The sequence below is a fragment of the Zeus faber genome (genome assembly GCF_960531495.2).
Source record: "Zeus faber genome assembly, chromosome: 1".
In the NCBI taxonomy this organism is placed as follows: domain Eukaryota; kingdom Metazoa; phylum Chordata; class Actinopteri; order Zeiformes; family Zeidae; genus Zeus; species Zeus faber.
Genome location: NC_137193.1, coordinates 21,346,845 through 21,491,023, shown reverse-complemented (window position 1 = coordinate 21,491,023; position 144,179 = coordinate 21,346,845). Strand labels below are relative to the sequence as shown.

The 144,179-nt window shown below is 45.2% G+C and overlaps 2 protein-coding genes across 2 annotated transcripts; one reads left to right on the top strand and one right to left on the bottom strand.

The window, feature by feature from the left end:
* Positions 1 to 16,142: 16,142 nt before the first annotated feature.
* Positions 16,143 to 22,929, top strand: dtnbp1b (dystrobrevin binding protein 1b; the record flags this gene model as incomplete). Its single annotated transcript, XM_080015364.1, has 5 exons — positions 16,143 to 16,281; positions 19,238 to 19,405; positions 22,340 to 22,483; positions 22,583 to 22,752; positions 22,843 to 22,929. The coding sequence occupies 5 exons, from the start codon at positions 16,143 to 16,145 to the stop codon at positions 22,927 to 22,929; spliced, it is 708 nt and encodes a 235-aa protein (XP_079871490.1).
* A 4,105-nt stretch (positions 22,930 to 27,034) lies between these two features.
* On the bottom strand, positions 27,035 to 136,430 carry jarid2b (jumonji and AT-rich interaction domain containing 2b; the record flags this gene model as incomplete). The annotated part of the gene is made up of 18 exons (XM_079998882.1): positions 27,035 to 27,277; positions 27,614 to 27,721; positions 28,226 to 28,412; positions 28,876 to 29,006; positions 29,505 to 29,687; positions 29,968 to 30,073; positions 30,338 to 30,452; positions 30,599 to 30,669; positions 31,015 to 31,133; positions 32,761 to 32,853; positions 35,849 to 36,396; positions 38,188 to 39,616; positions 47,139 to 47,371; positions 50,258 to 50,467; positions 58,499 to 58,740; positions 73,575 to 73,695; positions 84,564 to 84,690; positions 136,386 to 136,430. The coding sequence occupies 18 exons, from the start codon at positions 136,428 to 136,430 to the stop codon at positions 27,035 to 27,037; spliced, it is 4,311 nt and encodes a 1,436-aa protein (XP_079855008.1).
* Between the last annotated feature and the right edge of the window lie 7,749 nt (positions 136,431 to 144,179).

Here is a 144,179-nt window from a genome sequence, read left to right as displayed (position 1 = left end):
ATATAAACCCTGTAAAGTCTCCACCCAGTCAATTCTAAAAACATTGATTATTATTATATAGGCCTTCCTTCTTACTTCTCCTCTACTTCCCACCTCTCCCAACCTCTCCTCTCCTCCCTGTGGGAAAGGTAGATGATGATGGAGAGCAAAGTAATGGCTGAGTAGAGGTGTGCGCAGACAGCCAGGGAGTTGCTCTAATTAGGTCCACGGTTGAACAGACAGTGTTTACAGATTTGGTAGTGTGTGTGTGTGTGTGTGTGTGTGTGCGTGTGCGTGTGCGTGTGCGTGTGCGCGTGTGCGTGTGTGTGTGTGTGTGTGTGTGTGTGTGTGTGTGTGTGTGTGTGTGTGTGCATATATGGTTTAACAGGACAACACACCTGAATACCCACCGGCATTAATAAAACATTGGGCGTCTCCAAATTCTCTCTAATGATTCAAAACTCATAGTGCTGTTTTAAATTTAAATAATCCCAACAAATCTTGACCCTATAACCCACCTATACCTCGATCTGTGTGTGCTTGTGTGTGTCTGTGGAAACAACATGCTGATGAGAATAATCGTTTTTTGTCTGCATATCTGTCTGTAATTTCTATAATCTGATGTCTGTAAAGTATGTGTATGAAGGTTTGTGTCTTGTGCCTCCCTGCTCACAATCTGAGGCTCATTCTGGGGCCATCAGAATCACCTTTCTGGATATTCCCATTCCGAGTCACTGCACGCTCTGTATCCTGCCTATGGAACAGTATATGCTGGGTACTGCTTCATACAGTGTCAGGTTATACGACTCAGTTCTCCACCCCTCCATCTCTGCAATCCTTTCTAATCGCTCTCTTAATCTCTACATCCCCACCTGTGTGTATACTGTACTCATGAATGGGTTGTCTGTTTAGTTGTCAGTTTATTAGGGAATTCATGTATTATTTATGTTTTGAGTGTACATGAGCATTTATACAAATTTCCTTGTATGCTTGTGTGCGTTTGAGTCTGAACTCACACAATTCTTCCCCTGATGGGATCTCATCACATCATCAATAAAGTAAAGTCGTAATCTATACAGAGTTATAAAGTATTTTTTTGGATAAATAGATAATTCAAACTCCATCCCCTTAAAGTCCAGCCAATGGTTGTGCCAAAGGTCTTTGCCAATGAGAACAAACTGTCCTTTCAGCAACATCAAATTAAGTTGAAATTGTGGGTGGAAAATCAGAAAGTGAAACTCCACTCCACCATTTAGAGACAACTAGAGGTCCAACTGATGAGTGAAACCAGCAGATCATTGCATGGCTCAAGCAAAAACATGGCACTGAACCTCGAGTTATCCATATGTTTGGAGGAGCAATTGGACCATCTAAAAACAAATGCTTTAATTTGCAAATTAAAGCATTTTAACCTAATTTCAATCAATTTGAACCTTCATTTCTCAGTGTTAGAGAGAGAGAGGGAGAGATAAAAGAGAGAGAGAGAGAGAGAGAGAGGGAGAGAGGGGGAGGAAGGGAGAGAGAGATGCTTGCATCCGGTCCCTGCACTGTGTATAAATCTTAGTTGAATGCAGTCTTATCAATTTTGAATAATATAGAAATGATGAGATTATAAAGGGAGAGGAGTGCGTTGCCTGGGGGATAGTTACGTGTCTCTGTGTGCATGCACGTGCATGTGAGTGTGTGTGTCGCATCCTCACAGGGATAGGGTGAGGTTCAGTGTTCAGTCTCATCTGCAATCAAGATTGAAGGAAGGTGGTTCTCCAGCAGCCGAAATGAACTTTTAACTATTCTTGCTTGCAACTATTACTGCTTGCACCGGTGCACACTTCAAGTGCACACTTTCAATGACATGGGGAGAAGATGCTTGGTCAAGGCTTTGCCTGTTTTATTTTAGTTGCCTGTTTACATATCACATAAATTATCACTGAAATAGAAGTTGCATTTTACAGTTACACGGTGCATGTTTTTTATTTTCTCACAGCACAGAACATTACCATGGCAACCACGGTTTGGAGAGCCACACAACTCTGCTACTTGAAGTCAGTATCTCCGGCAAATCCTTTTGCCAACTCTAACCATGGCAACGTTTTCCCTCTATTCACTCTCATGGATCTTCTGGTCTAAATGTAGCCGTCATGAATCAAACGTGGTGCATAGATACAGTAAATACAGCAGCTTCTCAGCTTCTATTTCTGCTTTGTGTGGTTCTGACCCCCAATTCACACCAAGAGCGTCACATCAGCGTCACATCAGCAGCACATCAGATACGCTGCCATGTTAATCAATGTTGCAATTCACACCGGCTCCGCCAGGCACGCAACTACGCATCAGGTGCCTCGGTGGGCCAGCTGGAATTAGCACAGGAGCAGATAGCATGTGTCACGATAGGGCTCCTATTCTGAGTGTGTGTGGGGTTAGGGTTTTACCTGCTGCTCATTAGACCGACCAACGAACAACAGGCAAGCAGCCACTCTGATCCCAATCACCTAGACCCAGGTCAGGTGTGGCTGCTCAAACCACACCATCCCCACACCACACTAATACATTTAGTTTACAACTAAAGCTCACTTATATAAAGAAAATATTATCATTCCAGCAGGAAAACAAATATCACGCCAAAGAATAGACTTTATATTTTACTTCATATTTGGAAAGTAGTTTTATAGACTTTATATACTGTACCTGTCGGCAACACGGAGGACAGTGGAAGCGGGACGGTCTCCTTGCTGCTTGGAATCAACTATATGTGGGCTCTAGTCAAACGGACTTGTCAAGCAATATATTTTTGTAGTAGAGAAATCTGTGAATTTAAAGGTATTATTAAGCTATTCATGTTTTTGTTTTTTTATCAAATGAACAATAGTATATCCATTGTATGTTTTTCTTAATTTAATAATCGAACCGCAAATAACTGACAACAAAAAATAATCAGAAAACACTTTATTGTAGAAACAGCTCAACAAAATCCAACATAAAAAGATTGTAAAAATCTCCTGCATCCTCCTCTGGTTAATGGGATGAACCCACCGCTGCCATTCCTGCCTTCTACAGTACTTTGGACCCAATGAACGCTAAACTCACAGACTAATCCAACTACCTTAATAAAAAGACTCCAAATGTGAATGAAATCAAAAGAAAAGGTCTGAAAACGAAAGCGAAGATTCACTTACCCATTTAACATTGACACATTCCACAAATTGTTTCAGTGATAGAATGTCTGGAGAGTGCTGTTTCGGTAGCGCGTTGTAGATGGAATGAAGACAAACACAGTATGAATCAATGAATCGACAAATCGCGAGACGTGCGCGTGACGCTGACGTGACAGCTGTGGTGTGAATTGGGGTTTATACACACATTAGGCAGGAACATTCATCCAGACCACCCCCACTCCCCCTCCTCTTATCCACTACATAGCAGTAGCCCACTGCTCTTGGGGACTAACAAAGATAAACTCTGGACATTCATAGATCTACTATCTCGCTTGGTTGCCTTTTAACTACAGGCTATACAGTGAAATTTGTTTGTCTTCATCCGGCTGGAAGATACATTACCGTGGTTGCTCTTTGCACGAACAGAGGTAAAGAAGAGCGCTAAATAAAGCTTGTGGCTGCGGGTGATGGACTACAGTATGGAGACAATATACTGTATATATTTAGGCATTTAAGGAGAGCAGCTGTTGAAAAGAAAAAGGACCAATGACCTTTGGGTTGCATGCAAATGTGTTAAAAAAGAAGGAGAGCAAAGATGATAATCTATGATAGTGAGTGAGATAATGATGAAGACAGGCACACTGCCACAGGGCCTCTAACTCTGAAGTTTAACATTTAGTATGAAGCAGTTTTGTCAACCGCAGATATTCTTCTGTGGATGAAACCTGAAATGTTTTCTTTTCACTGCGATGAATGGAAATCCAAAATGTCCCAAAAGGAGCCGATGCCGCACAGCGGTTCTTCAACGGACTTTAGGCCTTGCCAACTTGCCCAAACAGATCAGACACTTTATGACTGTCACTAGAATGAAATCCTTCCCTTGCTCTAGTCTCGCTGTCTGGTCTCAGACAGATTTGTTTTTCCTTTTGGTATAAGGGGCTAATATTTGATTCTGAGGCGGGGGTGGGCGTCCACCGAGGAACCTCGAGGCAGACTTGACAGCGGAGACAGCGATTGCTTCGTCCTGGGCCCTGTGCACTCAGCTGCGGTATTTTTAGATTCCAGCCGCCTTGCTCCCTCTCAAGTGCTCAGGTTTCCGACAAAGGCAGCCCCTGCGTCGTAAATAACACACACACAATGACACACACAGACACACACACACACTCTAAAATGGGCCGGTAAACATAAACTCTTACTTTTCTGTTTTCGTTGTCTTGCTTAATTGACACATACATTTTTATATTTCTAATATTTTTTATACTTTTTCTGCCTAAATTTACATTTTTTTTTTTTTTTATAGAACTATTCAGAATTCGATATATTCAATTTACATTGAAATAGAATGGAAGTGGTATCTAAGTCATCTAAGACTCGGATTAATGTTTATATTACGTTAACGATAACTTGGCTTGCATGGATTTGCAGACTGGTCTTTCCAGGCGTTGGACTAAACACACATGTGATCATCATGTAAATTACAAATCCACTTGGAGTGTGTGTTTGTCTATTATACACTTGTACTCTCACCTTGTCAATCATGTGATTATCCATAGAAACAAATCTGCCAACTCTCATCTTCACACCAGTCAGCTTCTCCCTGCCTCTACCTCCCTGCAAACTCTACTCACCCATCTGCATCCCCTTTAAAGCCCCCCCCACCCCCGCCCACATGCGCTCTATCCCCCACCGCCTCCACCCTTTTTCAATCCCACCTCTCATCTCTTTTGTCTCAGTGGGTCGATATCACCTTCCTCTCTGTCTCTCTGTCTCTCTGCCTACAGGACTAAGGCAATGGCAGCTTTATGAGGTTAGTGTTCTGTTCTTGCAGGCCAAACCATAGCTGCTGAGCTTTGATTACAATCAACAAATGCATGCGCACACACACACACACACACACACACACACACACACACACACACACACACACACACACACACACACACACACACACACACACACACACACACACACACAACACACACAACTTTCTTTGCCATAGATTCTCTGTGAATTGTTGATCGCAGAACAAAGTCAAAATGACATTTTATAGAAATGTCTGCACGATGTAGATGTAGTAATTTAAACCTAAAGGGTTTAATCTTTGTGCATTGATACTGATGGAATATCTTCTTTGTGAAGACCTGAAAAGCATAGATAGAGCATCAATGAGGTGTCTTGGAAACGATGTAAGGTGTTGAATGTCAAAAGAAAAATCAGGATACGAATGAGCACTCATCTGAAGAAGAAAAGCTACAGGAGAACTTTTTTATATTATAGGCTATAATATATCCGGACATTGGGTATGACATTTACTTTTACTACTTAATATGTACTGTATGTAAGACCTTAAACTATATGTATATACAGTATGTATACATGCCTGTACAGTATATTTAAGAGAAAGTACTTTTTTACTTTTTCTTTTGTAGAAATGCCAATGTGGTTCTTTTATAAGAGTTATATTTTGTCAGGGTGTTTGTACTGTATTTTGAAAATGTGAACATGAAATGAAATGCATTGTGTCCCAACCTAACTTTCACGCTTTTTCCTATATTCACTTTGCGTTCTCTCTTTCTATTTCACTTCATATTACCCTCCTCTGCTGCCTGTAGTGTGGATCTGTAGGAGTCAGGCTGCTGTCAGTACAAGTCACTACGAAAGATGAAGCAGCAGCACACTGGATGAGCTCCAAGCACAGCAGGAAAAACATCTGTGCAGCTATTCAAAGATAATGCAGTGGTTTGTAGTAGGAAAAAAAAAGGTGGTCGAGGGATTTCATTCAGAGCCGCTCTTTACACGGCTGCACAGCCACTTAGCAAGCAAATAACAGATGGTACAATAAAGAAAATAATTGAATGAGTGATGGAGAACATGAAGCATTTGCATCCAGAGAGGACATTTATCGTTGTAAGATATCTATTATGATTTTGCCGGTGAAGATAACTCATGCTAGATAGAGAGATAATAATAGGGACATTTTCAATGGCTAGTAAATCCCCATTTAATGATACAATACATAAAAATAAGTGGTCTGAAGCTGATCAAATATGGCCCAAAACCAAATTCAAAAACACACTGTGTCATTCAACCTCTATATTTCTTCTTCTCACTGTCAGTGACAAGTTTTCAATCTGAGTAGGAGCAAGAAAAACAGAAAAGAAAAATACAACAAAATATTTTTTCCCCAACTGGTCAGGTAACCAGGCAACTGGTTACCAACATGCAAAGAATGGTGGAATCAACTTATTGGTAGAAAAGACGCTACAGAAGGCAATATTTACTATTGTCGACAGTATGATGTTTTTTTGTGGATCATCATGTGGGCTGCTTGTTTGCGCTCCTGGACCCTCCATGGGCACTCCATGGGCCGTGCCGCTGTCAATTTGTTGGTGGGAATGGGACGTAGCAGTAGCATTTCAAAGAACTGCTCCATAAATATTTAAATATCAGTGTTGTATACTTGGCACATGGTTAAATTAGACCCTCATCTTCTCTCCAGACCCACCATTGCAAGATTGTGGTAATTTCACAGTGAGTGCACCGTGGAGGATTTAAATGCAGCCTTTCATCTCCCTTATCTAAAAAGCTACCTGTAAGTGGCTGGTTTGAGAAAACCCTGGCAGCCCACGGCACATCTGGAGCTTAAGGTCATCAAAGCGCAATATCAACTTTAATGAACGAAAAACCGATTTGGCCTTTTGAGCTGGGACATGAAATGTAAAACAGACGAGCTCAGATGAGAAAAGACAAGCAAGCCTTCGTCTACAATGACCTGAAGCATTAAAGGGCGGTGCAAGCTTTGGTGCCACCATCCGTCATGCCACATCCTGAAGGTTATTTTCATGGCCTTTGCCTTAATGAACTGCTACTTTTATGTGGAACAGGAATACATAAACCACAGAGTGGCTTGAAGGGAGGCATTACGTGTACCGCACTGAAAAGGAGAGCAGCTCCTAATATTTCTGACGGCTTGTAAAACAGTATGATATAGGAAACCTGTTTGATCTGGAGTCTGATTACTAATTTACTATTGCAGCTCAGACAGTGCGATAATAAACGGGGGGAAACAAACGTCAGCATACGATGGCAGAAGTGTATTGGTTTGGAAAATCTTCTTTGACACTGTAGAGTGGTGGTGTGTTGTGATGTGATGTGATGTGAGATGTTACTCTCAACAAACAACATTCATTTACAGTTATATAATAAGATGCATAAGTACAAGTACAATTCATGTGAGAGCCACCTTATCTTAGAGTGCATTGTTTCGTCAAACCACTTATCATTATTCATCATTTTATTCTGAATGCCCTTTTTTATTAAGCAAGTGTTTTTTCTTTGCAGACAACCGTCTGGCCTCGGCGCGCAGCGTCACTTGAGCTCTGGGACGCTTTACCATGTCGGCTTGTTTGTTATGCTGCAATCGGAATGAATATGGAAAGAGTGGGAAATATAAATATTGAGGGCAGAATACGCCGGAGGCGATGGAGATGGGAAGAATTTTGCGCAAATTTGCTCTGTAGGGGTGACAGGAACATCTTTATTTTTGTTGCTACTTGCTGTCAGTCTGTGTTCACTTCAAGAACATTTTCGTTGCTGGAAGGCTTCTGGCCTTTATTAGAGGGTTATCATGGAGCTATGTTAGCATACTGACTCAAAACAGATGAAAGACACACACACACGCACACAGACACACAGACACACAGACGCACACAGACACACACCCACACACACACACACACACGCACACACACACACACACACACACACACACACACACACACACACACACACACACACACACACACACACATGCAGAAGACAGCTGGTCATTAACAAGGGCATTAACAGAAACAGTACCTGGAGAATATATACACAGATGAAAGCATATTGCTAATATATTTGTCTACATATTGAACACATGCAAACTCGTGCACTCTACGAATCTCTGAAAGCGCTTATGTTGTGATTGCATACTTGTATACTATAGATAAATAATATTTTGCCCATTGCTGCTTGATTTTTTTCTTTGTCAAGTCAGCGTTTTGAGTGAAAATAAGGCACAGTCAGCTGTAAATGACGTAACACCAAGTGAGGGACTGAAATGATTGTGCAGAACAAGACACGGACTGGAGAGAGAGAGAGAGAGAGGTTGCTACCTGACAGTATGACAGTCAGTTGTCAAACCTAGAAGGACTGAAGGTTCATCCATCACACCGGAGGTGAGACAGCGATAGAGAGGGAGTCGGGAGTTCTAAGATGTAATCCGACGTCTTTCACTCTGAAACGTTGTGTATCTTGGACAAGCCATTCACAGGATCTTTGTTGGGTTCATAAAGAACCGTCCACATGAAGATGAACGCCGTCTCAGTCTAGTTTTTACCAAACATGCATTCAAACTTTTGCTTTGTGACTAAAGTGTCTGTACTTCTGTTTGGACAGCACTATAGTCTATACATTTACCAGTAGAATTGAATGGAATATTCAAGGCATGGGAAGAAAATTCTATATATTATAGTTATATATATATAATAGTTTCCAAATACGTCTACATTTAATCAAAATTTAGCAGCTCCCGTCCTCCTTCATTTGCCGTTTAAATGTGGCGAGGCCCAGCCATTCAAACACGGTTTAAATATGTCATTAAGAATGATGAGAAATTACATTTCCTTTACTCCCCTTCGCGCTAGGAGATAAATATGCAGAAAAGGGTGAATCCCAGGCTGCCAAATAAATCAGGGCTGAACCAATGGGCTCTCGGCACCTGAAGAGGACGTGAACTATTGCAGAGCCGGATACAATTCATTACGTTCTGAAAGGCTTTGCCCCACGCACATAAAACTAAGGCACACTGCGCTGCCGGATACAGATAAAAGATTATACACCTCCCCCAGGGGACTATTAAAAGTGCTTACATCACCAAAAGCAACGCACAGTGATTGAGCAAGAGAGGAATGGGGAAAGGAGGAGGGTGAAAGGGACATAATGGCTATTTTCTAGTAGGTTAATTGCTAGCCTTGCAGGACCGTTATTGATGGTTCATGTGTTGATGACGGTGTTGACATGCGCTGGACTCCAGATGGAGAACCTACTCACTCTGCTCCCCTCAGCTGATAATATAATCATAGAAAGGAAGAGGGACGATCCTCTGAAGGGCCACTATTCACCAATCATCACTCATTAAGTGTCATTGTTTACGAGAAGAACAATTTAAGAATAGGACGCTTTGGTAACTTTAATCTTACCGCCACACACACACACACACACACACACACACACACACACACACACACACACACACACACACACACACACACACACACACACACAAGCGCAGCACTCCAAAACCCATAATGAGCAAAGATGCTGTTTTTGCACAGCCTAAAAGATTTCATATTGCATTTGTTTTCAACGTTGAAAAGACTTTAGACTTCTGGAATGTTCAGACAGCCTTTGATGCATTATGCAGGATTCTCCTCTTTCCTCCCTGATAGTCACTTAGAAAATTCTTACATCAGCAAAACTGGATCAAACCAAGTCAAGAAGCCTCTCAAGAATAATCCCTTAACTTCTTCACCTTCCCTTCTATTATGGATTTCTCTGTGCAGTACTTTATACTGTATATACTGTATATACTGTTATGTATATACTGAATATATATGTAGTTATTGTTATTTATTTATATATATATTTATTATTGGGCTGCTGTCAAATGTTAGTTTCACCATGACCGAATGGGCAGTGTTTTGCTCATCTCAAAGAGGAAGAAGGCGGAACATTAAGGTCACAGCCTCAATTGAAGCCTTTATTGATTTCCCAAGGCCTGGAGTACTTTAACTAAAAGCCTCGGTATCACAAATCATCCGTACCATAAAATATGAAAGTCTTTCAGTTTGATATAGAGGTGTACACAGGAATTCATCAGTGCTGTGTGCATAAATGCCAAAGTACAATGTTCATACAACAATGCAATAAATTCCAGTGTGACCTATTGAGTTTCTGTTTTTCTATTAACTTAACCACTTCAACTGAATTTCGCCTGAATATTCCCCCAGGGACTAATTAAGTGTTATAAACACCAAGAAAACCCATAATCAGGTTTTATCAAGCTACTGAACTATACTATATTGGTACAGTGTGTACAACATTAGTCTCTGTATACTAGATTTTGACATAACCTCCTTGTCATACAAGTTTTCCTATTCAAATGACCAGCACTGAACGTACCACGTAAACTCACTGAAATTTGCTCCTTCATGTTCAACAAATTCTGCTGTAAATTTGTTATTTTAGGATGGCATTTAAGAGACTTAAGCTACCTTTGCAGCATTCAGATTGTCAGAACAGTCCTGTCTGTGCCGATCCATCCCTCCAATCTCTGAGGATTCCTGGCGTGAAGCGGTTTAATCCCGATGCACTTTGCCACCTCCCGTTCTGCTGTTGTTAAGGCTAATGGCAGCCCACTGGTTTTCGGGGGTTTTGTGTACGACCGCCTCACCGCACCAAAGAATAAGAGCAGCACCGCTGTGCCACGGCTCCCATTGCATGAATATTCTACCATCTACAGTAGAGAGAACGTGCTCCTCAGCCTGCTAGGGTTTCCTACACAGAGCGGATAACAGCCTCGTACACATGTTGCCTTTGATACATTTTTCATGGCAACCCTGTTGGAGCAAGATGGTACAAGTGTGTGGTTTTCATTTGAGAGAGCTGATAAATGATACATCAGTTTGTACTGTAGTCGTCTTGTCCAACCGAGTCAAGTCAAAAATGTGGAGCAGTTGTCCTGAAATCTGTGGAGCAAATTGAAGTTGCTTTCAATTGTGCCAATCTATAAGATCATCTGTGCTGACTTACACTGCAAGTCCTGGAATTCCATTTGGGACAGGGTTTTTTTCAACACCGGGGTTTACCCTCATCTTCGCTGAGGCGGTAAGATGGTAACTTTTTTTTCCGTAAAAGGTTGCCTTCTTCTGATGGACTGTTTTTTCTTTCTTTTATTCAGTTACTTGCAGTGGTGGGGATATTTTATTTTATTCATTTTATTTTTACGGGAAATGTTCGGTTTTACAAATTCCCTGTGGGCTTTCACTTCTTTCCCAATTAGTGCATTCTTTCAAGGAAAGGTGGAACCCAAAAAAATTATGATAACAATCTTCCAGATTTACACCTGAATATTTTGTCTTTGTAATAGGCCAACATGATGATTCATTACAAAATTTCATCTGAAAAGATAATGTGTGTGAGTGTGTAATACTTGTAGATATGAATACTATTATATCTAGGCATGTGATGCCCTTTTACATAGCTTCATATAAAGTATACATGATTGTGTGGGTGTGTGTGTGTGTGTGTGTGTGTGTGTGTGTGTGTGTGTGTGTGTGTATGTGTGTGCGTGTGCGCACTATAATGCCGTGCATTCCTCCCAATGTGGAGTGCATTTGGCATTGGGCAAGTGAGACAGTGTGTGATAGTCACACAGGTCATTGAGACGTTATGTGTGCACATCCGTCGACCACACTCCAACCTGTGAGGGTAGAACTTATTGGGTTTAATGACACATGCTCTTGAAGCCGTCATCTCTGTGGACTTAATCCCTGTGGGCCAAAGAAGAACTAGCTCCAAAAATAGCCTGCATCACTAACACGTGTAGGGATATGGCTGTATGGAAGGGGGAGGTGATGATGAGCAGTGGTTTAGTGGTACCTGCAGTGGGCATATGTTTAATCTTTTGCCAATTTTTTTTTTTTCTTTTAAGTAGACCGTCCAGCAAAGGATAAACACCCGGGGTTATAAACGGTGACATGGAAGACTACTTTTGCATATTTAGTTCACCCAAAAATGGGCCAGTACTATTTGAAAACTGTCGCTTAACTTCTGCTGCTTGACTTCAGGGAGTAAGAATCATTATGGAATCAACATAAGCCACAGACGTTCAATCAATCAATGCTGGCCCACAGACTGTAGGGTCAGACAATTACATAATTAGCCACTGTTTATGTGAAGATCAGCTCTTTAGTGGGTGTTTTTAAGAGAGGATATTTGCATTTATTCACATGGGATTAGATTAGCCACTCATATGCTCGGACTGTCTCTTATGATTGGGCTGTTGCAGGACACTTCCTAATGATGCGCATTAGAGAGGATTTTGAAGTGAGTATATGCAATGCCGAATGAAAAAGAAGTAGGTATACGGCGCATACCTGCGTATACCCTGCACTACACAACTGATGATGGGGATTAGTGGGGCTGGGTAGTGGAGGAAGAAAAGATTAGTTTGAAGGAGTGTTTTTGCAAGAGAAGGGGTTTAGGAGACATAAAGGTTTTATTCTCTAATAAGCAACGTGATCAACCTGCTACACGTAATGTGTAAAAATAAGAGAGCGATCATTTTGGTCTAAAAATATATATATTTTACCGTTGTAAGAAACAATAGATATTTATGTGCAATTGAAAAGCTTAAGAAAGGATTAAGGGATTGGAATATTTAAAAAAAGATTAATATTTCAGTTTTTAAATAGGTTATATTGATATAAGTTTTCAGTGTCACAATATCACAAAATGTCAAATATGTCGATTTGTGTGTGTCTTCACCATTCCTAGTTGATATAAAATGTACCAAGCAAAATAAGAAATAAAAAAATGACTTTAAGGGAGTCCCATCTGTATCTATATTTGCGTTGCAGATCGATAATGAAATACAGTTTATCACCCATGAAAAGCACCTTTGTGATTTTTTTGTATGTGACGTGACATGTGATATCAGAACAGATTTTTTACACTTTGCTTCTTTTTCTTTGTATATTCTACTGTATTCTAAAACATTGTGATACACTAAATTGCATATGCATACCTATTGAAATTGTATACCTGCGCAGTTATGTGCACCTCAGTCTGCTAAAGTTACACCATATTAGCTGTATATTTTATTTATCTGGTCTCCACCACACTACATATAATTTTTTATAAAATTTTATTGTATTTATTTATTTGTCTATTCGTTCATAAATTCATGCGGTCGTTTACATTGGTATAGATAGAACGAAATAGTCAAATAAAATCACAGACTGAACAACGATAGAGACAGAGATGCCTGTCAGCGATCCCTAATTAAGTCTTAGTCTAAACACACTGTACCCCCCCCCCCCCCTCCCTCCTTCCTAACCACACACAATACATGACAGGCTGAACAAAGGCCGCCTGGGGCCCCTAATCTCATAGTTGTCTCTGCCTCTCCAACACACACACACACACACACACACACACACACACACACACACACACACACACACACACACACACACAAGACATTAGCCGGCAGCATGTGAGGAAGAGGGGGAATAAGGGAGTGGGGAGAGAGAGAGAGAGAGAGAGAGAGCGAGAGCGAGATAAAGGAGAGATAAAAGCGAGACGAGAGAACACAGCAGGGGAGGTTTACTCTTTTCTCCATCTCCCAGGGCATTCGGGGTGGTGCTCATAAATTAGTTCTACCGGGACACCAACATTCTGATCTGTGTGTGTGTGTGTGTCTGTGTGTGTGCGTGCGTGCGTGCGTGCGTCCATCTGCTGCCTGACCCGTCCTCTGGGCTCAGGCTATGGCCTTGAGGGACTGGTCTTTGTAGGGGTACCCTTTATTTTTTCTTGCATTTTACTGAGAAGGAGCATCAACAGACCTGAAGGCTTGTATTGATTTTTGATGTCTGGCATAGAGGGGTTAGACGCAGATGATGGAATGAAGCCGTGCTGAACCTCCGAGGGACCGACACTCCCGTAGTCACAAGACATGGCAACAGAAACACACACACACATTTTGCTAAACATGTATTTTGCTGTCCACTCACACTTCGTAGACTTCCTAATAGGCCGTCACAGCGCCGAGTGCCCTGTCCAGCACAACCACATAGCTACCTACACCAACACCAACCCTGATCCAGGAACTGACTTGTGTTGACTGTCCAGATCTAGCTGTCATCGTCTGACCTGTTGGTTTCATATAAAACCAAGAACACATCATTGATTAAAGGGGCAGTAGACAACCGTTTTGCTTTTACTCATCATTATGAAGTTAATGTTGATTGCTCAGTGTAATGGCTGTAGAATAATGACACCATTGGCGTTTAGATTGGTTCCCTATGAGCCTCGAAATCACTATGTATTCGTACTGCCACCGGGTAAGAACTCCCGGGAAAATGATCGATTTATGGCAGTGCGTCACCCAATGCGCAACCATGAGGAAATGATGGACGGTGGAGTAATCCCCTCCATGTAGATCATAAACCCTTGAATATAAAAACAACTAGGGCCTGGTATTGGTACTCAATACCTTAAAGGTATCGATTGAAATGACCCAATACCAAGTAGTATTGAAACTTCTCCAGTCAAACAATACCTGCATTGAATTATTTTTGTACCCAGACCGAGAAAAATGACTATTTATATGGTTTTACTCATAGCCAATCACCGCAAGCGTTTTTCAATTTAATGCGACGTGTGATACATGTGGGAGTCTCGACCCACATGTACGGGTTGAGCTCGGGAGACGGAGTCGTTCAGGCAGTGGAGTGCCGACATGGCGAGGATTTTAATTATAACGTTGACACAAAGGCTCGCTGGCAAAACAGGAAGATAAATTAAAAGGGATTAACAGAGTTTGTTTGTTGTGGCCACGCTCCGGACCGCAGGCATTTCCACGTCATGCCACGGAAACAAGCCAGCCCTGTCCCTTGCAGATGTGGCTTAACCACGCCCCCTTGTCTGCGACATACCCCCACCTCCCACTTGGGCCGGGGAGCCGTCCGGCCACCGGCCCACCCCCCCCCCCTTTTGCGATTGCCACCGTTTTATCTATCTGGGGCCGGACCAGTCCTCCACCCAAGTGGTAACCCGGATACTGTACGAATCTCCCTCCGCCCAACCGCCACTCTTCTTAGGGTTGGCGGTGAGCCCCGCCCGCCTCAGGGACTCGAGTACTGCCCCCACCTGCTGCATGTTCCGCTCCCAGGTGTCACTCTGAATAATGACGTCATTTAAGTAGGCAGTGGCATATGCTGCGTGCGGATGCAGAACCCCGTCTGAGTCTCTGAAAGGTGGCTGGGGCCCAACCCAAACGGAAGCGGTGCGACCCCTGCGGAGTGGGGAAAGCCGATTTCTCCTTGGACTCTGGCGACAAGGGAATCCGCCAGTAGCCCTTGGTTAAATCCAGTGTCGTGAAAAAAACGAGCCGTGCCAAAGAGTTTGTCAACCCGGGGAATGGGATACGCATCGAACTTCGACACTGCATTCACCTTTCGGTAGTCTACACAGAAGTGGACCGACCATCGACCATACCAGCACCAAGGGACTATACCAGTCGCTTGTAGACTCCTCTATCACGCCCATGTCCAGCATGGCCTTCAATTCTGCCTGCACGACTTTGCGTTTATGATACGGCCGGGAGCATAATTCACCCCTGGGGTCGTCTCCACCTGGTGGTGTATGAGGAACTTGCGGCCAGACAGTGGGGAGGAGACGTCAGAAAATTGGCGTTGTAACCGGCCGCATCCGTGCTCTGGCCCGGTGAGAGATGGTTATTGGAAAGGGCCGCGGTGGAATCGGCCGTTTTTGGAACCTCCCTCCCCAACTCATCCCCCTCGATCACCGTGGTGGGCAGACACAAGGACGCTGCCTCCTTCCACTGCTTCAGGAGTTTCCGGTGATAGATCTGCGTCGCCCGGCCCCCCTGCCTGACCGTGCAACCTCATAATCTAACTCCCCAACCCGCTGTGTGACCTCGAAGAGCCCTTGCCACTTGGCGAGTAATTTAGAGCTGGACGTAGGGAGCAACCCTAACACCATGTCCCGGTGCAAATTGCCGGGCCCCTCTGTCATATAAGCAGTGCTGCCGTTCCTGGAGCTGGAGCAAATTCTCCCGTGAATGCTGTCCCAGTGCCATAACCAAATCAGTCCAAAACGTACTGTATGTCGTTCCTACTGGTGCTAGGACCCTCCTGCCAGTTTTCTTTAATTAGGTCTTGCATGCCCCAGGGTCTCCTGCCCAAAAGGAGCTCAAAGGGAGAAAATCCCGTGGAGGCCAGGAGAGCCTCCCACCGCCACGGCGCCAAGCCAGCCCTGTCCTTTGCAGACGTGGCTTTACCACGCCCCTTCGTCTGCCAGAGTATTACTGTAGTGATGCCACACAACACAATACACACTGTAGTACTGCAACACAATACACACTGTAGTGCTGCCCAGAACACAATACACACTGTCGTGCATCCACGCAACACAATACACACTGTAGTACTGCAACACAATATACACTGTAGTGCTGCCCACAACAAAACACACGCTGTAGTGCATCCACACAACACAATACACACTGTAGTATTGCCTGCTGTGACGCAATACAATATACACTGTAGTGCTGCCACACATCACAATACACAATGTAGTGCTGCCTGCTGCCACACAATACAATATACACTGTAGTGATGGCACCCAACACAACACACACTGTAGTGCTGCAACACAATACACACTGTAGTGCTGCCCAGAACACAATACACACTGTAGTACTGCCTGCTGTGACACAATACACTATACACTCTAGTGCTGCCACACATCACAATACACAATGTAGTGCTGCCTGGTGCCACACAATACAATATACACTGTAGTGCTTGCAACACAATACACACTGTAGGGCTGCCCACAACACAATACACACAATATTACTGCCACACAACACAATACACACTGTAGTGCCGCTACACAATACAATACACACTGTAGTGCTGCCAACAACACAATACACAGTGTAGTGCATCCACACAACACAATACACACTGTAAGTGCTGCCTGCTGCAACACAATACAATATACACTGTAGTGATGCCTGCAGCCACACAATACATTATACACTGTAGTGCTGCCCACAACACAGTACCCACTGTAGTGCTGCCACACAACACAATACACTCTGTAGTGCTGCCACACAACACAATACACACCTTAATGCTGCCACACAACACACACTTTAGTGCTGCAACACAATACACACTGTAGTGCTGCCACACAACACAATACACACTGTAGTGCTGCCACACATCACAATACACACTGTAGTGCTGCCATACAATATAATATACACTGTAGTGCTGCCCACAACACAATACCCATTGTAGTGCTGCCACACAACACAATACCCATTGTAGTGCTGCCACACAACACAATATACACTGTAGTACTGCCACACAATACACACTGTAGTGCTGCAACACATTACACACTGTAGTACTGCAACACAATACACACTGTAGTGCTGCCCAGAACACAATACACACTGTCGTGCATCCACGCAACAATACACACTGTAGTACTGCAACACAATATACACTGTAGTGCTGCCCACAACAAAACAGACGCTGTAGTGCATCCACACAACACAATACACACTGTAGTATTGTCTGCTGTGACGCAATACAATATACACTGTAGTGATGCCACACAACACAATACACACTGTGGCCTGCTGCCACACAATACAATATACACTGTAGTGATGGCACCCAACACAACACACACTGTAGTGCTGCAACACAATACACACTGTAGTGCTGCCCAGAACACAATACACACTGTAGTACTGCCTGCTGTGACACAATACGCTATACACTCTAGTGCTGCCACACATCACAATACACAATGTAGTGCTGCCTGCTGCCACACAATACAATATACACAGTAGTGCTGCAACACAATACACACTGTAGGGCTGCCCACAACACAATACACACAATATTACTGCCACACAACACAATACACACTGTAGTGCTGCTACACAATACAATACACACTGTAGTGCCGCTACACAATACAATACACACTGTAGTGCTGCCAACAACACAATACACAGTGTAGTGCATCCACACAACACAATACACACTGTAAGTGCTGCCTGCTGCAACACAATACAATATACACTGTAGTGATGCCTGCAGCCACACAATACAATATACACTGTAGTGCTGCCCACAACACAGTACCCACTGTAGTGCTGCCACACAACACAATACACTCTGTAGTGCTGCCACACAACACAATACACACCTTAATGCTGCCACACAATACACACTTTAGTGCTGCAACACAATACACACTGTAGTGCTGCCACACAACACAATACACACTGTAGTGCTGCCACACATCACAATACACACTGTAGTGCTGCCATACAATATAATATACACTGTAGTGCTGCCCACAACACAATACCCATTGTAGTGCTGCCACACAACACAATATACACTGTAGTACTGCCACACAATACACACTGTAGTGCTGCAACACATTACACACTGTAGTGCTGCCACACAATACAATCTCTAGAGACTAGTCTAACCCACCAGACTATAGATTGATGTACTTCTATGGATGGCTCTATACCACATGCCCACCTCACAAATAAGCATAGTGCTACTACCTGTTAACATATATGTTACTTTTATTTCATTTTATTTTATGATAAGTTATCCAAACCCCATCCGTCCCCCCCCCCCCCCCATCGCCTTTCCATGACACAAATGATCCATTTTTCAAGGAGGTGACTAGAAGTCATATTTTACAAAGGGCACACATTCAGCGCTGGACATCATTGGCCTCTGCAAATCCATGGCTGTGGCTTTAACTGGGCACCAACTTAAAGGGTTGGGCTGAGAAAGGGCTTGATTAACTGGAGCGTAGGAGGCAGCGGGGGGTGAGGACGTGAAAGACTTGAGCTTGCGTGTGCTCTTTTCTCAGCAGTCCACTGGAAATGGCTTTTGACTTAATGAGGGCTGTGGGGGATGGCGCTGTCGGGGATGGCACTGTGGCTGCGTGACTGTGGCAGAACACCGAGCTTTACGTTGTTGCAGCTCAATGGGGATTGACTGACCCGGGCCTCTGAAGCCTGGGACGTCTGCTTCTCTGTCCCTAAAATACGTACACTTCTTTGATTCCCGCAGAGAAAAGTCTAGTATGGCAGAATTCACATTATGTGCCAGGTCTTACATAACTCTGTCGTGACTGCAACATGTTTTTTGTTGTTGTTGTTGTTGTTTTTTTTAAATTCTCTGCTTTCTCTTGGTTCCTAGTGGAGCTGGACTCGGAGCACGCTCAGAGGGGTTCGGCCGCTGAGTCGGCCGCCGTGCTGCCCCCCCAGGTCAAACTGAAGGAGAGGCAGAAGTTCTTCGAGGAGGCCTTTCAACAAGACATGGAGCAGTACCTGAGCACCGGCTACCTGCAGATCGCCGAGAGGAGAGGTGAGGCGGACTGAGTAGTCCGGCACGATCGCATGGTCGCGCTCGCCTCAACGATCCCCTTTCCCTCGCTGGTGTTCCTCGCGATCGTGTTCCTCGAGTCCTGCACATCACAGGGTGTGTGTGCTGGATGAACATACTGTAACAAGGAGCCGCCGACACACACCCAAACCATTTGCAACGGCGAGCGCAAAACCCACTCGGCATTTCAATGAGATGATTCCCCCCGGTCACGATATCATCAGTCCAAACCCTCCGACTCCCACCGCCTTCCACGAGATTGAGGCGTAATAGATTTCTGCAGCGAGACGCGCAGACCGAGCGCCTGTCGCTAAACACACAAGTGGGGCCATTACTTTGAAAAATGCCACCGCGCTTCATAAACATAATCTTCCAGCCGGGTTGTAATAGAGCCGCATGGTAGTTCTCCTCGTGCCGGAAGTCGGCGCCAAGGACGCGGCCAGATGAGCGAGCGAGCGAGATCCGCGGCAGCCTTTCGGCCCGGGCGGTTTGTAAAGTGATTTCTCTCCTTTCCCTCATCTGTCTTCATCCCTTAATCCGTTGGAAATGGTTTATTAGGAAGGACTGTGTCAGAGAGGGGGGCCATGGAGGCATGGGTTGAGGGGTGATCGCTGCACCCTGGAATTACTGGATGGATGCGGAGAAGGAAAAAGAGGGATGAGAGAAGGAGGTTGTGTTTATACGTACAGTATATATTTCACATGAATCCCTCTGTAAGCCACAAACCTCACAGACTTTGGGTTTGTCGAATCGTAATTTCTAACCCCGTCATCTACGCACATGTATGTTCTCATAGTTGAGGCTGTTAAGAATTTCATGGCCGCGTAAACCTACAGATGAGGCAAAATCTGTGTCAGTGGACATGGTAGATACTGTCTCTTTATGCCTCGAGCAAGTGGGTAAGTCGTTCTGCGGGAGAAGCCAAACCATCGAGAAAAACAAGATGGCGGCAGAGCGGGATTTCCAAGGGTAGAGGAGGCACAGGAGAGGAAGGGCTCCTGGATGTCTCCGAGCTGTTAGGAGTCTCCGGGGTCATACGTGCACAGTTATATCTACCCGCAAGCAAAACAGTTTTCCCGGGCAGTGGCGGGGGCCGGGTGCCGGGGGGGCTTTGAGGCGTGGTCACAGCAAGGTTAGAAGAGGAACACCCTGGAAGCAGCCACACGGAAGTAACCCCATGAAGGAAACTTCCTCTGGTCGAGGCCTGAGCGTTCATGCATTTCTTTCTATCTGTGTGTGTGTCTGGTGTATGCTCACATCCATGTGTATATACAGTATATATACTGTATGTTTGTGTGCAGAGAAAAACAATTTGGCGAGGCCATATTGAAACGTTTTCTCCGCCGCGTGTCAGGATTCTGAATGGGTCATATTTAGTGGTAATTGCAAAGCTGACACAGTGCAGATATGGAAGAGACGGCGTGCTGGGAAGTCATTAGCGGGCATTAGACACAAGTTCCTCTAAGCTGTGTCACACACAAAGCCAGAAAAGGGAGCGAAATTTGCATTGTACATGCTATGTGTGTGTGTGTGTGTGTGTGTGTGCGTGTGTGTGCAGAAGGGTGTGTGTACAATTTGTACAGTCTGTACATCAAATTAAAAGATTCCATTGGCCTGGGTTTATGCAGCATGACAGTTCATACACCCAATCCAGCATTACCACAACCCTCACACCAGTCAGTTCTTTTGGGGCGTCCACCCCATGAGGGTCCGAGAGGGCGCTGTTTGGCTATCATGGATCAGGCCTTTAACTTCTATGAATGTAAAAAAAATAAAAATAAAATAAAAAGTGTCTCTGCAGATGAACATTCCAACAGAAACAGACCTTATGAGGGTGTGTGTGGCAACCTGTGCCTGGGAATGTGTCTGTTCATGTGTTTTCATAGTAACTGGGAATTTGGATCTCCATGAGAAATAACATTCCGATCTTTCTCTCTTCACTCTCCATCTTGCTATCCTTCCTTGTGCCGCCCTACTCTGCTCTCCTCATTTCCTTGAGGTATGGTAGCCAATGGCATCGCCTGTCACCGCTATGTGCCAACCAATCATCTCACTCCTTGCTCGTGTGCTGGCAAACCCCCCTCCCACAATGCACCTGGCTGTTTGTGACGCATGCACCACGTTATCAAAGTAAACAAGGACCTTCAAGGGCCTGCCCCTGCAAGGAAGTGAATCCAGGACTGGAGTCCAGCAGATACTATAGACCACTGCTGGTCTGCATGGCTATACTAATAATCCAGTTAGCCCTGAGGGTACCAGGTTTTATATATATGGATTTGGGTGCTTTTCCCCACATTTATCCCGTTGGGAAAAAAACTCTTTATATGGGATAAATTATAGAGAAATATCTATGAAGTATGTTCGTATTGCTCTACAAGGAAAAATACTAGAGACTTTTCAAATCCTTGTTGAATTGTGTGAACTAAGCTGAGTTCCATCCATGACACATTCAGTAGTTAGGGCTCCTAATTGCTGAAGTGTTTTAATATCTTAATAGCGACACCTCCTGGATTGCCATCAGCCCATTCGGAAGCATCTCAGCATCTGCAAGCACTCAAATAAAGTCAGCGTTTCTGATGCTTTGCGATGCCAGAATGCCGTAGTCTATATTAGTAAGTAAAAGTCTCGAAACCAGAGGCTGTGATCTTCATTCTTCTTGCTGCCCGTCCTTCTGCTTCAAGCTTATGATACTGTAGCTATAACAATTGAACAAATGAACTGCTTTCAAAAGTAGTCATTGTACTCATCTACTTCAGGCTTAACCTAATAACACACTAAGAATGTTATGTGAAACGTCTAGTTTGCCATCAAGCCTCCACATATCCATTTGCTTTTGCTTGGGGGCTTTGAGGGAGTCGCTCCACTTCTTGCCCTTGCAGCACTGGACAAAGCTGAAGTGTCCGTCTCCCTGTCCAGAGCCAATAGGCAGTATGTCGTCCATGGAGGTGAACGTGGACATGCTGGAGCAGATGGACCTGATGGACATGTCCGACCACGAGGCCCTGGATGTGTTTCTCCACTCTGGAGGGGAGGATAACAGTGCCGCGTCGCCTGTTACTGGTATGACTGGGCATGCACGTGAACACATACACACACCCCAAATTCTTAGGTCATCCAGTCTCACGCCACCTTGTGTTTCCCCCACCCGCCCCCACGCAGGCCCCGACGTGGAGTCCTTCACCACGGAGATCAGCCTCCAGGTTCCCACGCAGGCCGAGTTGCGACACAAGCTCTCCTCGCTCTCCTCCACGTGCACAGACTCGGCCAGTCAGGACACGGAGGCCGGGGACGAGGAGGAGGAGGAGGAGGAGGATGAGGAGGATGAGGAGGTGGCAGGAGGAGGAGGAGGAGGAGGAAGAGGAGCTGGGGGAGTGAGGAGGGTGAGGAGGCCCCCGGTGGTGGTGGCCGTGGACGAAGAGGAGGTGCAGCCCGACACGGTGCTGGTGGACGCGGCCGAGAGAGCCGTGTCGCAGGGCAGCAAAGACTGCGGGGTCGGAAGCTCGTAGGTTTTTGGGGGGGGCGGGGAGGGACTCGATTGGACAGAAAACGTACACGTACGCACGCACATGCACACACAACGTCCAAATCAGCATCTGTAACAAGAACTGGGTTGAGGCCGAATCATACCTCGTCTGTTTACAATAATCAAGAAAATGCGTCCTGACGTTTACAAGCCAAATAAGAGACGTCACATCTGCCAAAATGGAGCTTGAGGTGTGGATATACACGGATACACAGGTACATGACAGGGATACTGGGATGCATGTAGTTTAAGTATTTAGATATATATGAATAGCTCTATCAAGACAATCTACTACAATACAACCTGGATGAGCCTGCTCATGTAAACTCTACAAATAAGTCCCCGGTCTAGTTAAGGAGTTGGAGTGTAGTAGTCAAAACCTATCCTGTCCTACTCAGAATAACAAAAGTCGTCCAATGATTATAGTCAACAAGTTATAACCGGTATTAGTAGAAATGGATTTGATGGAACAGCAATTTAACACACACACACACACACACACACACACACCCCCCTTGCCATTTGCCAAACTTTCAACCTGAGCGTGAATCGTACCCGTTTGGAACACCCAGAAGGACTTCCACTGTCGATGTTTGCTGTATCCCAATATTTTTTGTAAAGAAATGTTGGAATTTTTGTGTGAAAGTTTCCCTCCAACTCATTGCTAATAAATGTTTCTTCCCCTGCCGTGTTAATATATCTATTCTGAAACCTCGAGAATGCTTTTTGTGAGTGAAATGTGACGAGGATGGAGGAAGTGAACCGGTCGGACGGTTTTGATTTATGGTCCTGCAAAGGGGTTGGACAGAGGAAGGCTTCATATTCCTGTCGTTTTTTTTATTCCACCCTTGGAGGAGGAGCAGAATAATTTACAGTTTTGTCTTCGGCGTTCACATTGAATAGTCCTGGCTGTGGAACAAATGGCACCTTGCGCTTCCCTCTCGTGCCTGAAAGGAATATGGCCGGAAATGACCGCAAAGGTAGATTGTTATACTTCCCTTAGTATCCTATAAGTGAAGTATAATCCTGAAATTATGTCTGACAGTTATTGCGGAAAAGTCTCCATAAATAGGGAGCAGCCGAAGCAGCAGTTTGTACGAGTGTGGAATTTGTTGACAATCGCCGCTTTTACATGCATATAAAAGCACTTTGATAAATTAACTAAAATTAATTAATGTGAGTGCTTTTTGCTATCCATCCGTTTAAATTAATGGATATCACAAATACGCCCACAGATGAGTAGAATAAACGTTTTAAATGTCCATATTCCTAATGAGAAAAGTGAAAAAAAGAACCAAGAGCCAGAAAACCAAAACGGCTCATTTTTCTGAGTGACCCGGTAAGAGCCGAATCTAAAAAACAAAGTGCAACCTTTTATCACCACTGCATCTCACTTCACAGCTTAACCTCCTCGAGGAATAAGAAGCATTAGGACAGTTGGAGTTTTGTTTTTCTATTTTGCTGGATTTACCCTCCATTACATTTGAGAGTCTTAAAGCTCGCGGTCAGATCAGCAGGTCCCACAGAATGGAAAACACACACCCAAGGGGTCGACTCTGAACGTATCGATGAGCCTTCCCCAGATTCCAGAGTTTTCCCCAGACATTACAAAGACACACATCCTGGAAAGACATGACAGTGAATTGTCAGTAAGTTTTTATTAAACCTTAGGTACAAACTGCAAAAAGTAAAAAACTGTCAATATAACCAACATGAGACTCTCTTTCCGAGTGAAGGGAAAGGGCCGAGACGCAGCACTAATAAATTAAGTCGCCAGAGACCCCACTGTAAGCAAGTAGTTTATACTGTAGAAAAAAAAAACTGCAAAGAAAAGAAAATCCTGTCGGAATAAAATATATTGTAAGGCCATAAAAACTTGACAACCACTTTTTTTTATTTATTTTTTTTTATGTTGAAAACACCTGACTTGGTATTTCATTAAATAGTCCTAAAACAGTTCAGTCTTCTGCGAGGGACGACAACCAACAAACTGGATTATAGGATTTTTCTTGACAGTCACCACTGGCAAGCTCAGTGCAACATGAGTAGCTACTACATTTTGTTGAATTTTCAGTAATGAAAATGTAAAAACCCATTTTTTTGTGAACATATCTCTTTTTTTCCCTTTTCTTTAAAAAAGTAAAGCTAAACAAACAAAACTAGTTGGGCGAGGGGGGTTGGGGGGGGCGGGGCCGGTTGCTACTCCATATCTTCTTTCTTAGTGATATAAGCAGCACTTAATTTTTTTTATACACGTTTACCAGAGCAACCCTGTAAGCGTCACACTCACATGGATGAAGAAAGGGTAATGTAAGGCTTTTTCTTCATCGAGCACTCCCCTTCAGAACTTCTCTTTTTCCTTCCTCGCCTTCTTCCTTTAACCCCAGAAAAAGGCTCAAGTATTTAAAGAAATATACAGGATTATGTACAAAAAGAGTTAATGTTTTGTTTATGTCTGTATTTTTCCTGTCTCCAAGAGGAAAAAAAGAAAAAAAAAAAAAAGAAAAGAAAAAGATCACTCCATACATCTGTAAATGGGGAAACAATGCAAAAGCCAATAGAAAACAAAACAGAATACAACAAAAAAACAAAACTTGGGATCGTTCATATTTCACATTTTACATCTTTGACTAGTGGCTCTACTTGAGATAGCACATCAGATAAAAACCAACAAAAAAAAAAAAGTCAAAAATCACAAAATAATTATAATAATATAATATAATAATTAATGTTTACTGATACAGATGAAACAAGAGGACTGGAAGAATGGAATGTTAATACAATTGCACATTTAGAACCAGAAAAGCCAGAAAGCCCTTCCGCCCTGTGGGACGGGGCGCGCCTCAGCCAGCGCTGACCCCAGGATCTTTCTTTTTGTATTTGTTATACAGTAATTCTAACCAACAGCACCAAAAACAAATGGATCTCCTCGCTGTACATCAGGCACAGTTTCCACTCGCTAGCGAAGGAGCGATCCCTTCACACCACTAGGAGGCGACGTCGAGCAGCGTCCGAGCTGCCCCCTCACGTCCGCCAAGAGAAAGAAATATTAACATAATAGAAATAAAACACACAGAAGACTTCTCACAAATCAAAACTAGCCAAAAAACAAAGCTATAAAAAAAACAAAACAAAAAAAAAAGAAATTAAAAATAATAATAAAAACAGAGCCAACCGATCATAAACCAACATTAATCTGTCTTTCAAGTTTTTAAACCTCACAAAGCCAACCCCCCCCCCCCCCCATTACTCTTTCTGCTTTTAAAGTTTGCAGAAGCTGCGTCAAGACAGAAAAAAATAAAAATATTTTTTTTTTGTAAAAAAGGACTTCTCTTCCTCAAAGCGAGGCCAGAGTAAAACTTTGGGTAACTACTTGGTGTCACTTGTATTTTACATTAAATCCGAGACAAAAATGTTGAAATAAAAGAGAAAGAAAGAAAGACCACCGTGTCATTCGTCCTGTGTTCACAGTTACGTGGCGTGTGTGTGTGTGTGTGTGTGTGTGTGTGTGTGTGTGTGTGTGTGTGTGTGTGTGTGTGTGTGTGTGTGTGTGTGTGTGTGTGTGTGTGTGTGTGTGCGTGTGATTGGGGGTGGGGTGGGGAGGCTGGGGAGGTGACCTCCATTACGGTCTCCAGTTCGGGGGCTGGGGGAGGTCTACCTGTGAACTTTACACTTAATGCTAAAATTGGACGCCTTGAGAAGGAAGAAAGGAAAGTACAATTAAAAAAAACACCTGAAAGTAAAGACAAATTCTTCTTTCACGCTAGTGCAAAAAAGACAGACATCTTGCTTTTTGTTTTTCTTAGAAACAAGCTCGTCATACTAAGGGGAGAGGTGAATAAGACGGGATATATCATTTATTTTGGGGTGGGGGGGGGGTCTTAGAAGCTCACAAACATATCTTAAATATGGGTTGTGGGAAGAGGGGACGTGACGATAGTGATTCAGGTGAACGAAAGAGTGCATTGCATGGGTGGAGGAGGGGATGCAGGCCGTGGGCACAGGGTGGTGGTTTTTGTTTTTGGGTGTGTGTGTGTGTGTGTGTGTGTGTGTGTGTGTGTGTGTGTGTGGGGGGGGGTGGTGGGCGTTCAGGACACGGCGGCTGCCTTGGGCATGTGGGTGGAGGACAAGCGAGCCAGGGACACCTCCACGGTGGCACGCTTGCGGGGGCCTCGCTTGGCCGGCGAGGGCTTGACGGGGCCAGGGCAGGGGTTCACGACCCCCCCGACCCCGCCCACACCCCCGACCCCGCCCACGACGCCGCCCACGACCCCGCCGTTCTTCACCAGAGCCCTGCCGCACACCTGGTTCACCAAGTTGTTGATTTGCTCCTGCGTTGGATGGAGAGGTGAGAGAGGTGAGATTCACAAGGCAAAACACTTCATGCTTCAAAGTTATAACACCTTGTGCACCCCAGAGGACAGCACTGTTGCCATGGCAACAAATCAAATCATCTATATTACAATAAGACTATTCAGGTGTCCTTGGGTCCTCTGGAGATCCAGAAAGAAATAAAACAAACTGAGGGCTCCCTCTTCTGGACGGTGACGAAAACTGACCAAATACACATAATGTGTGTGTAAATTCACCCAACTAACCCATCGCCTTGCGACCCACCCACACCCACACCCACACCCACAGGGAGTTAGGAAGGAACAGCCACCCACCTCATCATATCGGTACATCATCTTGAGGCCTCTGCAGGACTTGTGCTTCTCCACGTAGCACAGCGCACACTCCAGACAGAAGACCACGTTGTCTGTTTCCTGGACCACCTGGGTGGGGGCAACATGGTGAGAGAGTTTACCACACAGGCCAAAGGGGGTGTCAAAACATTTGAGCTGCTCTTCCAAAGAAATCTAAAAAAATAGGATAAAATTAAAATGGGACTAATACCTTATGATCCAATACAAACTGAATTCCTTAGGTCTCACACACAGTATATTGTGTGGTGTAAAGATCATGTAGCGTTTTAAGATTCTCAGACAAATAATTTCTGAAGTGTTAGGTTTAACATGGTCTATGATGAAGAACAAAAACAAACACAGATTATTATCATCGATTAATAAAGGAAGATAAAATGTTCATGCTGAACCTGCGACCTCATTATTTTAAACGTAAGACTATTTACTGACATTGAAGCCTAATATTTGTGAAGTTGAAGTCAATGCATCTTAACACCTACTAAGGTCCTGCAGACACCCCTATGCCTCAACTGTGAACCTCGTCACCCCACGCCCAGGCCCCACTGTTCCCAGTTCACGTCCCATCTGCCTCACCATGGACAGGTAGCAGAGGTGCTGGCAGGTCTGGCAGCGTCTCTCAGATGACTCCAGAGCCAGCCACTTGCCACGGGCCTTCTTGCGGCTCTCCCCGGGCCCCAGGCCTCCGTCGTGGATGCCGTAGCGGGCAGAAGAAAGGAGGCCGGCCTTGTAGAGCTCCTGCCGCTGGAGCATCTCTATGTTCCTGTTGGACCATATAGGGAGAAGTCAATAACGGGAGGCACACAAGGACTCCTTGATTTGAGCCGAGGGCAATGGCTGCTCTTGTTAGATAGAACACGAGGACCAGGCCTAGGAGAAGCTGATAACCCATTTGCTTCCGGCAGAATAAATCGGTTCAGTCATTCTTGATTTCACTCCGGGTGAAATCAAAGTGAGCAGCGATCAACACTGAGTCACTTTTCAGAAGAAGCACCTCTGAAGGTCAGTATGTGTTTCAAGCAACACTCTTTTGATCCTACTGCTATTTGGGCTGCTGGTCGGCTGTCCATCATCCAAACTGCTGCTCTCTAGTGGCCGTATGATGTATGAACGTGTGTGTGTGTGTGTGTGTGTGTTCTTTGCTTGGGACACGTGTTGAGTGTATGCCCATGTATGTAGAGTCTATCTTACATGTTTTAATGCCGTCCCCTGTCCCACGTATGTACCTGAGGTCTTTGAGTAGGGCGGAGATGGTGGTGAGGAGAAGGCCGTTGTCTCTTTTTGACTCAGCCGTGGCGATCTGGTACAGCAGCTTCTCCATGGAAAAGGGTTTGGCTATGCGGCGGCATTTCAGGTCCTGTATGGAAAAAAATATGAAGCAGTGGAAAAATATTTCTTCGTTATTGCCAATTTGGGCCACGGAAGGCCTTGTTAAAACAATGGTAGTGGAAAATATGGATATAATTAGGTGAAATGGACCAAAGAGAGACTCAGGCTGGTTGTAGAATCACACTAGATGCTTATTATAAATGTATTTCATTTATATTTAGATTTTTTTATTTTGTGTGATCCACAGCTTCAAATCCAATCCACTGTCCACAGGGGGGCGAACGTGAGACAAAACCAAGCTGTAGCAGCACAAACATTTTTGTAATGCAGGCATGAAAGTCAAAGCGCATAGGCAACAATTCTGAAGATATACAGCTGAAACCTTTTGCTTTTACATCTAACAGGAGTGTTGATATATTTGTTATCCTTGTCAATGGTTGTTGGGGCGGCGGCGGCGCTTGTCATAAGTACAAGTGGGCAGTAAATCTCTGTGGCACTGGCAGATTCGCCCAGTTCGCTTCCTGACCTTGGAGGCTTGGTAGCCCAGGTTCATCCAGTGTGGTGTGGCGAAGTGCACCGTCTCGGACACGCTGTAGCCGCAGCACACCTTGGACACGAAGGCCCCGGGGAAGCAGACCACGAACTGGCCGCTCCGCTGGACCGTGCGGTGAACCTTGATGCCCTCGCGGCACAGCACCTCTGGAGAAATCTGGAGGGCAGTGGGAGGAGAACGGTGAGCAACTCCTTGCTTTCGATGAGGCAATACTTTGAATCCACATCCACACTACATGCTGCTGTACTCCAAGGGTGTGCCAAGCTTTTATTGATGGCAAAGCGTACACAAGATAATAAGGCCACAAAGATCTCTGTTGACATCGTGGACTTCCTGCTCTTTAAAATGAACGCTACCGAACTACACACTTCAAGATGTTGAGCTGAACATGTGGTAAAATAGTCACTCAAAGGTAGAAAGACAAAGACATGTGTACCATGATGTTCTTCTCCAGCATCTCTAGTCCTGGGGTGCCATTGGCCTGAAGCAAAGTGTGGACTACCTTGTCCAGCTTTGCCTTCTCCTCAGCAGGAACCGAATACCTGACACACACACACACACACACACACACACACACACACACACACACACACACACACACACACACACACACACACACACACACACACACACACACACACACACACACACACACACACACACACACACACACACACAAAAACAAACAAAAAATCAGGACATGGATCACCTCTCTAGAGTCAAAAGTGTATTTTGGGGCATCAGTTAGGCAGAGGTGAGTTTTCAAAAAGCTGATTTCATGTGTAAGGTGTGATGTGCGTACTTACCAAATGCAATCAGCACCAGTGTGTAAGTAATCTATGTACGGAAGGCGGTTTTGGTCTCGAGACCAGCATGAGGTAGAAAAGACCATGCCAATATTAAGCCAGGGTATGGTCACCCCTAGGAGAGGAGAGGAGAGGAGAAGACAGGACCATTAATAATAATAACCACAAAAAAAACAGAACTAACAACCAAACAACTGTCAACATAAACAATAAATCGTGCTTCCATTGAGCAGCCCAGGCTTTCTTAGGTATGTGCCTTACCGGGTACAGCACCCAGATGCCTCAGAATGGATCCAGAGTTGTTGGGGAGGACGGTGAGGTTCCATCCATGTCTGAGAAAGAGAAAAATATGATTTTTATTTAAATCTTTATGGTTTGAAACCATAAAGGACCAAATGAGACTGAACTGAGCATGGGGGAATCTTCAACTTTTAACTACACAACTTTTATCATTCATAGTGTTTTTGAAAAGAGCTGATTTTATACACAAATATAACACTGAATCTTTTTTTTCCCTTTGCATTTTAAGTGATTTAAATAACCGACTTATCCAGTGAAAAGTTCAAAAGCGCTTTTGAGATGTTATAGTTTTGTTTTCTGACCCTACCAACGACTACAGATTCACAAGCAAGTATAAATATTTGCTTAATAAGTACTATAAGTTCGGGACTTCTTACTTAGAGAACGGCTCAGATTTTCCCATGGGGAAACCACTGCCATGCGTACTGGTGTCCACCTTCCCATAATGCACTGCGACATGGCAGTCCCTCAGCTCCACGATCCTCCAGTACTCTTGCTGCAAGAAGACAATGAGTAAAAGGCAACATGAAACACGAGGCAGAATAAGGTTTCACTTCGCATGCTAAATTCCCACACACAACATTGAAGGCCCAGTTATTAGTGATCTTTTTTTCTATTTTTTAAGTTAATATGGACCTTCATCAGGATGAGGTAGTTCATGGAAACCCACCTGATTATCTAGTTACTTTTAATTATTTGAACAATACATAATCTTAATTAATATAATGTGGTTCTTTATTTGACCCTGTTCAGATGAGGCACTACAATGCTAAAAGCCAATAAACGCAGGTGTGAACACATCTGGAGGTGGATTATAGCACTGGGTGTTAGTATCCTTTACATTTGGTCTCATAATTCAGTTCAAAGTCAATACAACAACTCATATTTGTCATTTTCACATATAGCGATCAGCCACAACATTAAAACCACCACTAATAACCATTAATATTGTGTACGTCCCCCTTGTGCCACCAACACAAGTCTGATCCGTTGAGGCATGGACTCCACAAGACCTCTGAAGGTGTCCTGTGGTATCTGGCACAAGACGTTAGCAGCACATCCTTTAAGTCCTGTAAGGTGCGAGGTGGGGCACCCATGGATCGGACTTGTTGTTCCAGCACATCCCACAGGCACTCGATCAGACCCTAAACCCGGCCATCCACATGATGCAGAAGAAAAGATGATTCATCAAACCAGGCCACCTTCTTCCACTGCTCCATGGTCCAGTTCTGACGCTAGTGTGCTCATTTTAGGCACTATCAGCAGTGGACAGGGGTCAACATGGGCACCCTGACCGGTCTGCGGCTACGCAGCCCCATACGCAGCAAGCTGTGATGCACTTTGTGTTCTGACACCTTTCTATCATAGCAGCATAAACTTTTTCAATAATTTGTGCTTAATAGCTCTTCTGTGGGATTGGACCAGACGGGCTAGACTTCACTCCCCACGCACATCAATGAGCCTTGGGTGCTCATGACCCTGTTGCAGGTTCACAGGTTGTCCTTCCTTGGACCACTTTTGGAAGATACTAACCACTGCGTACCCGGAACACCCCACAAGACCTGCCGTTTTGGATGCTCTGACCCAGTCGTCTAGCAGTCACAATTTGTCCCTTGTCAAAGTTGCTCAGATCCTTACGCTCGCCCATTTTTCCTGCTTCCAACACATCAACTTCAAGAAGTGACTGTTCACTTGCTGCCTGATATATACCACCTCTTGACAGGTGCCATTGTAACTAGATGAGCAATGTTATTCACTTCATTTGTCACTGGTTTTAATGTTGCGCCTGATGGGTGTATATTTGTCTATTCGTCTATAAATAGAATTTATTTGAGATTCCAGCAGAGCCCCCTAACCCCCTCCAGAAAGAGGACAAGGCTAGAGCCAAGGTGGCAGCAATACCAAAGAAACTCCAACATCCCATTACATTGGTTTTGGCTTAGAGGAAAGCCAAAACCAACAGTGCAGTTATTTGTATATTGAGCAGGAAAACGAAATAGGATCCTAATTGGTCACTTGAGAGGCGTTTTGGGGGGGCGTGTTGATGCCAGGTGGGACGGCATCAGTCAGGATCTGATTTGGACAGAATCTGGACACGAGATGGCTCTGGAACTGGAACTCACCTCCACTTCGGCAGCGCCCGGCTCCTTGCTAAAGCACATGGTCATGGTGTTGCGCGCTATCCTGAAGAAGTTGGTCAGAGACACCGATTTCCCCTGCAATTGGAGGGACAACACAACAAATAAACCAGCTGATAGGAGCTACGAAATCAGTTGAAGCGTTTTCAAAAACACGGAAAAGCACAGCGATTGTAATCTGAGACAGAAAAAAGTGCCGGAGATACGCCAGGGATAAGGCATCAATAAATCTTCGACTGGAGAAATATGGCTGGACTCTGGCTGAACCTCACATGCACGCAAGCCTGTGTGCATCTCAGCATGTTGGGGTGTCATGTGTCAAAAATTCCACACATATGCATTTGGTTGTGTGTGTGTGTATGTGGATGTGTGTGTGCGTGCATGCACGGGGACGTGTTTAGGCGGTTATGCTGCGAGCGCTCTATGTATGTCTCTATATCACTTCACCTCTGCGCGTATGCCATAACTCTCCGACACGATTCCCCTGGACTTGAACCCTTCTTCCAGGACCCCTCTTACAAGAGGGAAGAAGCTTTGAAGGCGCCATTGATCTGCCTGCCCTGGATTTTGGGATTCTCCTCTGAAGGATGGACCCCTCCCACCTATTCCTCACAGTGACCCGGGGGTGTTATGTGCTGCATGTGGCCAAAGTTAGACCGTGAAATGGCAATTAGGTGTTTTCAGGGTGTCTGCGGTTATCAGAGAGATACATCTAGTACTGTTAAGGACCTATTTTAAAAAAAAAAAGATTTTAAGGCTTTGATTAGACATAAGTTAAGACTTTGCAGGTAAGTACTATATATTTGGTACAGGGTAGGTACAGGGCATGGAGTACAGGGAGTAAGTATCAGGCAGAAATAAGGTCAAAAGGTTATGAACTAGATAATTCTACAAAATGTTATCTTGAGGTAGGTGCAGGAATCATTAGGTCAGATAGATAGATAGTAAGCTGAAGAGATTAGGAACTGGATTTTTCTTTTTTCACAGAACTTCAGATATTTTAGGATTCAGGACTTTAGGATTATAAATAGATAAATTTAACGTGAGCTGGGTTCTTCTAGGTAAGTTTCAAGTTAAGTATGAAGGTTAGGTGGTAGGGTTAGGGTTTTAAAACAGATATCAAAAATGTTGACTGATGCAGAAGAGCTTTACTCATATAGACAAAAGGAAATACATCAATCAAGATTTATGTGAAGGCTAAGACCTCAAATTCAAATTCAATGTTATTTAATGACTTATAAGGCCCAATAACACTTAAAAGCCTGCAGACACCTTATATTATTTTCCATTTTCCCAGTTAACTATTGTATATGAAGTTCAGACAGTGCAGTGACTTATACTAGGTGTAGAAGTACCGTTTACTACCTACATACAGTCAAATTTTTAACACTAGTAGTAGTAATTTAACACTAGTAGTCGTAAAAGTCATAATCGCTAAGAAAAGGCTTTTGCAAACACTCAGCAGCTGTAGATATTATCCTATTATTCTCCCCTGATGTCATTAAATCCTTGTTTATCCCTGGCTATGAACATATACTTTGCTCCTATTGAGTAAACATATTGTGTGTAATCACCGGGTGCGTTGCATTGACATTTCACTGCATTTGTGTATGAAAGTATGTATATGTATAAGATGAATAAACCTCTTGAATCTTAAAATGTAAAATATATCCACTGCCCAGAGATATGATTTGATGGCAATAAAATGCATAGAAATCTGATGTGAGGAGAATAAAGGTTAGTCAGTGACAGCCATTCACCTGCCATGTCCTTCAGCAGGCTGTGGACAATGTCAGTATTCTTCATTGAGATGTTGTAGTACGGGGATTCTCGTTACTATGGAAAATAAACAGGTGAGGGGAGGGGGAAGGGGGTTCTGTGTGTCTGTCTGTGTTAGTCATGAAGACGCTAAAGTAGTACAGTACAAAAAAAAGCACTGTTTAATTGCATGCATGCGAAAATCTGACCCCGGTTCAGATTGTCCAGTGGGGGAGGGTTGTGGAGCCCAGTGGATCGGAAAGAGAGGACAGATGTTTGGGGAGGAGTCAAGGAGAGGATTAAGGTGAAAGAGGTTGGTTGGGGAGGTGGCAGTGGCGGTGGGGAAGGGGGGAGTGTGCTGATAGATCGTTGGGCTGGAGGAGTGGGAGGGAAGATGGGTAAAACATAACTGAAAAAGAACACAGACATGTTGGGACATGGACGAAGACTGAGGCTGATGGTTTTGGGGGAAGTGCAGTGCTGAGCCCAGGGCTGCTTACGAGCTCTTTTTCTTAAGGTTGTGCACTGACCTACATTTCAGAGACAGAATCAACACAGCTGCCAGCACACTGGGAATGTGCACAACACACCTAATGTGCGCACACGCACGCACACGCACACACACACACACACCCTTCCCAGACAGCTATACAAAGATGTTAAACACAAAACAATTCACCATTCTCCTGGAATTACCTCACAAGCACAACTCACCTTCACACTATGGCGGAACAAGCACAGACAGAAGGCATTGGGTTTTTTTTAAGTTTCGTTCGACAGAAGCAGCGAGACAAAATTAAACTCAGTTTTATTGTACACACTGCTTCCTAGAGCGGTTAGCGCCATGATCCTGAACCCTACAAGCCCTTTCTAGCACTTGGTTTAGCGCTTGGTTTTTCTATGATTTGAGGTCCATCTTTCAACACTTAAAAGAAGGAGCAGCAAATTCTCTCCGAAGTGTATACTAACCAAGGTGAAGGTGAAGCCACTTCACACATCTTTGGTAATAACAAGGTTCTCAATTTAGAGTGCAGAGACTGTTCAGATTCCTCTCTTAGCTGACACTGACTGTCTTAAGCCCATTGGTACTGAGGACCTAGATAATAGGAATGCGGAAGGTGAAAAGTGGATTTGGAGCATAAAAATGATGACTACAGAAGCCAACCAAAGCCAGGTGGATGATACCAGAATAATAAACATCGCCATTTGTCTTAATCATGTCAGGAGAAGGTTAGATTGAGTTGTATGTTATATTATCGAAAAACCTCTACATGAAACAGGCAGTGGATAAAGTAAGAGTTGAATCCCTCCTCACCTTGTAAATACACTTGTGCTGGTCGCTGAGAACACCTCTGTCATCCTCTTCCTCCTCATCCTCCCCGTGCTGCCTGTCCTCCTTGTCTTGTTTTTCCTGAGCGAAGAGCCGACGTCGGCCCGCTTTGACCTGAGCCTCCAGCTCCTTCAGACGGTGACACACCCCGTTGGTGCGGTGGTGGCCTGCCGCCCCTCCAACCACCCCGCCCGCCACCAGCCCGTTCTTGGGCTCGTAGCGTGGCAGTGCCAGGGCGCTGGGTGCCGAGGAGTCCGAGTGGCCCTCCAGCGGGCCGCGGCGTGACTCCAGGTTCCTCTTCTCCTGTAGCACCTCAGCCTGTAGGCCCAGGCGCTCCTCAGCGGCCAGTGAATCGTAGGAAAGCAGGAATTGCAGGTAGGCCTCCTGCAGCTTGGCCAGGCGGTCCTGCGCAGACTTGGGGATGTGCAACAGGTCCGCCAGCTTGGTCCACTTCTTTAGGTCCATCACCTGCTGCATGCCGCCCATGTCGTTGATGAGTTGGAAGAAGCGAGCCAGGTCCACCTCGCAGCCTCCTGCACAGAGCGAGTGCAAGAGACACAAGCCAAGGGTTACATACAGCTTACACAGTGGGGAAAATAGTAGATTACAAAAATAGGGAAAAACCAGCGAAGTACCAATGTGAAGCTTATTACTTTGAGGCAAACGCCCAGGATGTCTGGTTCGGGTAATACAAGTCTTACTCTTCAAAGAGAGTCAGGAAGTCCTCGAAAAATACCCATGGTTTAAAATCAACCGCTGAGATCCACTGGAGCTTCATGTTGTGGAAAAAAATCTGTAATGATATCAGATGAGGAGGGCGCCCATCTGCACCTGTTCCCCGACAGATTGTGCCAGCTACCAACAAACAGATGCGATTTGGTGACTCAAGAGTCCTCTGTCCTAGTTCATTTGACTTGGAGTGGCCAATTAGGCAATTACTTATTAGAAATCATCTGATACCTCAAAATGAAGGACCGCATAGAATTGTATAAGGGAGATTGTTTGGGAGAGGAGTGTTGTGGCTGGCAGGAGCCCCTGGACTAATGCTCCCTCTGGGAAAAAGTAATGGCTTCTCAATGCTGGCTGTGTTCACACTGGTAAAACCTACCAACACTTATTTAATCTGTATCAAAAAGCCACACACACGCACGCACGCATGCACACACACACGCACATGTATGCAAGACAAAAACAATTACATTCCACCAATATTTAACACACATACACACACACCTAGGCAATTTCACACACAAGCGTGCATAACACACACACACAGGTCTGGTCTGAAGTGAAGCTCTTTAAATGCTCATAAAGAGGTGACTGTGCTGTGAGAAATGAAAGGTGACAGGGCAATCTGGGGAAATATTGTTTGCCTGGCCCTTTGGGCACGGGCAGCTGCTCACTCCACATTGTTATTGGCATCTATAAACGGGGGGTAGAGCAGGTGACGTGCCGCTGGACCTTTTGCAGGGCCACTGACCCCCACACGGATTACAATCTCTCTTCTTTTGGCTGCTTTCATAGCTTGGCAAAAAAAATCCAAACCCCAAAAATGCAATTAAATACAGGGGGAACCCTGAGGGCAGGCAATGGTTCCTTTGTTAACGTGCATGGAGGGGAAAGAGGGCATACGCAAATCACTGCTGAGAGCCAGGATGGATATCAAAGCTACCAGTTTTCTAATCTATGATCTAATATGATATGCAAATGTTATAATAATCTGCCAGAGAGTATCCTATGACATTATTTGACTGCATTCTTAAAGGTTTAGTAGAACATAAAATAACAGCCGGACCGTGAAGAAAAACAATAGAGCATTCTCCCACAGCAAGGCCGCTCGTAGTCTTCTTTACACCTATAAAGTCTCCAGCACAAATTGGGTCTACGCCTCGGGTTTTACAAAGTGGTTTTGAGATATCAAACTTCAACCCATTTGTCTCCTTCTTCTCCCGACTTTGAGACCTTGAGGGGGAACTAAAGCTCGAAAAGACAAATTACCACAAGTGTGGAGAGTGATGAGGGCGAGGGTCTGGCTTAGGATGGGGTTAATGGATTTAAATCGTGTCTGGAAGAGGGATTTATCTATGCTTAAAATATGTATTAAAATATAATAGAAGATGCTATATTTATTATGTGGCTCATTAAATTCAGTTCAATCAACGAGGGAAGGAGTTATTTTAAAAGTTCTATGAAACATTCACAGATGAGCATGTTGGACCTTTGTTGCTACTGAAATGCAGTTGCAAATTCTAAGCTGACTCGACCATACTTCTATCCTCGCCTGCTGTCTGAGATTTGACTTTATGAAGCGTTTGCTGGCTTACCAATGACAGGGGGCTCGTCCATGGTAATGCCCTGAGATTTGAGGTGCTTGCGGATGCAGGCCAGTCGCTGTACGTTGGGGCCCCAGCGCCGGCCCAGCTTGTGGATGCGCTGGACCTGTGTTACAAAGCGCATCTCCTCGCTCAGCTTGCACTCCGGCCGCCAGTCGGACGGAGGCACAACGCGGCAGAGGCCGGCCGCCTCAGCGCGCTCCCGGACCGCGTCCAGGTAAACCAGGGGGTCCTGGAACTCCCGAGGTGCCGGGCGGAAAACGGGGGCCTCGCCCAGCGCTGGCCAGCCGTCGGGCCAGCTTCGTTGGCGCTCCCGCTCCTGCTCGCGCTCCTGCTGACGCGCCATCTCCTTCTCGTGCTCCCACTCCGTGTCGCGGTCTGTGGAGCGCGGCGCTGCTGGTTTGGGCTGGCTGGGGCTGCAGATGGAGGAGGTAGGTAGGGAGCTGGCGGCAGTGGAGGAGGCGGGGGGATGCTGCGGGTCTGAGGTAGAGCTGGCACCACTGGAGTTCTGCTGGGGCTTCTGGCCCACTGACGGAGAGGAGGACGAAGAGGAGGAGGTGGAGGAGCTGCGACTGTGAGACCTGCTCTGCTGCTGCTGTGCTTGTCGGATCAACATCAGCTTGCCGGCCGATGCGCGCTTGGGTCGCTGGTTGACAGGCTCCACGCTGGCTGCTGGTGTAGGAGGAGACGGACTTTGCTGGGGAGCGGGTGCTGCACGCGGAGGAGTTGCAGGCGGAGCTGGTTCTGACATGTGTCCATTAGCCACTGCAGCGGCAGTTTGGGTGACAGCTTTCTCCTGATTGGCCGCCTTCTTGCTGCTGCTGCGCGTCTCCAAAGGCGAGGGCTGGAGCTTGGCCTTCTTGGCCTCAGTGAAGAGGGGCTTGGCCTTCTGCTCGCACCCCCCTGTCTGCACAGAACTAAGAACCACCTCCAGACGCCTCTTGGAGTTGCGCAGCCCTTCTCGGCCCGGGCACTCCCCCTGACCCTGGTCCTCCTTGGTCGGGCCGTTGTGCCGCTGCCCGTTCAGCCTGCCGTTAATGCGAGGGCCGGCAGGCATCTTGTGCAGCCCATTGGATAGTAGCACCTGTTTGCGGGTTTTTGCATTGTTGTAGTAGGCTGGCGCCACTGCTTTTCCTGAGTTGGCCAGCCCGTTGCTGGCTGCTGGCTGGCTGTGCTGATTGTGATTGTTCGCTGACGATGGTGTTGTGGTGGCGCTGTTGCTGCTGTGTTTGTTGCTGCTGAGTTTGGTTTTCTTGCCCAGTTCTCTCTGTTTGGCTTTGGTGTATGTGACGTGGCCCTTGGACACGGTGGCTGTGTACTTCTTCACAGTTTTGGACGGCAGTCGGAAGTCACGGTTCTTTTTGGCACCCTCAGCGGCATGTGCCGAGCCCATCCGTGTCGGTCCGTTCAATTTAGAGGCCTGTGCGAAAGGAAGACAGAAAATGTTGAAAGGTCGGATGGGTGGATGAGAGAATTCAGGGAAAATAGTTCACTTTAAGTTCATGTGGTGTTTTGATGAAAGCCAGAACACATGATAGAATCACTGGAAAGGTTAATTAGAGGTTGATTCATGTACATATGGCCAAGTTGGAAACGGCACCATACGTTACAACATTAAAACAAATTGTCGAAATATGTGCGGGTATGCCCTCACGCATCAGCCTTTTCCCCACAAGATTAGAGAAGCAGAGCTGACCGGGCAGCAAAGTATTTGGCGGCTCAGACCAAAGCCATTTGAAGAGTCCTGCACCTTTCATTACAGACCCTAAAACTATCTAGATTACTATACTTCAACAAGCCTTTGTAACTCTGCTGCGACCACGTTCAAGGCAGAGGTTTAGAAAGGAATACATGGAATATGTGTAAACCAAAATACAGCCACACTGTAACATAAACAACAGTGACAGAAAGGGAAAAATAAAAAGGGTGGTGAGGCATGCTGACAGGAGGCGTCTTCCATGGTTTTTTCGAAGCAGATGGCTGGACAGTATGAGGTAGGACTTTGGGTTATGGGGCTGGAAATAAAATCCCATACAGGCACATAAAAAAGGCTTTTTATTTGGTCTGGGGCCCCTTTAGCTCTTTAATTCGCTCTATAATACCATGAATAAAAGGCCTGTATTTCCCACTGTGTGGGGGGGGGTTTCAAATCAAGTTTAAGTTAATATCTATACATTAGCCTGCATGGTTATTTACCTGTATGTGTGCCTGAGAAACAAACAGAGAATGTATAATATGTGGAATGCATGTATGTTTCATGCCTTTGTGAAAGTGGCCAAAAATAAAAAATACTAATATTGTGTGTGTATATGTCTGCTGTTTGAGGCCCACAGCTGTAGATCAGAGTCTTGGTGGAGTGGTGTCTGGTTCCACGGCTGGCGGACTACAGCTGTGGGAACCTGCGATCAACTAAACCAGTGGAAGAAACAGTCACTCTGTTTTATTAAGTTTAAAACAAATGTGTGTCAGGCTACTTTGTTGTCTGCCTTCTTTTACTTTGTACCTTGTACTACTTTGTACTACCTCCCGTTTGTTATCCTTCACCGGCCTATCTATCTATCTACCTATTACCCATCTCCAATTCACTCACTCAACACTGAAATAAAATATCACATTCAGCATCGTCTTCCTTTTCAATTTCCCTCCCTGTTGCTTCAATATTTCTTCACTTCTTCTATCTTCCCTATCTCACCTCACTCCTTATTTCCACAACCACCTGCCTCTCGAGGAATATCCACTTCTCTTTCTTCTTTTTCCTTCCTTTCTTCTTTCCACATTGTTTTCATGGCCCACTTTTTGCACTGCTGTGTGACTCTCGCCACCCCCCTGGCTGTCTTCCACTACTATATTCCCTCAATGTCTGTAAAGTGATATTGAGACTAGCTCAGTAAAATATGTGGCCAAAAGTGTGCTTGGTGGAATTACAGTGTGACTGTGACTGGTGTGTGATTGTGACTGGTGTGTGTGTGTGTGTGTGTGTGTGTGTGTGTGTGTGTGTGTGTGTGTGTGTGTGTGTGTTGTAAAACTTAATAGTGTCTGGAGACCTTGTGAAGCTACAGATAAGTATTTGGTTACAATAGGCCGAACGGGTTGAGCTGAAGGGCACGTCACTCTGGTGGTACGAAACATAAAGGGCCCCATTCCCCTCGTGTCACCTCCATTCTTTTACACTCCCAATATATCCTCTAATAGCGCTAATCTGATGTGGAAATGACCCACCCCCCGGCCACAGCACACATTACTTTCCATCACACACAGAAAGACTACTACCAGAACTCTCCGGAAACACTTCTGCCGTGTGTGTGCCTCCGTCTGGCTGAGCTGGAAGTGGAGCGTAGCGGGGGGGTTTGGAGATGGAGGGCGGTAAACGCGGGTGGGGTGGTGGTGGGGGCAGGTGCCGGGGGGGTTATCAATCACGACCAAGGCGCCGCGGGAGGGAGGGAGGCGACAGCAGGCCCATTGACAGCTCGGCCTTTGAAGGGGCTCTCGTGTCATGATGCGCGCGTGCGTGTGTGCATGTGTGTGTGCGCGTGCGTGTGTGTGCGTGCGTGTGTGTGTGTGTGCGCGGGCGCAGCCCTGTAAGCACGCGCGGGAGCTCATGTTGTATTTTGTTTGTCTCAGGTGGCAGGGTATGGGGGGGACACAAAGAGCTAGGCCATTAAAAGATAAGGGGGAGTGAAACCCAACCCAACCCATCAATTGTGCCGCCCCCTCCCGACAACTTTAAAAAAAAAAAAAAAAAGCTCTGGGAGATTGAAGAGAGGAGAGCGGTGGAGAAAGGAGTGTATTGGAAATTAAAAGACAGAGGAAGCATCGACTGTATGATGCGTGGTGGATGGATTGAAAGATTGATGGACAGAGACGACCAGGCTACAAGCTAAAAAGACTCCTCTCGCTCCTCTCGGCTCGTCCACCGGAATACATGCGAGCCGAGCGCGGTGGAATAAGTGTCAATCATTGCTCGAGATCAATGAATAACTTAATTGCCCCAAATGGGAAGATAGTTGCACAGTCGAGATTAAAAGCAAGATATACCCAGCATGCACCATGAGGATGCAAATATCAGGCGCTGAGTAGTGACTCTGTAGGAGTATGCAAATGTCCAAGCAGGAGTAACCAAAACATCCATCCTTTGTTTGATTTAAGCAAAATGAGAGAAGGATTCAGTTCTGTTAAGCTTCACTTTAAGAGTTCTCTTACAAAGAAAATCTCGAGGACAGGAGGTCAAATAGCAACAGACATGGGGTGGAATGTAAAAGAGGGCACGGAGGATGGAGGCAAGATGATGAACAAGCACTTCACCAGCGAGCAGCTATCTTTGTCCAGTCAGTTTGCTGACCAAGCTGCTGAGGTGAGAGACAAGCCGCCCTGTCTCTCTGCCGCCACAAGGGGGCTCCACCAGCCAGCTCTCCATAGGGGGGCTGTGAGAGTGAGCCCCCTACCTCTCTGTTTCTCTCTCTCCCTGTCATTGTTTGTTCTTCGAGAAGAAAATAATGGCAAATGGTGAGAGAAAGAGCCAAAGAAAGAAAAGTTAAATGTAGTATTGCTCCAGATAACAGTGCCCGGCAGAAAGAACATGAACACAAACAAAGATAATGAGAAGAACAAGAAAAAAAAAAAAAACAAAGCCAAAATAAACGACACACACACACACACACACACACACACACACACACACACACACACACACACACACACACACACACACACACACACACACACACACACACACACACACACACACACACACACACACACACACCAGGAGCCTCTTCTGGAGTGAATTTTGGTCGCCCGTGAACAGAGAAGGGGGAGGGAGGGAGGGAAGAGGGGAGGGCCTAGATGACATCATGTGTTGCTATAGCCCAGCTGGGGCTGGGCAGGAAGATTTTGAACAGGCAACATCTGCAGCGGAGAGTGCACCAAATCCAAAGAGACGAATGGAGAAGCTGAAGGAGGTAAAGGCAGAGGGGAAGTTGGAGGGGAAGTTTGTGCACAGGTGCAAAGGGGAGGGTGCATACATTTGATCTAACATGCACGAAGGAACGGTGTGTGGAGATGAGCTTCAGTGCAAAATGTACCTCTGAATTATTTACTTCTGCAGATATTGTGACTTAACTTAAGCACACACACACACACTCGGTATATACACACATATACTGTATACATATGAATATATACACACATATACAGTACATATACATTGCATATATATATATACATACACATTATACATTGCACACACACACACACACACACACACACACACACACACACACACACACACACACACACACACACACACACACACACACACACACACACACACACACACACACACACACACACACACACACACACACACGGCTGCCATGCTCCAGCATGATGCAGCACCGCCACAGGCTAGTTGACTTTTAATCAGAGTGGACGTTGAGGAGAAAGGTCACCAGACCCCTGCGCTAAAAACACTGGGTACTGCGCTAAAACCCAACGGAGGGAAAGGGAAGTCTGGACTTTTGCATTTGCCCAGTTGATGTACAACAGGAGAGGCAGACAGTAGATTGACAGGGTGAAGTGGTTCAGGGGCGTTATAGTTGGGGGGATTGTTTTGTTTCTGCTTGGGAACTTTGGAAAGCAAGAGAAGAAAGAAGAAGAAGAAGAAACAGTCTTTATTCATCACACAACACACCACACTACAACACATGCCTGCACACACACACACACACACACACACACACACACACACACACACACACACACACATGCACATGCTTTGATGGTGGCCGGTGAAATGGATTCTCTGCTTTTGACCCATCCTGGCTTGTCCTTCCTCCGGGGGCACAGCCAGGAGCAGTGGGCAGCATACGTGGACGCGCCCGGGGACCAGGTGATAAGTGTCCATCGCTGGTCAGACGATGATTTTTTTTTTAGTGGGGGTCCTTACTGACGTGAGGTGAGGTGGAGGAAACCCCATGTGAGCACGGGGAGAACATGCAAACTCCACACAGAAAGGCTCCTATTTGGGAGATAACCCGCCGGAGCACGGTGCCAACAGCGCCCCAGGCGGGAATCGAACCCAGGACCTTCTTGCTGTGAGGCAGCAGTGCAATGCACTGCGCCCCCGTGCCACCGTGCCAGAATGGAATAAGGATGTTTTGAAGGAGGTTTTGAGTCTTTGAAATAACAAGTCTTAGACCATTTTTACACCAAAATTAGCATGTATATGCAGGGCTTTTTAAACGTGGGTAAACTCGCTAAAAATAGGCAATTGACTACGTTACCATCGCCAGTAGACAAGTATGCCTTTCTTTTTTTTTTTCCCTGGTGTGTCACATTGGATGTCACGAATACGCTGGAAAAGGGCCACATCATGCTTCTTGTGTGTGTGTTGGGAAATGTTGTGAAAAAAAAACAGTTGCATGGAGTATCCACGCATACACCATCAGCGGCTGATGCGTGGGCCTGGTCTTTCAGCAGCAGGAAGCGGAGAGGCTTCTCCGCTTCAGAGGCGAGCTTAGGGCGGCGCTAGGGTGGCTCGGGGGCCGGCGGGGAGCATGGGGGGTCGGGGGGGTCCTCACACTCAAAAAATGTCATGGTCCCACATGCGGGAAAAAAAGTCAATCACCTCTGATTTTGGAATCTAAATTTGATATGAAATGATCAAATGATCCATGGATATTCCTGTCTATTTACTATACAAAAATGAATTGTAGTATTTTTAGACAATATTTGGGGTACACATGTTTACCAGGTAAATACAGTATTTGTGTAAATAAAGTTTATATGTTATTGAAGAGAACTGAATGAGATATAATAATGATTTTACCATAACCCTTTGCGCACACACACAAACCCTGGAATGTTTAATCGCTACTTTGTCACTTCAAACTTATCTATGGTTTAACCTGTGAGAATTTTGTGTGTGTGTGTATATCAACCATAATCAGGTAAAACACACAACACACACAAAACTATTGAGGCGATTTGAAGGAAGCTAAGAAAACAAATGAAAGCTCCAGTTTTATCCAAACTATTGAAGCCACGTTGTCTAAGGCAAGATAAGCTGAGCAAAGACAAAGGGGGAGAGATGGAAGAAGGCGAGAGAAAGGTGAGCTAGTTAGTGTTTGTGTGTGTGTGTGTGTGTGTGTGTGTGTGTGTGTGTGTGTGTGCGCGCGCCCAGAACAAAGGCCGCGTAAGCGCGTGTGAGTAAGGGAGGACGTTGTGTTGGCAGGCGGTCGCTCTCATTAAGATTCACGGTCGCTTTAATTAGACAGTTCAGGCCACTCAAAAGCTGAAGCACAGGCCCAGGTCTGCATCAGCAGCACATTAGCACAACAACAACAACAACAACGCTGGACAGGAGAGAGAGAGAGAGAGAGTCCGCTGGGACATCGGCTTTTGATTAGCTAATGTAATTGTCGAACGCTAGTTTTCCAAGTTGAGCCAACTTTCCCCCTCCTCCCTCCCTCCCTCCCTCCCCCCAAACCCTCCATCTCCTCATCTGCTTTCGTGTTCCGGGGTTCCTTGAAACCCGCCGAGTGCTGTGGAGAACGCAGCAGACTCACAGCGCCGCTCGCCAGCACTTCTAAATATAGCTGCAGCCACGCCGAGGCCGAAACACAATCATTACTCCATCGGAGACAATGGCGGAGAGGGGGAGGAGGAGAATAAAAAAAAAATTAAAAAAAGGAGGTGAGAGAGGAGGGAATGAATGAGGGGAAGAGAGGACGGGAGATAAGATGGTGGGGTGGGGTGGGGGGGAGAATCGTCAGGAGAAAACACTAAAAGCCGAGAAGAAAGTGGAGATGAAAAGTGGGACGAGGCAGAGAGAGAGAGATGGAGAAGGGAGCGGAGGAACGAAGGAAGGATTCCAGAGAGAGAGAGAGAGAGAGAGGGAGAGAGCGAGAGGGAACAGAAAGCCAAAAGACGCTCGCCCAAAGCTTTCAAATGTTAAAGTGGAATCCTCTGGCGTGGCTTCTGTCAGAGCGGGGGCGGGTCGGGTCCCAGGTTTCAACAGTTAGTTCTGCTTCGCCCACAAAAGGGGGGAACCTTCAAAGAGCCGGATGGAGGCGTAACCACGCCCCTTGATGATCTCCCATCATCAGACGCCGCCAGAGCTAGAACGGTCGGCGGTTTTGGTCCGACCTCGAGAAATCAATACGATCGTTTCTAAACACTCCTTCAGTCGTTTCGTCTGACCTCTTCCACCTCCCGCACTCCCCCGTCCTCAATGGTAGAAAGTCAACACAGTACTTTGTTACTACACACGAGTACAATTTTGGAGACTTTCGACTTTTACTCTACTATATTTAAAAGCAAATAAAATATCTACACTACATTTCTAACACAGAAAAGCTACAAAAAAAATAGGATTTATATGAATATGTATATATTTGAATTATAGACTGTCATATCAGGACACTGAATATCCTGTGTGGGGAAAAAATTGATATTTTTCAGAATTTAAAGTATTTCTGAGTATATAAAGTGTAAAAGTATATTTCTACCCATTTGTACTTTTTGGTGAGTATACTTGAACTCTTATTTATTTATTGGTAACTCTTATTTACTTCATGTACCAATTTAAAGTAAACTAAGTATACTAGTCATTATAATGGTGTAAGTGTGTTATTGTTTGTCAAAAGTAACTAAATGAAAAAAATACAGTAAACTAAGTACAACGTCTATGAATACATGTGAATAGATAAAAAGCATACTAAATATACAAATTATACTTATAGATAACACACTTAAGTATAATTTTTGTTCAGTGAGTACTTCAATAAGTACTCACTGAACTCACTATACTTTAGGCACAAACAAGAGCAAGTACTTGTAGAAATATAGAAATTTCAATGTGGTATTTCCATTTCAGCTGGAGTTATTTGGTATCAGGGTGTCATTGAATAAAAAGCTCTGAGTAGTTTCTTCCTTGGTCCTACCTGCTTCCGTAGCTCCTCGGCGGCCCTCCTGGCCTGCAGCCCGTTGGCACTGGCCAGGGCCTGCTGCTCCCTGGCGAGCTCTCGAGCCTCCGCCCGCTCGCTGCGCTCCCTCAGGAGTGGTGGGGGTGGTGGCGGAGGGGTCGGCAGCGGCAGGGCCAGCGACTCCCGGCCATGGGCCACTGCCTTGGGACGAGGGCTCTCCCTGGTCCCCGACTTACTGTGGCCATTGAACACTGAGGAAGGGAAAGATAGAAAGTCACTCTGCTGTAAGATGAACAGATTATTTAGCAGAGGACGACAAGTAGGGTTGGGTAGTTGGGCATCATCTCACTATTAGATTCAAACAGATATCAATGACACAAAACAAAATCAGTCTTATACAGAATTTAAACATTTCAATGAATTTGTGACTGTAAGTTATGCATCCCTTTTCCGCTTACATTTAAAGACCATGAAAGTATCGCTATTACAATTTTCTAAGAAAAATCAGAAATGCCAATGATAGAATTTAATAGGAATATCGAATTTTGGAACACAGCGCTTCAAAAAATATTAAATAAAAAATAATAAACAATGGCAAATATATTTGGCATGGGCCTATAATTAAAACAATGTTTTGTATCTAAAATAATGCTAAATTGGCTCCAGCTGCATCTCCATTGCCCTTTCAGAATCAGCCATGGTTGTGCTGATCATTGGTCAACTTTATCACCAGGCTAAAACCAAAATAGAGAAAGAGCCTAGTTTTTTTCTGCGCTGTAGGTCTGTGTTGGCAGCGCTAGGAGACGAGCATTAAAGTTAAACCTGGACCGCCCGATCCACATTGTTGCAGAGTGCACATGAGGGATATGCAAAACGTGCCCAGCCTGCACAGAGCTCCTCTGTAGCCCAGCTCCTCTCCCGTGTGGCCGCATGACACAGGGTTATATATTAAGCTTAAGCAAACACAAGGAGATACTGTGGAAAGTTCCCATCGGGTAGGCGGGCTAGGTATACATTTCTTTCCTAAGCTTTGTGCTTTTCCAGGCTACCGTGGACGTACGATACGCCAACGTCAACATAAGGACATTTGTCCTTCAATGGCCCCCTGTAGTGCAAAACAGATTCAAAAACCATGTCGCGAAACCGTTGCAGCGGAGCGCAGAGGCTGAGTAAATATTGGCCAGACAGACTTTTGGCTAACGTATAGCCTCCAATCAGTAAAATATGCGTGATTTACAGTGTATATGAAAACCTTTTTATCCGGCGTGTCAATGTGGGATAGGGACGTGTATTTGTAGCGAATATGGACAGATTCCCTCCGCGGGATTGAAGCTAAACATGCTGAAACACACGCATTCACTGGCTCTCGCTTTAATGGGGCTCAACTTGGAGTTTTACTGCGTCTTAATAGGAACAGGCATGGCTCTATTGGGAAGAAAACACAAGGGGTCGAATTTTTTCACATATGCAAAAACGCACACAAGCCCGTCGTAGACGTTAGGAAAGGTTACATAAGGTTCCGCGAGAAAGACTTCTTAAATGGCTTTGTGTGGACTTCTGACAGCCCCCGGGTGAGTGAAAAACAGGACTTGAATCCTGTCATTTTGAGATGCGAAAAAAGCAAGAAAGAAAGCCAGTAAAAGTTGTTTAATTTAGCTGTGTCAACATGGCAAATGGCCAAGCTCCAAAGAGAGGGGTAGCAGATGAATGGCCTACAATGTCAAGTCTCTCTCTCTCTCTCTCTCTCTCTCTCTCTCTCTCTCTCTCTCTCTCTCTCTCTCTCTCTCTCTCTCTCTCTCTCTCTCTCTCTCTCTCTCTCTCTCTCCTTAACAAACCTCACCTCTCACCTGTTTCCTTCACCTCTTATCGTTCTACTGCTGCAGGAGAGCAGCACGTGGGACACCACCACCAACCCAATCCTAGTGCAGAAGGCAGCGAGTGTGTGTTTAGGTGTGTCCGTGATATGTCCAGAGTGTGTGTGTGTGCGCGTGTTTCTAAACAGTACTTAGCTTCCTAATCTCTACTGTCCTCGTAAAAACATAAATAGCTGATTCCTCTGAGCACGCACACACACACATATATACACACCCACACACTCAAGATTCACTACACACCAAGCTCCATGGATGCGAGTGTGTCTGTCGTGCGTTGTATGTCACAACATACTCCAGGGATCGACTCAGGGAAACTCTTTTTTTTCCCCTCTCTATCCCTTTTCATCCCTCCAGTTTCTCACCAGCTCTCTCTCTATCTGTCTCTCTTTATCTCCTCCTCCACATTCCACTGTGCTGAACGTCAGAGAAAAAGAGCTGAACAAAGCGTTCACCTTCTGAACTTTTCCATCGCTGGATTTACGCAGCATAGGGGAGAACCAGGAAGAGGGAGAGAGAGAGAGAGAGAGGGAGAGAGAGAGAAAGAGAGAGAGATACTCTCATGGGGGTGGTGGAGGGGGCTGTGCTAGTCCGGAAGGATTGGATGTCACTGATGGAGGGGAGGGAAGAGAGAGAGGTAGAGGTATGTGTGTGATGACGGGAGAGAGACAGACGAACGGACTGAAAGGAGGAACAAAAGAGGCATGTTGCACGTGTGTGTGTGCGTGCGCGTGTGTGTGTGTGTGTGTGTGTTGCGAGTGGTAATCTTTCTGAGGACTGTAATCCAAGTTAAAGGGCGACACTGTGGCTTCAAGCCTTTGAATCATGGAGATTACAGAGGTAAACCACTATGGTGGGTGTGTAGAGGAGTGTATGCATGCATGTCATTTCCTCTGTGTTCTGTGTTAGGAGTGTGTGTGTGTGTGTGTGTGTGTGTGTGTGTGTGTGTGTGTGTGTGTGTGTGTGTGTGTGTGTGTGTGTGTGTGTCAGGGGGCCCAGGCCGGCTGTTGCGGTGCGTGCATAAACACCTTGTTAAGGCTTGAAAAACTAGCTGTTAATTGGGGTGGAAGAGAGTCGATGAGCTGTGCAGCTATCCCATGTGACTTCTCCCTGTCTCGGCAATAAAAATAAAAAAAGGAAAAGAAGCGCGCTCTCCCTCTCATCCTCTCTCCCTGGTTTTTCATGAGGGAATGTGTGTGTGTGTGATATTCAAATGATAAAAATGATTGTTTATGATTCCCGTAGATGTAGAGACGGAATCCATACCGTGCCCGTTGAGGGGCTGCCGGACGGGGGGCTTGCCCTTCCGGGGGGTGGAGTTGCAGGAGGAGGAGTGGGCTGAGCCGTGGCCATGCCCGCTGTGACCGTGGGTGTGCACGCCTCCTCCGCTCCGCACCTCCTCGTCGTTCCCCTCCAGATCCTCCTCGTCCTGAGAGCTCCCGAAGTAGGCCATGTTGCTGGGCAGGGCGGAGGAACCTGGGGGGGAGAGGGGAAATGGAAGAGAAAGAAAGAGAGATTGATGTTTGAAATTGATTCATAGGACCTGACATTATAAACTAGGAATGACAACAAGGCCACTTAAAATACAACACATCAATCCTCATTTATATGATATGAGTGAAAGATAAATGGGAAAAAAAAAAAAAATTCCAAAACAAACTGGTGGATTCTAGAATGAAAATCCTAATTTTGAAGCCAAAGGATGTTTGTAAAGCATTTTTAAAACAGAGGAACTATTGTTGCAAGCACATGCAGACATGCACAACAGATTCCATAAAAGCACCAAAACTCTTACACCGGCATCAAGGTGTTATTTTGGAGTTCTTACAAGAGCTAAAATCTTTAATTGTAGATTATTTAGGGAGGAGTGTAGCATTATGTAGCATTTAAACTCCAAGTTCTCACTCACACACACACACACACACACACACACACACACACACACACACACACACACACACACACACACACACACACACACACACACACACACACACACACACACACACACACACACACACACACACACACACACACACACACGGCTGTAAAGCTCAGAGCTGTGTTAATAAACCTCATAATGTTTTGCTCATGAATCAGTGTGCAAACAGCTGGCTCGGTCACACACATGCAGGAATAAAAAGCGAGGTGTTCTGACGGAAGATGGGCAGCAGCAACTGGCACAGACGTGTTTGGGTTGAAACCTGAAACTGTATATGCAGCACCCAGTGGTAAATCAGAGGAGATTTTTCCATATTCTGAAACACGCTGATCCCTGCCTGTCATGAAACGTATCATTTCTGCTGCCGTACGTACGCTAAATCCGTGTTTGGTCAGTAATGCTTTTAAGTCTTTGCCGAAAGTCACTGTAGTTAATTTGTCTCTACGCCCGCATCGTGAGGAGACACGGAATGTGGATGAGAACTTTAAGGAAGTCATTTGTCTGTGAATTACATTTGAAAAGAGATGAGTGCACGTGGATTGTTAAAGCCATCATAGTAGAGGTGAGAGAAATACACAAAGTGTTTTTTCCACACAAAGGAAAACCACAGTGTATGCCTGTATACACCAGAAGGGTATTCAACCAATTTAATCGCGCGCGCGCGCACACACACACACACACACACACACACACACACACACACACACACACACACACACACACACACACACACACACACACACACACACACACACACACACACACACACACACACACACACACACACACACACACACACCTTTTGTTCCATCTTAAATATCTTAAATCACAATGTTTTTTTGCTGTTGAAAAGAAAATGCAATTCAATCAACACAGCTTAACGCGCTTGAAAGACAATGGGAAATATCAACTCGTCACCAAAACAGTTCAATTACCACTATTTTCCAAAGCAATGAATTCCTGAAAATATCCAATATTTGCAAATGTCAATCAGTCTTTGAGAGATCTGATGAACCAAAAACTACATTCACAACATAACCAGTCAAAAATGGACCAGCCCTAACCCATATGAGAACACTGAAATACTTGAAATGCAGACATGCAGACACCGTCGAAGTGATAGAGATGAAAAGATCAGGATGTGCAGATTCATTAGCTCGTCATAAAAACATGAAAGGTCCCGTTCCGAGACCACCTCAACAATGGAGCAGCCGTTGGTTTGGAGTTACAGGTATTGTTCCGGCAATTAGATTGAGACATCCGAGCCATGTGACTCAGAAACACACAAGCACAGGCACACACGTTAACAAGCGTTGTGACACAATAGAGCTGGGCTGGGTTACAGTTGATATTTGTGTGTGTGTGTGTGTGTGTGTGTTCAAGTGCACTTGATTTGAATGATGCACCGACCAAGTCTCAGCTCTCTGTGACAACGTTACACACATGTTATACATTATATCTCAGATCAGAATTTCTTCCATTTGTACTACAGAAATGTTATGTTATCCAACGCAGGTTTGTGAAGCCATGCAAACTATTCCATGTTTGGAAGTGGAGTTGAATAAAACGGAGGTGCACATGCTGAAGCACTGTTCTACAACTGCGATATTTGACTTTGAATCATTACTTAATGCATTATTTGTGGTTGCGGTACAGTGGAGCTTGTGGTCTGGCCTCGGCCGGTTTGACCAAATCCGTCCCAAGCAGTAGTGCACTGTGTCCATGTTCTGGCTTCTTGGTCTAGATCCTACTGAATGACTTGAAGTAGTGAAGCAAGTGGTGAAAGGGCCAAATCCAATACAACAGCACCGCTTTTTATCAGCGCACGTCCGCAGCTTGGAGATTCATTTGCTCCTAGACCAACGCTCACCTAAAACAACAGCCACACAACAATGAACACACGGAGCCACACCACAGACAGCTCATTCATCTTTGGCACCAGAGTAAATGACGCTCTCTTAACCCAAACAAACAGGGAGGAAGTCTGAACACTGGCGCAATCAGCTCCTAATGAGTCGCTTCATTAGCTAAATGGCTGGCATTTACTGGGCTCAGGGGTCAGTGGGCGGATGGCAAACAGGCCTGGAGGTCACTGAGGTGCAGGACGGGAAGGAAGGAGAGATTAAAGGAACGAATAAGCACCAAAAACAGAAAAATGAATGGAGTTGACAATGTGTGAATGGTGAAAAGAAAAAAGCCAAAAGGGTTGACAGATTAAGACAGAAACAAGAATTAGAGTAATGTTTGACGAAGGCTAAAGAGAAGTACCAGACAACAGACAGGAGCAGATGTACCAACAGCCAAATGTAGTCCCTAATCTATTCCAGAGCCCAGGAAAAAAATACAGGACATGGCAAAGAGAAAAAGACAAAGAGAATGGCAGACATGGCAACTGGAGGAGTTTGAGAGTGGGCCAGAGGAGTGTATTGGCCCCCAGACTGGCCACTGGCCTCCCCACCACGGGGGCAGCCACGTTATTAAAACTGACCACACACACACACACACACACACACACACACACACACACACACACACACACACACACACACACACACACACACACACACACACACACACACACACACACACACACTCCTAAGTCTTTGGCATGGAGACCAAAAGTCTGTCATATTCGCAGAAACACATGCACGCTCATGGATGCACGCACTCACACAAACACAGCACAAAGACATCGGGGGAGAAAATGCAGCCCAGGCCTCCTCCAAGATCTCCAGCCGGGCTCAAGCCCAATTCCCCAATTACACCAGCTTTTCATCCTCGTCTTTCTGACCGCAGACAAATCATAATTAGGTCTGAAAGAGTCTATTAGGATTGTCATTTTTAACAGGACTCTGGAGGGAGGGGGGTAATTACAACCCCCGCCATTCTCTGGCTACCCCTCCTTTGTCCCCTTAAGTGGAACAGAAACAATGAGGACAATTTACGGAGTCAATCAGGAGAAGGGGGGTTTAGCCGCCGACGGGACACAGCCACGACGTTGCTAACTTGGACTAAAATATATGTAACTGTTCAACCTCTGCAACCCTGCCTGAACAAATGAAAAGGATTAGTCAATGGATGTTGGGCAGAATGAGTCATACCCAAGAACAACATTGGTAATGGCTTTATAAGTCACACCATAGTTCCTCGAGTAAAATTGATTGGCTGTACATATCGATCAAATTTGTAGAAACCAGGTGAAACCAGAATGTTTGATAAGTGTAAACAAACGTGTTTAAGACTATGAGGTCATCGGTTCTTTGGGTCAGAGCTGAGTAGACATGGGAGGATAACAGATACCGGCCTCGCCCAAACCCCGGAGAGAGCAAAAAAACTGGCCAGCAGGCTACAGACCCAGATTGTACACCAAACACACACATTCTGGAAATGAATCTTATGTGAGATAGATTACTGTGGAAAGAGTAACTCATTGACTACCTTATCTGTTCTTATCAGTGTGTATGTGTGTGTTTCTGTCCGTCACTGCCTTCCAGCCTCTTTAATCCCCCCCTCACTCCCCATCCACCCAGTGCTGCCCCCGCTCTGTTGGAGACAGCATCACACCCTCTTGGTTCATCAGAGGCAGACTGTCTGGCTACCGCCCAAATGGATTTCTCCATGGATATAAACAGTCCGGATACGGGCCTGGACCACACATAAACACCATTCTGAGAAACCGGGCCAGGCCAGACGGCTACTTCTTCTGCTGCGTGTGTGTGTGTGTGTGTTGAGAAGAGAGGAGACGGGGAGATAAATAAAGCCTATAGGCTCCGCACAGCGTGGGTGGTGTTCGTACATCCGTAGGCTGGTGTCTAGTTTTCCCCTCGTGCCGCCTCTTTCTCAGACGTTGCATCAGATTAATCTCCACCCCAGGAATTAAAAATAACTTTTCCCTCAGGTGTACGGCAACAACAGCAAGACTTATTATCATCAGTGATCCTGAAAGAATGAGATGTCATCAGCGCGTACATGGCAGTGGGGTTGGATACGGGCAAGACGAGGAACGGCAGAAAACTTTGCTGTGATTTCACAACGCTTGGTTCTGACGGTGCTGCCTTTCTTTATCGTCTTAATTCCTGCAAGCTTAAAAGGCTTTTATACAGCTGTCAGACTGAGTGACAGATGGAGGGGGCTTTGTGTAGATGTTTGCAAGATAAGATAAGCAAATATCACGGCGAGATGTGTTTGTATTCTTGGGTATTTACGCTTTGAACGTTTGACCTCCGATGTCTCCTGCCAAACGCCACTGATCCACTTTTTAGGTACAAATGTGTGCGAGTCACCTGGCTACCCCCAACCCCTCCACCCGTCCACCCCCACCCAAACAATCTCCCACAGCCCAGAGTAACAGATCCAAAAAAAGGGCCTCTTTGAAAATCCATAATAACTTCAAATCAAGTTGAAATGCATTGGTGGAGGTAATGGATTTTGAGATTAACATAATACAGCGGGAGACCCTGACAGGGGCGTTTACGTAGCGGACGTGAATAAGCCGGAGAGGCGTGATGGTCGGACCACCGTAGCGACGCGCACCGCACATCTTAAAGGGGATTGGGGGGCTTTTCAGATGATATCAAAGGCTCCAGTCGCTTTGAAGAGATGAAACACATTTTAAAAAGCTCAAAATGCTGTCCCTCCCAGGCCACGTCTAGTCATCTAGGGACACACACAGTGTATGAATGTGGTAAGCACAAAAATGGGAGGGATAACACACACACACACACACACACACACACACACACACACACACACACACACACCGCCCCCCATTTTGGGAGGACACACCAGCAATGGATTTGAATACACCAATGAACACACACACACAAAAACACACACCCTCAAGGGCTGTGCTGACATTCTCCCATGTCCCTCTCCCGCCAAGGGTCTCAGCATATGGGTCATATGGGAGGCTAAGGGGAAAAACCGAGCAAAGCAGTCTGCCAAGGAAAATGTCACCCACTCAGCATGCACACAGATAGAACATCCTCAATGGTGAATGGTTAGCACTAAAATGAGCATCAACAGCGCTCTGGCTCCGGCATGGAGCAGACCCTTCCACACTGACTGGTGGTCAGTTCTTCCTCTACTTTGCCCATAACAGGGGAATGCACCCACCCGCCGCGAGAATAGGCCAAACTAAAAGATGAGAACAAAGCTCAGTGTTCAGGAGTCTACACTTCAATGTAGGACGGTATATCATTAGTCCATGTGTCAACTCAGTCTATATATAGTCCATACTCATATTACAGAGACTTCTCTCCCTAACCAGGAAAGCCTCTGTTAGTTTTAGAAAGGCACAATTACGCGCCGTTTAACGAACTCCGCCAGATTAAAATGACATTCAATAATGGGAGTATTCTCCCCTGAATAGCGATGTATAGCCAACCCGCTCCCAACAGATCCCAATCTAAATTTGCCTCTCCGGTGTCTTTAGCCTACTTTATAGGGAGTGCAGAGGTTAATAATGATAACGGAAAATTAATGAAATACAGAGCTTGGCCTTCCATCGGGGCAGATTCTGGTGCTAGTTGAATGGGTTGTTCAACAAAAGATACCAAAAACAGTGAGCACATTCTCAGGATTAAATTGGCGGGGAAAAGTGAAACACAAAGCTGTTCAGAAAATGGGGGGGAACGATGATGATGCTTTTCCACTTTTCTCCCAGTCTCCAATAAACCTAAGAAAAACACTGATACACCATGGATCACTTCCTTAACAACCCAACGTCCTAAAATCCTCTCTTTCTTTATATATCGATTCCTGAAGGCCAGGACATCCTGATGAAAGCAGGGAAACTCCATTGTTAAGTGTTGAAGTGACTCCAACTTGGTGGCTCCTGCTTGGACAAGAAACCTACTAATCAACACATAATTTATAATAAAACCAATAAATAGACACTGCACAGTAGAATTTTTGTTCTTCTCCCTTTACGTCGCTTCAGATTCGGAGCTCAGTGTAAAATCCCGCCTGTTCAATCGGTAAAAATCCATCACCTAGATAAGATGTCTCTCTAAGGAACGAGTATAAAAACGCATCTTTTAACAGCCGAGCAGCACATGTCACTTTTCAATACAAGTATAAAAAACGTTTTATTAATCTCTCCGATCAAAGCGGGCGAGGCCGGCGTTAGGAAGAAAAACAAGGGAATGTAAGGTCCATGGAGGGGTAGTATTCTGCGGTATTCTGGCAGCGTTTTAGCTTTGCTCTGCGTGGCTGCTGGCTGGCTCAATGCACCTTAGATCACACTTGACAGGAGACATTTGGGCTGGATTCTTTTGGTTCGTTCATTCGGTGTGTGTGTGTGTGTAGGTAACGTGTGTGTGTGTGTGTGTGTGTGTGTGTGTAGGTACCGTGTGTGTGTGTTAGAGGTGGAGGATATTTGTTAGCGAAACAGAGAGAGCATTCACAGCGCTGTATAAATGTGTGTCTCTGTGTCAAGGTTAATGTCTTGCATGTACAAAAAAGTTAATTCACTCTTAGAAAAGACACATTTTCGGACACACACAAGCACACACGTGCAAGCGCACACACACAAGCGCGCGCACACACACACACACACACACTTGCTGATTACTCTGTTGGGGATTTTACAGTTCAATTGACATCAAAGGTGTTACACCATGTCAGTGTGCCACGTGTGTGCCTTTGTGTGTGTGTGTGTGTGTGTGTGTGTGTGTGTATACACACTACACTATAAGCATTGCAGAGCAGCTGCAGTGGAACACGCTGATAGGAAGGGTGCTAAAGAGACAGATAGCTGTTCAAAGGCAGGAGAGGGAGATGTGAATTTAATGAAATGCAGGATAAGCTTAGCCTTGGGCTGATTCAATTGTGTGAATGTGTGTGTGTGTGTGTGTGTGTGTGTGTGTGTGCGTGTGCGTGTGTGTCATTCTGCGTGTGACTATGTATGTTTGTGAGAGAGAGAGCAGGTAACCCTGACATTGTTTCTATGAATGAGAAGCAGAATGAAGTGCTTATCCTTGAGATAAGTCGGCCCTTAGACCTTCCTGCGTGAAAAGGCTCCTCAGAGCTGGCTACCAAGGACCAGCTCTTGTCTGCTACATAGCACCGCTCTGGGCAAGGTTTGAAAAGTTCAGGTTCCTGGTGTTAATTGGGAAACCCAAATATCTCCGTTTGGCTAACAAAATAAAAGAAAGCAAAGGTTCTTTCACACCGCAAACCCATTAACCACAGGGGCCAAACAATTTGAGAAGTTATTTGAAAAAGTCTGCACTAAAAAGGTAGTGAGGATATTGTTTAACGACAGTCTATATTGAGTAGTTTTTTTTTAATGTTCTTAAGACAACCAATTAATTTTTTTAAATGGGAATCAGATTTTAAATGTCTTCCTTAAATCTAGCAATTCATTTCATAGGATTTTGGTGAAAGAAAACAAGCCTCTTTTTGAAGGCTTTGCAATTGATGACTTGAGTTTAAAAAGTATTTGAGAAAAAAGCATCTGATAAATGATGTGCTGCATTGAGATCTCATTTTGTTTCCATTGGTTTGTTCACATGTAAGCACTGACAAAACGTTGGTGCTCCTATGGGAACAAATGCCCGTACCTCTCAGGCAGAGGAAGGTGAGGAAGTCCTCCGTCTTGGGCTTGCGTCTTGACAGGTCCTGGATGGAGGACAGGGAGGACGAGGACAGGGAGGACAGTGAGGAGAGCGAGGAGGATGAGGAGGGCGGCACGGCGGGCAGGCTGGCGCTGACGCTGCTGCCTGGGTCCACCACCTTGATGGGCGTGGTGCTGGGCGAGTTGGGCTGCGACTGGGCGAACTTCCTCTGGGCCTGCAGCCTCGGCCTGGTGGGGGAGGGGGGAAGTACAGTAAATATCACATACAAACATGATCCATGCGTAGTATCCTAAAATCCTCATCAACCTGTATATCCATCTGAGTAACTCCACACACTGCTTAAGAAATACCTTGCGAAGGTGCGCTATTTTTGAGAGAGGTAAGCACGGGAACTACTCTTTTATTGGCTGCACTGACCAGCACAAATCTTTTAAAAGAAAGCGGAATCAATACCAACTGTCTGGGACCAAACTAAAGACAAGGGAAAAATGTATTTAAAAAAACAATTGTGCTGTGTTTCTTTTGCCGTTTTAGAGACAACCCTCTGTCAACCCTCGCTCGTTTTTCACGGGATAGTCCTGTATTTTACCCTTCCTTCTGGCAATCCGCCCTTTTAAATACCCCCCCCCCCCCCAAAAGGCTTGGTGGTGTACCGTGCGATCAGAGTGATCTCCGCTGCGTGATCCGCTGCACATTCCTCCAAACAAAAACAACAAAAACAGTCTTTTTATTGTAGATGTATTAATTTCCTCTGTTTCCTAATTGAATTAAATAAAATAGAGAGATAAATATAAAGAGCCCCCCCAAGCCACAAACAGTTCCAGAGTGGTATGTGGGAAGCAGCAGCTAATTCGCATTTAAAGCAACACACACAAAAACAGCCCGTTGAGAACAGGAGGGGTATAGAGGCATGTTAGAATGGCAAGAATGCATAATCGGAGTGGTATTTTTGGCAAAAAAAAAACGTATGTATATACATGGGGGACAAATGCATTTGGGGACCACAGAGACCTAGATCAACCTGTTTAAAGGAGTATAATATTCATGACCCTGCTAAGCGCTCATCCTCGGCCCCTGACACGTCAACTACACAAGTTAAGACCTGTCACAGACTGGGACAAAATATAAGCCCTGAATATGGAAGAAAACTAAACAAAGAGAAAACAGTGATGAGATTGATAAGATTCCCAACTGTGGAACAAACAACAAGAATGCACGTAACGTCAGCGCGCCACATCAGTTAAACTCTTCCTGGACAGTTGTATACAACCCATGAAAATGTTGTGTTTTTACATACGCAAAATAACAAACTTGCACTCGCTGCCTCAGTCAGATGCACACACAGAAAAAGCTTTATATCCTGAGCTCCCTTACCGTGTGGTCCCAATGAGCATGGAAAGTAACCAAGTACTTTTACTTCTGTACTGTAATTAAGTATGCCAATAATAAAAGCAAACCATGTCAGGGAACTTGGTCCATCAACACTTTCAGCGCGACCAATAGAGGTTAATGGATCAAGGATGGAGGTTTGGGTTGATCAAAATGATGCGTTACCTCAAAATAACAAGAATGTACACATGTACACAGAATGTGCTTGTGGACTCCTGCTGTTGCTAAAAGGTAATGAAACCGTTTCTAACACAGTACCATGGACCAGGCCCAAAACTGCCGGGGGACCATCAGCCCCCAGTCGTTATTCTTCACTTAATCTCACCAGATGCTTTCAGTCTCACTTTCTTTGTCCGTCAACCCCCTCCCCATCTCTTTTCACCCCCACCAAAAAAAAACCGAATTCATTAATTGAAGGTGGCAAAGGGGAAGGAGAACAATATTAAAGAACAGGTTGTCTGAGGAAGACAGATCGACTTTTTTGCCACCAACCACCGAGAAATCACAAACAATAACACACACACACACACACACACAAGTGATGCAGGCTATTTTTGGAGCTAGTTCTTCTTTGGCCCACAGGGATTAAGTCCACAGAGATGACGGCTTCAAGAGCATGTGTCATTAAACCCAATAAGTTCTACCCTCACAGGTTGGAGTGTGGTCGACGGATGTGCACACATAACGTCTCAATGACCTGTGTGACTATCACACACTGTCTCACTTGCCCAATGCCAAATGCACTCCACATTGGGAGGAATGCACGGCATTATAGTGTGCGCACACACACACACACACACACACACACACACACACACACACACACACACACACACACACACACACACACACACACACACACACACACACACACACACACACACACACACACACACACACACACACACACACACCTACCTCCTGGTTTGAGGCAGCCACCAGCCAATTGATTAGTGCAGGTGTGTGTGTGTTAGTCTGGGGAGAAGCACCAATAGTAGCAATGTGATATCCTGGCATTATTTGTCAATTTGCTGCAGTTGGGATTGAAGTAACGCACGATAGGATCATGTCTGGAGAACGCCCAGTGTGCATCCAGCGACTGGAATGTGCAGAGCTCAGATTACGCTTCAATCAGAGAGCGGCGCGCCGTCAAAATGTGTCAATTTCCCGCTGTGACACGGGCGGAGGCTCCATATGTGAGAAATTGTGAGATGATTGTGCAGCCATTGCCAAGCTGCCTTGTGTTTTTTTGCACAGAATGCGTGCAAAAATAGAACAAATCATGTAATTTATAGATCCCCTATATTTTGCAATAAAAATGGAAACACACAATGTATGTTTAAAAAAAAAAAAGGAGCTATAATGAAAATACTATGATGAGCTGTTAAGGGAAAACTACATGAAAATGATTTAGGGTTAAGGTAACCATTCACTGACACATCTTATAAATGAATACAATGTTACGACCCTGCATTTCGTCACTTTATACATTGAGTTTTTTAGAAGGCAGGTGACTAGAAGAATGACAAGACACAGAGAGGGGGCGAGTACAGAATTTACAAAAGGCAAAAAAAAAAGACAAAAAAGAGAGAATCTTAAAAACCTCTTGTGGAGGATGAATTGAGGGGAGATGCAGACAGATAGATAAGACAGAAATCATACCTGCGCACCGGTGATAGGAGGAACACAGAAAGCACTCAAAGACAGGGATACAGGAGACTGAGAGCAGGACTCAAACACACATTTATGACAACAGTAGAAAGGGTGAGGGCTGAATTGAGTCACAGCTCCATGTTATGTCCACTGGGAGGGCTGAGACACACACACACACACACACACACACACACACACACACACACACACACACACACACACACACACACACACACACACACACACACACACACACACACACACACACACACACACACAATTAGAAATGACACAAAATCATACAGTTGCCCAAGCAAACACAAAATACTCATTCTGAGCCTTTTGTACACATACACACATTCAGACACATATGCACGCACACACAAAATGACACTGCACCTGCTGCAAATGGACTGTGATGGAGCAGTGATTGAGGTGGAGAGAGAGGTTGTGTGACTGTGATAGAGGGAATGGAACGAGTGGAAATGAGCCCTTGCATGAGAGAAATACACACAGTGACAGCATAGCGTTAACATGGCTGTGTGTATGTGTGTGTGTGTGTGTGTGTGTGTATGTGTGTGTGTGTGTGTGTATACGTGCGCGCATGCGCATTATAGACATAAACCATGTTAAATTGTCCTAACAGCAGCATTAGTATCCTCAGGGAGCCGCAACCTAACAAACGGTCTTGAGCTTTGTCACAGTGGGCAGTGCACATAGGGGAGTAATATTGCTGTTTGATTGCTCTGTTTGCAAATCAAGCTTTATTAAAATAGACCCCTCAAAGCCCACAGCGAGTTTTCGGTCTAGACGTCCTGGTTTCCATGAGGACAACCAACCCTCTGAACCACGTACGTACACCCGAGTGGCGCTTCCCTCTCTGCGGATTCAAGAAACACTAATTACCTCCAACCTTTACTGCACCCAAAACAGTTTATATCTTAATAGTTTTTCCCTTGTTGTTGCCCCTCTTCTGACATGGTTTCTTGTGCGAATTCTGTCTCATACTTAATGTGCACATGTTTGTGTGCATGCACAGAAGCCTCCAGGTTTTACCGAACATAGAAAATAAAGGAGAACAGCACAAGGGGACACACACACACACACACACACACACACACACACACACACACACACACACACACACACACACACACACACACACACACACACACACACACTAAAAGCATTAAGAATAAATGAAAGGGATGTAACATAAACAATGAAAGACCCACAGGTGGAATTTGCGGCTGCAGGCGTCGTGTGGAAGCAGAGTTCTAATACACAGTAAAAAAACAAACAAGCAAAAAAAAAAAAAACCAGCATCGCTTTTAATCTGTCGTTATCCCAATGAGTTCTGGGAAGAGAAGGGAAATGTCGACAATGACATTTTCTGCCAATTAACTACTCTGTAGCAGGCACGAGAGTCGTGAGAATTAACACACACACTTAGTATTTAGGTATGTTTGTGTGTGAGTTACTAGTGTGTGGTTTCCACATGTGCAGCCTCCAAACTCCATCATGTCACAGCAGAGGTTGCCTCTGTCTGTCTGTCTGTCTGTCTGTCTGTCTGTCTGTCGCAGCTAAAAAGATCATCACAACCTTCAGGGAAACAGCAGACAGATGACCGCACGAGAGAAACCTGGACTGAGTACGAAAAGGGAAAGTGAGCGACAGGGAGAGAGAGGCAGAGGAAGAAGGGCCAGAAGGAGGAGGAGGAGGAGGGGAGGAGGAATGAGCCAATAAAGAGATGGAAGTCGGCCATTCTGACTGACATCCTGTCTAGACAGTCAACCTGAGCCGCTTTAGAGCATTCTCGGATTTTTGCAGCGCTGACCCCGCTATCTGTTACCTATTAAATAGCACGGGGCAGTGGGTGAGACGGGTGGGGGTTCTTAAAAGGCTTCCAAACAGTTAAGATGGACACAAGATGTACGGCCTCTTGTAGGACGGAGGTAATTCATGAGCAATGTGAAGAAGACATTATTTCATTGGTGCTTACTCTTAAGAAGGCTAAGTTTAGAGATTATTGTAGCATTATTAATGGCTGCAGTAAATCAAAGCACCATCATATTTTCCTTAAATGGTATTTTTTGAAACAGTGAGGCGCATCCAGCCAGACTGCAAGTGGAGTTATCACACCGCAGTGTCCAACAGCCCCCTCATTAAAATCATTTGTAAAGCAGGTTCTTTTGTTTTTTGTTTATTTTCACAGGGTGACTAAAACCGACAGATGAAAGTGCATTTGTCACTAATTTGTTGCATTGTATTTATGAGGGGCATGGAAAGAAAAAATTAATAAAAAAGTACTTAAGAGACACAGAAAGAGAGAGAGAGAGAGAGAAAGAGAGAGAGAGAGAGAGAGAGAGAAGAAAAGCAAATGATTGCAGCAGGATGTCCCAATTCATCCCTTACTAATCCACCTTTCATCCATGCGCCTCTTCTACATCACCCTCCCCCGTCTCCGCTCCTCCCGTACCCCCCACCTCACACTTCAAAAGGCCTCCCTGACACCGCGCGCTGCATGTGCCACCGGAGCTGCCAGGGCATTGATTAGCTTTGATAGGGAGCGAGAGAGAATGAAAAAAAATAGAAGGGAGGACAGAGACAGAAAGGGAGTTTAGACATGGGTAAAAGAACGGAGGGGTAAAAGAGGAAGTCAGGAAAGAGAGAGCGAGACAGACAGTTCTCTACATCGCATGACAAGCTACAGTTGTTCCAGCCTGTTCTTGTCGGCCAAAAGCAGATTACTGTGCGCTCAAGCATCACAGCTGGTTAGGGTTGACATGGATCTTCATCACCCCACCTCTATTTATCACACACACACACACACACACACACACCAAAGGAAAATCTTAGAGAAACGTGTGGAGGTTCTTATACTAAAATCTTTCCCGCCTATCAGCAGCTTTCTACAACCACCTGTCCAAGAGATCCCCTCAATGGAGTGGTCGGCGGTACAGGGGCTTCCATCCTCCAGACCAGACCATTTTTCTGGCAGGGTGAGGGTGGTGGTGCTGGAGAGGGGGGGGGGTTATCTTTGACTTACATACTTGACACAGTTTGTACTGTACTCATTCCTCTCGATATATCAAAAGTCATTTCACCGCTCTGGCTCGTGAGATCGTTCAGGCTCCCGGGCAGAGCGTGACATCAGCAGTGTGTCGGAGAGCGTAGGAAATCAGATGAATAAGCACCGGTGTGCAGAGCCACCCCGACAGCAGCTGATTCATCAAAAATACAAATCCACTGCGTTTATGGAGGGGAAAAAAGAACCAGAACATTCTATCTATAGCAGAAAATCATTTGACGAGCCAATTAGTATGAAATAATTGTAGGGGGGAGGGGGAATATTCCATGCACGGTTCATTTATCAACTGTTGCTGGTGGCTTAGCGTGTCTGCATTTATTATGTTGTAGACTTATTAAGTGCTGATGAATGGAGTGTAATACAAGAATGATAACATTAACAACAAAAGGAGAGCCAAGCAAAGCACACAATCCCCGTTTTGGAACTCATAATGAACTGATGTCACCAAATTGTTGCCATTACGTTGTGTATCAACCAAGCGTGACTTTCAAAGCAAGAATTAAATCAATATTAGTTATTATTAGAGCAAAACGTAATGTGAAATTAGTTCATACTGAAATATGAAGCTAGAATGTTCTTCCTGGGTCTGTCAGCTTAATGCGCTACTTGCGGCCAGATGTGCAGCCTCAACGGTTTTTCGTACTATATATAGTCCGATATTGGGTATGTGGGAACTGAACCTCTGCCTGTGACGAGGGGAAGTGACGCTTCACAGAGCGAGTGGGAACCTTATGTGAGAAGCCCTTTGAGGACACGCCACATTGTGTACACGGCATTCCTTACGCAGGAATGGCTGTGGTTTTCTGCACAGCGGAGGCCCTCGCTGTTATGAGAGGGGCCCAGTGTTTGGCTCGGCCAGCGATCTTTCCTGCACCGCAGCAAAATGATAGGTGGTTCAGGGGGTTAGGGTTAGGGAATGGCATTTAGAAACTAACAGGGAGCAGGTGGACATTAGATGGATCCAAAGAATCCTGTGTGTTAATTGATGGCCAGTCCCTTACAACATATAGTTTGCGTACAACTGAAGGGTTTATCGCAACGAGGACGTTGTCCCTCCTCTGGCCCTGAGCAGCACTCTATCATTACATGCCCTTGTTAGTCTCCAGGGGTCCGTCCGTCCTGAAAGTCTTGGAGGTAATGGAGGCTTATCTGGGGCCTCGCTACGTCGGTCCACTAGACGTTCCAAGGCCACGGAAACTTCAGCACACTCACAAGGACATCAGGGAGGGAGACGACGAGATAAAGGGAAAGGTCGATGGAAAAAAGACCAATGGAGGACAGCGGTAAAGGGAGGACTTAAGAAGAACAAGTACGCCAGAAATTGGGATTTGGGTTCGAGGGGAAGAAATATCATCGCTGTGCCGACGGATATTAAGAGGAAGAAAATCCACAGGTAGCAGGAGCCACAGAGGAATCCTGCCCTCCTGATCTCAAACAAAAAGAGGCATCCATGGTAGTCCTGTGTAAGTCAATAATGTTGAAAATTCATAACTGCTGGAGGGTAAGAAAACATGAATATACCAAATGAATATATTGAATTTATGACAATAAAAAAACGAACAATTACATGAATGGAACAGAAATATCTCTAGCCAATTGACTAAAACAAATGCCTGTACATTATACAATGCAAATAAAACAAAAACCTAATTGCAGGTATTTTTGAAATGTCTTATTAAGTGGTCACATTACTAAGCACAGTCACTGTGTCTCGCCAAATCTGTCCCATCTTCAGAGTTCAACTTTGAATTAAACATCAGTAGTTATGACACTTGCCTGCAGAGTCTCGTGACATTGGGCTGGACTCAGGTCAGACGCTGGACTCCGCGCGCAAGCATATGGCTCTTCTGTGCGGAGACGAACACCGATTCAGGGTCTGTACCTTGAGGATGGTTCTAATTGACTCCAGATGGCCCATATGGTTTTGTTAAAAGACTACCTCACCGCAGCTGGTTCTGTTCCTTTGCATTAGTGCAATTCTAAACTGTGTGCCCCTATGTCCCAGAGTTTTGTAGAAACCTTAGCGCTCTGAAAAGACTCTCCAAAGTTTATTTTTCTGTTTAAACAGCGTCCGTCACTGGTGAAGATAAAGATCATATCCAACAATTGTCAAATAAGTAAACATGAGCATGCCTATCTGTGATCTAAAAGATAGCATCGTCTTTGTGCTAAGATCCAGAAAGCATCAATCAGAGGTTTGAAGACCGTTTTACCCGAGTGATAATGTGTGAATGGGGGAAAAAAAAAAACAAAGGTAGCTGCATTACTACAAGATTTAATTCATGTTAAAAATGGCCAACAAAGCCTGTTTCAAAGTTTCTGTTAATTACCCAGTGAGTTTTTGTTTGCAGGTAGTCTAGACTGAAGACAGTCTTTAAAACAATGTGTGGGAGAATGTTAACTTTGGCCTAATGTGTTTATTGCTTTTCTGCCTGAATGCACTCAGGAGACGACCTTGCACTTAGCTGACCTACTGACCTACCGTGCAACGCACGCATGCACCGACACGCGCACGCACACACTAGTCAATGGGCCAAGGTCGCTGACAAGACAAATAGTCTTCCACCCGGCCGCCAGAATGTTGCTTCTCAAAGCACATAGAACAGAAGGAGACTCGATAACCACGATAGGTAGCTCTCCTTGTCCCCTCTCCTTGTACGCAGTATTCACATTAGTAGCAAGATAAATGTTCAAAAAATTATTCACGTGTGTATTTCTGTGTGTTTGTCTCAATACAGTGGTGACAGCTAAATGCTTCAACCTGTCACAATAGGGTTGATATTAATTTCAGATAAGAATGGCAGTGTGTGTGTGCGCGTGTGTGTTGAAATATAACCTTGGCTTTTTGAATGAAACTACTAGAGGGGGAGATGGCCTGATAGGCAGATATACAGAGGAAAGACATCTTCACTGTTGATCAAGCTAAACTGCATATTCCTGAATATATAAATACTATATAAGCTTGACTGGAGGTCACCTCTATTGCCCCCTTTTTGTCGCTACCAAGATAAATACGGCTAAAATGCAAAGGGAGTGCCACTTTTTAAGCCGCAAGCATGCATAATGTCAGGACAGATATACAGACTCCATTTCATCTTGTGGGTGAAGAACACAAGCGAGAAATCATTGTACGTAATGCTCTGTCAATGTACCAGGCAAGCGCAACCCCCCCCCCCACAACAAATTGTAAACTTTGACCCTTTAACCTCTGAACCCTCCCTCCCCCCCAGCACCACCTTAAATCTCCTCCCGGGAGTGGCTGAACACAGCCAGGCTGGGTCAATAAACATCAGAGCCAGGGCAGTTTGCGCTTGGCCATCAGTCGAATTAAGCCCGGGTCAGATAGATGGACCTTCTCCGCTTTCAAAACTGCCGGCTGCAACAAAAGGCCGGGGACAAAGGGCCCACTGTTTCCCCAAAACAAATAAAAAAGATGAAAGCGATTTGCGGTTGCTGAGGTGATGTTTGTCACGCAGATCTTAGGGAGGGCCCATTTTATTGGTTTGTGATTTTTGTTCTTATCAACGGTGTTGGAATGCAATTTCACAAAAATCTGACCGGTTCGTTCTCGCAGTGTTCCATGCACGTATAAATCGGCACAATGGACAGAGATGGCGCCTCAGGGATGAAAATACACACACACACACACACACACACACACACACACACACACACACACACACACACACACACACACACACACACACACACACACACACACACACACACACACACACACACACACACACACACACACAACCCCCTACTGATCACATTCTCACCTGTGTGCTTTCCAATTTCTGAAACATTGCCAGGTTTGGGATCTTTCTCACCAAGTCTCACCTTTTCCTACTCGGTCACTGCACACTGCAGTGTTCTAATGATTTGCTCCTTTTTTTTCTACTCAAAGAGCGGAAGTCAAGGACTCTTTTCCCCTCACTCCATTGTGCTGTGACATTTTTTTTTTTCTCCCTCTAATCAGTTCTCAGGATGAGTAATTTCACAATCTGAAACACCAAGGATCACTTCCAAAATGATTGTAATGAAAATAAAACAAGTATGAGTACCACTGAAAGCAGAGCCGGCAGAGCATTTCTCATGAATTGGTTCTGCCTTTTGAGGAAATCATCAAACAGAGCAAAGCTTCTCCGACGCTGGGAAGTAAAATCCCATACTCGCAAAAACGACCCCTCAAAGCAACACATGATTCAACTAGGGGATCAATGACATGACTTCCAGCGGCAGCAGCAGCAGAAAAAAAGTTTTGAGCCAAACAACAAAACTCCACTCACAATCAGAAATGAGACCTTAGGACTCGGCGCCACACCTTGATCACCTCAAGTCCTGCATGAACAGCTGTATCATAATCCACAACAGCCTTTATTCAATATCAAAAAGAGAGAGAAAAAAAAAAGTATTTGCATGGTTAATCTTCACTATAGCCATAGTGCTGGAATGTCTACTTGGCAGCGATTACATCTGTGTATTCATGTTTTGAGTCACATTATTTTGTGCGGTTGATGTTAAACACTTTTTTGGCCCTGTGATTTTTTCAGCAGCTTGGAGTGCTTTGACAAAGCCGCAGTGAGACAAGGAGGAGAGGAGAGTTTAGAGGGGGATTTAGAGACTGAGACTAAGACTGTGGTGACATATTGACAGAGTGAGAGACACGCGAGACAGACAGATTCTAACAAAGGCGAAAGACGGAGAGAGGGGAAACCTGAGACAGAGGGCAAACATATCACCAGTTAAACACGGGAGACTCGACATCAAGCGCACGATTGCGTCTTTGTAAAATGTACTCAAGCTGGAAAGAAGAGCACGTTCACGCACAGCAACCATCACTTTTCCTACTTGTCTTTAATGGCATGTTCAACCGGTCAGCCTTTTAAGAGGCTCTGCTTATCTGCCGGCTATTGACTTCCTCAACTAACCATAGGGCTTTCCGTGCTCCCTTTGTCTTGGCGCTGTGCATTAGTGCCGAGTGCACAAGCGTCATGTGTGCTTGTCAGAGGAGAATATCTATAGAAAACACATGGCGGAAGACATCCATGGAAGTGGGCGATGCTGTGTAGGTGCAGATGTTGAGTTGAACGGCTGTATGTCCGGGGGCAAATCCATGCGGAATAATGGCGTTGTGTGCTAATGTGAATCGTTAACATTACATTACATTTAGCAGACGCTTTTATCCAAAGCGACTTACAATTATTCAAACACCGACGGACGCAGCCATCAGGAGCAATTAGGGGTTAAGTGTCTTGCTCAAGGACACTACAGCATGCTAGCAGGAGGTGCCTGGGATAGAACCAGCAACCTTCAGATTACTAGACGACCAGCTCTACCTCCTGACGTGATCTGCTGGATGTGAGCCACTTCAAAACACCATTTCACTTCAGTCAATAGATGTGTTTTTGACTCTCTAGTAACTGGCTGCAATCAGTGTGTGTGTGTGTGTGTGTGTGTGTGTGTGTGTGTGTGTGTGTGTGTGTGTGTGTGTGTGTGTGTGTGTGTGTGTGTGTGTGTAATTCCTTCTATATGGCAATGGCAAGAGTCATTGGTTAAGCCAAATCTCTGTGTGAGCACACTTGGCATTCATTAAGTCAGAACAAAACAAGCTGCAGCAGCTGAGTGTGTATGACTGTGTGTCTTGGCTGGGACAACAGAGGGAGAATAGATTCAAAGACAGCCCAAACTACGGTTCGATTCAATGGAGGGGAGGTAGGGGGAACACACACAAGTGGGCTAAGACTTATTACAATAGATCGTAAAATCCTACTTCGGTCTCACACACACAAACTACCCACTCTTGGTTCCATAGCTCTGCATGTATGCGTAGACATTTTTAAAGCATTTGATGTGAGTGTGATGTGCCAAGTCCATGCTGGCAAGTCCATGGAAACCCTTTGTAATCTATAATTTTATGAGCTAGAGGGGAATGGATCGTGGTTGAGGTTTAAGATATCAAATCATATTATGAACTGCTGACTTGTGAGCCCGTAGTGGTTGGAAAGCAATCAGCAGCTAATATTTAAAGCCACCTTTTAAGTCTTCAAGGACACATTGTACAAGACGTCCAAAAATATATTCTTCATGCCTTAAGTAGTGACTCATATGCCACGGATCTCGCGGATATGGTTTGAGGCAAAATTACCACGGAAGGCAAGCGAATGATTCAATACAACACCACCACGCAAGTTGGGTTGAGACTTAAGTTGAGATTGCATCGAGGCTATTGAGATTATCTTCCCACATCAAAAAAGGAGGTTATGTTTTTCAAAACATTCAATGAATGGTTTTAGCCCAGGTAACACAAAATAAAATTGGTTGCTTTTATAAATCTGTACAAAGCGTGAGATGGAAAAATAGGATACAATTTAACTGGGTCAGTAAACCACTACCATGACTTCACTGTGTGAGCTTGTGTTTCCCTGAGCTTTGATTTTATCTGCGTGTGTGTGTGTGTGTGTGTGTGAGAGTGTGTGAGTGTGTGTGTGTGTGTGGGGGGGGGCTTGGCTCTGGCAGCGTGTTTTGGAGAACCTGGGTCCGGTGCCAGTCGCGGAGGACCACAGTGCTAGGAGTGTCGGGGGGGGGGGGCAGCAAACCTCGCGATGCCAGGTTTGCTGCCCCACCGCGGAGCATGGGAAGGCAAACACAGAGCGTCTCTCAAAGACTTCTGAGGAGGAGCGCTTCCTGCCAAAAAACATTCACACCTGTCCTTCTGCTTTCGCCCGGCCTCTCCCTCCCTCCCTCCCTTTCTTTCTCCATCACCTGTGATTCCCCTAATTTCCTGCCTTCTCTGCTGAGGTCTTTTTACAACTACTTCTCCATTCTTTGTATTAATCTTCTCTCTGGTCTATGTTTCGGTCACTTCCTGGTCTCAAGGCTTTACATGTCTGTCGAGGAACACTGGGCTCCCATGTTCCCCGGCTGCTGAGGTCGCCCTTTTAACAGGCGTACACACATTAGTCTAGACACGCTAAAGATATAGGAGGCTGTCGGATCCATGCTAAGCTCTGGTTGAAGGCTTGTGTTTCATTAGCAAATGGAGAGAAAGCACTGTGTGTGGGGGTGTATGAGAGAGAGAGAGAGAGAGAGAGAGAGAGAGAGAGAAACAGAAACAGAGAGAGCCTCGCTAATAAAAAACACATCACAGTCTTGAGAAGTCTGAGTAGAGTTTAGTGTCAGACTGAACTCTACTCAACTAAAAACAGAACGGAGTGACAGGGAATGGTGTTCCACCACTACTAGGAGCCATTCCCACGCCACTATTTGCTTTCCATCACAGGCTGTGTCCTCCACTTTGTTTTGCCATAATTCTCTCCCTGTCTTCCATAAAACAAAGCTTATTTATTATCAGGGCCGCTCATCAAAATTCACGCCGTAGCACTTAATGTGTGGTTGACATGTGCGGCACAGTCCAGCGCCGTCTGAACTTCCTGAACAGATTCAGTTCCTTATCAGTTTAAGAATATTCTACTCTCCCTCTGTTCCCGAGCCAAGGAGACGGAGACTTGAAATAACTGCATACAGATTGGAGGTTTTGGGTATCAAATAATAGCGTTGGACTTTGGCAGGTGTTTCACACACACACACACACACACACACACACACACACACACACACACACACACACACACACACACACACACACACACACACACACACACACACACACACACACACACACACACACACACACACACACACACACACACACACGGCTGTATGGGCCGTTCTCCACTGAGGGACATCTGCTACTGTCCGACCCCCAAAGCCTGCCTCGAGCTTTACACCAGAGCTTTGAAGCTCTGTCACTGTGCAAGAGCGGAACACGAGAACAAAACAACACACACCAAATACACACTTCTCCACACAGGCAAACTTTTTTTTTTTTACTTACACTTTGCTGTTCATGGAATTATACCAGGAGTATAAGATTATACTTTTTAAGATGTACACATTGGGCCTTATTCACAAAATGTTGAAAATCAAACAGCCATTTGAAATAGTTCTGATACGTCAGTGCATATTTCCCAGCTTACAATTCAAATTCAACCACTTACCAAATGCATTATAGGAGCCATTATTTTCCAGTGATCTTTAATCCCATTTCTCCAATAACATTTACCTAGGACAAAGTGCTGCGTTGCGCAAATAACTGTTCATTACTTACTACCCCATTTTTGTAATAATTCACTTTTGAGAAATCCCCTCAAATAAAATTACGCCCTGACAAATTTAAATCCTGTCTGAACGAAATCTCAGCTGTGAATTAATTGTTCATTACTTAAATGATCAATTCACGGATGCATGACAATATTTCTTCAAGAGGCTTATAATTGGGTGTAATTGCATTTTCCTTTATAGAAACAATGAGGAGGGCTACTGGTTACAAGACCCCAGAAGTCTCTAAACGACTGTGGTACTCTTTACAAGGAAGAGAAGAGTTCTTCACTTTTAATTAATCAATAGATTTGTAATCTTAGCACTTAACTGTTTTGACTGGGATTTGCTGTTAAAGCATTATCCCAAAGCATTGACACTAAATAAGGGTTACAGTATTAATGACTCTCCTTCACATACACAAACTGTTATTTTCCTCACATCTACATCTGGTCTCCCATGTATTCAATTATTTTTCTCAGGAGGGGACAATGAGATGGAGCACGACAGATATCTTGACCGTTACACACCATAAACCATAATAAATAAATCCTCTCCCTTGTGACTCCATCTCTCAGATTAACTGCAAGAGACACCCTGTCCACGCACTGCCATCCACTGGTATTGAGAGGGACTTCCCACACATACACAGGTTTAGCAAAGCAGCAAAACAACCCTCTTAACTCAGTGAATCTGTAGCAGGACAAAGAGGTTTAAATCCACACAAAGGGACCCATGTTCACACAAACAAACGTGCAGCCTCACCTCTTTTTGGCAGGGCCGTCCTCAGAGTACTCGCCGTTTCCATCCTGGGAGCGCGAGGAGCCATCTTCCTTGTGGCCGCCCTTTGACCCTGAGCCGTTCAGCTGCCCATTGGCCAAGGATCCTAAAGAAAGAGGGGCGAAACAACGGGTTAGGAGCTATTGAACCACTGCATTTATTTAAAATGACAGGTAACTTTTTCTTGGTCAATAAAAGCCCTATTTAGCCCCTTTCACACATAGCTCCCGGTAAATTACTGGGATAACGTTTCCGGCACCACTAGTGATTGTCACTATTCACAAATACAGCTACATTTCTGAACATTTCTGTCTTGTGTCTTTTCATAACATTCCATGACAATGCCGGAATAGATAGGTAGATAGATGGAGGCAAGCGACAGTTTGGTCTAGTGTGGATGCGATCATATGGACAATCCGTGTCAGCAATGGACGTACAATGTGATTCATTTTTTTTCCCCCCCTGGCTCTCAGGGAGAAGTGCTTCGGTTTCCATCTCCCCGCTCCTCCAGGACGAACTCTGTTCCTTCCGCTATGTAACAATTTCATCTTCAAATAACAGCTTTAGAATCATTTTGATGGTACACTGACTTGTAATATGGAGAATGGCACTTCTTTCATTCCCACCCTCCCCCAAATGCCTGTCCTTGCACTATGTAACTTCTGTGTTTGGGTTAGAAAGCGCAGGAAAAGTATGTTGCACTTTATAGCACTACTGCTCGATGTTTGGCTCTGGTAATTCCCTTTTGTTGTCTGGTAAAATTTATATAAAAACAACAAAATTATTAACTTGCGGGTCAAAATGTCCGGTAATAATCCTCATATAAAGCGTAGCCGCTCCACCTCCCTGACGGCGCAGGCAAGACAGGCCAGTGGTGCACCTGACACCCGCAGGGCGGGATCCCACCTCACCCCAGCCTGCACGCGCCGACCCGTCACTTTCCACGGGGTTTGTTTCATCCTCTGACTCACGCGTGCAAGCTGATCTGCCAAACCGAGCACATCTGGTACCTACACCGGTAGCAGGGGGCCCCGTCCCTCCCCGTGACCTCTCTGCCGTGCAAGGGGAGCTGTAACCTAGGTGCACATTATATCTGCATTTGTGACATACAATGTTGAAACGTGACTGATAATGTTCAGTAAAATAAATCATTTTCGGACACCGGACCGAGTTTTACGGCAATGGTGTAAAAGTGTAATTGCACTCAGAAGCTGTAGGGGCTCAAAATCCCAAATACCAAAAGTTAGAAAGTGCTGCTTTTAATGAGCACACACAAGTCACAGATTCAAATATGTCATCAGCGGAGTCTTGTGATTGCTTCGCTTGCTCCATGGGAAAGCGTCCTTCGTCAGACAGACATAACCCTTTGCTTGTCCCGGCAGTGTTACTGCTTCCATTCACAACACAGCCGTACTGGCATTTTCCCGCAAATTATACTAGGTCGAGAGTGGGGAAATTTCTGGAACGACTTTTATGGAACATCGACACCCCAGCTCAGTTTCCCACATCACGCCAATGTGAAACATTGCCAGTGGATTTACGGCTTTCAGTGCAAGTGGGAAAATATTTGTTTTTATGTTTCGGTCTGTGTTGTGTTCATATGTGAGCAATGTGTATTAATGGAAATACTGACACTTTTACAAGTATGTGAGTTTTTTTTGTCGTTGATTGTTGTTTTAAAGCGTGACAAGATAGAGAAAGGGATAAAAGCTTGTGAGTTTCACCGCATTTCTCTTGCTTGGCCCACACCGATCTAAAGTCAATACTGATAGTTGAAAATTTACTGTGGAGAGGCTGTAGCTGTTTTATAACTCTAAAATCACAGTTATTGTAAGACAACTCAATATTTTTTTGTCTGGGCTGTAATTTGGAGGTAGAAACCTCTGAAGTTATTCTTCCATCAAAAGACCTTATGTGGACTAATAAAGTAATTACACTATGCGTCTAGTGTTGACCATTGACCAGCATTGACCAGCTCCAGGAATGGGACTGATGACTGAATGTGTTACTCTGTGCTTTCCTAATCTAATTTTGACGGTGTTTGTTTGTTATGCTAATGTCTCCTTCTGCTGCAAAAATACAAAGCATGGTATATCCAGACACTGAACTGATGGCTTTTTTCCATTGTTGCATGTCATTCTCTTCCACCCTCGGTAGAAAAAAAGCCCAGGGCAACAGGGAGAGAAAAGATTGCTTGACATTCTGCTGAGCCCAATTGACTGAGATGTAATTAAATATTTAGTAAACCGAGTCCGACAAACAAAATAAGCCACTGGTCAGACTCCCCAAATCAAAAGCAACAACAGGCACTGAGAATTTCAATTAAGTCAGCATGGATGGGGTGTAAGTCAGCTGTAATTACGGGAGACAAACATATTAGGTAGAATATCACAAGCGCCGATTTCCTCTTGGCCAGTGTGCGGTTATGTTAGCTCCCAAGGAGCGATGTGCGATCTGACCGCAGAGCCAGCAGGAGTTCTCTCCGATTCAAAAACAACTGCCGGAGTTCAAAGCATTTCAACACTGTTGAATAAGAGGCTACGGTGTTGCCAAGGAGGAACAGATTTGACTGTTACGTGGTTTACACAGTTACGGTCTTGAAAGTTGCAATACAATGCAATACTCTTTACCCCACCTTAACCCTCGACATATTGACTTGTCCCTTCTCCATTGGCTCGCTAGCCTCCGCAGGTCCTGCCTCCCCAACACACCCTGCTAAATTCCATTTGACTGATGTTTCAGAGGACGTGTCAGTCAGGCCGCACCACAAAACCTCTAATAGTGGGTGTCAAAAGGAAAATAAATTAGGATAATAATGATAGTGTGGAGCATCGGTTTAGGATAAGTGGCGGCTTGAATGATCTGCCTGTTAGTGCAGAGGCTACTGTTAAGTTGAACAAGCCCGGGCGGGCAGCGTGCTTTCTGGGACGGAGACGAGACGGGTGGTGAGATCAAATGACGCCGTCGAGGACAGCGTGGGGTTTCCTTCATACATGGATAAGTGAATGTTGGAGAGTGAACACACACACACACACACACACACACACACAAGTCCCACTTAAAGGCAACCCTTGTAACATGTACAATTACACCGTTTCCATCTCTCTCAAACTTACACATTCAGGTTTTATCCGGCACAGCGGGGCAGGCTGGTACCTGCGAGCGGAGGCACAGTCATCCAACACGCATCGCTGCGGTCAGAGAGTTAACAAGCTCTCGTATGATGAGTAAGACCATCGTAACGCTGACAATGCTTTATGTTGACACGGCAGAGACTGTGTCTATAAGCTCTAGGTGACTCATCTGCCTAAAATGTCTCAGTTGTCACGAAAGGTTGGTTGACCTTCTATGGTAAGGCCTCACTACGACAAAAAATGACCTGCCATTTAACTTATCCTGTACATAGAATCACTATTTATATATTTGGCTATTCTTGTTTTTTAGTCAGCTATTTTCTTTGTATATTGGCTATTTAACGTATATTTGTAAAAAAAATAATTAACACCAATTGTCTATACAGCAATGCACCAATCTTTCCCACTTTTATACACCGATCACCTGTGGTTTTAATCGTGCGGGTAAAGGGGCCAAAATTAGCGGGTCGATCCGGGTGTCCTGTTCAGATCAGAACCGATCGGCGGTGGAGTCGATAAAAACCTGTGTCTATCACAGGGTAAATTGTCCCGGGCCAGAGTTTGAGAGTGAGTTTTACCTTTCCCACTAATGATGTTAGTGGGTGTTTGGTAGAGTGGGAAAGGGGTCTTACAGGACTTAAAGGATCTGCTGCTAACGTCTTGGTGCCAGACACCACAGGACACCTTCAGAGGTCTTGTGGAGTCCACGCCTCAACGGGTCAGAGCTGTTTTGTTTGTAGGGTGGAACAGTGGATTGCACTGTTGCCTCACAGCAAGAAGATCCTGGGTTAGATTCTCGTCTGAGGTGCTGTTGGCACCGCGCTCCAGTGGGTTATCTCCCGATGAGGGGCCTTTCTGTGTGGAGTTTGCATTATCTCCCCGTGCTCACATGGGGTTTCCTTCATGAAACGTCAGTAAAGACTCCCACCAAAAACATGCAGAAGATCATCATCTGACCAGCGATGGACATTTGTAACTGGTCCCCGGGCACATCGCTGTGTGCTGCCCACTGCTCCTGGCTGTCCTCCGGAGGAAGGACAAGCCAGGACGGGTTAAAAGCAGAGAACTCATTTCACCGGCTACCATTTGAAGTATGCGTGTTTGTTGGCCACCGTCGCCGCATGAGTGCATGTGTTGTGGTGTGTGTGCCGTGTGATAAATAAAGAATATTCTTCTTCTTCCATGTATTTTAGGGCTGCAGGAAGGAAATTTTGAATTTGAATATTAAAAAAAATTAACTATTTGAATTCTGAAATTGCCATTCGATTGTGTATTTATATATTTATTAATAAACAAATAATTGATTATAAATGTTTTGGTTAATGTCAGCAAATCAATTTGCATGTGATGAATGCAGATAAGAGAGAAATATTCCCGGTAACGGTGTGCGAAGGCCGCGTCAGCTGAGACGCATGAGTGCATGGGCACGTCTCCCCCTCCTCCGTCTCACTGTGTGTACAGGGGAGTAGCGGTGTCACGGAACATAGATCTTCGGTTCCGTACAGATACAAATGTATTGAGAGTCGCAGACTTCTCTACAGAACTTCACTGTAACTTGCTTCATTCTGAACCGATTTTAATGAAATCTGGTTTGTTATAAACATGAGAAATTGAAGATGAAACTGGTTACTTATTGCAATTAAATTCAGTTACCGGGGGGTTTTGCTCATCCGAAAAATGACCAGATCCGTGACTCAAAAACGTGATATAATCCGAACCATGAGTTTTGTGATCTGTTGCACCCCTCCCTACAAGGGAGAGTGTGCCTTTGACCGGAATGTCCAGTAATTCCACAGATGTGCAGATGAAAGTGGGAAATAAACCCGACCATCCTCGACTGAATGTCCTCTGGAGCAGAGATTTCCAAGCACCTGCTCGCGGACCCTGCCGGGCCAAGGGGCATTTGCCACCGGGCTGTGAGAACGTGGGCGGGATTTTTTTCAGTATCCATCAGCGATCTGCTCTGCAGGAAACGGAGTAAACTAAATACATCTAGAGTTTTTATTTGCTTTGTTTGGGGAAAAGATCACTCTGATCGGAGTTGCAATTTCAAATGGGGTATTCAAATTCCTCTATTATCCTATTCGAGAGAATAGAGGAATATCTGCAGCATTAATGTATGTATGAATGTAGTTGGTTGAATAAACAGATTCTGATGAATGTAAATTAATGCATTTTCAGTTGGTTTAATTATATTTCATTAAAATATCTTAATATAATCGTATTTCAATTTTGTTAAGTGAAATACTACGATATATAACATGTTTAATTTATGAGTTATTTTTAAGCAGAAAGAAAAATGTGCTAAACCTTGTTAACAAATTCTAATTAGACGACTCGACATCAAGTCTGAACTATATGTTTTGTCCATTTTTTTGTTGCACTGGTGCTTTTTTGTTCCAGTCCAAAAATAAACTAGCTCATTAATTGCAATTGTACTTAGAATGATTGATGCGTAACGTCCCAACAGAACACAAACAACCTGGCACCAGCACATCGTAACACCCCTCCGCAGGATTGTTTTACATATGCTGGTCGCACATGGATGCCCGTCTGAGGGGCAGTTTGGGGGATCTGGGGGTGGGGGGAGGTCTGGTCAGGAAGACAGACGGGGAGTTTGGGGCCTCAACTGGAGCAACCGCTGCCAGTTGAGGCCTAGCAAGAGGGGTGAGGCTTTTTTCGGGGAGGTTGGGGGTGGGGGAGAGGGTGATGTTGTGGCAAGGCCATCCAATTGGCTGTCCCTGTGGGGAGGGGTTTCTAATCATTTTTGTGCGTGCTTAACTAAGCCCGTCGCCTCGCCATGTTTACCTCAAAGTCTCAGGGGAGAGAGAGAGCGAGAGAGACAGACAGACGGAGAAAGAGAAGCAGCAGGAATACACAGTGTACCATGGATTGTCAAGGTGCTGAATGGAGTCTACATTGTAAACCGGCTTAATAAATGGAACTATAGTCACTAGAAAGGAAAAAGAAGGAGAGACCATCATTAAAGAGCCTCTGTTACTCTCTCAAACCCAAGATGGATATAAATATAATGTGCTTATGCTTTTTCAAGTATATAATACTGTGCTGTGGGCGTGGTGACTGAATGTTGCATCAATTGCGTTGTTAAAAACCCAACTAGTCGCTGGTTAAGAGGATGGATGGTAATCACATGCTGTCTTATGACCCTGCGACACTAGACCAGCGGGACAAATTTCCTCCATCATTCTCTTATTCTTTCCATCGCTATTTTTCAAAACAATCCTGTCAGTGTCTATAAATGTGTTCGTGTTGTTTTCTTGTGCCACTTCCTTTTGCTGCACACAATTGGGGGATGACATGAAAGGTCACAATGGGCAGTTTACTTTCAGGGAACCCCCTGTAATAAACGTTCCCATGCTTATTTGAGCACAAAGGCAGATCCTAAAACTTGACTGCCAAGGATATTACCGTCTCTACTTGAATGGCTTTGGAAAACTGCACAGCACTGACCACAATCCAGAACAGAACATATTCATTTATCACATTCACACCATATATCTCCAGCATCAAAGACAATGGAGACTTTCGGCTTCTCTTGCAGGAAGTTGTGAGAAGGAAAAACCAAGGGGATTTTCAGCTAGCGCCCGGTTCCTCACTTCTATTGAATATTAAGTCACTCTCTGTTAAGTAACACCCAACGTCTCCCCCTAGGTTGACATTGACATGGAGAGGTGACGAGGAAATACAAACTGACGCAAGAGTGACACACAACGACAGAGAGAGAGAGAGAGAGAGAGAGAGAGAGCGAGAGAGAGAGAGAGAGAGAGAGAGAGAGAGAGAGAGAGAGAGAGAGAGAGAGAGAGAGAGACAAGACGGACAGAAAGACAGGCTGGATTGAAAGTCAGTGAGATAGAAAAGTAGTGTTCTCTTCAGCCACTCCTAGTTTCTGGCCAGCAGCCAGCTCCTCCATCAATAGCACTCAGCGAAATGGAGAGCGAGGGAGAGGAGAGGAGGTAGAGAAGAAAATAGACGGTGGATGTAGTGGAAAGAAGGTAAATAGAGGAAGAGGAAAGGAGCAGATAGACAGAGGACAATGGTGCAGAGAATGGAAGGATGATGGATGGAATGAAAATTAAATACAGGGAGGAGAGGAGCGCGGCAGACACTGTGGTAGAATGGAGGAGGCAAAGAATGAAGACGTGGAGTGACGTGGAGGGATGGAGGCGGAGAGGGGGAGACTGAAGGGGGGAGAGGAGGATGTAACCAGAGTCTTAGTGATATATAACGCACCCACCCCCACCACCAGGGGGGAGACGACTGCAAGGACAGACAGGTGGAGGAAGAGAGATAGTAAGCGAAGACGAGTTTGAGAGAGAGAGAGAGAGAGAGAGAGAAAAAAAGAGCATGAGTGCAGTGTGAGTGGGCGAACAAGAGGAAGCAGGGAACGCAGAAGGGCATAATGTCATTTGTTTAATAATGCAAGGAGCAAGGCAGGAAGTGATAGACGGAGAGGGGGAGAGAGATGGAAAAAGGGAGAGAGATGGACGGCTGCCAGCAGCGAGAAGTAAAGTGGCCAGGGAGATAGCATGATTGCTGGTTATGGCTTGGAGAAGGGTGGGTGGAGAGACAGAGGGACACACTCCATCTCTTTCTCACACACACACACACACACACACACACACACACACACACACACACACACACACACACACACACACACACACACACACACACACACACACACACACACACACACACACACACACACACGCTGACTGACAGACCACCACACCCCTTTCTAAAACAGATAGCCATTGCTGTCACAAAGCACCGCCTTGGAGGAGGAGAGGGGGGCAGTAAGATGGATGGAGGTACGAGTGGGAGGGAGGACGGAAAAAGACAGATGTGTAGGGAGAGAGCGCATGTTGTGTTTCCGAGGAATACAGCCAGGTATCGCTCTCACCGCTTCCAGTCAGGTGACAAATCCCGCTCTCCCAAAAACAAATGGTGGACGGGATATCCCCTCCCAGCGAAGCAGAAAGGTAAAACAGTTTTAGTGTTTTATTTCCGGAGTGGAAAAAGGCAGAAGTGCTAATCAACCGTGCTGAGTAAATGACAGTTTCGGCGTTGCGCCCATGCTCTGCAGCGTGTCTTCCTCAAAATTAAGCCCCGCATCTCTAACCCACAGTCCTCTAAAGCAGCGGGGGCCAGCCATTCAGGATGCTGCACACGCTGTGTCCAATCCCCCAAAATGGCGGACGGTTTCATTACCGCGCCTGTGTGAGACAGGAAACTATGGAGTGCACACATCCTCCCGAAAGCCTCCCTAAGCACGCGGTGCTCCAAAAACAGCGGGGCCCGTCTGTTTCGGCCCAGCTCTCTTTTGTGTTGTGGCGGGCGACTGTCGTTACCCCCAGCGCGGCAGGCCGCCACCACTTTCTAATGACTCATTTTTATTCAGGCGATAAGGTCAGCTACCCGCAGCGGCTTAAAAGGTCCCGAGGTGCTCTGGAGTGGAAGCTATAAGATGCCAGAGGCAGGCACGCACACGCACACACACACACACACACACACACACACACTATTTGTGGAGGGAAGGGCACTCGGCACAGGCAGGGAGCAGGAAAGGTTGATGTAAAAGGAAAAAATAAAATAAAAAAGGAAAGCAGGGAGAAGAAGCGCTAGGTATGAAAAGATAAGCAACATTTCAAACAAGGTTTCCCAGCCGTCAGTCTGCCGCCTGTCTTCCCTTCACCTCGTCGGGTGGTTGGCTGGCCTCCTTCGCTGGGCGTAAACTTTCAGAGCCCCCACCGCTTCCCTCTGCTTCCCCCCCCCCCCCCCCCTTTTCCTCCGAGTCTGGCTTGTGTTAATGTCAGCTGAGAATAGCTTCTAAAGCACGTGTGAAGTTCAAATCTCCATTGTTGGCTGGCTGAGGGCTTTTTTTTTTCCCAGAGCACCAGTGTCAAACAAAGACACAGCAGCAGTTTGGTTCAAAACAAGCAGCTCGTTCCCCTTTGCTCTCACTGGTTTACACAGCACAGAGTCCCTGGACTGGGATTCTATCAGGAACACTACCTGCTTAAAATTCTGCCAGACTGCAACAAAATCCTTTCACTTAAACTTCGTGCTGAGACCAAATTCTCTGGTTGGCCCAAACATGGGTCACAGTTTGAAAATGGTTTACGGGATAATAAATTAAATGACTTTGTTCTATAATTTCTCAATTTCTTGAAACCTCATAGTCTTTCTTCAACGTCTTTGTTTAAGGGATGTAAAACTGTCAAACTACCAGTAAATGCTAGACCAGGCGACAGCAATTTTCACCCGATAGTAGGGTCGCCGCGGTTATCGATCTTACCGGTGTTACACGGCGTTCGGGCGTACAGCGATTACATTACTTTTCCTCACAGCACCGTACCACGAGTAAGCCTACTGTGTACACCGTCAGACAAAGGACATTTTAACAAGCCTTTTATTTCATTCGAGGTTGTTTTTTTTTTTTGTTTTTTTTACAATAGATAAAGTTGATTGGGATAAGGGAATTTTAGTAGGGGGACCACATTTTGAAACCCCAATCCGCGACCCTTTTTATGTTTCATTCAATAAGACACACACACACACACACACACACACACACACACACACACACACACACACACACACACACACACACACACACACACACACACACACACACACACACACACTTTCAGACTTTAAATGGTTACATTAATTTATAAAACAATATTGGAAAATGCATAATTCAAGTCAATCCTTAATTTTCTTTCATTCTAGGTTCATGCTCACGATAGTAGCATGTCCCCTCTATTATTCTGGAACTTGTAAACGTTCGCATTTCCTGCCTTTATTGTTTTAGAACAATGATAGATTTAATTGTGAAAAGTGGCACTTTCCTGATCGCGTGCATGAAAATCACCAGGGGATGACAAATGCAAATGGCTGGGAGGAGCCAGCCATTTGCATTCTGGGAAATGGTGTTTTCTGGAAGCACCCCGTCCTCCGCTGCCGGCCGCGCACGATATAATAGATCTTCTGCCTCCATCGTCTTGTAATCCATGACAACATGGAGATTACTTTTTCACAGAGAAGTGAAATTTCTTGCTTCTGGTGTATATTGTTGTTGTTGCTTAAAGACAAAGTCAGCTCTTCTTCTCTGTGTCCTCTGAGCCAGCGTCTGCGGCATCGGCGCAACATTTTTTTTTTTAACCACACGAAGAAGACCCGGTGTAGTTTGGTAACATTTAAACCTTGCTGTATCAAAACGTTTGTGCAGTTTTGCGAGTGGGTGAGTGACTTTTATCCTTGTGTAATGCCGGTGGCTCTAAGCAGCCTCGGTGTTTTGATATTTATCTAACATTTAGGAATCAAACTCAGCTGTAAAATATGTTGGGAAATAGAAAACAACTTGAGGAACCAAAATCTTTTATAAACTCATTTTGGACGAAAAAAGATATTTCCAATGTTTTTCACGTCTAGCCAAAAGAAGGCTGCCCGGAAATACGCCGGGTTAGCATGTGCTGCGTCACATATATCTATATATAAATGCTGAAATAAAATTATTATCGTTATTTTTATTGTGGCGAACACCCGGACATTTTAGTGTTTTACAGATGTCTGTTGGGACTCGGAACACGCAGCTGAAAACCGGGACATTTGGTCACAGTCATTTTGGTATTTTGATGAAAATGTGTGGAAGATGAATATGAATGGAACATCCAACCACTATTAGTGGCACCCATTCTGCAAGTTTTCCAGATTAACGTGTTGGACTGACAATGGGTATTCACTTTTGAAATTTGGAAGTCACCACGGGACTGAAGCCAGCGTCCCGGAGAAATGAGTCCCGGGGGAAACTCACCGTTGGGGTTTGTGGTTCCGTCACCTTCCAGCTGCCGCTTCTGAGCACTCTTAAACTCCTTGAGGGAAAGGTAAAGCACCTTGCGCACCACCCGCTCCTCCGACCAAGGGATCCCATCGCTGTCATCCTGTGTAACGAGATCCTGTGTAACGAGAGAGAGAGAGCGAGAGAGCAAATCAGCAAACTGTTAGCTCACCCTCGCATTTGCAAGACGTGACATTAGCCTCACAAGGCATTAACGCGCAGCTGGATGAAAGGCAAACAATTAGCATAACAATGCTCCAAAGACTGCATCCCCCACAATGACACAATGGAAGAGAAACGCTGCAAACCCTGTGGCGATGAATAGATAGGAAGCCCATGAAAGATGCATCATGGGACGGCGAGTTCATGCGCTGCTAATCTTTCTCTCAGAGTCGACCGAACCAGGGGATGTTATTGCTGAAGAGGTCGCAAGATTTCACACACGGCCAGACGCGGGATGACAAACGGGAAGAACACGGCTGTTTCCCTCCTTGAGATTCAATCACAGGAACAAGCCCAGGCCTGCGTGCAGCACATCAAAGCCGGGGGTTTATTCAATGAAGTCAAAATGTTATTTAGGACAGTCCCCGGATTAACAGAACAGTGTTTTCCTTCTTAAAAAAAGGTCTTTAGTTGCGAGTGTCCAACGGCAGTAACTGTGCCCCCTAGCCACCCTCCCCGCCGGCACGGCCAGATGTGTTTGATGTCGAACATCGCTAATGACTAAAGGAAATGAGATTAGGACACAGGCAACCCCAAAGAGGTATTAATAAATAACGGGAGGCGAAAACCGAAAATAGACTTCCTCTTGCTGGGCAAGAGGATTTGAGGCAAGAAGGTTCACGAAAAAAGGAGAACACTGCCGTCTGGCCGTCTGAAAAGCCACAAAACGTTACTGCAGCTCAAATCAAAACACACTTCTAATTTTAACTGGTGGGCTCGTCAAATCGCAGAGTTGTTCAGACGAGTGTGTGTCTGCGAGTGGGGTCGTGGTTGAATAACGTGTCATTATGTTATTGCGTCACTGGGGGCTGTGACAACTGAATTCTTACGGTCTTTTTTAAAAAATGTTGACTTAACAGCCCATTTGTGCTATTTTAAAACATGTACAAAGAGCGTCAACGGTACGGGTATCACCACATAGTTAGAGAAGCGTGTTTGCTAGAAGCACTAAATAAGCACAAAGCTCCCAACTGTTGACTTTATGGTTCTGTCTTTTCTTCTGTGTGTGTATATATTCAGTTAAACGTTATCTGTACATATCACAAGTACTCAAGCTGAGAAATAAGAAAAGGACACGCAAAAGCCCATATGTTTAATGGACTGTCCCTCCCCGTGATGAGCGGAGCAACTGAAAAGTTTTGTTTCCCCGGAAGCTCTTGAACACAGAATGGAAGACAGTCAATGGTAACTAAACAATGATTACTGTGTTTATATGAAACATCACACACAATATGCACTCATGTAACTATAAATATATTTTATTGTTTGCGGTGGCCACGGTAATGAGCTGAACCCCGCGGTGACCTCACGCAACCAGGGCATTTGCGGCAATGCGGTTATCGTCACTGCCCTAGCGGGGAGTGGGGACCGCACCGGGAGACACCATCAGAGTCGGTGAAAACACAGCAGGCGAAAGCTCCTTAGCCACCCATTCAGAAGTCGCAGTGTGATCAGGCTGAGAGCCATCTCTGCTCCGCAATCAGAGTGCGACCCCCCCAACAAGTGAATAAGGGGCGCACCCATGAGTTACCGCACCGGGTGACACCAAACCCGGTGACGTCACTGGTTAAGAGGCAGATTGGGGAAACTGTAACGGTTTGGTTTGCTTCGGCTGGAGGAGGACAACACGGTTACATCAGTGCAGGGCGTACTAAAAGACCTCCACCTCCGGGGAAAATGATTACTGCGAGACATCTCCGCCGCCGTAATAAGCGATAACGGCCGAGTCGATCCATTAAGCCGGAGCGCACTCGTAAAAAACAAAAACACACCGGCGGGATTCTGACAGCTACGGTGTTAGAGGGAGAGAGCGAGGGAGCGAGCATTTGCATTGTAATAATATACATCCGCCCTCTACCAGTTGTATAAATAGCAGTGAAAATATCTACTGCTCACCGAAACAGCTGCTCACAATGCTGCCGTTGTGGCTTCTGGTTCTTAATAATAATTAAAATCTATTGTGTGGCTTAAATTTGTGACTTTTACCTCTAGTTTATAAAGTGCTTATTTACATCAATATATATAATAAACTGCCATATGCCATAACACTATTACGTCAATTATTGTGAGGTTAAATCCAGCAAAACACATCAAAATTATTTTAGACTGCACTATACACAGCCAAAAATAAATCTAAATTCAAGGCTAATCATTTTTAGGGGTTATGAATGGTCACAACCTATGTCACTTATTTGTTTCAATAAAGCCCTATTTGTTGTGATTGATAATAAAAAAAACATAAATAATACAAATGTTTTGCTTCTTGAGCAAATATATAAAATATTTGGATTTTGCACGTCTGCGTCAGGGCCTTAGGGATGGGCTCCTCGTGGAGCTGGAGGGGGCGGGAGCGAGACAAAAGGCTGGGTGTCTGCGCATGATGAAGCTGATGGGTGACAGCCATGTCTCTGTGCACGCAACATACACACACGCCAGAGCAACGATGCTTAGCAGCCATTGACAGAGGTTGATGAGGTGTTTGCAGTGTACCCTGCAGTTCCTCATTATGCTCATCTGTCACACACACAGAAAATGGAAAGGAATGCACGGTAAATTCTCCTGAATCCTGGTATTCCAGCCATTTTCTCTTGTAGTTAATGTCACAATCTATTGAATGTGTGTGTGCAAGCCTGCCTGCCAGGTAAGCACCAATTACCCAGAGGGCTCCCTGGCACCACAAGGTATGGCAAGAAGCCAAAATGCATGCACGCACAAACACACGCACGCACGCACCCACGCGCGCGCGCGCACAACCACACACACAGACACACAATGTCCCTGGCCCAAAATCAGAACAAGGAAAAAGGAACCTGGCCGAAACTTGTCTCTCTCTTCTTCTGTGGTTCCCCCAGTGCTACTGGCGGTGAGCCAGAGAATACTTCCTGGCCTGGGTACATATAGCAACCACTACTAGAAACGTAAAATGCTGACCAGGCATTTTCCCATCAGCTGGAAAAGGAGAGGGGTGTTCTTCAGAGCGGAGATCTGGGGTCTCTGACGCTGCTCGGCTCCTGTGACAAAATTCAGCAGAGTGCTACCTCGGCCAGTATCGGACATCCTGATCACATCGCAGTTCTCCCAGCTGTCAACTGGCACTGATTCCTTTGTACACAATCACACAAACTAACACAGAGGAAATTCATGGAAAGCAACGCAAAGCCGACTACCTGAGGACACCTGCGGTGTGAAGGAGAAGGAGAGAACACAAAATATCTATCTAAATAAGCCCTAAAGCCGGAATTGTGTCAAATAGAAATTCTAGTCTCTAAATCAGGCATTACCCTTTGTGTGTGTGTGTGTGTGTGTGTGTGTGTGTGGTCTGCCAGGTCTTTAGAGACAACTCTTAGACAAACTACTCCAGCAGAGCGCTACCAGGTGCGCGCACACAAACACACTCCGCCTCCCCCATCTAGATCCCACCGGGCTAGTGGATTCTCACTAATGAGCATAGAGACCCATTGTTTGTGTGTGCGTCTAAAAGCAGATCTCTCGTCAGTAACAGTGTGCCTACTGTCACCCAGATTCCTCCCCACGCACGTAACTCTTTGGAATATGCAGCTACACTTTACACTTGTAAAGAGTAATGCGCACACACACTTACGGATACGGATACCACATTCAATCATTACCTTGCACGCACGCACACATTTTGTTGTTTGTGTGCATGCCAACGTGGCTTGTTTTGGTTTTGCATGCAGTCGCTTTCAAACACGCACACCCCCAAATGTTACCCTCAGTAGCAGACTATCTGCAACACCAGCCCTGTTCATCTGTTACATTGAATTTGCATGGGGGATGCGAGAAACAAGTGCAGCGGATATGAGTGAGTGGGGGAAATAACAGACAGCCCCCGACTTCCATCAAGACACTAACTTGCCGCAGCGACGGAGACATTTTACACCACGGCGAGCACACACACGTGCCCACATGTTCATTATCCCCTACAAGCCATTGTGTGTGTGTGTGTGTGTGTGTGTGTGTGTGTGTGTGTGTGTGTGTGTGTGTGTGTGTGTGTGTGTTGGTGCCTGTGTGTTCACACCAGCCGTGCTATAAATATCCCGGCGCTATGCTTTGCTGCTGTTTTGTGCCGCCACACGGCAGCGTGCGGATGTCATGGCAGAGGAATGCAGGCGGCGCGCCAGCCCCGATCTACTCGACAAAACCGGCCAGAGTTTGTTATCCTAACACACATTGAGGAGAGAGCAAGAGTGATGGAGGGCAGGACTGAGGACTCGTGTTATTGTAGTAAAGCCTGGGGTTTTCTATCCAGTAGTCGGGGTCTAACATTCCTTGCTCTCGTTTTTATTCCCAAAAAAACACACATGGTCCCCAGATGACTGCAGCGAGCTTCGGATTTGACTACATGGAGTTCGCACATGCAGAGGATGAGAAGGGCCGATATTAAACCATAATGTCGATGAACGTCCAATATTCACGTTGGTCTTAAACTGTAAACAAGAGAAAACTTTGCGAGACAAACCAATTGAGGGGATATGGAGCTACCATCATTATTTTTAACAGTCATCTTTAAAAGGGGTTCTTAAGACAATTTCACCTGTTTATGTGATTGTATGTATGTAGATGAAGGCATTCCCTTAACATTTGTATAGTGCTTTACTCAATTAACTGGGGCTTTACGGGTGAACATTCAAAAGGACAGTCTCAAAACCTATTTGAAAAGCTGGACAAGGGACATGTCGGACGGATGCCCCTTCTGGGAAACTGAATTCAGATATGTATGGAAGATTCTCACAGTCTCCATTTCCTCTGGTAGAGAACGCCTGTAGGACCCTCAGCTCAACACGGAGCTCCGAGAAGAGTCCTTCAGTCCCTCAGTCTCACAGTCCGACGACGGTCCAGGGGTTTCTTGGTACATTACTTCCTGTGTAATTGTCCCATTAAACCAAGAGCTCACCACATCGGAATTTGTGCATGTGCACGTGTGTAGCCACGGGGTGTTCCTTTTAAAAGGAGCTTCGCTGGGATGGCCCAAACCAAAAGGATCCAGAACATTTCCTTCATATGGAGAAAAGGACAGGAAGGAGAGGAGGGTGGGGGTGGGGGATGTGGAGACAGATGGTGACCCAAAATAAAAAATACGAATTGTTTGAGATCTGGGGGCTCACCAGGGTGCACTGGTTAGAGAGTGTGTGGCATTCGTTTGTTGGTGGTTACTGGAGTGCGTCACCGCATTCACTTTCTACACATTACTGTATACCACTGTGCTTTTTCTCCAGGCAGGCTAAAAACAGAACGCAGACAGACACAAACATCTACTCCACTCTGTCAATCATATCAGCTGTCTGAGTTTGCACATATGCAAACACACACTGTAGCACGCACGCACAAGCAATCTGAGCGTACGTAAGTGACAGACTGCCAGGGCCATTCAGCCATGTTGAGCGTAAAACACTATAACCTGGTAAAAACTAGAGCAGAGCGAGCGAGAGCAATTTTAAATACTGGCTCTGACTGAGTTTATTTTCACTGAAGGAAATAAATGGCACTAAGGATTAGTGGTTTGAGCGACGTGGCTACATAATGGGGAATCTACACAGAATGGGTAGCCCACCCACCTAGCTTGTGTGACCAAATGACCCATTGCGCTGACCTCCACACACACACACACACACACACACACACACACACACACACACACACACACACCCCCCCCCCCCCCAAGTGAAAGTAGTGATGATAATCCTTGTCTCCCATAACAGCAGCATTTAAATGCTGGGCAGAGCATCTGCAAACATTTGAGTCCAAGTTCAATTGTTTAGCAGCAGAATTACCAAATGGCAGCAAATTAAATAAAATTAACACTAAATATTAAACTACACTTGACACCTTACTTATCACCTTCCCACTCAATAGCAGTGAATAGACTGACAGCAGCAGCAAGTTAACCCGTTAGACAGACCACTGTTATCATTGTCATCATCATGCTGAAATTGTCAGAAAAGTACAAATACACAGATCATAATTTGCCACCACCGCCCCTGAGTGGGGGAGGGGGGAGAGAAAGCTTCGTACACCATCTCAAAGAATCTTTACTTTCTAAAAGCTTGACATTTCCAAGAACAAAGATGTTTGATGTGAAGATTGACAGAGGATATAAGAGGAGTGTCTCTGAACGTCGACCAAGGGTAAATCCAGTTCTGAGCAAGTCACACACGTGGCAGAACTCTCTGAAGCACAGCACAACCTTTTCCGACAGCGTCGCCCATGGAATTGCAGTTGTGGGTTTTTTTTTTTTAGGATGCTTGTGTCTCGTAAAGTCAAATGTTTAAACTTCGCAGCTGGATATCAGCTCGGCAGTCGTTTCTCTGTGAGGTTTACAACAGTTTTGCCATGAATTTTAGGCTTCGGGCGCGCTGGGAAACACTTGAGATGTTGAAGTTGAACCTGAAAGGCAGATTCAGAACACGGTGGACCGAGGAGGATTGTGGAGCCAACTATTTGTCTGCAGTGGTTTCCTTTTTTCCCCCCCTAATGGTTGCAGATTTATTTCCTAAACAGCAGTGATGAAAAAGCAAACCTTTTGACACTGCGTGTATGTGTGCAGATGTACATGCTGTAGCCCGACAAGGTAAAACAAATGACTCCCGCTCGTTGATAACGGCCTCATTCAACACCGTGGGCTTCCAGCTCCGGCACAATATCATTTTCACTTTGGCTACTCGCCCCTGACCATGGGGGTCGACTAAATTCCCTCCACTCGGGGGAACAGACAAACATTGGCGCTATGGCTAGTGAGGCAGGTTTTTGAGTGACGGCAAAAGCAAAAGCATTGTTATCCATCACTGTCACAGCAGTGATAGCTCTCCCAACCTCCCGGCAATTCCCTGGGGGTGGGGGTGTGGGTGGCGGGGTGCAGGGACACACCAAGACCCCGGCACTGATCCTTCTTAGCAGAGCACTGGAAATGCAAGGGTTTGACATCAGAAGCAGACTTTATACCTTTACGGTGATATGGTCAAAGGAACTGGCTTTCCAGATTCAATACGTTACCATTACAAAAAGACAGACTAGAAGAACCAAATTAGAACCTATCCAAATCATAGGAACTCATTGTTGCACTGCCTTGGCACAAACTGTACATGACACATGGTTGTCAAGTAAACGCAGAACCTGTCGGCGAGTCGTGGAGTCTTGTTGTTGTTGTTTACGGATGTGTGAATGGATCCAACCAAGAAGGAAATTAACATTTTTTTATCCAGTGCCAGAAGTTGTTTTGTTTAAAAGGAGGAAATATACAAGAACCTCTAAAAGACTCTTGGAAAGATGGCTATTGAACTCGTCTCCTTCATCTCCTGGATCACAACCCCAAACAACACAGTATGAAATGTTGGTGAGGATCGGTGATCATTTGATCTGTTATATTGTGCTGACATTTCATAAAACCCTCTGGTTAAATCAGGTTTAATTTAACTGCGGCCACTAGATTTGCTATTTTCATTTCCATACAGTTTTACTTCAAGGCAATGTGAATGTAATGTTTGTTGTGTTGTTTAATGTGTTTCAGTAAATCAACTGGATTTTTGCTTGACAACAAGAAGCAAACATTTCTTATGCTTTGTGTTATGCTTAATATGGATTCAACTGTATGTGAGTTGTGTGTGTGTATACAGCGCGCATGCACGCACTGCTCTTTCCTGTAGACCAGGCGCAGATATTATGATGAAATTAGATGAATTAATGCATGAATATCGTTATTTAACTATTGAATTGTAAAAAAAAAAAAAAAAACAACCTTCAATCACAATAGAATATTGACTGATTGATTGTTTGAGGCCGTTTTCACAAGATAACAACGAATCAAGGTGTAGCAAGTTGTTTTCTTCATCTACCGCTCCCACTTGCATGTCCCGTGAGCGTAGGGTAGGGTGTGTGTACGTGAACCCCACGTGGCCCGGTGTTTCCGACCCTCTGATTGGTTAGATCAGTGGTACTCAACCTTTCCCAGCTCAGGAGTAACATTAACAAAAGATGTTTTCGCAACAGCCAAATTTCTGTAACATCCTTTTGCTGCATCAAACCATAATGCATTTTGAAATAAGGCTGCTAGTGATATGTTAAGTAATGAAAAGCATGATAGCAATATATTATTACCATTACCATATTATTATTACCATGTTTTGATTACCATTGCAACCACAAATGTATTATGCATTATTATACTCAAATTAGATACAAATGCATACTGCTAGACAGTTTTGATTTCAGACGTCTCAGACAAAATGTATTGATATACTAATGTAATAAAATTAATTAAAAAAACTAAGTAACACTTAAAAAAGAGCCCCAACTAGTCATTAAAAAAAATAGTATCACTGCTTTAGATTGTAAAAAAAAAAAAAAAACAACCCACATACATTTTTTTCCCCACTAATCGATGCCTTTGCGATTAAAAAATGACAAAAACGTGTTCTATTACATTGCAATGTGGGTTTGAATTTGATTAATGGTTCAGCCCTAGGGTGAACGGCTGCATCTATCCACTTTCATATTTAACACAGGGTAAGCAGTCATACAAGGTGTAGTAGCACAACGCACATTACACAAGATCACTAAGCCACAGAACTGCCAAAGTTACAAGTTCAGTCAATGCAGTCAAGGCCCTGAGAAACCCACAAACACACCGGAAGTGACCCGGGGGAGGGAGGGGGGCTTAGAGGAAGCAGAATAACCTCATTAGCCTCTGACTGGTAACTTATATCTGATAGCCCTGCAGGCTAACGAGCCAGCAGGCAGAGAGAGAGAGGGAGCCTTTTCCTGCAAGCCAGCCTGTGGTCAGTATACAATTGTCCCGCTTATAAGAAAGGATCCCATTTGTGTGCACGGGAGCGCTGGTCTGGGTGCGACGCCCGAGGCAGAGTATACCAGCGCATCCTGCCCAGCCTTGGACAGACAGACCTGTCAGACTGTTGGTAGAATTTTAACTATGCCTAGTCTAGGAAATTTGTAAACAAAAGGTGTTAACAAGCACACACACACAGACACACACAGACACAGAGACACACACACACACACACACACACCCTGAGGGTATAAACTTGTTTACCCTCACAGAATTTAGTGCAAGCATTAGTCAGCAGCTTTACCAGACAGACTTGCAGGTATTTGTCCTTCAACAGCAGGAAAAATGGATAGTGCAAGCATTTGAAAAGAGTCAAAACTCCGTTAGCGCAGCAAGAAATAAAAAGGTTCGCCATTAATCGCAAGCTAATGACAGCTAGTTTTTACAATACACATTTTGCCATCCATCCATCTCAGTCTCCTTCACACACAGACAAACACACATATACAACAGCAGCATTGACAGTGAAATGGCAGGTGGTGCAACTGCTGCAACCCTGGCACAATGAATTTCCATCACAGCAGATAAACTAATTCAGCATGAGATCATATTTACACACACACACACACACACACACACACACACAACACACACACCACACACACACCAATCCAACCAACCAAGCGGTAGTCCAATCAGATGCCTGGCGAGAATAAAAATGAAAGTCATTCCTTCCTTCTCGACCATAATGAACCACTCACGCCTACAGTATATGGCCCTTTTCCTCTTCCTTCATATAGCCATTCACATTATGCAAAGGGATTCTGTGAAGACTTTCAGAGGGAAAAGGAGGAGAGAAGAGAGAAGAGTCCGAGGCAGACAAAGTGTCTGCTGTGTGGCTTCCATCAGCCTGGAGCCGGCTGGCATGGCTTGGCATCACCCCCCCTGCAGCTGGTGGCAATATTAACCCCGCCTGTTGGAGGACGGCTGGTGGGGGCACGCGGGTGGCAACTGGCTGGGCTGGAGACGGAGCAGCACTATGTGACTGTGACTAGACGCCCTCTTTTAAAACATGCCACAATGGAACAGAGCCGCTGTGTGTCACTTCTGTAACTGTTGAGTCTGTGAATACAAATCTGCGTGAGATCAAATGGCACGAGGACCATGGTCTGTGCATGAGCTCATAACGCAGGCTGCACGAGAACAGGACGAGAAGGCAAGTAAACACAACAGATATCTGTTAATGATGTGAATGCTCTATTCTTGTTGTTGCACATAAATATCCAATAAATGATCTGTAAATACATTAAAAAAAAAGTACTATGTGACAGTGTTTGGGAAATACCTCGACATTGATAAGAGACGTTGATAAGATAGCAAACAAAAAGAAGACTCTGAAATTCAGAAAATATATATTGTGTATAACCACATTAGACTTCATAAAACAAATATTTTGGGAAATTCCTCTAAACAAAACAAAAACGAGGCCCTCGCCAACCAACGACCTATTGCACACCGCTCACCCTGTACTGGTATTGTTGTATCCCTGCAGGAGAAATTCTCTCCGCTGCGAAGCAGAGGTAAAGAAAGCCACTTTGGGCTAGCGCTGGTGGGGATGATGACAGGAGCAGCAGACAAGCTTGTATAGACCATGTAAGGTCAAGTCGCTCTCTGGCTGACAATCCTACTAACAAGCACATCACAACACAGGATCGCTCTGTGACACACACGCACGCACGCACGCACCTCATACTGCACAAAAGCTTGTCTAGATCATTACTGGGAGTCTATATACTACAGTCAGACCAGGATCGACACATCAGGCTTCCACTGTTGATTTCCAATGGAGCATGGAAAGCCACTGGTATCTTATTAAAGGGCTCTGTGTGCGAGCCTGTTTGTGCGTGTGTGCACGCTTACAGCTGAGGGGCGCAGCACGTGTGCGCTTCCTAATTATACGTCGCCAAATCTAGCTCACAGAGAAATCAAAGGAGCTATTTTGTGTCAAAAGTTAGAGACAAGAAAAATAAGAAGTACCTCCCACACGTAATCCCTTTCAAATGAAACAAGCAGCAAACTGCGTATGATTACCGTTCCTCTCACCTACTCAGATCGTCTAATATTAAGAACACTGGCACAGAGTGGATGACATGGAAACCCTAACCTGATACAGAACATGCAGCAGCTTCTTCGGGAGATTTTGCTTTTGAAAATTTGTATAAAATGAATTCTGAGCAAATGATCCACTTCTTTTAAAACTTCATAGACATCACTATTCGCTTAGACTCCCAAGGCTCTAGTTTGAAGAAGGATAAACAAGTATTATGACAAATATAGACAAGCAAAAAAAAAAAAAAAAAAAAAAAAGTTTTAAACCTTACCACAAATATCACTTTGCAAACACATTCATTATCGTGTCAACAAAGTGAAAAATTACCCTCTGGGTCTGTAAAATGTGGCATGAGTTGTACCAGTTTGCTGTAATGCTTGGGATTTGGACACACCCAAATCACACCTACCGTCCCCTCCGCCATTATGATCCCCACATCCCATATGGGCAGGAATTAACTGAGGACAACAGGGGTCAGAGCAAACATATGTTCGATGCGACACACTTTCACAGATCTGGTGGGTTTTCCATTAAGTGCATGCGGTGTACACAGGAAAGAGCAAACCAACAGAACAAGGGGGCCTATAAATTAAAATGATGTGCATCTCCCCCCCCCCCCCCCCCACTCCTACACTCAACAACTTCTCTCTTGGGTGATGAAAGTCTACCACCCAACGCTAGCGCAGCAAAGTAAAAGGTTTGATTTAAGACTGCACCACTGGAGGTATGTGGGGGAAAACAATGTATTCAAATGTGATGCAGACAAAGTGGCCTACACTTGTCCATCTAGACAAAACAGCTCAAGTAAAACACGGCGTGAATACCTGAGAAACAGACAATCCTGTGCAAAGCAAAAGTGACAACCAAACCTTTTTTTATTTACTACAGTATTTAACAGGCTAAACCAGCCCATGAAAAAGTGCCAGGCCAGCACAGTATAATAAATCTATAACCATTCACAGGGGAATGAGACTGCAGCATTTACAACGTGACCTCTTATTCACATACTCGCACACCGTTTAACTCCCTTTATTGCAGTCCAGATGCGTTCTGTTTATTTACCCGGACACAGAGGCACAATTTAGCTTGATCGGAGGAAATTCAATTGGGCCTTGTGAAATCACTACAGTTTCAAACCCCCTTTTCATCCATTAAATTGTCATTGTTAGCTGGCAGTTTACGAGACGACGCAGAATAAATGTGATGGCCAAGGCCATTGAGTAGCCCGCCAGAGGATGGGTGGTTTGTTGGGAGGCCAAGGTCAAATAAAAAGATGATTTGCTCAAATGCTCAATGAGATCCATCATTTTTTAGCAGGAGCGGGTGTTGTACAGAGGTAGCAGAGGGGAGGCTTAACTGTGCTGTAGCCTCTCGGGCAGAGGTCACTATTAGGCGGACCAACAAGAGCCCAATATGATCTATCCACCAGAATCCTAACATTCATTCACTGCCAAACAACACGATAACTAATGTTTCCTTAAAGTTGCTTGGATTTTGGGTCATCATCACCAAAAAATAAAAGACTGCTGACAGAGGGGTTGTCAAGGAGTGCATGAGTAAGTTGAAACCTTACTTGAGGGAAAACAAAAAGAAGAGTTTTAAAAACCAACTATCATTCCAGACTCACCAATGAGCACCTGCGCATGTATATGAGAATGTCCCTGAGACCATTCCAGCCCAGATTTAAAATCCTGGCAGGAGAAAGTGGTGGAGTGGGATATAAGAGGAAATGAAAGATAAAGGGGGGTGTTTTGTCCAATTGTTAAGACGTCTTGAGATTGTTTATTATAAAATTGGTTGAGACTGTTAAGATGTGAAACGGCGTTATCAAAAAGAAAAAGGGAAAAGAAAAAAAGAAAAAGTCAAGTTACATTTTATTTCATTTTTCTAAAATCAAGCACTTTATTTCAAGATGCACATTTTTTAAACGCTCAGTTGTTTTATTTTTAAACGCAGCCCTTATTTTACTTGAGATGAGTAAAGAACATTGTGGCCATTCTCCCGCCACACACCACCCAAGTGGCTTTTCCAGGGCCCTCCGATACAGAGACACAGGACAATGAAGCGTAGTGGTTTATTGGCTGATGTTCCGGACCTTTGCTTGAGAAAAATGTCTCCAACTGGATCTCTTTGAATTTTAATTAAATACCCCTCCCTGCTCTAGGGGTTGAGGAGCCTTATGGCATGCATCTCATGTGGTTTTTAGGGAAAATGGTAAACTGATCTGCCATTTTGATCTGATCTTTTGTTTTGGTCCCTTGATCTGCCAAATGGAATCAACAGTATAATGCCATAAAATAAAGGCACCATACGGTCAAGTCCACGTGACCCACAGCAATTAAACAGATGACATCTCACTGCTGTGAGACAACAGAATGAATACAATTTAAAAAATCTTCAAAAACTGGAATATATGACACAAAATCGAATTGTTGCTCAGTAAAACACGAAGTTCATATATTCCGTTTCCAGGGCTCCAAGGCTCCAAGTCCAGTTGGAGGTCAAGGGTCAGGGGTGAGCAGGTGGCCTGGAGAGGGTCAAAGTTGACCTCCCTGTGGACACCTCAGTGGGCGGGCAAGAAGACGCCTGCTGAAAGCACCCGTCAATCAATGTCACTTATTTGCCATGCCCGGCTCTCCATTGGCCCCCGGGGATCCTGCGAGCCATTTCTCTCATGCCTCTTCAACCCCACCCCGGGCCAGATAAGGGCCTCTTTACATGACAAAGTGCGGTGGAAAACCCGGGCAGAGAAAAGAAAGAGGGTCCTTTCAGTTGCGGTTGGGGCGCAAATCCTCTGCCCACAAGAGGCTCCGGCCACAAGGCTCTAATTTAAAAATGAAAGGTGACGGGGAGCGGGGGGCGATCGAATGACCCACAATCATATGAAGTACGACGAGGTAACTCTAACGTGATCATCTAGCTTCCCAGACGATCACATTAGATCCAGTTAAATCTCAGTTCTGCGTGTTGCATAATGATATGGGCACCGGTCTTTAAAGACCATGAACATGTCACCAAAACAATCAGAGAACCCACACACTAAACACCAATTAGACACCAAGAGTTCTGAGTACTTCAAGTCTGAGGTTCCCTGGAGCCTCAGTCGTTGTGAACCCGCTCACCTCATTCAGAGGCTCATCCTCACTAATGATGTGAAACACGTTAAAAAGGTGTCCACGTCGGGCGGGGGGAGGGGGACAGGGAGACTGTAAGAAACGTTCTCCCTTTGCTATTCAAATTTGCCTGGATCTGCAGAAACGTTTGCATTGGTGTTGGAGAAACGAGCCAACTTCTTGTTGGCCTTATCTTATGTCAAGATCTAATCTAAGGATGTTATGTGTCCGGTACGACCAACTGATTTGAGGTTTAATACTGTCTGGAGCCGGGGCTTGGAGGAAGTCCTCACACTGTGCCATCTGCCGGTGTGAAAATGATAGGGGGGGGGGGGGGTGGGAGAATTTGTGCCAACAAAAATAGAGAAGGGAGACAGAGGAGGTGTCAGTGGGGATAAGTCAGAGGAAGGAAGGGAAGAATAGAGGACATGTACACATCGTGTCTCACGTTTCCCACTCTTGATTTTCCTCTGTGCCTTATTTTACCCTCATGGGAGGACGGTAACAGGAGAGGGTGTCAAAAAAGTGCTCAGGGGCAAAGGAATCCCATTAACTGGTGACTTGGGAAGCTAACGGCCTGTATTGAATATCAATATATTTGGGATTCAACGTCGTTCAAAAAGGCCAATCCACACATTTGCTATTGAATGAGATTGATTTTAAGTTTCAACTGACGACTGCGAGCATGTCCGTTTCTCCAAGACATTTGCCCCAAATGGCTTGTTAAGGAAATTTCTTGATGCAAACTTGTTTTCCAGATTGCTTTCGCATTTTGCAACATTAACAATAGAGAACGTCACGGCCGCAGGGATGTGGAAATAGTTGTCAGGTTGTTGTCATGATTGTGCTGCAGCGGATAGTAATCCATAATTTTTGAAATCATCAGCTTTTTCTATTCTTCCATCTATAAAAACAATCAAAACAGGGTTTTGTTTATATAAAATAAATTATTTCATTGAGATATTCAAACAAAATTAACTTTAAAACCCCCCCCCAGCACCCCACACACCCATTCACACACCCCCTCCATATCACGCCTGCTTTTCAAATGCAGATCTTCATCCATCACTGACAGGTAGGCAAAATAAACAATCATAACACAGATCAATCACTGTCTGATTTAATGGCATGCGGTGCAGAGGAGTACGACAATGTGACACAGCGGCACATGTGTGTGTGTGAGTTGCATGCTGGGTGTCGACTTGTGCGCATGTTATTCTGGACAGCCGGTCCAGTATTTAAAGCTCAAGTTGCGGCCGTTTCTTCCAGCGTGGAGAAAGGAAATACCCCCAACAACGTTAAAAAATAATAATAATAATAATCGATCGGGGTCCACGTCCACGCTCACTCAATAACACGTGTTTCACACCTGGAGCTGTTCACAATCGGATATGAAACTTGTGTTTTATTTTTATTTTATTTTTTAATCAAAGTATCTTCTTGAATCCAATTTCTTCGTCGAGAGAGATTTTGGTCGTCCCGACACCTCTTTGAGTGGACGTCTGTTGATCAGCAGCCCGGGAGACAAAGCAGTGGATTAAACAGCCCTGTGGGTCGGGCCGGTCCGCGCTCGGTATTGCTGTGGCGAGCTCTGATCCGGTCTTTAATCTAAACCTTAGATCTGCAGCTTTATCAGAACCAAAGTCTGCTGGCCGTCATCACCTGGCCTCCTCGCCCCTCATCTAACACTTATATAAAGACCATTCATCCAACCATCCTTTCATCCCTCTCTACCAGAGGCCTCGTTAATCCTCTTCTCCATCATGACCCCGCACCACTCAATTGGACTGGGAGAAACTTCAAAGAGAAAGACAGAAACACTGGGTGCGTGTGTGTGTATATATGAGAGAGAGAGAGAGAGAGAGAGAGAGAGAGAGAGAGAGAGAGAGAGAGAGAGAGAGAGAGAGAGAGAGAGAGAGAGAGAGAGAGAGAGAGAGAGAGAGAGAGAGAGAGAGAGAGAGAGAGACAGACAGAGAGAGAGCGAGCGAGCGAGCGTTGGAGTGGGTGGGCAGCTGTGCTGTGCTTGGCCTGCACCACAAAGCATTTGTGGGGACACACACACACACACACACACACACACACACACACACACACACACACACACACACACACACACACACACACACACACACACACACACACACACACACACACACACACACACACACACACACACACACACTTCTGTTTAGTCACAAGTGAAACAAATGGAGTGGGTCATCTCAGAAGGTGAAATTGTGCTCAACAACTGAGCAGGAACAGTACACAATTGTTTTTAAAGAAACATCTATTGTGTATATTTAGAGAAGCGCTTTTAGGGTATAATTCAATGAAATGGTGGGCATATTTATTTCATATTTTTCGCCTCAAACCACATACAATAGAGCAAAATAAACGACACTATCATTTCGATAAAACAAATACCGCAGATATGCTCAATCTCGCGTTCGCCAAGTTGCAACGGAGCCATTCAGCTTGGACGATCTGAAGCTGACCTTTCACCTCTAACCAATCACGCTTGTTGATATGGATATAAGCCCAGCCGCAGGTCGCCCTTGTAAACACAGTACACATGGAGCGGAGACAGAGCTGCAGCATCCAAAACTCGGAGGAGAATCAGAACGAAGACCTGTCCTTGACAACAGGGACACACACATCCATAGTTTGACCTTTTTTTGGGATAATTAAGTTCCGACCTAAAGCAGGCGTAAATAATCAAACTTTATTATTTATTTAGGCCTACTTGCCATATTTGTTTATTTGTTACTTATTGATCACAAACTGAAATTATTTGATTTCAAGTAGTAATATTCATAATATTTAGTTCTTAATTTTAGCTTTTTTTTTTTTTTTTTTAGCTTAACTGACGGGACTTAATTTATTTGGAATATTCAATAAAAAATGGCTTCAGGTTATTATAGGGATTTAGGAACATAAATCTATACGCCTTCATGATCTTCCAGGACACATGGACCGGCACCAATTTCTTCTAACTGAAACTCAAATAAATCAAAAGTCTGTTTCTTATAAAATGCCAGCTTAAAAAAAGGTATCAAAAACTAGATTTTTGTAACAAAGTAACCATACAGAGTTCCGCTTTAACAACATAGTCAGTTGTGTGGTATACGCTTGCACATATGTATGCGTTCATAAATGTACGACTAAACACTGACTTAAAAAAGCCGGGCATGGTAAAAACGCGACGAAGTACGCTGAGTAATACCAGGGCGGCACTGAACAGCTGAGGAACTGGACGGTACGGAGCGTGCCAAGCTGAGCCATATGGGCTCCCCTAGTGCTGGGCGACAGAACTGATAGACAAGCCCCAGCTAACGGTGACAGCCTGCATTGGAAACACACACACACACACACACACACACACACACACACACACACACACACACACACACACACACACACACACACACACACACACACACACACACACACACACACACACACACACACACACACACACACACAGCTGATGACAGCCTAGGGAGTCTGACAGGACCGCCATCACCACTGGTAGATGTTTATTTTATCAACCTGCCGCAGACGGGTGGAGGGTGGCGAGGGCGGAGCTAGGGAGAGCAGACACAGAGGGCTGAGTGTGTGGCCACGCTGGAGTTGGTGACTTTGACCTATGAATGCATTACCGCAAATAGGCTTTTTAAGTTATTTAGGAGCATCGGCATGAAGCAGTTTGGTGATTATTTGGGGCCATTTGAGATCATAGAGCTGTCACAATTAGTACATAATCGCCTGGTCCTAAATACGCTGTTTCACCTCAATCATTTAGAAAAATTGTTTAGAATCTACAATCATATATTTCCATCACCATTTAAGTGAACTTTTTGGCCAATGTTAGAAATGTTGCAAGGACATCTTGAAACAATACTACTAAAAATGATGAGAAAAGAAGAATACAATGTCAGATCGATAAACATGGCTATGATGAATGCAGGTATGTTAACTCGACTACACAGTATTTCTTTCAAACAAAGTGAAGATCAAAAGCCTTTCTCCCACAGAGAATCACGGCGCTAAAACATGTCTGACCAAGAATGCTGCTCCACTAGACGCCAGACAAAATCGTTTTCTCTTCTGTTTCTGGCTAACCTGTTAATCCTGCCCAAACCTTTAGAAAACACTCATCCCAGTAAACGGCCCTGGCCACGATCATCACAAAACCGGCACGGTAATTGACAGCAAGGCGACCATCAAAGCCTCCGAGACCGACTTTTCCCACATCGGCTGCGATCCGCACACCCGCCAAGTAAAGCTATGTGCGTTTCAGAACAGAGCAGCAGAGCCCTTGATTGAGTCGCGTGTATTAATAAAAAGCTTAAACTGCTCCACCCCTTGAGGAATGCAGCCACACCTGTCACAAGAAATCAGCAGAAGATGAATGAAAGGAACGATGGGCTTTAAAGGCCACAACCAAGCGCGCGCATGTACACACGCACAATGAAAACACAGAGACGGTAGAAGCTGATGGGGTCTCGCGGCTGCACAGCGTCTCGCTGAAAGGAAGGCATGTGTGGATGCAGTGGATGGAAGAGAAAGAGTGTGTGTGTGTGTGTGTGTGTGTGTGTGTGTGTGTGTGTGTGTGAGAGCTGTGTGCAGATCAGCTCTTGGCCCAGTGTCTCCTGTGCAGCGGCACCATGTGCACTTTGTCTCTCCCTCCCCCTCTCCCTCTCTCTCCCCCTCTCTCTCTCCCTCTCTCTCTCCCCATTTCCCACAAACACATAAACACCGCTCCTCATGCACCGCTGCCTTTAGAGTGATGACAGGAGAACACACCGCCTGTATCGATGTGCAAGGGATGTGTGATATTGACCAAATCAAATACTTTTCACAAATACCTCAATATGAATCATTTCAGAACATATTTTAGGGGGCGGTGGGTGACTATTGAAACATTTCAGAAACAATCATGAGTAATATGGATATTATGACCATGCAGCAGCCAGAGTAGTATATCAAGATCAGAACATTGTATTACTTCACTGTAATGCAGCCTCAAAGACATTAAACTACATCACAATATTATGATGTCCCAAACTCCAGACGATATCTAGTCCATCACGACACTGATAATACAGCAATATATTGCACAGACTCTTTTTCCAATACTCTAATATGATCTCTTTGAGAAAGGGGGAAAGGGGCCATTAGATCCGGTCTTTTGAATTGTGTCCAACAAGGCATTTAAAGCAATTCTGGCGTTTTTAAACCCCTGCTCATGACTCCTGGGCAGACTGAGGTGATTTACCATGCTCTCGTAAAAGGTACCATTTAATTTAGGATGGTGTTCTGCTAGCAATCACTCACAATCGCATCCCTGTATTTGCTCAGCGAGGAGCCCTGGTTAATTTTATTCCTGCCCTGCCATTTATAACCGGGTACTGGGGAAAAAAAAAAAAAAAAAAAAAAAGGAGAGCGAGGCAGAGGGGGTGAGAATGACGAGTGGGGTAAGAGAGAAGCTGCAGAAATACAAAACCCTAATTGCGCCACTTGCAATCAGCTTGGATCCCGCTCTTACGCCAAGATGATGTTAAACATATACATATATATATATATATATATATATATATATATATATATATATATATATATATAAAATAACAGACACACAGCAAAGAATTTCACCAAAAATATTAGAAATGTGGAATTGGATCAACGTGCCATGTAGAATTTCCTTCCCGACATGGCAATTTCTTTTTCCTCCTTCTTTGGGAGAAATAGTCAACCTCCATTATGACGACACCTCAAACAAGCAGGGGTTGCCATGCTCGTACAAAACGAACACTTGTTTACTCAGCGGGAACATTTTCGGAGAAAAAAAAAAACAAACAAAAAAAAGAAAAACGAACATTTCCACATGTGCGAATATGACAGCTCTGCCTTTCATGGGTGAGCCGAGAAGTGATGGCTTTTCTTGGCGTTTGGCTCTCAGCGCATTATTAGCCTACTGTATGAAATGACAATGAGGACATTGTAAACACAAGCACAGTCTCATTCAGGAGGAACCTTCTGCCTACTTTCCAAAAATCATTAAGATGTTTCAGGGTTTTTAGGGCACTGGGCTAGACGGGGTGCTAAAGTGGAACCGGCACCATTTTATAGCGTATTTTAATCCTTGGGAGAGGCCCGTTCCCAAAGCCCATCAGGGCAAAGTCTGCAATCACCACAGATGAAAAGTCGTGCAAGAGGGGGAAAAAAGAAAAAATGCAGGTTGCTGCTTGTTTATTGGACATATTGATTTACAGATATCCATAGCACCACATCAATCCCACCATATGTCTTTTAAACAAATGAGATTAAACAGAAGATACGTGGTCAAAAGCGGTTTTAGGCGTGTTGTTGTTTTTGTTTGTTTGAAACGGCAGTCCTCAACGAAGAAAAGAAAAACATCTTTTTGAACATAACCCAAATAGAAATGTATTAAATAAAAAATTCTAATATAGCAATGGCAAGCCAAGAAACATTTACTCAGCAACCAATGCTTACTCACTCACCCACCTGTCAAACACAAGTCATAAATATGGCGGGCGGGAGACTGGGCTGGTTAGTCGTACGACCCTTCAACGAGCCCTCACCACCTCCAGCCATTCCTCCACCCGACAGCTCTGCCGGTGGAAGCCAAAACACATAGTCCAGACTGTCTACCGAGCTAATCAAGACAAAAGCCGCACACACAAAGTTTCCATTACCTCCTTCCTCCACCCCCTCCTCCACCTTTGGCCCCTGGGCGCAGGGGGCAGAGGGGACTCCGGATGCCCACATTTCCTGTCTCACAAATAAATGACCCAATAACACACACACACACACACACACACACACACACACACACACACACACACACACACACACACACACACACACACACACACACACACACACACACACACACACACACACACACACACACACACACACAAAATGGCTGGCTGGCGCCTGTTGCCAGAGGTCGCAGTGAGAAAGAAAAGAGATCCAAGGACGGACAGAGAGCCCCGTAGTGAGGTCATCCGTTTCCCTTGGTTGTCATTTCAAAGCAGATCTCCCTCAGCTTGCTGTGCTGTGCGTATGTGAATGCTAGTGGGAATGAATGAGAGGTGAGTTCAACAAGGCAGGCAGATTTCACCAAATAAGATTCCCTTGCTATTGAAAAATGCAGCCTTTGGTTTCTGATGAATGAAGTATCGGGCAGCTAAAGAAGAAACTAAATCGGCAGCATCAGAAAATGATGCTTTGCGTGCAGATTTCCTAAAAGGTGACGCCGGCTACTGGTTAATGTAGTAAAACCAAACACACTGGTTACTACCATATTGCACCGTAATAGGCACCATCACAGGCATATCAGCCTGATAGTGGTACGGCAATGGAAAATACATGGGAGCAGAAGTGCTGCAAGTTAACAGCGTGTGCATGACACGCGCGCGCGGTACGGCAGGTAAAGTAACCGCTACACTTCATTAAGCGTGTTGCGATTCCCCTCGCCCTGCTACACTCGCCCAATTTAGACAGGAAACAACACTGCATCAGCACCGCCGAGGAAGGGTGTGTATGTGTGTGGAGAGAGAAAAGATAAATAGACAGAAAGAATAGAAGTGAGAAATGAACCAGATAGTAGGCGAACAACAGTGAGAAGAGCAGAGTCCTCCTGGAGATTCGGGGTTGTCCCAAGGCACGTTGTGGCAGTGATGTAGAGTCCTAATTATCAGCAGTTTATTTAAATGTGTTCTCAGGTGACGTGATTGATCAGCTCTCTCATTTTCAACTCCACGGATTACGTTAATGTTTGTTTATTTCGTTTGCCCACCAACATAGACGCACGGCCGTAGAATTTATTTAAATATCACTTGCTTTAACAAATCGAAGCGCTAGCCATTTATTCAATTTTCATTGTCATAATAAAACCATATGCTTTGTCTTATTGTTTAAAAAAAAAAATGTTTTAAAGCGAGTCAGTTTACCATAGTGAATCAATGTTCTACATTCAATAATTGTAGTAATGAGTTAACTTTGGTAAATTTTGCATCTAAGGTGTGAAGATTCCTGTCTCAGGTTTAACAATATTACAACTTAACTTCTTGTTTCTGGTGTGATATTGCAGAATTGATATTTGCATATAGGTAATTTTTACTCAATTAGAAAACAAAATATTCTCCAAGGGCCTACCACATAGCTGCCTATAAGCTTTCACCCCTTGGAGAGTGGACACCACCAAGTAAATATGGAGGACAAGGGGGTAGAGAAGGATTGGCGGAAGCAGGGATGTTTGGAAAAAGAAGGAAAGCAGTGAGTAAAGGTGGAGGTACAAGCAAAAAGAAGTAGAAGTTTTTGACCAAAAAGACGTGTTCAGAACAAGATAAAAACAATTTGACGCGGTGATCTGGGTGCTTGCGCTGTTCTCAGAGGCAAACTCTGTCTATTGTCTTTCTTGTTCTGAGAGCTCCCCTTGTCGTCATTGGTCCAAATGCCGTTGCGTCATGGCAGGGGTTGGACTTCTACTATCCGCTATACTACCATTTCTCCTCCAGGTCTGCAATGCACCGCAGGGTTCCTGTTCTGATTTTACTGTGTTTTTATTCTAGATCTATTGTATTTGTTCATTTTTACTTATATGATACAATCACTTTGAACTCAAGGACGTTCCTCCTTGGATGAGGACAGTGGATTGCATAATGGAGATTGACCTCCAAACAAAAAAAGAATGTACGTTTATTTTAGCTGTATTTATTTTAAGGAGCCGGCACCCAGACGACAGTTGAGGTAAATAAAAGTCCCAGTCAGGTACTGTCAATAAATGACTGAGTTTGATTTCACTATTTTACATTTTTATTTTTTCATCTTTGTGTTAAGCAAAAGCACTGACAAGTCCCTCGCTGTCGGGTTTGTGCTTCTTTCACCGTAGAGTTCTTATTGAGTATTCTGCTGACGGTGTTCTGGGTGTTCTTTGGTGGTTCTAACGTCTTTTGTTCTTGGGTCTTTTTAAATATATCTCCACATTGAGAAGAAGAAACACAAAGCCCGCTAATCACATTAACGCTGACCAGAGGCTGGCGCAAGGATACAGAGAGCAAGTAGGGCGCTGTAAGACAAACCCATACTTGGAAATCAAGACTAGGTTCTGCAAGCGAAAAGGTCACGGTGGTTACAGCAAGTTTGTGTGTGTGTTTCGACTTGACTTGAGGTCTGGAAAGAAGCAAATATGTCGATAACACCTAAAGGAGAGAAGGAAAATGAAAGGGTAGCGAGAGAGATTCCAGTCTGCAGCAGAGGCCGGGGAGCCGCTGGCACCTAAACCTTCTCTAGGTGATGCGAGCGAGGATTCATGGCAAAAAATGGACAAACTCCAACAACCCAACAAACATACCATAATAGACCATTTGTTTTAGGCGACATCACCACTCAGAGGACAACAGCTTTAATGGGAGTGTCAGTGTCCTGGCAGACATTACATCATGGGGTGCGACTGTTCGCGATCCATAATTCTCCGTCAGCATCCAGCTCCGGTCCAAATTCCAACCTCCCAATCCATCCGCCCACTTCAACAGACAACCCCGCAGATGGGATTAAACACAGCAGTTTAATTTCAGAAGGCGAAGCCGAACTGTAACTCTACCCATTGTATTTGATTACGATAATGAGGACGGCGGTAGTGCAGAGGAACAGAAGGAGCAGAATAGTAAGAACTAGAGTGGGAGTGCAGTCCAAATTGATTGGCAGTTCTGCGCACGCACACGCACACGCACACACACACACAGCGGGTTGGACTGTAGACATAATGAACAGACGAGAGAGAGGAACAAGTGATCTTGATATGCCCCCAGTGAGTGTGGTTTCTTGAGAACACAACGCTTCCGATGAACCATCGACCCCCTACAGACTGGCGGACAATGTCTGCTGCAGTACGATTCTTTCTTAAAAGTTCTCCCAAGAGGAAAGTAGGGCAGGAGTGCTTTCCAACACACCGTGGTGTGCGCACCACTCTTTATGGCCACTTAACACGCATACAACATGTATGGAATCCAACCTCCGTCTTGTAGTGTATTGCATGCAGGTATAAAATACAGGCATACTTACAATACAATGGTCTACTCCACATGCATAGAAGCAAGTGCGGTGGAGAATTAGGAATATTGCAGCAGCCATTTCATCGCACCCATGCAAAATGATGTGCAAGTAATAAAGAAGTGTTTTTGCATGATTAAGATGTGGAGTGACTTGTCGTTCTGCTGAGATTGTTCTCGCTGATAGAGTCTCCAAACTGCACGGCCACTGACTGACTTGTCTAACTTAACTAACTTGGCTTTGTGGATCATTTATTCTCATTTTAAATGGTATTCATCCTGTTTGTTTTTTTTTATTTTTCAACCACAAATTGCACGAGGAGCTTAAAGAGTGGTGTTCTTTGGAACTGCATTGGATTTAAGGCTTAGCATTGAGAGACAGAATCTGAGGAACGAGCTCCGAGTGTTGGAGGCAAACGTGCTCCTGAGGCAAATTCATTGCAACAGGGCGCATTCGCCAAGAGTTTACAGATATAAAGTCCACAATAAAAGTCAATCGTTAATGATGTGGACATTTACAGAGATGGTAACGTCAGTGCTGAAAAACTTGAAGTTTACCAAGTAAATTATTGCCATATTTATTGCACAGTAGTCTACGAGTGTCTAGTGCAGACTGCAAATACTATTTCAGTTGTGGAATTGAATGACTCACCTCTTTACTGCAGAAGTGCACCTGCAGACTGCGTTTTCTATTTTCTTACACTTGACGAGGCCAAAGTTCTAGTGGCTTGTACTTTTCCCATACTTCAGTGGTGAGTGAGATTTTACTTTTTTCCTGCAAAGGTCTACAAATTGCCTCATTGCTATCTCCCGCCCCCCCCCATTCATCTTTTAATTAATAATCATTCATGTTGCAATTTTTAATTTGTCAGTGATGTCTTTGAATGTTGCAAAATTTTAAAATGACACCGTCATGAAGTTGTTGTTTTTCACCCATACATATTACAACACATTGTTTCGATGTTTGAGTGACACTTAAATATAAACTCATGTCTTCCATTGCTTCCTTCCTAGATAATTGTCTCAACATCACCACATTAGGACAATAATGTAGACTGTCGACACACTTTCCCCCCTCCTTAATCCTTTTTTACAATTTACAGTAGAGCTCAAAAATGGACATTGGGCAAACGTGATGCTCATGCCTATATTAACTGTTTTTACATTTACTTCATTAAAATGTATTACCACACACACACACACACACACACACACACACACACACACACACACACACACACACACACACACACACACACACACACACACACACACACACACATACACACCTCCATGTTGGTAACATGGCGTGAGGGTGTTTTAAACATTTAACATTCCAGAGCCAACAAAAGCGCTTTAAAATAATCCTCCTTGCTGGACTCAAAACTCCCCTGCCCGCTATAAATCCATATAATATCCATCAGGGTTTCCACACCCTCATGTAAACTGCATTCCAGCCCCGCCCTTAAAGAGTGTCCCAATCCAAAAAAAACGGGGACAGGACACTAGCTCTGGCCATAGCCATCCATCCCCTTTTCATCCTACAGCACGAGTCCCATCCCTTCTCAGAGTTTGGAGTAAGCTATTCAATCCCCCCCATTGTCATAACAGATTGTGAAGGGCTACACGTTTATCGGGGTCCTGTGAATCCTTCTCTCGTGGCCTGCTGAAACAGATTTCTGAACGCTATTTTAAGAAAACATCATCCCTTAACCCTCAGCTGTACACACTCACACCCAGCCAACATCCCCCAACAAACTCAGAAACCCTTTGTTTAAGCGTGGCAATGGGAGGCGGTGCGCGGCAGGATCAAAGCTGGACGGAGCGGAACCGTCCAACAGGTGCATGAGCCGTGCACAAGAGTCGGAGAGGGGGAGAAATGTAACCTGTTTATCGGTGGCAAGATCACACGGCAGTCCTGGAACATTAAAGCTGGTGGATTCAATTAATGGGTGTCCAAGACGACACTGGACCCGTTAGCCCTTCATGAAACAAGGAGTCACGGCCGGGGCATCTTCTGAGAGTAAGACAAGGAAAGTGCCACAAAGAGGCCACAGGCAGGCTGAGGGACATGTCAACTTCAAGGGGTAGTGTGGGTCGGTGGTTGGGACCGGTGTTGTGACTGGGCCGCCGGTTGCACTGCTGCCTCAAGGTCTGCCCGTACTGTGAGTTGGATGTGGCGACAAGAGCACCATCAGTGTCCCACTGACTCAGGCCTAGCGGTCAGTTTCCTCTAGACTGTTTGAAATGAGCAATTTAAGAACAGATGGGATCCGGTAACCAGATTTAGTATCCCAAGAAAGATTTTCAATGCCAGTTGTGGTTGGAAATGCTTGTCATTTTGACAGTTATATTGTGGAGCATGTGTTTTGGAAGTGATTTGACTGTTGAGTAAAGCCCACTGGTTCCCATCAAAGGTAATATATATTTAGTGATTAAAACAACAGATTACTTGGAGGACAAAGGCTCATGCCTTTTTTTGTTCACGTAAAGCCAGACATGAGACCGCGTCTGAGCTGGAATTCTCAATAGTACAGTCAACAGAATATCCTTGGCAGGAAATAGACAGCTACAAAAAACTGAACCACTCTAAACCACAAATAACATATTGATCCTCAGTACCGACTAAACTAAAGAAATCTGCTTCACATGGAAATACTCAGGCCCATTTTATCATATCTTAGACCACTGACAGACCTTTCCCGCCTACAGTAATGTCATGAGATTGAAAATGTTTTGCTCTGGCGATACCATCAAAACATTAAAAAAAAAATCAAAACACAGAACTAATACTATCGGACAGGAAACAGAACCAAAGTACCATGCTGAGCTTCAGGTTTCAATTTTATTTATTTTTCCCTTCCCAAAATCGGTCCATCTGAGAGTGATTCCTCATGACATCATCAACCTGTAACCAAAGCAAGAAAAAACCTCTGAGGGTTTCCTCCTCACGGTCTTTCGGAAAAAAAAAAAAAAAAAAAAAAGAGAGAATGGCATGGGAACCTTTTAAGACAACCACATCAAAGCTGGACGCCTCCGCTGGGGGCGAACGGCACAGAATCCTCAACTCAAACGCAAGGGAACGACTTTGCTGACTCAAAAGTGCCTGACACAGCGCAGTGACCCGCTCCACTTCTAGTTAGAGAAACCACAGAGAGAAAATGAATGGCAATGATGCACAGCTGGGGTTTTGACTTGAGGTGGTTCCAGATCTGACTCATAATGCCCCGAAGCACTATTTCACTTCCACGTCATTATTCAGCAGAGCTTTATTGAAGGGGATGTCGCCGTCTGCGGTGGTGAGGAATGCATGAACTAAGTTGAGTTTGATTGAATGGTTGCGTGGCCATGTTTCCTTTAGCATAGAGGATGGACTGGCTTCAGTTCTAGATTTCCTCATAAGGTAAGGAAATTCCTTCCTTTCTGTCCCCACACATCTGATGCCTTGTTATAACTGAGCTGGTACAAATCTCACACGAGTATTAACTATTCCAAGGAGGATGCAGTACGCATTAATCATGTCACTCAGATAGAACAATCAGAAAACTGGTATCTGGTCTTAAATCTGGTATACATTATATTGTTACCATTTTTGATTGATAGATACATTTTTTTGTAGATCATTGCTTATAAGTATTCCGAACTCTTCCATGTTAAATTATTCATATCTACATTGTTCTACATGTCTTTGTGTGTGCACCTTGATAAATACAAATGAAATGACAATACTACTATAATAATAACAATCACAATAATAATAACACAAATAATAATACATCCCAGCTTTGGCTTAAAAGTCTGGTTCAGTGGTTTTTAAGCTACAAAGGAGCACACAAGAACAATGAGTTGTTTGCGTGGTGCATGTGAGGGTCCTTATCACGGCCAAACAGGGGGAACGTGTTGGAAATGATTTGCGATCCGTTTGTCCGGCCTTAAAAGCTCAACGGCCGTACGCGGCAGCCGCTGGTCTCTCTCTCTCTCTCTCTCTCTCTCTCTCTCTCTCTCTCTCTCTCTCTCTCTCTCTCTCTCTCTCTCTCTCTCTCTCTCTCTCTCTCTCTCTCTCTCTCTCTCTCTCTCTCTCTCTCTCTCTCTCTCTCTCTCTCTCTCTCTCTCTCTCTCTCTCTCTCTCTCTCTCTCTCTCTCTCTCTCTCTCTCAACAGAAAACAAAGGGTCACCTAAAATAAAATATAAATCAATCTTAGTGTGGCAGTGAAGAAAATCATTAAGGGCAGTCTCCATAAAAGAAAATAATCAATCTTAATCCATTGTGTCTCTCTAGATTCATATTGAGCGGCGGTGGCATAGAGCAAAGATTAAAATAAAAGAGATCAATATGAAAGAAATATCTTGCAGTGACGATGACGTGGCAGGCTACACTGACATTCCTACGATTCCTGAGGGCAGGCAATGGGTTTGACCTGACAAAACTGACGCGAAGAAGAGGAGAGAGCGGATCCGCATTTTAAGTATACATGGAGAAACCAAAGGCTGACGTTACTATGAACTTTGTCTGCCCTCTGTGAAGGAAGCAGAGGCGGAGAGGCTTTGAACTACTAAAAATACAAAACACTATTCCCAGGTAGGGACGTAGACTCCTTGGCAAGAGGACCGGCCGGGACTCCAGCGGTAGATGTTGTCCAACCAGACTAACTCGGGGGGGAAAAAAAGCGGCAGAATACAACCGTGAACGGTTTCGGGAAGAGGGAGTGAAGGACAGAGAGAGGGAGAGAGAAAGAGAGAGAGGAGACAAAGAAACAAAGAGAGGGATAGATTGCGTGAACACACAAAGCAGGGGTCTTGTGCACAGGAGACAGGCTAACTACTGGTGTCTGCACACAGCGGAAGCCAGACCAGGGAGTCGCCACCCAAAACATCCGCTATTTAAAGGAACAGCCATTAATCTCTTGGTCTCTTGCTCCCTCTTCCCGTGTCTGTCTCTCCCCTTTCTCACATGAACCTCACAACAGCTCTGCCACCAGGAAAATAAAAAATAAAAATAAAAGATCCCACGAAAACCACATGAAAGGTCCTGCCCACCCACCCCCACGTCGCTATGGAAGTGGTGGCCAGGGAGCTGATTTGAACCAGGCAAGCCACGGTGGTGCGTTACCAGGCTGTTTTCCCAGGCTGTCTACTGAACAACGAAAACAACACGTGGAATCCGCATGAAGCAATAAGTGTGACATTCAGGGCTGCATATCAGGATTACCTCCTCCCCAAAATAGTTCCCCATCACACACTCCTCGTGCTCGCCGTTCCCACCAGGAAGAAGAGATCCTGTTAGAAAGATCCAGGAATGCTCTGTGGGAGCAGCGAGTACAGCAAGGACTCGACAGGGGTGACAGGGCAGGACAGTGCAGGCATTGTGAGCGAGGCAAACCACCCACAGGCGCAAATGGTGCTAGGCTACACTACGCCATCATTACAGGGGAGGACGAGGGCCGTCGTGGAGAGACAAGACGAGACAAGCACGCAAGGCGGTGGGGGGGTAGAATGAAGCAGAACAGAATAGTGCTCTGTTCAGTTGAAGTGGATTTTGGAATACCTCCTGCCAGAATGTACCGAAAAAAAGAAATAGATAAATAACACCTGGGACTAATATAAGAGGCGTGAAAAGCTGTTACTTCAAACAATTTCTTTCCCTGTTACAGTAATAGATGATTTCTTTTAAAGCCATCTCTGAAAGAAAGCCAATTAGGGCCGTCTCAATGCTGACATTTGAGTTGACGATTGCCACACATATAATTGCTTTATCGTCTTTTATGTTCATTCTATGCCACTATAACTTTAATAGTATACATCCATCTTAGGAAGAAAACCGAATAATATAATAACACATTTGGAATGGTTGCTTACTTTCCTCAAACCAACTGATGAAAACATTACACTTATTGCAACATTTCTAATACTGGCTCAAAATTCCAAAGACATTTGGAAGGACACATATTATTGGACAATGCAATGATTTAAAACTATATGAGCGCAAATTATTCTGATCAGGCCATTACGCAATAATTGTGAGAGCTCTAGTCAATTCTCGATATAGATATCTAAAACGGGGCCATCTCTGAAAGCAACCAAATCAAAGAGACCAAATTTGGCAGTTGTGGAAGTTGATTGGACAGCACAATTTACTCCCCTGTCATGCGTGGTGTGACTGGAGTATTGTGCGAGCACAGCTCAGCAGAGTGGGGGAGTAAATGTATTGCTGTGCGTCGTGTCAGCGTGGCTCATCACAATGAAGGAGTACCTGCGTGCGAGAGCGTTTTCGTCCAACGAGAAATCCGAGAGCTCCTCCATCTTAGTCACGCACAGCTTTTACACAGTAGATGTGATGGGGGTGGTGGTGGTGGTGAGGGGGTGGACCACGCACTAGCCGGAGATGTGGGTTCTTATTTCCATGACAACAATACTCCACCGCTCACACACCTACGTAAGTAAAGGCTCACGCCACACCTGCCTGTGTAATGATATGCTTTATTATAAAGACACAGCACGGTGCCGTTTTTTTTTTCCCCCTCCCTTTGTTAGCGATGAATAAGTGGGATCAGAGAAAGCCAAAGCATACTTGGGCAAATGTAAGCGTACGTTAGAGACTATTCCCTCGGAAACAAGTGAGCGTTGTTGACGCAAGAGAACTTTCCCTTTTCTCTGAGATCTCGATGTGAACTTGTGATGCGCGCATTTCTTGCTTGTCATCTCATAGCGAAACTCCTGTGAAATCAGGTGGAGTTCCTGTCAAACAAGATGTGGGTGAGGTGGAGGGGAAAGTGTCAAGACGATGACTAAGATGAAAAGTCTTTATCCGAAATCAACATAAGGTAATAGTCTACCAGAGTTAATTTCATTTATATCTTGCATATAAGTATCAAGTAAATCAATGCCATGGAGATAATAAGGCAGGAATCCTCTACAGATATCCATAATATAAAATGTTTCCACAATACAGTGTGTGCAACGTGCAAGATGCTGTGCAAGACGCCCCTGCGCTGTCCCGAGGGAAACCCTGTGTGTGCATGCATAGCCGGCGTTTCTCCCGCTGGTTTGAATAATTAACTTGGGGCCTGCATGTCCCCTGGGCCTGTTGAGAGTTGCTGGACCGTTGACTCGGCCTCTTCAATCCCTTCACGAGCCAGCTCCCAAAGGGGGCTGGGGCTAGGGAGGGGTTTAGGACGGAGAGGCAGCATTATAGCTTCACCTGGCGTTTGGAGGCATCGGGCGCTTCTCCTCAGGGAGTAAAAGTCATCGCAGAGAGAAAACAAAAGCAAGGAATCATATCATAACATGAGGCAGCTTGTGATCCTCTTTAAGCTACCAAAACATGACGATTTTTGCCAATTATGTATGCGTGCATGAACTACAGAGAGACAGCAAGGTTTGGCGATCACAATAAAATTGTCAAGCAAATAAAGCAGCCACATTGCAAATGAATAGTTGTGTCTGACGTTCATATTTCAAAACACTGCAGAATACATTCATCAAAATATATATAACGGGAGCAGCCAAAAGCAGAAGAAGATGATGTTTAAGGAAATCTAAGCCGAGGTGAGGCCACTGTCACTGCCTGGCTGAGGTTTTAGTCAAGCCAGTTACACTACTTAGAATAAAAACGATATGGGGAAACGCATAGGAGGAAAAAGTCAAATTGTGGGGCCATTCTACATTTTTCAACTGATTTCACTCAGTTGCATTTTTTTTCCATGTAAAAGGAACGGTCTACGCATGTTGTTTTATTGCCATATCATTGAAATTGCCTGTGGTGATTTAAATAGTGAGCATCAAAATCTATTGTCTACTGGTACAAATTATGTATCCAAATCCATATCGTGGCACACATTTCTACTGGTATAAGCTTACACCGCCCACACCTAGAAGAGGAAATTCTCGACATGTAAATCCCCATGTAAACAAGTCAAACATTCGAAGCATGTTGTTACCACAATAGATTTTGAATCATCTAGGGCAAATCCTCTAAAAAGAGGATAGCAATATATCTTAAGGCTATAGCTTTCCCATGAACAGTACTTCAATGTTAAACGTTTGTATAAACTTCCAAAAAGCAGTTGCAATAGATTTTTGTCTTTATCTGGTTGACCTGATGAATAAGGCTTAATATGTGAAATTCGCTCAACAGAGCTCACAAATAGGGTCTTATATGGTGCACAGTGTAGCCAGGACCTTAGCTTGGCAGTCATTACGGGCCAATCTCCGGCTCTGGTTTCACTTCCCATTAGCCTTTTAGAGCCATGACAAGACACAGGGGAAACGGGTCTGGGTCTGGAATGGTCCCTGGAGCAGACCTTCCTACCCTGCATGGCCTTCCTGTACCAGTTTTCTCCGACTCAATCCTCTATCCTCAAAAAAAGAAAATAATTAAAAAAACACAACATTTTACCAGTTTTTCTCCTAGCTGACAATGAGGACGATAAAAGCGACATTTTAATTATTCAAGAAGCTCTAGATCATCCCGTCTTTCATTTTCTAACGCTCCTGAACATGCACATAGGTGTCCAACTGCAAGTTGTATGTCAGAGAATACCAACGTGACTACTGGTGTTCAGTAGTTTGACACCACCTATGCTTCCCTAGAACAGTATACGATTGATCAACTAACTGCCAAGCAACTTACTTCAGAAGCAGACGTACTATTGTGTCGACGTTGTCGAGAGTTCTGATTTATGCTCAGCGACTACTTTACAGAACTTTGCGGACCAGAAAAATAACGTAAAAGGTTGGTTTACCTTGGATCTTAAAAGTTCTTTATTATTTTGTATTAATTAATTAAGCAGTGAAATTAATACAAATAAAGCAGAATATATTCAAGATAATATGGTTTATGGGTACACAGTTAAAACAAATGCTGGCATTTTAATGTTACATATATAAAACAGTACAGCTGATAAAAAGAATAATCTCAACCTAAGACCCTCTCTGCTTTCCCCAAGACCCCCTTCCAGCTCCATGCCCAGATTACCCATAAATCCCGTATAATTTGCCAGATAATAGGGCCAGCCAATGAGATTGTCAGGTGAGGAGAAGGGAGAGAATTGATTGGCTCACGCGGTGCAGTGGGTGGAGCATGTTAGCCATTCCCCAACAACAGCAGCATGCTGTAAATGAGTGAGTGAGCGCCAGAGGGAAAAAAGTGAGAAGTCAACTCTTTCAGTCCGCCTCACAATCTGGTAATACATCCTTCCTTCCTTTCCCTCTTCTGCCAATTCCTTCCAACATCTCCCTCCTAATGGTAACTACCGCCCATCCATCCTGTCGTTTCCCTCTCCTTGCTTCAATCCACAGTCTCCATATGACTACTGACGGACGCTTGCAGCGACGCTGAGCAGATCCCTCACACACACAATACACTTTCCTGACAGCTTAGAAGCAGGAGGTCAGGCTGGGTACCGGCAGAAAGAAACAATCCACGCGCACGCGCGGCAGCAGCTCCACTCGGGTTGAACAGGGTCTCTGCGCTGACCTAGTTCTTCCTCGTCACTCAAAGGCAAAGAGCTGGCTAGGACCGTGCATACACAACATCCACTCCGTAATATGCTTTTCACCGCCATCCGCATGAGGTAAATGTTCGGGACGGGGGGGCTCACTCACAAACACCCCCCCCCCTCCTCCCTCCATCCTGTGGCAATAAGGCAGCAACAAAGAGAGTAGGGTAGAGGTGCTGCCAGACAGACAGCCTAAAGCAGCCATCTTGTCTGTTTTGGTGTGTACGTGATGCTCATACTCAGCGTAAATGAAAGATGGGCTAAAAACTAGACGCTAAATCAAAGACTAATTATCAGCTTTCCTGGCAGTTGCAAAAATACTTCGGTTCTGCCGACATTTCCCTCATTACAGAACAAACAGTGGAGAACAGTTAACCGCACAGCAACTCACACTCCACTCTTTTTTTTCCTTCCCAGATACAACCTTGAAAGATTTCCTCACAAAAATTTCTTGACAGCAATCCCTTTTACCAGAAAAAAAGGGAAAAGGTCTAAAATGGTTGTTCAACCGCGCCAATCACCCTCTCATCCAGCATCATATCACTCTCTCAGAGCGTCAAGAGCCAACAGCCTTGCCTCTGTGGGCAAATGGCTTCTCTGGTCATTTGTGACAAGGGGACTCAATTAGCGACTGAATTACTGATCTGAAATGCCCGTTTTAGAGTCGACCAACAGACAGACACCTTAAGAAATTGTCAAAATTCAGCCACGGCAAAGTGTGAAATCTCGGGGGCGCAGTGTAAAGTGTGGAGAGAGAGAAAAAAAAAAGGATTGATTGAGATGCTGAACAGAAGCACGGATTTCTTACACTCCATCAGATTGGAGCCAAACCCTCACAAGAAATTAAGGGTTCAGGTGTTTTCCAGGAGGAGTGGATGCATTTCGTGTTTCACGGACTAACGGACTAGGGCTTGGCAGCGTCATATTACCATGCAGCTGGGCGGTTTCTTGGTTGGAATTTGGAATCACAGTTGGCTGGCCGTGACCGTTTAAACCGCAACACCTGTCACAAAAGTAAAAGGTACGGCAAACTCAGCTCAACTCCAGAGTGAGTTATCATATATAAGCGTGCAATGTCAGGGCCGATATTGGAGTCTTAATCACACACACACACACACACACACACACACACACACACACACACACACACACACACACACACACACACACACACACACACACACACACACACACACACACACACACACACACACACACACACACAGCAGAGGGTAAAGCATGTGTCCATTGTCACTGGGGTCTCATGAGCCCCTCTGCTCTTTCAGCTCTGACAATAGCTGCATTGATAACACCTACAGGCCAAAGAAAGAGCAAGCGAGAGAGAGGGAGAGTGGATGGAGGACAGCGCAGAGATAAGTAGAAAATGGATGAGAACACATTAGAGGACATCCCGAAAATCTTTACCACCATGTTTGTCTGCCCCGCCCTAAGAAAAGCAATTGTGTATTGAAGCAATTTCTCCAAAGTAAAAGACTCTTGAAAAGCACTTGACAAAATAAGAAGGTGAAGTTGGGGCCGACAGATACGACTTGAGAACATTGCTTTGGATATCAGCCAGTCGGCTCCGCAGCCAATCAGTGGGTGGGACGACCGATCTCGACGCACTCAGAATAAGATGAGTGACGGAAACTTTGGAAATTCAATCCGTGTGACAGGTTATCCGTCAACATCCCAGTTTAGGTAAATGATATGCAGTCGGGCTGCAAGCCCTACATCCAGCCATGAACCTTCCTTTCACTAATAAGATGTTTGTTTGTAAAACATAAAAAGACTAAATTTGAGCAAAGGTGTATCTGGCAAGGCAAGAGAATATTACTTCTTCAGTACTTTATACATAAATAGGATTATTTATGTGCAATGATTAGCTCCGAATAGTTGGAACACTGCTTTTAAGTAAGCTCTAATTTCCCCATAACGCCCCCTGCCACTACCTCCATTCACAGTGTGTCATTAGGCTAAACCGATTTGCCCGGATCTGTAGTCGTCCAGTCAGGGTCAATAAGTTAAACTTAAAGTAGAAATACCTATGTGAGTAGTTGACCTTGGCCTCTTTCCTGTAAGAAAAACACAATGAGCAAGAGAGGAGAAGTTGTTTATCTGTGTAAACAAGATTAGTCAGCCTGTCAAATCCTGCTGATTCAAAAACATGCTGCATCCAGTAATAAAACACCGGGGATAAAACACCAGTGATTAAAAAAATAAAAAATAAAAAAATCTAGCGATCCAAAAATAAGCGTCGAGATTAAAAAAAAAAGACTCAATACAGGCAATCAGGCTCCCGGGTGGGACCTCTGGGACATATTAAGTGTGTATATTGCACACATCATCTCCCAACTGTTTAGCAGGGGAAATATCTATTTACTCTGGTAAACAGAGCTGACAGTGTCGCCAGCAGCAGACACAGCGGCTTCATCAGATTCACTCCCAATAAAAATGACCGGCGGAGAGATTTTAGTGTACAGCTTGCCAGAACCACGGGAGGGAGACTAAATGATTATGTTATAACAACACCGCTTCGGCTTTCGCAGAACAACAAATCCCAGGCTTGACAGGATATTGTGGCCAAGAGAAATTAAAGAGCGAGTGGGAACAGGAACCAAGTGGAGAGGGGCCCAATTTCATGGAGTTTACCCGGGGCTTGAAGGTATCTCTCACAAGAGGCAAGGAGCACAGTCAAGCAGCGATATCCATTAGAGATGGAGAGAAAGATGGGGCTCGATTGACTATTATTAACCCAGTCCAAACCAGATTCCAAAATTCCTTTGTTCCCGAGGCCTTATGTTCCCTCAGTCCATTCCTCCAATTACAAATATTATTTACCGAAGAAGTACTATCAGATTAGGATTTTCTGTTAATATACCAGAGGTATGGCCATTATTATTCTTTTTATAGCGAGGGGATATAGGATGAAGAGAATATGGGTCTGTTTTCAGTGAGAGAAAAAAAAAAGATATTTATTCATTTAGCTGACACTTTTGTCCAAAGCAGTTACATTAAGGAAATGTAAGGCCCTGAGAACGTAGATATGCCCCCTTAAACCACATGGTTTATCTTGTTACTGGTCTCCAATGTTGCAACAGTGTTTTAAAATGGTCACATTTTCAATATCTGCGGCCTGTCCAATTAACAGGAATATAAATACATGACAAACTAGTGTGAGAACAAGGCTGTAAGAAAACTTCACACCAAACACCTGGAATATGATTCAAACTCGTGGACCTCTTCTGTTAAGCCCTTTAGATGGCAAACAAACAAAACAAAAAAAAAAAAAACCTGCTTTAAAAGCGGTTGAGCTCTTACAGGCAAATGGGGGGGAGTTAATGGAAATGGCTGCTCCACCGACGATTGACAGGAAAGACGGGACGAATCCGAGCCACAGACACAAAGGCAGGCGGACGGAAGCTCTGGTCATACCGCCACTTAAATTTATTACAAATATTCCGGGGGAGGTGGATGGCCCAGGGACATAAAGAAAATGACGCTAGAAGCAAAAACTAGGTCCAAGAAAACACTTGAACTGAACTGGTGGGAGTGGCGCAACCCCGCCGCAACTACTGGTGCACCGAAAAAAAAAAAAAGGGGGGTGAAAAGAAGAGAACACGGTAATAAAGGAATGATTTTCACCTCACAGCTTGTGTATCCAACCCCACTCGCTCTCTCGCACACAAAGGCATAGCCTGCGAGGCCTGAAGGGCCCGGAGGAGGAGGGGATGAGGCAGAGAGAGAGAGGGAGAGAGAGAGAGAGAGAGAAAAAATAAAGTGAGAGAATGAAGTATAAGATTGCCAGAAAGAGAGTGAAAGCACAGTGAGAAAAGGTGAGGAGCGAGTGATTGCTCAAGCCCGGGAGAGTGAGCAAGAAAGAGGTGAATAATGGCACTGGTATGGAGCAGATGAAGGTGATGCATGAGGGGCGATTAGATGGCGTCGGTGTAGCTGGAGGAGGAAGGGGACGAGAGCATGCGAGAGAAAGAGAGAGAGAGATTAAAAAAAAAACAAACAAAAAAAAAAAACCTTTATTTAACACATGCGGTATATACTGATTTCAGTGGCACAAGCACAAAAAACTTGGAAGACAAATCAATGAAAAAAGAAATACATACCTATTAGTTTTAACACAAACCACACAAGAAAGAAGGCCCTGATGGCAAAAGGTCACATTTCCATCTAAAACACAGCAGAGTATGTCCTTGTAGCACCACCGTCGTTTGAAATCCTGCACTTCACTCATTCCTTTATGAAACCTAAAGTCAACCGACACCCTGGCTCTCGCCAGAGCAACAAACGACCGGGCAACCTCTTGACTAACATCATTCCGTACTCTAGTTTTCCTACTTTTGTAAATATCAAGTTTCCATTTAGTTGGGTCTGGCTTATTGTACCCGGCACCGAACACGAAGGCCGTCTCAGAAATTGTCATCGAACTTCTGAAATAAAATACTTTAAAAGGTGGGCCATGTCTCTGGCATTGGTTGGGTACTGTTGGATCGATACCACAAATAAAAGCATTCACAGCAATAGCACCATGTAAGATTCTCCACTGGAGGTCACCTGAACTTTAGTTGAGTGGCAGCTTGTAGTGAACCCTCCACACTGCTTTTATTGTGCCGTCCATCCCCAGCTTCTCCATCCATACTGTGTCCTTCTTCCCCTCAAATTTGGTTTTGTTTATTGTTTGTACACAACATTTGAACAGCATTTTTCCTGCGACAGGAGAAGTCTACACACTAAGCTTCATTTTTACGAGGGCAAAGCTCGGGGAAGAGGTCATTTCTGTCGGGAACTTCCTGTCCACTAAAGTAGTCCTTCAACAGAACACATTCCTCCTCCGGCAGTTTGTTCTGACGCAAGCTCAAAAAATTCTCAGTATGTCGAATAGACCTCTGGCCTAATCGAGAGGCTAAAGTTCTGGCTCCCTTAAAGCAACCCTATTGTAACTTTTCTACCTTAAAATAACAGCTTCAGAATAACTTTGACGGTACACTGACTTGTAATATGGAGAATGGCACCTCTTTCATTCCCACCCTCCCCAGAATGCTTGTTCTTGCACTGTCACCTCTGTGTTCTGGTATGAAACCGCAAGAAAGTGCGTTACGCTTTAGGTCACTTGCTTGATGTGTGGCTCGGGGTTTCCATTTGCCGCCAATTATATATTTTTTCCTGGTAAAATTTATTAAAAAAAAAAAAAAAAAAAAAAAAACGACTTGCCCGTCGAACCGCTCCACCTCACCAACAGTGCGGGCGAGACGGACCAGTGGTGCGCCCGGCACCCGCAGGGCCGGGATCCCACCTCAGCCGGCACGTGCCAGCCCTCACTTTGATTGCGCCACAGGGGTTTGTTACTCGCACGTGCTGCCCCGGTAGCCAGTCATGCTGGTAGCAGGGGGGGGGGGCTCCGCCCTTCCACACGGGGAGCGAGGGCGCAGCGAGCACTCAGTCCACGGCTCCGGGAAGCGGCGAGGCCCATGCAAGAGGCGCTGTAACCTAGGTGTACGTTACATTTGTGTTTGTACCATAAACTGTTATTGAAACTCGGCCAATAAGGTTCAAATTTCTCTGGTAAAATCAATTCTTTCCGGAAGTATTACGACAGTGGTGTAAAAGTGCAAGTGCACTCAGAAACTGTAGGGGCACCAAACCCCGAAAGTACTAAATACCAGTACAGCGAGGCTGCAGGGTCCAGTCTCAATCAGTTGAAGAGAGCTCATGTTTTAAAATTCTATTATAAAACAGATCTCTAAAATCTTAAAATCAATTAAAAACAGTGCAGTGTCCAGTCCCAGGCCACTGCCTCTCCTTAAAATGGTGCTGGCCAGCTGCATCCACACCAAGTCCATCAGGCCTACCAGGCACCTCTGGGTGAACTGCAGCTTTAAGGCCACCACTCTGCTTGCCAGGTGTATCAGACCTTGCCCTCCCTCCTCCGTCGGCAAGAAAAGGACACCCTGGGGCACCCGGCGAAGCTTTCCCAAGAACAAGTCCACTACGACAGCCGGAATCTTCTGGAGCAGGCAGGCCAGCCCATGCCACAACACAAACAGGTTGTTGATGACCAGTGTTTGCTAGGGTTGGGGACCGAACTCAGTACTTTCGTTTTGGGTACCGACCAAATTATGTCAATACTACAGAGTACCGATTCACGTAAAATCAATCGCTGCCAAACTTCGGTATCTTGAGAGTGCATCGGGGTGAGAGCAGAGGAGGTGACGTCACCCCTTCAGCTTGTTCACAGTCTGGACGACGGTGAGCTTAAATCGCTCGCAGGTGTGATTACACTTTTCAAAACTTGACGCAGACAACGCTCGCTGCAACGTTTGATGCGAAATGCAAAATGCAAAGCTAACCACGGCAACACGGCTAACCTGAGGAAACACCTGGTCAAACGCAAAATATTTCTAAAGCTGAGGCGTATTTGATAGGCTGAAAACCCGCAGCAGACGCAGCTAACGTCAGCAGCGCGCTGCAGCCAGCGCCCAAGTTAAACGCTCCATGGAGGATTTAAGTGAGGCATCGACAACTTCATTGACATGTTCAGGTAATTAGCCAGTTGGATAAGTTGTTGTTGGAGATAACTGGGCTCTTTTCATTGGCTTGGCTGGTGTTAGCTTAGCATAGCATTTCACTTTGCATCTTTACTGGCATTATCATTATCATCAGCTCATGCTCACTCAACTGCACACTCATGCTTTCATCAACAGGTTTTATTTTGTGTGGTGTGTAAAATGTTCTAAATAAATAATGTCGAAATTGAGAAGTACCGGTTCAGATGTGAACAGTAACAAACACTAGAGTACACCCTCTGTAGGACATCTGTGGAAGCAGCCACCTTCCCTCCACTTTCTCCTCTACCCCCTCCCAGTTCCTGAAGGGGTAAGAGAGTGACGGAGAAAGGGTTCTCCTAACTCATGGTTGCACGTGGTGCTTTTTTGGTTTCATTCAACTACAATAAATACATCGGCAATAAAAACACAATTTGTTTTTATTGAAGAATCACGGCGAAGGGAACGCTTCATGCCACTCCAACAAGGAAGTTGCGCGTGGGCGTTCACGTAACGTGCATGCTGAAAGGATCTCCCGTTCACCAAGGCAACAGTGACAGACACCAAGCAAGCGCGAGGGAGGAAACATATACGTAGAATAATTATTATGCTTTTGTTTATTTTGGGATTCTCGGGGTGAGAAATACGAGGTGTGAGCTGGTTGATATGGGTACGCGAGCCTCGCGGTCAAAGTGTGAGACCTGGCAGCTCTGTATAACCAGTATTAAAAAACATTTATTATAATATGACTTTAGTAATGCAAATAATGACCTGGAGCCGCAACTTATTCACCGGATCATCCCCGCCACCCATGCCACCATGTCCAGATCACCCGTCTGCTTCCTCGCTGTTGCGCTCATACGTCCACATACATACATCTTTGTGTGAAAATATCACATGGTGGCAAATATGCCGATATATCGGCCCAAGCCTAACAGCTACAGAACTAGAGACATCAAGAGTATCACAAATTAGAGACACATTGTCTATGATAGACCAGGCACACAGTACGTTTAGTCCCGGTGAATGACCTGGTCCATCATCACCTGGACTTTTGACAAGATTTAGTAGTCTGTGCACAGGGGTGACACGGTGCGCCAGCCCCTAAGTTGTTGGAGATGTCGCTTTTTTGGCACCAGTGTAGTTGCGGCCCCTCCTACAACTTAAAGGTGAAGCGGGTCATTAAAGCCGTCATAAAACCGCTAAAAGGTTCTTCGCTTAGCTCAGCCCAGACGGCTTTGTAAAACTCAACTGTGAGCCCATCGATCCCCCCCACCCCCAGCCACGCCCGCCGTGGCCCGCAGGGCAGCACTGAGCTCCTCCACTGACAGTGGTGTCTCCGGGTCTGCGCTGGGACTCACTGGTGACCGTAGGAAGCGGATGGCAGAACAGTTCATTGTCTTCTCTGTACTCTGGACGATACAGTCCAGAGTAAAACTGTTCCGCCTGCCTCCGCCTGGCCCCTGGATCTGTAATCTCCTCTGCCGTTTCTGTTCACAGTGAATGGTGAAGGGAGAGAGAGAGAGAGACTGCTCTCTACAGATGGTAATTGAGCTCGCAGGGAGCACGGCTGGGAAGTAAAATAAATGAATTTAGGTCCCCTCCGAGCACGTAGAGCGGCTTCAGGAAATTGAAAGCTTACACGGGCTCAAATAGTGGTATATTGGGTGGAATAGTTTTATATTTGGGCCGTCAGTAAGACATTTCCCTGGTTTACCCAACAGCTTGCAGTTGCTGGTTAGTTAAGCGAGCAAATTTGCTAAACGGTTGTTCGCTCATTGGCTTAATTGAGTCTCTGTGTTTGTGAGTTTGCTTGTCAGCGAGTGTTTAAAAGTAGACACATTTTGGCTCAGGTACTTGAGCTGCAAATGGCACCTGGGTATGTCTGTGTTTCACCAGGTAATGAATACATAATAGAATACATTGGTTGTGTCGAATATTACTGCAGATGCTTTTCATGTAACGACTGATGAGTTATACCATATCATCACCTCCTGTGCTTTGGAAAGTGATTCAAAACAAAAATGAATAACAGTAACAGTGAAAATATCAGAACTGATTCACAATGTAAAATATGAATTCCAGACATTCATCCACACATAATTTATTCAAAGGCCAAGACCAGTCACAGTGTGTTATGTATTCATCCACTGATTGAAAAGATCTTCCACCACGTATTCTTTTTCACTTCTGACTCACTTTGTCCCAAAAGAGCGAGTGAGCAACCTCCCCTGAAATGAGGGGGAAAGCATGTGCAATTGTGCACATTCAATCTTACTTTACTCTTAATCTGCTTTCACACCCCCGAGAAACATCAGTTACAGCAAAAAAAGGAAGAGAAGCTTGATTTGTTCAGGTACAGTCAGTTGCTATAGAAACGGGGTGTGGGCAAAGTCCTCAGAACCCCAGACGCATAGAGCATTAAATGTAAATTTGGGACGGGATGGGGGGGCACGCTCTCCAGTCACCATGGCAACCCACCGTTACGTGGATTACAAATTATGTTTACACAGTAAATGCTGCACAGGGTTGCTTTAGATATTTCATTGGGTGCAACACCTGCACTGGTATCAACAATATAAAAACAGAGCCAGGAGGCCTGAAAAGTGAGTTCAGTTTATAGATGAGGACTGACATTCCTAAACTGAAGCCAAAAAACATCAGACTATGCCTGGCGTACGGTCGAACAGTTTCGTTGAGAACAAGCAAATCATGTCAATATTATGCTTAATGCAAGTCCAAAATAATGTTTCATGAAATTCATGCAGCTTAATTTAGATTTAAGTATTTTTTCTTATAATAGAGGGATGGCTTAAAATGATGGTCAATTTTAATAAATGCCACCTGTTTCACTGATAGAGTTGTAAAACCAGTAAATTAAGATATAAAAGGCTTGACCATTCATCAAACAGCAACACTGACCACTAAATAATTAACAGCTGATTTTTTGCCAATTATCCATTGAGGTGCATTGAAATAATGCACCCGTTCATCCGGTGTAACATGATGGCTTCCACACAAGCAAACAAGTGACCAACACTGTGACGAGTGCTGATTGTACAGAGGCTTATAGCGTTAGCCAGTGCATCCACCCTACAAAGCTACACTTTGTGCTCAATCCATCAGGACGGTGGATCAAAACTTAAGCCGTGCATTTATTAGTTTTTACAATTAAAAATGAACCTAAAATGAACCCTAACCCTAAATGTGATTATTCCTATTCTCGTTCTTCTGCGACAATGGGGGGTTGTGATTTTCAGAGTGAGCCCTCTGCCCCTCGGGGCCTCATGGCGTTTAATCCAGAGTTGGTCAGATATTTAACCCAGAGTCTGGCTCCCGTGCTTGGGTGTCGCATACACTCTAGCTCCCTGGCTCTGAGGCCTGCGAGAAATCAAGCAACATGCCAAATGCATGTTTAAATTTATTTTATTTTTTTTAACCTCTGGCTTCCACTTCTTGTTCCGTATAGAAAAATACGGAAATCTACAGCTACAGTTACTTTTGCGATACAAAAAATGAAATTAATGCAATTTATACACATCTTGCCCATTTATAAAGTACGGGTTTTAACTCACCAACCGCTTCTTCCACTGACAAAGAATGGATGCTAAGGACAACCTAAAGGAATAATGGCAAGGGCAAGATGGTTTAGCTGTGGTAAAACATGGGCGACCACCTTTGAGAGCTAGATGTACAAAAGGGCTGGCTAGATGTGTGTGTGAACATGCGTGGAAGAGGGGACTCGCACAGCTGTGTGAGATCAAACCAGAGAGGATTCCAAAGTTTCCTTTGGCAAACCAAAGCAAAACAAAACAAAACGGGGAGGGAGGAATGTGAGAAGCTGGCTGTGGGTCAGATGGAGGGAGAGAAGGAAGAAGACAGAGGGGAGCGAAACCGACCAAGAGCGTAATCACGTCTCTGAGGACTCTGATGTTTTATCAAGCAAATAATAAACATGTGCAAGAACAGACGCTCATACGCACGCGGCTACACAAAAGCAAAATTAAAACTGAGCTGCGGACCGAGGACCGATCCAGCGGACCCTGCGTTTGCTGATCCCGCTCAGCCAGCAGCCAGAGGATTTCACATTGAGACTGAACAGCCCCGGCTTCTGTTCTCCGTCCCTCCACCTCTATCCCACTGGAAGCTCCTCACGCCTCTCTCCGCTCGTTTGTCGAGGTGCTGAGTAATAGCATGGTGTGAATAATTTGAGAGGGAGTGTGGGTGAGATAGAGAAAGAGAGCGAGAGCGAGAATAAGGGAGGAAAAAAAAAAAATCCACTCCGGGTTGTATTACAAGACAAGATGGAGCTATGATGGGAAGTAATGCGTTTGTCATGGCGGTTCGTGTGCGTGCGTGGAGGTGGAGGGGGGGGTGCAGACAGAAAGGTACATGTACATATTGATCTGTGAATCAAATGAACCATTTACCCCATTTGCCTTTCACAGTCCACAGTCCCAGTCAAACATCCTTTAAACCTCCACACTCCCAAGCCAACGCAGGAGGCGCCACGTCCTATAACTCAGCGGACTCTACTGACAATAGGACTTTGCAATGTTTCAACCAGTCGCTCCCAACTAAATCTATAAAGAATGCAGGAGAAGACCTGCAATCGTCGCCGCAAAGAGCAGCTTGCTTCCCTAGGCCGTGGCCACTAGGAAAAGTGCTTTGAGGCTGGGGAGTTATTAATGAAATAAATTAAACCAAGACACCATACACTGCGCCACCTTCACCGTTATCTCTAGCTTCTAAATCATTGAGGGGCGTCCCGCTTATTCAGAAGGAACAGGCATCAACAGCGGAGGCTCAGCCACTTTCCTCGCTGGCTCGTTGCTCCTCCGGAGGGAAGGGGGAGAGCTGCCATGCTGAATTAGGGCCTACCCTCGTGAGCGGCCAAAAGCATGTTGAAAAGGGCTGCATTGGAGAGCTCTTTAATAGCAGGGGAGGGTCACTGTTCCACAGCTAGCCATGCATGTTAAGCCCCTTTCCCACATGGAATCCGTAATATTGCAGGATTAAAAGAAAAGAAGAAGAAGAAAAAATATATATATATATATATATATATATATATATATATATATATATATATATATATATATATATATATCCATATCCAGCAAAGGCAAGTAGGTAGTCATTCACACATTGGCCTCCTTTATGGAAAAGTTCCGTATGGAGTCCTCTGTTCCTACATAGACGTTTGTTAAGGGTACAGTACGTAATGCTCGTGCGAGAAGTGTCTACTATCGCGTGAGACTAGGCAACCAAATTGGTTTCGTTTAAGACCAGCACTTCGCTCCCCGTCACCCAGCCCCTCCCGGACGGCCTCGGTTCCCTCTGCTGACAGAGCCCGGTCTCCGGACACAATAACCCTAAACCCAATGATATTAAATCGGTGTGATAATTTTCAACGTGTCCTACCCTCTCTGCCTCCGGAGAAGGAACATCCTCCACCTGTTCTACCTCTCCCTGTCAGTTCCCACCCTGCGGCTCCATACTGCGGTGCAGCCGCTGGGCCAGCAAAGCAATTGCGCCCGAGTCCCCCGCACCACTGTGGCTGAGAGCCACAGATGACTGCTTTAAAAGGGGGGATAATGATAGTTAGAAATATTATAGATTTTTAAAGTTATCGCTGTGAAATGTCTGCATGAGAGATTAAGATGAGAGAGATTGAGCCGCAGCGTAGGTGCAGTGCCCAAATGGACCCGAAAAGTGGAGACTGACTGGATGGCAGTAAGTGTGGCAAATAATCGGAGTGTTCAACCATAAAAAGAATGATTCATTTATTACTGTACTGGATCAAAGCACAAGGAACACCCGGCACAGAACCGGCACTGAAGAATGCTATGGTAATCACAAGATTCCAGCAGATAACTGCAATCCTTTGACAGCAGGCAGCTGACTATGCTCAAAAGACACCCGAGAAATCGGCTTGTAAATTGCTTTTCAAATAAAGAACAACAAACTTTTAATAGTTAAGACGCTAGCGCAGGGCAGTCCCGCACTGCCTGCGGAGGCTCGTGGCATTTGGAGGAGAGCAAAACCGTGGTGTTGCGCGCACTAAGAGCAGGGAGTAATGGGGAGATCGATAGTGACAGAGGCCCCACTCTGTTGCTTCATCCCTCGAGGCTTAATTCTCTGGCTGACAATGTCACAATAGGGGATCAGATGGGATTGACCACAGGATGAAAATGTAAGGAGTGTTTATTAAACTGATGTTGCCGAGATGGAGAATGGGGGGGAAAGGGGGTCCCGTCGGGGGGTCGAGTCAGGGACGTGAGTGATGTGCACAATAGTCATAAGGAGCCTAATGCCAGCCTAAGCTACAATAGCTCGGCTGTTATAAACACGGATGAAAAACAAACCAAAGCTGCCTATTTACGCCATGGAGAGCTTAGAAGACAGCTAAGGCCTGGGGTCAACAAAAGAATGGATGTTTTATAGAGAACATACTTAAAATAACAAATTTGAGAATGCCCGCTGGACAGCCCAATATATAGTGGTGTAAAAAAGTACAGACTCAAATTGTTGTTTCTTTTTTTCCTTATTTAAATTGTCCTCCGTGGGTCCCTGTAACGCCTGCAAGGCCAAATCAAAGACAGGGCTAAAGAGTTGATTCAGCGGCACAAGGATCTTTAACAGATAAGCTGTGGTGGACATGGACACACACACGGACACACACACGGACACAGCTGTCTGGCTCCCTCATCGCCGTCCAAACCCGCAGGAACATAAATCAGTCGTCACAATGAAGACACGGAACTCAGGGAGCTCGCAGGGTGTACGTGACACACACAGTGTAAGACACACCGACACAGCCCTTTTCATTACACTATCACCCACGCACCAAAGTAAGCCACGCCCTGTTATATGATACAGTACATGCAGAAACAGATTACTATGGCCATTTGCAAGGCACCTGCAAAATCCAGTTCGTGCCCACAGCTGATAAAGGAAAAGGTCACATTGCATAACACACATTAGCGTGTGTGACAAAATGCTACAATAAACTGAAGAACAAGAGGAGGGGAGGAGTGGGTGAGCAGGTAAATTGTGTGTGTTTTTATATTGCCGAAAAGAGTTTAGCGGAGATCCATTTGGCCACAAAACAACCCTCGCCCATCTAATTTAAAAAGCACAGTACAGAAAGCGCTAGTAATGATGCAGCAAACTCTGTTGGCAAACTACATCATTTGGCTGGGAAAGAAAACCCACCTCTTTCACCTCACTTCAGAGAGAACGTAATAAATGCATAAATAAATGAGGCTAAATTAATAGAGGGTAGCTCGGGCCTGCTTCACTCCCAGACAATTTCTGGCTAGATACGCGGAACCGGCAGGCCTTATGAAGGGGCAGATCGGATCCAATTGCATGTTGGGCGGCAGCCGGGGGAGAACAGCTTCCTAACAGCCTCCAACGCACAGCAGTCAAGTGGGCAGCGTCCGCCAGGCTCTGGCAGCGCCGGCTTATCAGGAAATTTGCTTATGCTATGACGTGATGCCGAACACTGTGGACTGGATGCGGTTACATTTAGTGTTTTTGGTTCTTCCGGTCTATGCTAAATGCATTGTCTTAAAGTGGGTTGTATAGAGGAAGTATAAATTATGAATAGCGAAGGCTTTCAGGACATCAAATATAATACTTGGTGCTTACTTTGTCAACTTGTTGAAGACAGTTAGTTGTGGAAGGGCTTCCTACCTAAAAGTAGCACAAATTAACTAATGTTCTCATTGGGTCTACACATGGGTATTCACACTTCACACAAGAAACGCGGCCCTATTACATTTGATTTGTTGCAGACAGTGGAAAGGCACAAACATCCTTAGAAATTCTGCAGCGTGGGGAGTATTTCCCATCTTGTCGCTGTAATGCCCGTAATATGTGCCAAAAGAATTTTGGCCTTAGCGGGCTAAGTCAAATAAACAGGGCCGTAAAGTGGTAAGACACAGTGTTAATGCCTTCGCCACAGTGCACGTCGTGTTGCCTCGGTAGCCATAGTGACTGGGAGGTTGCGACGGTGAACCCTGCCATGTTGCACACGTGAGGAAAGGGGAGCTTATGAAGGGGAATTTGCATTGAAACACAAGGTTAAATGAAGCAGACTGAAGCCGAGGCACGGTGAGAAAACAACCCTGTGACCCCCTCTTCATGGGCCAATGTGAGGCCCACATTTCAGTCGGACAGCCCGAGAAATGGAGAAAAGAGAGAGCGAGACACAGAGACGAAACAGGGGGAGAGAGAGAGAGGAGGGGGAGAGCGCCTGTGCTGCCTCCATTCAGCCCCTGCTCTCTGGTTTGGTTTCCTCTTTATGTGCAAACTCAACACACACACACACTGCAGTGGATTTTCATCTTGGTCCTCATCAGTTGTGTGCCTGATGAAACAAACACTGACAGCCTCTTTACATTTGTAAAGGCCCCTGCAGCAGCTGTGCTTGTCCCACACACCCCTCGCACGCACACAAAAATGCGCGCACACACACCCCCTTTGAATCTGAGGCCTAGCTCCAGCTGGGCCCTACAGGAAGAGCCGACTCGGCACAAAATGGCCCTGGCTGCAGTGCCACACACACACACACACACACACACACACACACACACACCATTAGAACAACACAGCCACACATTAGTGCCTGCTCTCTCACTCATTACACAACCCCCATCCCTCAATCAGATGACTGAAAGTACCCTGTGAATTTAGGGAGTTATAAACTACACGCATGGGCCTATAAATTAATTTAAACGAAGGCACAGACCCATGGAAAGAGAGGGACAGGGGAAGAAAGTGAGAGATTGCTTAAAATATTGGTCAGATTGCTGCGAATGACGAGGCGTTCCAGGGAACTAAAACCCCGAAGTGGAATTTCTGCTTTTTCTCTGCTACGCTCAGATCACCGTCTTTCAAACGTGAAGGAAAGGAAAGGGCAATTGCACGGGCTTGTTTGCTAATATTAGGGACATAGAGTCCCCCAGACTTATCTCTCTTTCTTTAATGACAAATGAATTTAAATAATGTTTGCAGATAGTATGTGTATGTTGAAGGGTGGGGTAACAACTCACACTCATGTTTATGGGGAAATGGTTAAGCCAAGCATACATAATCTCCTGACGCTAAATAATGTTGGTTGTGTGTGTGTGAGTGGGTGTGGGGGGGGGGGCAATTCAGTAGGGGCCAAGAGTCCTTGTCTCCGGGCCTAGTAGGTGTGTGCTGGGGGGGTTGTTGCTTGGGGACGTGGAACCGAGCTCTTCCAGGTTGTTGTTGTGTCACGCTGCGGGCTCGGATCAGGCTGAGCCAGACGCTCCGCAGCGACCGCAGCTGCGGGAAAACTGTGGCAGATGTTACACGGGCAAGTGTACGCATGCACACACAGATAGTGCCCACAACAACAATAAAAAGAAAGGGGAACTACTCAGACTCCGGGCCCCCGGTGATCTCCCTAAACTTCTAATTATACACCCAAAGTTACGAATAGAAAATGTCCAAAAGATCTTTTAGAGGATGTGACACCGGTGGGGTTTGTGTCGGCCCGGCTCGATTTAACCGAGCGGGGACTTTTTGTTTCACTTACTCATCATTGCGATGACACATCCTGCTCCGCTCGCTTCAAAAGACAAGACATTGGAATAACTTGAGAGGGAGATCGACCACTTGGAGCTTTTGTGGCAATAAAAACCACAGTGTGTTAGATATCCCAAACACCGGATAAATCTTTAATGCCCCAAAGGAGATGTTTTATTCTGTTGCACATAATTACTAGAGCTCCTGGGGTTTATCTAACTAGAAAGGGAGGAATCCCTGTCTGTGTGTCTCTGTCTGTCTGTCTGTCCTTCGATTATCTCGACAACCCTCAACTGATCTACCTCACACTTGGCAGCCACAGGAGCTCAAATCTAAGGTTAATTATTCTACTTCCTTTCTAAACCTGTTGCACTGCTTATTATTATGTGATACCTGCTTTTGAGTCAAATTTCTGCAGGCTATATCTATGAGTTTTTAAAGGGTCCGGAAGAAACACTTTGAGAGTCTCTGAAATAATGTTGCCGTTGCTGGAATGGGGGATGGGTGCTCTCTTGACTTCATTTCCACCGTGTTCCCAGACACGATATGGTTTATAAGCATGGTGACAATGCACTGCAGGGTGCATCAATACATTTCAACAAAGTGCTGCAGAACTTGCGTCCGGAGGACACGCAGCAGCCTGCGGGACACGGTGCGTGGGGGACTTGGCGGAACGAGGAATGTGACGTGTCTCGGCACCGAATCAACGTCGTAACAATTTAAAAAAAAAAAAAAAAAAAAAAAACGTGACATCAATGTCAATGTTTGCAGGCTGACCAGGCTGCGGCTCCAGCCTCGTAAACCCGTCGGTCTTTACTCGCAGAAAGAAAATGGTCGCTTCACACATGAGCCTCTGCAATGCGACCGGATCGCTTCTTAGAACCGACGGGGATCATCCCAGATTCCAAATTTGTCTCGAACGAAATGCATTCCACCCACTCTCCCTATATTGGGGTCCAATATAGGGAGAGTGGGTGGAACACACAAAAAAAAAAACCAAAACCACCTCCGGAGCCATTGCAAAACAGGGGATTAGTGCTGCAATATCTCCCGTTCGCGCGCAGAGGTCACACGGAGACGCGCGACACGGGGCGAACCCCACGCACACTCCGGGTCCACTTCTCTACCGCGTGGGGACGACCCCACCGCGTAGCGGGAGCGGCGGAGGGGGAAGGAGACCGCAGCGATACGTTGAAACGAGTCCCCCTTCTGCCCCGTTCGCCGGTTCTACCGAGCGTTAAAGAGCCGCTCCGCGATTCGGTCGCTCCGCAGCCCACGGCGTCAGCGAACGCAAACTCACAACACCGGAGCAGACGAACGCCGGACGGCGTTTGAACGGCGTTCCGTTCCACGCGTATTAGGAAAAAGCTTTTTGTGGTTTTGGGGGGGGGGACGACACGGCCGAAGCTGGTAAAGCGGTGTTGGGACGAAATGGAAGCCGGGGTGGCTGAGCCATGGCCGACCGGATTGTCTGCTCGGCTCGGAACGGGAGCAAACAAAGCCGCACTGGAAACAACTAAGCGACTCATTTCAACACACACTCGGTTTAATAAAACACCCAAAGTACAGCCGTGTACCACACACCGCGGTGCGCGGATGAAATGCGCAAACGATAAGCTAGCGTCCAAATAGGCTGAAATGAGCAGGACTGGATACGCCAGCCTGAATAAACATTGCGGTCTCTTTAAATACAGAACACGTTACACTTTTTGGGGGTTAAAACAGCAGCAAAACCGCCGTTTGACCCACATCGCGTCCAGCTGGACGAGATAACCTCCACGGCGCGATCAAAGTTGACGCGTTTTCCACCGAAACGAGGCAAAAGGCAAAACTTAGCACGTCTGGAAAATGTCACTTACGTATTTCTTTTGGATGATATTCCTCTTGGGTCTTTCTTTGCTCATTGTGCAATCCCAAAAAAAAAGAAGAGAGGAAAAAAAACAAAAAAAAAAAAAAAACAAGAATGTTCCGCTATAACGACAATGGCCACATGAATGTCTTTCTTCGCCTCCACCGAACGTGGATTTAAATCCCCGGCGCTGTGGCGTGTTTGCTGCGCGACCCCTCGCTTCCCTCTCGAGCCGCTGCGTGGTACGATCCCCCCCCCCCCGCCCGCCCGCCCGCCCACCCCCCCCGCGTTAAGGTGACGCACACGGACCGGACCCGCACTCACTTCGGCAGAACGACAACAACATAGTCACGACGACGACGACGACGGCGGCGGCGACTCACAACAATAAGTTCCATGCGCGGAGCGGAACGCGAGGCGACTGGAGCGACGGCGGCGGCGGCGGCGGCTCTCTCTCTCTCTCTCTCTCTCTCTCGCTCTCCCTCTCTCTCTCGCTCTCCCTCTCTCTCTCTCTCTCTCGCTCCCTCCCTCTCTCTCTCTCTCTCCCTCCCTCTCTCTCTCTCTCTCTCTCTCTCTCTCTCTCCCTCCCTCTCTCTCTCTCTCTCTCTCTCTCTCTCTCTCTCCCTCTCTCTCTCTCCCTCTCTCTCTCTCTCGCTCGCTCTCTCTCTCTCTCTCCCTCCCTCTCTCTCTCTCTCTCTCTCTCTCTCTCTCCCTCTCTCTCTCTCTCTCTCGCTCGCTCTCTCTCTCTCTCTCTCTCTCTCGCTCTCTGCGTGAAACCCCGGCGCGCGCCCTCGAATGGAGTTACATCCTGTTCGACGAGGATCTAATAAATACAATTATACACGTTTATAGAAAAATGATAATATATATTAAAAAAAAAAAAAAAATTCTTCCGTATCACGGTTAGTTTTTTGTTTTTATTTTATTTTATTTTTTTTCCTCGAGGACGGCGGCGGGACTCTCTGACGGAGGAGCTTCTTTCTTCCCGGCTGCAGCCTATCACGTCATTGCCTCCGCGCGGCGGCAACTTCGAAAGCGCGCACCGGGGGAGAGAATTAAAAAAAAAAAAAAAAAAAAAAAGAAACAGAAACAGTCTTTATTTATCACGCAACACACCACACTACAACAAATGCTTGCACACACACACACACATGCACATGCTTTGATGGTGGCCAGTGAAATGGATTCTCTGCTTTTGACCCATCCTGGCTTGTCCTTCCTCCGGGGGCACAGCCAGGAGCAGTGGGCAGCATACGTGGACGCGCCCGGGGACCAGGTGAGAAATGTCCATCGCTGGTCAGACGATGATAGGTGCATGGAGGAAAGGTCCTTCTCTTTCATTATTTCATCTCAACAAATACATGCTAACCTCAATAGGGGAGCAACCCCCAAGCCATTTTCAAAAAGAAAATGCAAAACCACCTTCATATCCATATCCATCAATGTTCCCAAACGTCTCAAAACTGACCCCGCACGTTTCCGGGTCCTGTTTCCTCCCAGGTGTCATCGTGCAGGCCGCTGAAGTCGGGAATCTCGCACTCCGAGCAGTTCCACTTACGTCTGAATTCCAAGTCGGAATTTCGGGGGCACGATCGCTCGTCCCACGCATGAGGACACGGGCGCCGTTTGAGAAGGTTTTCGATGTCATTTCATCCGAACGCTGATACCCGTCGACTGTATACTATAGTGAGTGGCGATCCCTGATCACTGTTGAGAACAAGACGCCCCGACATCCTCATTTTTATTTCCCCTTTTTTCATAAACTGTTGATGGGATGTGATATCACATTGGTGATTCTTTTGGGTCTATTGTGTCGGTGTAAATCGACCACAAAATCCAAAATGTATTGCGCGGGGAAACGTAGGGTGGAATGATGATTATCTGTGGTATTATTATTTCTTTGATTTTTTTTTTTTCCTTACATATTTTGAGCAATTTGAGTCCACTTTTACACAAGGGATTTCATTCATCTCGCAGTGGGTTATTGCCTCAAAAAACGTGAGTGAAATTAAGAGACGTCAGAAATTACAAAATGGGCATTCAGCCTCTGCCTGAGCAGCCGCGGAGCTGGACTATAATCACCAGCATCCGAGCAATCATACTGATTTCATTATCATTCGTGTTCCACGGCGGAGGTATCGATTCCCTCTCCATGTTTGATGTAGATTTAGCATAACGCTCCGAGTGATCAAAGCATTGAACTTGCCCATGAATGCATGAACAAAGTCACCAAATCAATAGTGGACGGGTCAATAATTCTAAGCGAGGCTCTTGCATGACATGATATTTATGTAGCCCCCTTTTAAACAGTGCTGCGCCCCATGCACAGATGGAATACATGGGATTACAGGAACAGCAGAGCAGGATACTCGGATACAATTAGTCAAGGGCGTTGGTGCTCGGGGTGGCGCACCACACAATTCGTATTCAAATCCACAGCGGGAAATACGTCGAGGAAACACTTTGGGCTGGTTTCCGAGGCATTTGCAATGCCCTAAGGTTGTCGAGTCCCAACTTTGAATGCTCCTTTTTGACTTTCAACCTATGTTATTTTGTCCTTTGACAACGTGGAAGTAAGGAGGTTATTCTGTGAGGAGGCTGTGAATATACTGCCCTCAGCCTCCATCGCCCTGTGTCTCAGGGGGTTTAGAGCGCTTTGCTGCCCTGCCGGTGCTGACATTTAGATCTGTATGAATCAATGGCCAAGAACCTGAGATATCAAAACGACTACTTGAAGCTCACATCTACAACCATCCCGTGACCACAGAAGATAGTCACATTTTCTGACTTTCATTCCCTGTGAGAATGTCATAAAAAGACCCCTTCTTACTTAAATGGTTGTAACACATACAAAGATCATTTGCCAAAATCTGAAATGGGGAAACAATGCATTATAGAATTATGTGTATACACATGGACAGAGGCTTTAATCTGTGGCGTGTTGCAGTAATATAAAATGATTTTTAGATGCTGTATATCTATGCTACACTGTTTTGCTTCTGTGTAAGAAACCTTTGAAATCGTGCAATGTGGGGCTCTAGCGGCTTGAGGCTCTTTTTGTGTTAAATATTTCACCAGGTCTGCCATCCCGTTCTTATGTCCAAGCTAAATTCTGAGTAATTTTAAAACTGAATAATACAACTGCAGTGCATCACATACCTTGTGCATATACTATCACAGCCTTTAAGCTTAGGGGCTGCTCCGCAACGTATACATTAAAACTGTACCACTCCCCTGGCATCACAGACTGTTTTACAGACTGATACTTCACTGAACACAGTAAGCTATTCCAGTCAAATTGATTCTATCAGAGGTCCAGAGTCAGGCCAGAGCCTGTTAAAATATCCTGGTTGGGGTGTGTGTGTGGGTGTGTGTGTGTGTGTGTGTGTGTGTGTGTGTGTGTGTGTGTGTGTGTGTGTGTGTGTGTGTCTGTGTGTGTGTGTGTGTGTGTGTGTGTGTGTGTGTGTGTGTGTGTGTGTGTGTGTGTGATGGAGAAGGCCAGGGATTGATTAGAGCTTTCACTCTCAATGTGGTTAATTGCCCAGTGAAGCTTAGCAGACGGTGCTGGCTAGATTGATGTCCAATAGCCAAGTCGAGGGGGAGTCAGTATGTGAGTATGTGTGTGTGTGTGTGTGTGTGTGTGTGTGTGTGTGTGTGTGTGTGTGTGTGTGAGTGTGTGTGTGTGTGTGTGTGTGTGTGTGTGTGTGTGTGTGTGTGTGTGTGTGTGTGTGTGCGTGCGCGTGTGCACGCGCGCGCGCGCGTGTGTGTGTGTGTGTGTCGGAGAGGCGGTGGGGTGGGCAGGGGTGCTGGGCAGCTTGGGGGTGGAGGACAGAAAACAACCCAAATTAACGTTGAAAGATTGAATGTTTAAATATTGCATGCTGTGGAAATAAACCCAAAGGAGTTCCCTTCAAAAGAGAAAGAAATCTGCGATTGTGAACACATCTGCTCGACAGAAAAGATGTCAGCGAAATCAAGAACGAAATATATAATAGTGTCGCGGTTGTTTTGAGCAAATATAATTAGAATGGATGGGGGTGTTTTTTTCTGTCAACACTGTTAGTGGCCAGTTGTTATTCAGAAGAAGCCCCTCTTTCTTCAATCTTACTTATGGATTTTGCTATTTTGCTTTTCATTCTGCTGAAGAAGCTCATTCTCATTCACTTAATCTTTAAAAGCAATTACATAAGGATTTATATGAAACAATCTCCTCGCTCCAATGTGTTGAAAATAAATATCTGCATTTGTTATAGCATAGAAAACTAATTGAGGTATTAGTGTTGCCATTTTGTTCTGGCCTTGTCTCAGAGGCAGCTTTTTGCCGTCGAACCAGTCCTCCTTTGCATTCCTCTGTCCTTGTCATCCACAGTTTATAAAATGGTGTTTATTGTTTGGCAGAAGAGAGGGGAGGGCAGCGATTAACCGGCTAAGCGTGACGCGGCGGGACAGCAACAGGCCAGCGACAGTGGGAAGGGCAGACCAAGACAGCAGTAAAATAGGGGCTTGTACGACTCTGCCTTTCACGCCCAGTGCACATAATACAAACATGAGGGACATTGAAAACATTGCGCAAAAGAATATAGAGACTGAGAAAGAAAAGAAAGGCACACGATATGATGTTTTAAACGCAGTAGAGTCGTAAGGAGGGAGCGTGGGAGTCAGGGGTGGCTTTAAATCACTCCATTGAAATCTGAATCCTGTAACTACACCCATCGAGGCGAGGTTGACCTTCTCCCCTTCACCTCACCAATCCCTCCGCTGTGCAAGGAACTAGTGGAGATCACAAACACAATTAACCCCTCCCACGCACAGAGACATGCGCACGCTTCATTCTGAAGGGACCCGGATCTACCGGTCTACCGCCGTGGATGATTGGACACCTTGCGCAAGAGAAGTCCCTTGCCAGACCAAACCCAAAGGAAGGGGAATGTAGCTCAGCAACCATGAGGCTGCACGCTGGTTGAATGAAAGGAACGACTGCGAGATGTGAAAGATTAAAGAAAACCCTTAAGCGCTCGCCGCTGTCTGTGTTTTGTTGAAGCCGTGCACGTCCCGACACGTTGGCCATCTTACTTACTTCCTCGACGGCGGCTCGCGTGTCGGGAGGAAGGATCAACAAGAGGAGGATCCAGCCCCTCGGGCATCAGAGTGACGTGTCCCCTGGGCACCACACTGAGATCAGCTTGCTCTTCTCCGTGGCCCAGGATGACCCGTCTGGAGGCTAAATGCAAAGCGGTCTCCACATCAGAGCCAAGGGACGACTTTCCCTTATTCTGCTCCCTCAGGCTATTGTTGTGTTTTCATAATGAGGAGCAACAGCACCAGCTTGCCTTGTAACACCTAGTCCTAAAAAATGTCTAATATTATTTATTGGAGTTGAATTTAAGATGGACACAGACAAATACAGGGGTTGACTTGCTTTGACACAATTAGATAGACAATTAAAGCAAGATGGTGCGTTTCATATGATATTTTAGCTTACAGCAAGTAAGCTACAAAAGATTGATTTTCTCTTTAAATTTGCAAAATGTGACCAACTACTCCTTTTATCCAGCTCTGAAAATCATCCAACACAACTTGCCAATTCTTAAATTAAAACATTATCCTTCCCTTTCATGGAAACATCCAGTGTTTTGGAATCCATAACTACGATTTCCCAGTGAGGTCTTATTTTTTAACCATCTGAATTTGCTCCATTCATTCTCCTCCAAGTCCTAGTTCCCCATTCAGTTCCGCATCATTCAGCCCTCTTGTTCAGTATTTTCATTTTAAAACCGGTCTGGACCGGAGCGCGGCGTGGATGAGCGGCTAAACATAAATCGCTCACAGAGGAACTGGCGGTGTAACGACGCTGCCAGGTCCTCTGTGTGTGTGTGTGTGTGTGTGTGTGTGTGTGTGTGTGCGTGTGTGTGTGTGTGTGTGTGTGTGTGTGTGTGTGTGTGTGCGTGCGTGCGTGTGTGAGTGTGCGTGCGCAGCCTCACAGAGAGCTCTGGCGCTCGGTCACAAAAGTCCAATGTCCCGGCAGGGACCGGCTGACTCATGTGGGTCAGGACCTGCCACAGGTGGGGGAGCCCGGGATGAATAACCTCCCTCATGAAGGTGGTCAGCCACGGCCGCACGGCCCCCTTTTCTCCCACCCGGGACACCTGCACTGGACACAAAAGCCATTTTTCTCTGGGTTTTCTTTCGTTTCTTTTTTTTTGGGGGTGGGGGGGGGGGGGGGTGCAGAAGGGGGAGAGCGATGAAAAAGAACTGGAGGGAAGCTGGCTCCAATCTTAGCCATGCAGAAACAAAGTAACACTAGCGCAAGCCACAGCAGGGGAACAGCTGGAGTGCACAGGGACAACTGTCTGGGTGGTCCGACGGAGGGGCAGAGATGGAGAGCGATTGAGGGAGAGAGAGAGAGAGAGAGAGAGAGGGGGACTGGGGAGAGAAAGAGACGAGGGATAGATGGGAGAGTGCCTGCTTTCGAGCGATTCGGGGGAATGGTCTGAATGAGAGAGAAAGAGCCTGCGTGGGCAGAGGTGTAGAAAACCACCAGGCCATTAAAGAGACGTGACAGGAGGGAAAGACGGGGGGGGGGATGGAAAGGGAGATGGAGAAAAACCCTCGGTGATGTTAAATGCGACCAAAGTGAGTTTTTCCCGCGATGACTGTAATTATTGTGAGTTGTAACACATGAAAATCAAATAGATCAAAGGAGTTCTCACGTCAATACCAGTTAGAAACAGAGGTTGTTCGAGGTGAGGCACAAAGCCCTCGTAGTTCCCAGAGGCTAATCACATTTGAAACGAGGATAAAATGTTTCCTGTTTAGCTGGAGAAACACAGCATGGCGGACCATTCTCTTACATGGAATTAAATTAAATGTTTTATATAGGGAATAGAGAAGGTGGTTACGGTGGGTTTTGAGACTTGCGCTATGATTCTATAATTTGAATAATGACATCTATCAGGTTGATGTATTTGTGTCTCTGCCAGTGCCAATAGAATGACTATATTTTAAATTCCTTCCTCGCTGTCTACCACATCTGGTGCTGTTTTGGTATGTAATTCAAAAAGAGACTCCGAATCCCACAAATTGGTGGCACACAGGTGTGACCAATAGATATAGTGAGTCAGAGCCTAAAGAGTGTGTTGCTCAGTCTAATTGGTGGGTTGTCCTCATGAAAGTTCACAGACTTTTACTCCTTTGTTCTATTGGAAACACATGAGGTAAACAGATACACGTGTCGAGCCTTATTTGCATTTGTAGCAGAATCCTCTACTATTTCATAAAATGTGAAAATAAATATTAAAAAGCTTCCTGAAATCTTTTATCATCAAGACGCTATTTGAGAAGTTTCGGGGTTTTTTTTATTTTCCATCCGGTGGGTGAATAGTGTAAAAAACTACATTTAAAAAGGAGTTTTTCATCATGACAGTTGCACTCATTCTGGCATTACTAAAAGTGTTGCGTCGATGATTCTGAAAGTATTTTACAACCCATCCTAAAAAGAGCATTTACTCACTTTTTCACACGTGGCCCAGCAGACCATTACCAAACCATCAGTCATAGTTTGCAGGACGTACAGACTTAAATTGTTTTCACACGGGTAAACCCACTGCCAGTCTTTTTCTGCTGTGTAACGTTCAACGTCGTGAACACGTCGGAAAATGGGCGTGTCATGGTGGAGGTCTGATTGACAGTAGAGGAGACAGCAACTTAAATAAACAACAACATAAAACTGTAAAACTTGGTGGAAAAAAAGTATTTTGAGCCATTCAGAAAGAAAACAATGTTCAAACGTTGAAAAGAATGGTAT